At 41.7% G+C, this 144,179-nt stretch overlaps 2 protein-coding genes across 2 annotated transcripts in view; one reads left to right on the top strand and one right to left on the bottom strand.

The window, feature by feature from the left end:
- The window catches only part of LOC131458749 (replication protein A 70 kDa DNA-binding subunit-like), a 30,180-nt gene extending 1,943 nt beyond the window's left edge, over positions 1–28,237 (top strand). The window contains exons 6-17 of the mRNA XM_058627980.1: positions 73–165; positions 5,072–5,369; positions 7,156–7,258; positions 7,381–7,449; positions 9,169–9,361; positions 12,977–13,113; positions 13,893–14,041; positions 15,608–15,737; positions 20,263–20,439; positions 20,590–20,697; positions 20,802–20,888; positions 26,454–28,237. Coding sequence (XP_058483963.1) covers positions 73–165; positions 5,072–5,369; positions 7,156–7,258; positions 7,381–7,449; positions 9,169–9,361; positions 12,977–13,113; positions 13,893–14,041; positions 15,608–15,737; positions 20,263–20,439; positions 20,590–20,697; positions 20,802–20,888; positions 26,454–26,561 — 1,652 coding nt within the window. The 3' untranslated portion in view covers positions 26,562–28,237. The remainder of the gene's footprint in view (positions 1–72; positions 166–5,071; positions 5,370–7,155; positions 7,259–7,380; positions 7,450–9,168; positions 9,362–12,976; positions 13,114–13,892; positions 14,042–15,607; positions 15,738–20,262; positions 20,440–20,589; positions 20,698–20,801; positions 20,889–26,453) is intronic.
- Positions 28,238–59,350: 31,113 nt separating this feature from the next.
- On the bottom strand, positions 59,351–130,562 carry LOC131457949 (reticulon-4 receptor-like 1). Its single transcript, XM_058626498.1, has 4 exons — positions 130,304–130,562; positions 129,922–130,106; positions 62,066–62,520; positions 59,351–61,407 (listed from the first exon to the last, which is right to left on the bottom strand). Exons 2-4 carry the CDS (start codon positions 129,932–129,934, stop codon positions 60,508–60,510), a joined length of 1,368 nt encoding a protein of 455 aa, XP_058482481.1. The 5' UTR covers positions 129,935–130,106; positions 130,304–130,562; the 3' UTR covers positions 59,351–60,507.
- Positions 130,563–144,179: the final 13,617 nt, after the last annotated feature.

Genomic DNA, 144,179 nt, shown 5'->3' with positions numbered 1-144,179 from the left:
AGGGAGTTATTATCCTTTTGTCAGCCCTATATAGAACTTTGGTGGCTCCTAAAGTTCTTCTTTCATTTTCAGATGAGACATCACAGAGTATGGACTCGGGCACTTCTGTCTCTGAAGTCTCTTCATCAACGGCCGTACCTGGACCCTCTGATACAAACAACAGCAGTGAGTGTGTCAAAAACACACTCTGCCTTTTTTTTAGATTTTTATGTTGTTGACTTCTTAGTGGCTGTTTTTTCAGGAAAATCTGATGGTTCAGCAGTATTATATTTGTAGTGAAAGGTCATCAGCAGTGAGTTTAGCTTTGCGAAAATCTCCTATTGCAAACAAATCCCCAAGCACACATGCTTATTGATTACTACACTTACATTCTAACCATTGCAGGAATATACAACATTGAAACTTTTGAAGTCCACATGCAGCAGTGCACCATTTCTGATTTTTGATAGTTTAGTTTTGATCTATGGCATATAAAACATACTTTATCATGTTGATAATTTGCATGCAACTGCATGCAAGGTAGAGATGTCATGGTAAAGACACCTGACCAAAAATAACAAAACCATTCCCACAGTAGCTTAAGATTTGTTTTTGGATATTACTTGCACTTGTCAAATAGATTCATATGGGTGAACAGATTAAATACCACTCTGTACTTAGTGGTAATTTCTGTACTGATTTATTTAAGGCTTTAAATGTATCCATGGTCAGTGGAGCCAATCCCAGCTGACACAGGATAAAAGAAGGGCTACATTATGGACAGGTCACCAGTCCATCTCAGGGCAAGCACACAGAGACGGACAACCATTCACTTTCATATGTATACCTATGGGCAATTAAGAGTGCTCCTTTTAACCTCCTTTGGAGTGTGGGAGAAAACCAGAGTTCCCCCGAGAAAGCCCACACACACACATGCAAACTCATGCAGAAAGGCCCTTGTTCCGACCGGGTCGTGGACGCTGATCTTTTTGCTGCAAGGCAACAGCACTCACCAGTACTTAGCCGTGCGGCTGGCTTTAAAGTTATGAATAATAATAATAATGTAAAGTCAGGGAAGCAAGTGGGTATCATTTTCAAGTAATAACTCATTCATACATTTATTCATATAGTACACTTAAAATAACAGGTTGATTTTTAACACAAAAGATTAGACAATGTACAAATAACAAATCAGAACAGTTACTTAATCTCAGATTGTGTCTGGATTAAAAGCATGATTAAAGAAGTAAGAGTCGAATTGGACAGACAGACTTACTGTATGTGGGACAGTATATTATTATTGCAACAGCAGAGAAAACCTTGTCACATTAAGAGCTTAACAGCTGACCTGAGTGACCCTGGAGCAGAATATGGATTTAAGAGATCAAGTGTGAGACCATTGAGAGCTTTTGAGGCAACTTGTTGAATTTTGAAATGACTTCTTTCTTTGGTTGGTTTTAAATTTAAATAATTTGAAAAACTCAAATTTTACCAACAGAGGGAGCCAAGCACCCTCTGTTTGAGAAATGCTGCTGAGTGATTTTCTGTTCTCATCATTTCCCCCCTCAGTTATATTTCACTGCAGCTGTAAGCCCCAGACCGCTGAAATGCGTAAGGTTTTGTTCTTTTCATATGTGGCTCAGAGACTACATGGAATGTTATTATTTGTATTGAATATTTTCTTTTAACCTATTGAATGTAGTCAGTCAGAGTAAATGCTAAATTTAGGTAGAACTTTATTTTTCCTCAGTTCAGGGGCATTTTTTCATATCACATTGTACAATTTTTTCATAGTCACTGCTCAGCTTTTGAAGCGTGCAACTATCTTGTTGCCCACTGGCCATCGCAGCTGATGGAGACCATAACTCACACTTTCACAGTTTTACCACCAACAAGACTTTTATTCCAGAACACAACCCCCAAATAATCGTTGGTTTTCTGCCAAGCCTGACTGGTGCCATGAATCATGCCTAAAGTAGCCTGTGTTTTATTTCAGCCTATTTTATTACCTCAGCCTTTGTTTCTTTCAGTTGTTTCATACCAGCAACTGCTCAAAGCATTGACATTGATTTTTGTTATGTGGTAGAAGCAAACGCAGTGGTCCTCTTCAGTGGAAGGTGTACACATGTGGGTGGATAATGAGTGCTTGGTATATAAGTTGTGTTAGTGCATACGTAGGTGTGTGTCCGTTTGTGTATGTGTTGTGACTGAAGGAGCTTGTGTGGGCCGATAGCTCCTCCAATTCACGTTTTCATTAATATCGGGTTGTGGACTGAATCCCCATGTAGCGTTGCATAGACAGAGGCGGGGTGGGGGACTCTGCAAAGATGAGACTCTGCATTAAATAGTTTATCAGCCTCTATCCACATTTTTATCCTTTGATCCATGCCAGAGATCCTGCCAGGTACAGAAAACCAACTGCTCTGTTTTATTGTTTTGTTGTTGCAATGGTCCTGCTTTCCCCTGTAGAGCCAAAATCAAATCTTATGCTCAAAAACTCGTGTTTTCTCCAACTGACTGCAGCTCAGTGTTTGATTATGTTCCAATATTTCTGAAAATTGGCATTTTCAGTAAGTAGATGAATTTGTTTGTATTTCTAAAATTGCTCAATGCTGCAAATCGTTGCCTGTGAGCTGTGGATGAATAGGTACAGTGCTGTGATATTGGAAGCCACAAGTTCATGCTTCCATGAGGCCTTAAGACTTTGAGAAACACACTGAATCTCCAGGAGCCTCCGTTTGGCTAATGTGGCTCATCACTTCCTACGCTCGTGTCTCTTCCCCGTGTCTTGCCTCCTGCCAGTGGGTTTGACAGAGAGCCTAGATGAAAGGAATAAATAGAGGCAGGTGCAGTATGTTTGTAATGTTCAGGCAGCAAAAGTTCTTATTTTTACAGCTGTCCATCCATCCATCTCTTCAGGTTCTCACATAGATTATCTGACCAATTACGAAACAGGTTTCCGACAAACTGTGGTTTACCTTTCAGATTGGAAGGATGTAATCAGAGAACATGTTCTTCAAGAGTCAGCAGAGTGTAGAATTGCAAATACTTGTCAACCAGGGGCAGCCCCACAACATCCAGAGCTTTAGGGTGATTCTCATTCCTCCCTGGGGCCCTGCCACTGCAGAGTTGTTTAACTACCTCAGCGACTTCAACCCCAGAGATAAGAGAGTCCGCTCTTTCAGCCTCTTACTCTGCTTCCTCTATGGAACACATGGTGGTAGGATCGAGGAGATCCTTGAGGAGTATTCCTTCCACCGTGTGACTATTTCCCCAGTTTGAGGTCAGCAGCTCACCAGTCCCAGTGTAAAGAAACACAGTGAACAGGAAGACGTTTCTCTCTTCTGATTGGTGGAACGGTTTGCCAGAATTTATTTGGCACAGACTGAATGTCATGCTCCATGGTCTCACCTAACACACCGCACCTCAAGCCCTGTGGGACTCTGGTGACTCCTGGTCACCACCAATCCCAGAGCCTCCACCAGGACGTCCCCGGAATGCGGTTGATTCTGCTGGAGGTGGGAGTTGAAGACCATCTTGACAGAGGCCTCAGCCAGATGTTCCTAGCAAACCTTCATGACACAATTATATCTACCAGTTTGATGATTCAGCATCCTTCAAACCATGCTTTGTCTGGACATTCACAAAGGACCAATTTGCAGGGGCTAATTACCCCCGACAACATAGCTCCTAGGATCATTCTCACACTCCTCGACCACGATAAGGTGTCGGTCTAAATGTTTTGAGCATTTGTAAGTTACTCTACATTAAAGAGAACCCGTCAGAATTTGAGTCAAGTTAATTATCAGAAATAACAAACAAAAGGAACAGTCTTTAAGAGTAGGAGTAAAGTCAGGGGTCATGGCACACAGTTCTGTTTCCATTTAAATATTCATCAGCAGCCGTCACTTAAAATAGACTACCTTCGAACTGCTTTGCAGATGATATTTAAATTCCAACGAGATCTGCACCCGCTGAAGTGCAGTTAAAAAAACCCAGCATTATTCATCAGTAACTGTTCTCTGCAGGTCTTTGTACTAACTGCTCTTTTTCTCTTCTGTCTCTCATGAACACAAACACACACGCATTTTGTTAATTTTCTGTTTGTACCGCTTTCTTTTTCTCTTTATGTTTGTCTGACTGACACTCTCTTACTAAATAGGCTTTGCAAACAGGGATAGTTGATTATGTTGTTGGCATTCACATTAGTAGCTTGTATTGATCTTGAGCACAAAAAATGAATAGCTTTGAAACGGCTCTGTGTCCCTCACTGCCCTCTAAAACCATGTCACCCACCCCAACCGCCTATCATCTCTCCTTCTCTTCTTTCATACAACTTGTGTGTGGCTTTTAAGGTTATTTGCCCTGTGTCTGCAGATACTGTAGCTGGTCATTCTGTTATTTTGCTCAAAAAACAATGTGATATTTCTGTTCAGCACAGGGCAGCATATGGCTATTAAGTCTCTTTCTTTCACTATGACTCAAACTAAGCAAACTAAAAAGTTTGCTAGTCCTGCTTCAGGAGCGTATTATTTACAGTTAAATTTCTGGTGTCATGGCCACGAGGCTGATATTCTGATAATGAATCCTAATAATTTTGTTCATATGACTTCAAGACAAAGGTACAGCAATTATGGGATTTATGATTAATGTTTGGCAATCTTACTCGAGAGAAAAAAAATGAATTCATTGGCACAACGGAGCTCTTCAGGGAGACTTTAACTTTTACAGGTATTTTATATTTTTGGCAGCAGCTCACTCGAGTCATCAACGGCACTGTCATAACATTACATTTGTCTGAGCGTTCAACCAAGTTTCTACCACCTACTAGCAAATCGGTCATTGCTATATGAATTGAGAATCGTCTTTGCAAATAATTTATCAGTATTAGATACTGTTTTTGATTATGACATTTTATATCCTAAAGGGTCAATATTGTATCTTGTAATTTTGTGCAATTTTCTTCTGTCATTGAGAGACATACGATGCAGGTATTTTTCCTCCGACAATAATTTACTTATCTTTCAGCGCCATTAAAATGCACTCTTGTTGGTTTAAAATAGTATTTCTCTTTGTCTTTGTTTCTGAGTAGCCCCCTATCCTCGAGGCTATGGGAGTGGATTTGGAGCGACAGCTTCGCCCATGAAGACTTCGCCCATGAAGAGTTCGCCCATGATGACTTCACCCATGAAAGCTTCGCCCATGAAGGCGTCACCCATGAAGGCGTCGCCCATGAAGACTTCGCCCATGAAGACGTCACCCATGAAGGCGTCACCCATGAAGGCGTCACCCATGAAGATGTCACCCATGAAGGTGTCACCCATGAAGACGTCACCCATGAAGACTGGTTCTGTGATTTCTATTGCTAAACTCAACCCTTACCAAACCAAGTAAGTTGAAGTTATTTTGTGTCAATGTCTGCATGTGATGTGTAACCTAAACTTCACTTCTGTGTATTTTTACCAAAATGTCAAGCACAATCTTTCCCTGTGTACATTTATTGATGATATCATTTAATGTTAAATGTTTTCTCCTCCACGTTCTTCATCTAAACTATTTCCTCTCTCACTATGCATCTATTTGTTTGCTATCCACCTCCTTACTATCATTTCCGAGAGGCACTATGGGGCATGTTTGAAAGTCTATATATGTGTTTGTGTTGGCATCTGCAACCATTCACTTTTTTTTCTTCCTCCCTTCATATTATTGTAAGTGGCTGTGTGGATGTGAGCGTGCATGTGAGTCACCCCATTTGCATGGAAATGAAATGACCAATCTTGCCTCAGAAACGGACACTTAAATGGCAGGTACTGCTGGGTCTCAATGATTTGCTGCTGAGGTTTTGATTCTGTTATTTGGCCCAGTGGGGATTTGACCAATCTCCCCTTTTTACCCGTTTCCTTTCCCTCTCACAATTTTTTTTGAACCCCTGCAGGGTTCTACTTAACTGCAGTTTTTTTCCTCCTTGCGTCTTATCATTTCATTAGGCCTAAGTCTGTGTCTCTGACCTTTTTAAGGTGGCTGTAAAAATACACAGAGCACAGTATTCCAAGATGTAGTTTTTCAGATTACTGTAAAGGTTCACTGTCAACTTGCTCTCTATATTTGGGCTCTGATAATGTGCCTTGTTTGAAATTACAAGCTGTAAAGATAACTGTGCCTGTAGGTGCTATAATAAACTGATGACTGCTCCAACTTTGATGTTGGGGAGTAGTACAGTGAGTAAAACGGATGACTTCAGCGACTGTGCTTCTGCCATGCATGTTTGTGTCAACACATTCACACACTGCATGTACGTGTCTTACACAGTGCATGTGCACATGTTTTTATTGAAAGTCCGCATGGCTTTCTCATCCCATTCTGCTAGTGTTAAGTAATAGCATGTAGAACACACTATAATTGGCTTTTGGCTGCCATAAACCTTGGTGGAGCAGTCTTATCCATACTGAGCAGGGAATGAGGTTCACTGTGGGCTGGCAGCTGCTCTCATGATAGGGGATTTAATTGCAGGCAAAGTTATGGTATGAATATCCTCCACTGCACAATTATCATTGCCGTCACAAAGCTTACTGCTGCATCAACTGGCTGTTGTAAAAACAGAAGCACATTTTAAATGCATCCAGTAGTTGGAAGAGGTACACTACCGGCGAGTTAAATCTTTAAAAATAAATCTTTTGGATTCTTGTTTTTATTTTATGAAATTTTCAGAAATAAACTCATTTTATTTATTTATTCTAATTGTTGTTTTGCACAGTGGTGTATCACGTTGGTGGCTGATGTTAGTTGAGTGGGGATGCTCATTAACTAAAGAGGGCTTTTTAAAGTTTCTCTGCAGCATTTATTTTGACCTTTAGAGAGCAGCTCTTTTTTTCCTTGCACATAACTGCGTTGGTTAAAGAAAACGTCTATACAATTATATCTAAACAAGGATATTCTCTACATTAAGTGTTTTTAGGCATTTTCATAAAAGTATTCTGCTTGAAAAGGTGAACAAGGGTTTCAATGTTGGTGTTTGGAAAGCATTTGGACAAGTTTTCTCTCTCTGAGCAAATGTGTTGCTTTTGAGGTCAAAGTGTTTAGATAAAATTAATTTAACATGTTTTTTGTTTTGTTGACCTATACTTTGTAAGTTCTCATTCAGTATTACTAATGTTGACTCTGTGTATATCGCTATAGCTGGACTATCAAAGCACGAGTCACCAACAAGTCCAATATCCGCTCCTGGAGCAACTCCAAAGGAGAGGGCAAGCTCTTCTCCTTTGAGATAGTGGATGACAGTGTGAGTACATGTGTATAGAGGTCTGAATATCTATTTGTTACACATCGTCATGTACACTTGACCATGTTTAATGTTATGCATGCAACAGAATGTTTATTTATGGAAATATGTTTGATCAACAGGGAGAAATCAGGCTCACAGCCTTCAACAAGGAAGTGGACAGGTTTTTCACTTTATTGGAGCAAGGAAAGGTGAGCATGTGCCACTGACCTGTAACCAGGTCAAGTTCACGCAAAATTATATTTTTCAATGTGTTGCACATTACCCAAGATGCAAATGCTGCGTGTAAATGTTTTCTATTTTCTACCAATTATGTAAGGAACTCAAGTCATCAACTTTAGTATACGACTGTATATCTAAAGACTGATGAATTCACAATCAACTTGCAGATAAATCAGAGTCAAATTTCCATTCTGTGTACACACTGTGCTACAAACACCTGAATTAGTTGTCAGATGTGGTCTATAAAACCCTACAAAATCCTCCCATGCCTGCCGGACTTCTGGTCACTGTATGACTGTATCATGTGAAATATTAAAAGAAAGATTTGGGGCTTTTTCTGTTTTTACACAATACTCGCGTTCGTAATCCGAGAGAATTAGTCACCATAATCTTTCCTGCTCCTTTTTATACTGGCCATTAAGTAACAGTTCACGACTACATCATAAGAAGTACTGTCATCACACCATGAAGGGAATAAGTAGCAGCCTTCAACTCTCACAATGTGCATGGACGTGTACAGTGAATATTGCATTCAGGTAGACTTAAAAAGCGCTAACCGCTAATACGAATCTTGAATGCAGAATTTTTTAATAGGATCATCTTTCAGCAAGAGGACCTGTTGAACACCATTATGTCTACAGCATCTGCTTTGTGGTCCCTTTTTTTAATAAATGCAGTGCCTACTAGCTCAAGCTGCTCTTGCATAACTGATGGTGACACTGACCTACGATCTTGCTTCAGGGCTGCTAACCCAAAACTGAAGTTCATGCAGTCTTAAAAGTATAATTCACAATTTGAAACGCTTATTAATACTAGTAAGGACTCAAAGTTGTTCCTTATATTAGATATCACTGTATATTACATTTGAGTAGTTAAATAGCACCACTAATAGATCGAAGGTAATGTTAAATGTAAGACGATTTATATATAGAGGGAGGGATAGAGTTGCCACCAGTCAGCAGCAGTCTCAGGGCAATGCCCTCAGTGCATGCTCTTTGCATATGTTCCCATATTGATGCATTTGGAGCAGTTAGAACACATGCGGGTGCTCTTGCTCAACTCAATCCGGTCGGTAGAGCTTAATAACTCAATTAACCCTGGCCATCATTTTGCTAGTCGCACAGACTTAGGTATCAGTTACTGGCAGGGACTCCCAACACAGCCCCCGATCCAATTTGTGCCCTCTGCTCTCCAAAGATAAATAAAGGGATGAATCTGTCTTCCCTCTGTGTTCTAAGCGTTGACAGACTAGTGAGTGGGTGTGACCGGCTCTGAGTGGCCAGCATGCTTATCACGTTAGTTTCATGCTTCTGTCTTTGTGTGGGATGAAAAAGAGAAGTCAGGGAAAGAGATCAGGTCACACAAACAAACTCGGAGGCTGAGAGATTGGATAATGTATTGAGCTGGGAAACCAAATGAAGACGTGTACTGTCTAGCAAACTTGCCCACAGCAGCTTCTTATTTTCTGGTGAATTAGAGAAGTGATGGGGCTGATATGAAGCCACATCTTAGCTGGACCTCAAGTGTTTTCCATTTCTATTAAGAGGTGTTTGTAGAAGAAGAAGAATTTCCTTGGCAGGATCAATAAAGTATTTGTCCATTTTGAACAGTTGCCTCACATTTACTGGAAATACGCAGCTTGATTAAGTCTATTTTTACGAAGCACCATATTTATTTGTTCCTTGTAGGTGTACTACATCTCCAAAGCTACGGTGAAGATCGCCAACAAACAGTTCAACAAACTGAAGCATGACTATGAGATTACCCTCCATGCTCATTCCTCCATTGTGTTGTGTGATGACAGTCAAGGTGTCCCCACACTGCACTTTGACTTTGTGCCCATTGCGGAGCTGGAAAACAAAGAGAAAGACACCATCCTTGGTAAGAGATGTTGCATTGAGATTCATTTAATTATGTATTTTCTTTACCCGGAGACCAGTAAAAGAACAGGTGAGTAAGCAGGTAGAGCTTTTATTTTTAATTATTTTTGAGTAATGGTGTTACTGACAGAAATGTGTTACTGCCAAATGTGAAATGTATGAAAGTCATAAATGGAAGTGCACAAATTGGGCGAGATATTTAATACATTCTTTTGGCTGCTGTGTTTGTAGGTTGTCCAATTAGGTGGAAAAGAAAGCTTATGATGATGCCTAAAGTTATGCCTTAAGTGATTCCTATGACTGATGTCAGTAAAGAATTGTCTGGCTAGAACACATTGGGCCTCATTTAAAGAGATCCTTAAGCGATTAGGAGTTTAGATTTTTGAAGTGTGATTACATGAGGTACTGAAACATAGTCAGTACTTGCTGCACTGTACCACCCACACATGAAATGCACATGTGACAGGTAGGCACATCCTCACTTCCAAACGGGACATAAGGCAGAAAACATTCCAGAGAAGGTTCACATAATCAATTTGAAGCCACTTCAAGTGTATGCTTAAGAATATGTTGCCATAGACTTGAAAGTCTTGTGCCCCCATGAGCCAAAAACACAACAAACATGTTCATTCATCTGTCTCAGTGCAAGTAAAAGCAACACATCAGTCATACAATGAAAACAAAATGGAACTATTTTTTTTTCTTTTGTCAACCAACTGATAGCTGTTTTCATAAGATTTGACATTTGGCATCATTGTGCCCCTAAAATTATACCTGTAATTCAGTGTAAAGTAGCTTACTTTCTCTGCCTAAGAGTGATAAGGTGTCATTCTCAAAATATTACTTTCACCCCACATACCTGAAATTTGTCAGGAAATAGAAAAACATTTTTTTAGTCTATTTAGAGGTTGGAGAATGTGAAACAGTCAGAAGATATAAATAAAAGAGCTGTCATTGACGTCATCACAGCTGCTCTGCACCGTGATGGCACTGAAATAAAGCAGTGATTTTTGTGACATAAAGTCAAAGACTAAAACAAAGTGGGCCATGACTAATATAGGAGGGAATTATTTAGCTATTAGATTAGAAGAGAATATTACAGCAATGTGAATGATATACAGGTTGGACAGGTGCAGTGGAGGACTATACTCGCCAACAACCTGCATGAAGATGGCAACTACTGAACTCAGTTAGTTTGTATTCTAATCCCCTTAAACAACGATGGCCTTGTAATAGTGAGCACATTGTTAAGTCTGGTGAACTTTGGTAGAAAAGTGTCAGATTATCTGTGCATGACAACAATAGGATGGCTAAATATGACTTTGTCTTATACCAATATCAAAGCCTAGAATACCCTTGGTATCAATATCAGTCCTTTTACCTCTTTAAATAAGTTCTCTCATCCCACCAAGTCATTTAGCCATTTCAAAAACATTATGCTCCAACTGAGTAACAAATATTTTCCTCACATAAAAGGAGAAATGGATGAGCTTAACTGTTAACTTATCTTAGCTTAACTGTTTTTTGTTTTTGTTTTCCCCCTTTTTCAAGCTTAAAACAAATGCACACAGCTGACATGATCACTGTCCTGCTCGCATGTTGGTGGTGCACATCTCGTTCTACAGCCTATGCTTTGTGAAGCCCGATTACGTGATAATTAGGGTTTAAAGATAACATTGGATTTGACTTTGTCCGATATCAGATCAAATCATTTTCAACAGTATTAGACCGATAGTGAGTATCAGATTGACTCATTCCAAGATGACAGGATTGTCAGTTGTTAGTATTTAAAGCTGTGAATTATCGGATGGACCATCTTTCAATTAAGTAAACCTAAGCAATTTAATTTAAATTACTATTAGATGGGCACCTGCCAGTCACTCATGAAACCGAAGTGTGGAAGGATACATTATGACAAGGTGAGAGGGAAGGTTAATTCAGATATACAGAAAAAGAGGTTAATGGGAATTCTTATGGGAATTATCACAACTACAGATAAAGAGGCATGTCCCAGTGAGGTTCAAGCAAGTGATATGACTTCAATTTTTGAATCTGCTTTTGGTCCTTTTACTGAAAGACAAACTGTTGTCTGTAGTGCCAAGTATATGGTAAAACTGAAACGGGCATTTTTTACACAAAATATTGTTTGGATGCAGAATTATTGCCCTTTGGACGACGTCTTTGGGTTGGAACAATTACTTCTGTTCTCACGACACCTATCAGCACAGGTCCATATGTTGCATCACTCGTCCAGATGTGATATTTGAACTGCACTGTAGTTAAGTGCCTTTACTGCATTGCGTCAGCAAAACACAACAGCAACAACTGGAAGGCAAGCAGGGTTATTGATTCTTTAAAGTGTTTGAGAAGAACTTAATGGTCGTAAAGAAAATAACCTAGTCCAACCTTCTGAGATTAGACTATTGTTGGTTTATATCTGAGCAGTAATATTGCACAATTAAATTAGTGTAAGCATTGGGTAGCACAAGCCAGCCCAGTAGCAAACTACTCAGTTAAGGGATGCACTCAGCAGTTTACCTGCAGGAGTGTGTTAACATTGGTCTCAGAAGGGCAGCAGTACACGTCCTGTGCATCATCTGTTGTCTCACCCTCTCTCCACTTCCGCTCTCTCACTGCGCCTCTGTTAAATAGGGGATTATAACATGGTAATGAGAACTGTCGGCCTGTTTCTGTGGTGATAATGGAGTTCAGAGGTGGGTGACATCGTTTCAATCATAATGGAATTAAGCAGCGCTGAGAAAGCACAGACAAGAGCGCAATGGAGGAACAGGGGGAGGGGGGTTTAGAGAAAGGTTAGTGGAGGTGGCAGACGGGAGGATGAAGCTCAGAGAATCACTCGTTCCAGAAGTCTGTTCTATAATTCTGCCCAGTCATATTATATAATGTGTGGGCAGTAGTCTTAGATGATCAACAGGAATTTGTTTACCACAATAGTGATGTTTCTGAGGTAAGAAAGAAGACTGCAGTCGCTAAAAACCCCAATAATACAATGCACAATTTAAAATACTGAAATCCACTTTGCAGATGCTTGAAACAAATGCTTTTGTGTTTTTCCTCTAATTCTCCATGTGAGTGAATGTGTATTTGTTTGCCTTGTTTTCAGAAACCATCTAAAAACCTAATTTGTTGTTGGTCCTTCACAGATAACATTTACTTGCCCTGTTAAGTTTTTATTATTAGTCATGGAGGGCCACCTCAGTGATGACTGCTCTTTAGAGCAGTCATCCTGAATGATGTGGTTAGGCCTTGAGCATGACAGAAAACATGAATGAAGAATGAGTTTGTTTGTTTGTTATGATTTGTGAATATGGGCCTGGATGTTAGCCAGCCTTTTATGACATTTGTCAGTCTGATGCGACTTGGCAATATCAGAGCAATGTCATCTCTGCTGGTTTGGATCTTTACTGCTTACAATGCAATAACAATTTACATAATGTAGTGAATATCCAGAGGGCCCTTTTTACACTTCGTGCCAAGGCTCTGTTCACATATTGCACCATTGCCTCCTTTTTCTTATGTCTCAGTAGCCATATTTGTCTCCCTATATTCACAAGCTATCTATAGATGGAAATATAATGGTTCTCTCTGCCTATAGATATTATCGGTGTGTGTAAGAGTGCAGAGGATGTATCCAAAATCACCACTAAGACCAGCAGAGAAGTTTCCAAGAGGGCCATCAGCCTGATAGACACAACTGAAACAGTGGTGACAGTCACACTGTGGGGAGAGGAGGTAATAACTGTAATCCCCTGTCTCTCTCTGTCTCTCTCTCCTTCTCTCTTTCTCTCTTTTTGTTTATCCAAGGGTGATGTTTAATATTAAAACATATGGTGCCAACTCTAATGAATCATATGTTTATGATGTTATGATGGTGTCCATGTGGGCGTGTATCCCTGTCAGTGCACACCACGTGACTCTGTGTGCTCTTGCATGCCGAGCATTTTTGACTGAGTTTACTGGGCTGTAAAATTTGGATCATTCAAATCCATTCCTTTGACCTTTAGTAGGGTTTTGGATCACATTCCCTGGTTTGATACAGAAGGCTAAATATCTCTTAAATGTTCATGAAATGGCAGTATTTTTTTCTCTAAGGTCATTGAATGTGCAAGAGTTTAATCCCTCCTCATTGCCAAGATCTAAAAATTACTTTCAAATGAATTTGAAGTGAGTCCAATTATCAAAGCAAACTACACAAACCACATTTTACTTTCCAGCCTGCAGACTCAGACTGAGCATACAATAACATAGCTAAATGGTAGATTGTCTGCTTATATGAATTACTTGCCAATATTAATGATCAATCAAAGCGTTTTACGCTGCAAGACACATTCGCAGATACAAACATTCATACAACACTTGAAAATGGGACATTTGGTGCTCTGTGTTTCACTCAAGAAAACCACCGACCTTCAGCTTAGTTGACGACCCACTCTACCTCCTGAGCCACAGACATCCACTTCTATCATCAGTTGCTCTCTTACTGTAACACTGTTTTTTTCCCCTCTCTCAAGGCAGAGAAGTTTAATTGCACAAGGGAGCCTGTGGTTGCCATTAAAGGAGCTCGCTTGTCAGATTTTGGAGGCATATCTCTCTCTACTTTGTTCAGCTCAACAGTCATGGTCAACCCAGACATACCAGAGGCTTTCAGATTGAGGGCCTGGTGAGTCACACTAACTCATACATTGAATTGTCTATAGTTTTTCAGCTGGCATGTACATTGTTTTGTATTTTGTTTTGTTTTTTTCTTCCGGGCTTCTCCCTCCCAGGGTTTGCCACAGTGGATCAAACAAAAAACAACTTAAATGCTAAACACAGAACCTTTTCAAACAAAAAACCCACAAATTAATAAACTTTGTAAAAGCCTTGATGAACACTTGCCAGGACCCCGGTGGCATGTGCGTCATCAGTCTTAGCAGGACTCGAGACAGGATGTAGACAGGATTGGATAGCGGGAATAACAGAACAGCGGAACAGGCATATTTCTGGATTCTAGCTCTGTGCTGGTACTGTACAACATGTACAGAAAGATGAGCATACAGCGAGCTGCATCAAAATGGATTCCAGTTACTGTGAAGGGATTTTGAATTATGACTCATACACTCATTAAGTTCCCCATGTCTGGCCACCCCTGAAATATAAATGGGGCTTTTTATTCTGTGTGTACATAAGGCTTCAGAGTACATACGTCTTCTTGTGTATCACACTACTAATTTTAAGCCAAAATTGCATCAAACAGCATGCTCCCGACATCATTTAGACTACAGCAAATGAAGGGGAAAGGGATTTGGGACCTATGGGCCTGCGTGTCATGGTAAATCTTTGAGAATGCAATGTAAATAAATGACAATGAATGTTATTGATAAAAAAAAATTGTGTTTAACAGTCCTTTTTAGCATGTAGATTTGCACTCTACAAAGAGTGCAAATCAGTCTGACCCCCATGGTGATGTGTTTCTTTGTGGGTTTTGTTTTGACTGGGCTGTTGCTAATTGAAGGAAAGTGATGAATTTGGATGATGCCTTGATTGGATTGTTCTGCTCACCGGGAATGTAGAGCAGGAGTCACACTGATACATTAAGATGCTAAAGGGCATATTAAAGAGGTAGATAAATGAATAGATGGAGTGGGTAGACAAAAACACAAATGGGTTGGTTTTGTTCCTCTTCTAGTCCCCCAGTGTACATGGCCTGAAATAAATTTGAGGACCGATTGATGTATGAATGCGTGTAGATAGCAGTCAGTGTGTCAGATAAGAGATGACAGAATGCAGATGCAGTGGCTGGAAATCAGTTCAGTCACAGCTGAGGAGGGTCTCTTTCGATAGCAAAGCAAATACAGCGTTAACGACGCAATGCTCCCTCAGAGGAGATATCAAAGTGTGTTAATACAATATTTTCACAAACACATATACACCTCCTTTTGCAAGCACCTTTTCCCCCAGACTTGTTCATTTATGAATAAGATTAATGGCATTTTATCTCTAATATAGCACCTTGGTATACGTGGTTCATTAGGTGAGCGTACCTTCGTGGTAAAATGCACTGCAGCAGTCTGTCCTTTCTTAATGTTTTCTTTCATTCTCTCTCCTTACACTCTAATGTATGACATATTTCACACAAAGTGCTGTACATTCATAAGCAAGGAAACATATGTGTGTATGTTGAGCATGTTTGTTCATACCTTTATCATTATTATTATTATTTGTGCTCTATACATTTATTGTCAAGGTACGACCAGGAAGGCTATGCTGTTGAGAGCCAGTCCCTGACATACACAGGGTCAGCGAGCAGCGCATCGAGGATAAACTGGAAAACACTGAGTGATGTAAAGAATGAACAGATGGGACAAGAGGAGAAGGTACAGTGCACACAGACCTACTTACTTGCATGTATTCCATAAATATATGTTCATATGCAGTACATACGTACAACAGGGAAATTATCTTTTTAAAAAAGGAGGTCTGTATTAATAAGTGCACCTAAATGCAAAAGCAACATAGAAGGACTGGTTCACCAAAACCAAAAAAAAAATACCAGAGATAAAATGGTGAGCAAGGAAACACATTGCTGGAAACAGATTGGTCCGTGAGTCAGTAAGTCCGTCTGTCATGCATGCAGCTGGCTACTGTTTGAAAAGGAAAGAAAAAGAACCCTACAACAGATGGTATAATGTCAACATAACTACTGTGCAACAGACAGTTTGATTCCTCCGAATGTTTTCACGTTGTTAGAAAAGCAGGGTAAACACTGGGTTTCGGTGTCAGTCTGTCATCATGAAAGGTTTAAGACACACAGCAGCAAATCCATCACTTTGACGTTTTTGACTTGTTTCTCTTTCTTACTCTTACTACCCCCATTGCTATGGCTTATGTTTTATGTAGCAGCACATATTTGCTATATTAACTGCTTGTGGAATTGAACAAAATTTTGAAAATCAGAGATCAGACTGGAAGTCTCTTATTATCTTAGTATCAAAGAAAATTGTACGCGTACAGACATGGATTTACCGATCTATAAAACTGACACCTCCTCAGAGTCAGGCTTCCATTCACGGCGGCATGTTGCAATGACTTTGTAGACTCGAGTTGTGGTTTTGTGGTCTTGTTTTAGCCCTGTGTGTGTGGTGGATAGTGATGCGCACATATTTAGCAGCATTGAATGAAGTACCATATGTGACTGGGGTAGCATATGGAAGCCCTCATGCCAGTTCAAGGAGTTTCTTCTCAGAGAATTATAATTTTTTTCCACTAAAGCCTGGTATGTGCCTTTCATAAAATGTTGGGTTTATTTTCAATTAGTCACCGTCATTCCACACAATAAGAAGTCAAGCATCAATGTCATTTGAAAATTTCTATTTATGTTTCTATTTATGTTTTGGAGATGTTGAAGCCTACAGGGCATAACATTACCAGAGGGGAAGTAGCACAGTCTGAGAACATGGGAGAGAGAGAAGGTGTACACAGGCCAAGCAGAGACACTTAAACTTCCTGTCACTTACAAAGCTACAGTGAAAGATGGAAGGAAAAAAGACCTCAGGAAGAAAATGGGGGAAAAGGGAGAGCGCGTGGTGATAAATAGAGCCGAGTGAAAAGGGATCTTAAGAAAAGGAATGCAAATAGGAACAGTTAGCTGGCAGAATGGAGGAAAAGAGTTGAAAGGTTATTGTGGATATAATTTAAGCTCAGATTTTTCCATCATTTTTTCTGTTTTTGTCTGTCATATTCCCATTGTTTTTTCCTCTTTTCTTTCTCTGCCTTGCATACCCCGAACCATTTCTGTAATTGAAGGGCTCTAAGGTGGATGTCTATCACATACTCTGAGGCACTGCCTTGGAAATCCAAATCATTAGCTTATACTTTTAAGCAATCTGATTTGTTCCTCTACCTTTTCTCCACCGTGTGCCACATGTGTGAGACGCTGTGTGAGTGTGTGAATGTGAGTGTACAAGTCATTCCTAATTAATGAAACGGTGTGTGTTTGGGTTTGAGGACAGGCATTAAAGTTGGCATGTGCAGCCACGTCAATTATGTGAAGTAGATTTTCACTTGGTTGCCTTTCCACATACAAATTTTAATTGCATTTAGGTGCCAGAAGGTGACACAGGGATTTTCTGTGATTAGGATGAAAGCAATTGTGTGTATGGTTGGTATGTCTGTGTGTGTGTCTCTCTCTCTCTCTCTCTCACACACACACTCTCTCTCTCTCTCTTTAGGAGAGTCTGCTCACATATTTTTTTATGTCTGTGTGTCTTGAGAGTGTTATTGTGTATCTGTTTTTGTGTGCAGTGTTAGTCATGCTCTTCATCTTGGTTCTCCACAGTGTGCTTAAGGTTAAGACTTTGCCCTAAGGCTTCTGCATACACACTGGAATACAGAGGAAGAGGGAAGAAAAACACACTGAAGGGGAAGGGGGAGAGATGATTGCAAATGCAGGGGAATTTATTTAGAGTGGGCCTGTTGTAATGGAAGCGTCCAGATTGAGCTGACCTCCATCATCATATTCTCCGTAGCTTCTGTCAACACAATGAGTCGTGAACAAGCCTTGAATGAAAGCATCCTGTATTTTTCCAACTGCCATGTCCACCCTCCCACCACCTTCCTCACCACTTGTCTTCCCACCTCTCTTGGCTTCCAGCACTCTCATCTGCCCATGTCTGCAAAATGTGATGCGGCAGGAACAACGGCAGAAACATGGGAGGGGGTGTGCTGAGTAGGAGAGGGCTGTTGCTAAGGGGAAAATTCTCCCAATTAATAAAACCTTCTTACTAAGTGTTGTAGGGGTTCTTGCTATGTGATGTGGGTACTGGGTAGACGGGTGGGTGGACAGATTATGAGGCTGTGAATCAGTAGAGAACATTTCGGAGAGCTCTCAGTCTCAGTCTGACTGACAGTATCTGTAGAGGTCATGGGGACAAAGGATAACATCAACCATCTCATGAGGAATGTAGAATTAAAAAAAAGGGAACATCTCATCGCGAACATCTCACTCAGCTTTGTGTGAATTCTGCCAGTATCCTAACAAGAGTCTTTGATAGACTTATCTAGGCCAACGTTATAAATGAGTCAGTTCTAGCTTGTACTTGTCATCGTAGGAACAAGCATTTCATTGGCCAGAATGCCAACATCTTGTTTAAGGCACATGTTGTATGCTATGTGTTGGTTTTTCTTAAATCCACGCACGTCTATTTGCATGCAGACATGTAACCCCCCCCCCCCCCCATCTCCTCCTCCCAGTGAGACCCAGTCGGTCCACTGTTTGCATTCTTTATATTTATATTTATGGAAATTGAATGCTGTGCTTCTCAACAGGATATGAGAATATCTTTCTTTCCCCCAGAGTTGGCATTTCTTTCCCTTTTCTGCTGTTGATTTTACCAGTGTGTGTTCTGACGCCTAAGGTGCTAATATCTGTTTAAATTACAACGTCATTGCTGCATTTTAATTTGATTCTTTTTGAGGGTGTACTCTTTAATTTAAATTCATAACTGAAAGTTGTGCTCATTATATATGTATTGCAAACACTTAGGTTTGTTTTTTTTGTATATAAACTGGCGTGTTTGACGGGTGTAATGTTAGTGGGTTGGTGTGTATGAGTACATTAGTGTTGAAATATAAGAGAGAGAGAGAGTGAGCAAGAGAGAGTCGTCATTTCTCACATCTATTATGCATAAAATTCTTGAACCCTCTGAACTGTGCCGACATGGTTTGGAAGTGAAATTGAGATCTGTAAATGCTGTGCACCAACTACCAACCGGGCACAATGTGACAACAGTTATGCTCACAATGTCAAGGTTAATTACAGTTTTGTTCGCTGTTTCTCGTTTTTACTCTCACCAAGCAGTTTATTTTTAAATTGTTGAATGGCTCTGTTTGCTTCATAATGAGCTCCTCCTTGTTTGATGTATTTACATCTGTGATGGACTTAAGAGTTTCATGATATTTGCTGCAGTTAGGATTTAAAATGGAAAACAAAATGCAGGAAAGAAATCTCAGATTTGACCCAGAATTGTAAGATGTAGTTTATGATGGGTAAGACTGCTGTCCTTTTTGCAGTTGTACCCCCACAGGAAAGAGTTTGACACGTTGTGTTCTCTTGTCCTGTGGACTATTGGTTATTCATTGTGTTTGTGTGGCCTGAGCCACCTGGCATCTTGCTCATCTACCAAGATGTTACCTCCTACATACCAAACACTTTGATGAGGTGTCTTTTTCCAGTCTAGTCATTGTTGTATTTTAAGATCGCTAAAAAGTTTACTGTCTTCAATGCACACAGGATTTTAGTAAGGAAAGGATGTTTTTTTTGTTTTTGTTTTTTTTTATCATTCAAGTTCAACAATGACAAATATGGTGACTTATTCAGGACCTACTGAAACTTAATTTATTTAGAAATTGCCATATTGGAACAGATGTATTTGCTTTACTAAATACAATAAACATTTGCAAATTAAAAATGTGACTGAATCACTCTTGGAAAAGCAGCTTTAACTCAAGACTCTAAACAAAATAACAAGATATTTTAATGAAACAAGGCATCTCTCGGGCAGTCACAAGGACAAATCAATTTTTTTGTCATGTTTTTAATCATCTGTTGGTACAGGCAAATACAGACTTACTCAAAGGGAAGAGCTACCAGTTAAACAGGGAAAGATATTTGGGTGTTTTTAATAATTATTGTGTTTAAGGTTAATGTGTTTGGAATATTTGTTCCCATATTTGTATGTGTAGCTTTGATTTCTCCTCAGTACAGTAATGTGTGAGGTGACAGCACCTGAAAATGAACTGTACGCCTCATGTTATGTATTAAAATGACACCAGTTTGATGTGATTCAGCACTATTTATCGATCTTGCGAGCCTAACTCAACAATACATTTTTCTCAATTCAGGCGGAGTATTTCAGCTGTGTGGCAACAGTTGTGTACACTCGCAAGGAGAATTGTCTGTACCAGGCTTGTCCGTCTGCAGACTGCAACAGGAAGGTTATAGAACAACCTGACGGGATGTACCGCTGCGACAAGTGTAACAGACAGTTTCCAAACTTTAAGTACAGACTCATACTTTCTGTAAGTGCACACAATGTACATCACTTATGCCTGTTTGGCTCACACTTTCAGTGATGCTGGTGTTTTGTCACTTATTGTCTTATTTCACTCAAACATACAGACATAATATGTCTCTAATGTCCTCATTGTCTCCGTCTGTCTGACTTGTAGGCCAACTTGGCAGACTTCGGGGATAACCAGTGGGTGACGTGCTTCCAGGAGACGGCTGAGGTCCTGTTGGGCCACAGTGCGGACACACTGGGACACTTAAGAGACACGGTATGCTCAAGTTTGTTTGTTTACAACTGACCAGAAAATTGCCTGTAATGTTTTACTTAGTTTGTGTATTCATGTGCGTGTGTGTTTGTGTGTGTCTTATTCAGGATGAGACTGCATTTGAGGAAGTCTTCCAGAAAGCCAACTTCACAACCCACATCTTTAAAAACAGAGTCAAGCTTGAAACATACAACGTGAGTAGCAATGAACTGGAGCTTAATAGAATGTGAATAAAATAAGGTTTTAAATAAAAGAAAAAAGAAAACAAAAGGTTTACTCGTTAACTGGGTGTTTGCATTGTTTATAAATTGAGTGTTTTGATCAGTATTAACTCCCTGCAGTTCAGTTGCCACCTTCAGGATGTACTGGTGGCAGGCCAGGCTGTCAGGAATGTTTGATTTAAAAACTAAATGGTAAATACAACAATTAAACAAAATTGACATACCCTAGAGCAAATACAGTCCAGGATTTTCATCAACATGACTTTTTGGTTGTCATCTTCCACTGAACTTTGGTCCCAATACATGTGAAAGCCAAAAACAAGATCCAAAAAATACACAAATGTAAGATCATTTTAATTAGTATCACAATGACAAGAGTTGTTAAGTAGCCAGTGTAGTTTGGATGACAAAACAAATGCGGCTGTGGATTAATTTCTCTTAATTAGCCACTAATTTGCATTTCGCTGTTGTCTGTCTAAGCCTAATTAACTTGATTATTCACAAACTAATTTGCTGCAGAGGAAACAGTCCAAAAGGAATGACTGAGATGTTGAATGGTCTGTGTCCTGACCGCAGGAAAAACCTGCAGGATAAGCGATGCCGAGTTCGTAAGGCATTCCTCATGAATGCAAAAACCTTTTCATTAGAGTCAATAAAAGTCGAGGCAAAATATTGCCATTCAGCCATTATGCACATAAATGCCCCTTTTCCTTTTGATGCTGTTAAATTACAAAGAATGATTTTCACATGTGAAATAAAAAGAGCTTGAGTGTCCTTTCATAGCAAATGGCGACATTCCGCTCCTACAGACCATCAACAGCAAGGCAGAAGGCGCACTAGCAGATGCCCTAGGCTGCATTTTTCATTACAGCGAGCAATACTGAACAAACAATATACTGATGGTTTTCTTGTTGTTTCTCCCATTGTTTTTGTTGTTGTTGTTTTATTATAGTCTCATCAGTCGTGGGGTTTAAAATACAGTTTGTCCGTAGGGCAGCATTATGTAAGGGCCGTTTAAAAGAAGTAGTCGGTAGCTTGAATGGTCTTGGTAAATTGTCCTCTGAGGGAAATTTGAAAAATGGCAAATTCCACAGCAGTGTGGAACATAACGTGTGTAAAGACCGACCATCAATGTAATACGGTGTCACAACTGTATTGTAATATAATGTGTTCTCTCGTTTAAAGCAAAAGTTCAGCCATTTGCCCCTGGGCCAATTACAGATTTTACAGATTTTGGTAGTTAAGAGAAGTAAATGCAACTGCAGCTAGAAGACATTAATGCAGTGCTTCTCAAATAGTGGGGCAGGCCCCCCGGTTCAGCCCCACTGTGGTTTATACAGATAAATAAATAAATATTATCAGGTTCTCAATAGTATTTCAATTCTATTCTGAGATTTCATTAAGATGACATCTCACCTCACTGAGAAACTCACTTCATCACAAATCACTGACTCTGTAGTTTTGTTTTAATTGTTCTAAATACCTCAATACTTCAATGTGTCCTACTATCTTTTATAAACCTTGTGATTCAAGGATGAGCACAGAACAGAAAAGAGTGTATAATTCAATTGAGTGGTTCCACCTCACCCTCAATTTTGTACCACTGTTTCTATTCAAATACAGCAAATTAAAGCTCACTGCTCAACGTCTGTCGCCCCCCCCTGAGTAATTACCACAACCCCCACCCCTCCACTGCAATAAGCGTTAGTCCTGTCATACTGCTGAATGTGCATGGGGTTTTATAGGAAGAGAATCCACTCCTGAGACTTTTGGTGGGTGCTTCTTGGTGTTTTCAGTCATACCCCAACCCCAATTATGATTTTCTAGATATGCCAAATAATCCGAATCATATTGTTTTATCTCAAAGCAAAATTGGTCACACGTTTTTCACAATCAAATGTTACATATAGACAAAAATGCGACTGTGCATGTGGAAACATAGCTGCTTGTGTGAGAGAAAGTTTCGTCTCTTTTGTCTGAAGTGAATTGATTTTACCTCAGTGAGCAGATTAGTGCAGGGGGCTGGTTTTTCCCGAGCTCGTGTGAGCAGGCTATTGAGTGGCACACAATGACACTTAATACACCCACTTTATTTAATCAACAAACCGCACTCTTAGCAGAGTTCATCAACATCACATTCAGGTGTTTCTCGCCGTCCCTCAGCTTGTGAAAAAGGTCAGAGGAAATGAGGTGTATGATACACACTCGAACATTTCAAAAACGCTGCCTATCAAATCATTTGCATAACCTGTGCTGCGTTTTGTATTCAGACCAGATTGTCGCTGTGATTAGTTATTACAGTGCGTTATTGTGCAGCCTCGCAGTGACACGCTGATGTTTTACAGGTAAAATAAAATAGCGTTATCACGCCTTGGGTTACTAGCATAAAATATCACAGCCCAGAGAAATATTTGTCACTCTGAGATAGTGTTTACCGCTTTGATAAATAAATCAGTGCACAGCGATATAACGTGTATAGTGCTTCCTATTTTTCAGAATCGTGACTTCTTTGGGGCTGACACCTGTTTCCTGAATGTGGCGGAGTTGAGCATCCCAAATCTTTTTGTGTAGTTATCGGGAGCGGTGGTAGCTCAGTGGTAGAGTGAGTCGTCTTTCAACTCGAAGGTTGTTGGTTCAATTCCCAGCTCCATCATTTACACCACGTGATGTAATTTCTTCTTCGTGGTTGGAGTTTGTTGGCGTGAGCTCCTGTAGGAACATGGGGTGTGGCGATGGTGGAGGACTGTGCTTATATTATTATAAATTGCTTTTTTCTAAGGCCACGAAAATCATACAACAATTGTTATACAGCGATTATACAATATAGAGATGCAGAAATGCTACAAACTGTAACTTTGTGCCGGCGCTGTATGAGTGAATGAGTGAATGACAAAAACTGTAGTGTAACGCAGCTTTGAATGGTCATCAAACATTAATCAAGCACTATATAAATACAGACCATTTACCATTAGCCGTCCATGGATGATGAGATGATATTGAATGGGATTGTCGTCACTGGGCAAAAGGTTAAGGACTCAGCAGTGTCAGAAAGATGAACTGTAACTAGTTACATTACAAAGATACTGCTGTTGATCATGATGTGTTGTTCCAAACACTGAAACCTTTTCTTTTTCACTTCTGTCTCCTCCATTTTTTGTTTATGTAGCAGAAAACGTTTTTCCGTCAGGTTACGTTCCTCCTTTGACTCATGACATGGGATATGTATTGATGATTGTAGGGGAAGAAGGAACGTAGGAAACTGTTACTTGTTGCCCGTGGTTGCAGTATGCTGCTGTCAGTGGAATCATCCTTCTCCTCTTCCTCTTCCTCCGATGGCCTTGCAGTTGAAAGACTCTTGTGACCCGTTCACAACTTAAATTTGACTGTGATATTTTGCAAAATACTTCCATGAAGTTAATCCTCGTCTTGACAGCCTCAGCCCACAGACAGCTGTCTGTCTGCCTGTCAAACAACATGAGAAACAGAACCAATTCCTGGCATGATTTTCCTTTTCCTGCCTCAAAAAAAATAAAGGGATAAACAGTAAAACCAATATGTAATCGGAGTGCATTACCACGTTACCCCACACTCTGGCCAGTAGTATGACAAAGAAGCTGAGGCTTTGGTTGTAGATGGGCTGTAATTCTCATTCACGTCCCATCACTGTGAACCACTATTTACAGCCTCATTATCCAAATGCCTCCTCGGGGATTCTCTTCTTTTATGTAATTTTACTGTTCAGTGTTGTAAAATTGTGTTTCTCGGTGTAGTATCTCATTAATTCTCTGAGGTTGTGGCATCAGTGGAAAGTATGTGTGTGTGCGCGCGTCTGGTTTTTGCTTCAAGGTATTTGTGTACATGTTCTGTTAGTGCACCGGCATCTAGAAGTTGTGTTTAATTCTTCAGGGAAGAACCTCGCCTCACCCTGTTATCTGAAACTGACTTGGAGAATAGGGGTGAATGTCAGGCCAGTGAATAATGTTTTCCTGATGTGTTGTGGTGTTGAATATCAGTCTGTGCATGTTAAATTAACAATCCCTCAGCCAGCAGTCGGCCCTCTTGGAAAACTTTTTGATTTAAACAAGTTTTATACCTTTTGTCAAGTGGGGCCTTTGTGTTGACAGCCACCCTTATTGTTTTATTTGTCTGGTATCCTGTGGTAGATGCACATTGAAACATATGAAATGAATGGGAGAGTGTGAAGTCTTTGATGCTGTTGGTGCAGGCTGAATTTCTAAACTGATTAATGAATCGTTGCACACTCGTTGCATGAAAATTAGTTTAAGGCTTCACATCTTAATCAGAAGCCACTGTAATATTTGTTGTGTTGCTGATGGTGACGATAAGATTCTACAAATAAGTCTTAACTTTGGTCTAAAATTGCACTGATTTGCGTCGCATTTGCTTGCTTGTTTGAAACCTTCATTTTAATGTGGCATTGAGAGCTACAACTAACGATTATTTTCATAATCGAGTCATCGTTGGGCCATAAAATGTCAAAAAGCGTTAAAAAAGGTCGATCAGTGTTTGTCAAACCTGGAAATGATGATGTTTTCAAATGTCTCATTATGTCCACAAACCAAAATGATTCAGTTTTGAATGATTTCTTTGTTATCTGGCACAAACAAAACCCGAAACTATTCACATTTAAGAAGCTAAAACAATCATTTTAATCATGAACACAGCTTCAAACCGATTAATCGACTATCAAAATAGTTGACAATTAATTTAGTAATCGATTAATGTTTTGTATTGTTTCAGCTCTAGTGGCATTGTTTGCGTTTTCTTTAATTCCAAGTTTCACCGATAGTTTGTACCGCGTCAAAGTTGGACCCTGATTGTCAAAAATGGTGTTAACATGAAAAGAAAGTGATACAGGGATAAATAAACAAAACAAAAAGCAAAACTGATAGCCTAAAGAAGAGAAATGGGTCACACTTAATATACTGTAAGTAGCATACTAGCCCTTTATTAGTAATTATTAAGCACATATTAACACCTTATTTTACATAACCTTATTCTACCTCTATTACAACCTGAATTAAGATTGTTTCTGATTAAGGTTTTATAATAATTAATAAAGGGCTAGTATGCTACTTATATGCACATTGGTAAGCACCTAGTAAATGGTGAATATGTGTTCCTTAATATAAAGTGTGACCAAGAAATGCTGAATTTGGTCGATGTGTTGTTGTCCTAAAGTGCTTTCAGTGATGTTGTCAATCATATCTTGTGTGTTTGACCTGGCTTTCTTATCCTTGGTTTAAGTTCATCTATCTATAGCGAACTATCCATCAGTCTGTCCGTCTAAAACAAGGCAAAGACTTGTCTATGATAGTGTCTATGATAGACGGGCAAGTGACTGATCGTTTCAATAGGTTATAAGTAAACTTACAAGTTCACTAAGTTAATTAAACAGTATTTACTAAAATGCATGTTGGTTTCAGTACATTTTTGAAGAATTCATGATTGAATAGTGGTAGGAATGTCTTCTTTTTTTACCAGTTAAAACCAAGGCTGCTTGTCTTCCCTCCTTAGGACGAGAGTCGAGTGAAGGTAACCGTGATGGAAATCCAACCGCTTGACCACAGGGAATACAGCAGGACTCTCCTCCGCAACATCCACAAATTGGCCAGCTCAACTTAGTCCCAGTGATCCAATCAGCTGCCTGGTAATCGACCACGTCTTCAGCTGACCCCTGTTTGGTCGTGTCCAACCACTTTTCCACCGGTGAGATAATGGTGTGTCTGACAGGGTGCGGCAGGAGGGCATCCAGAGGTTCGTCTGATTAACGGGCGGCCAAAACGAAAGACTGTCATCTAGTTGTTCACTTCCTTTTAAAAGACAGTTGTGAAATCCCGGAAATACAAGGGGGAATAAATGTGACCCTTAAATTCAGAGAAAGAGAAAGGAGTTTACAAGTTGTAGAAGCGTGTTTTAGATGCACCAATGTTTCCTTTGACTGAAAGTGTTTATACAGGTCAGGGGTGGAAAATGTATAGAATAGTTGGGAGATATTGCTTTTAATTTTAGAAGGGAAGGTGTGTTAAAGGTGTGCTGCATGTGTTTCTTTAAAATATCCTTGGTTTGTACTGCTGTTTGTAAATTAACCTATTTTTTAAGTTAAAAAAAACAAGTTATGTTTGTCTTTTAAAGAAATTCCCAAATTTTATTCCCATTTAAACCCTAACAAAGCATTATCCCTAATCTTAATTTATTGTCTCATAAGGACCAGGTTTTAGTCTCTACCAAATAGATCCAACAACCACAAGAACACACACACACACTCACTCCCATATAGAGAGATCCACTTTGGCCGTACATGACTAAACTTGCAGTATTCAGTCTGCTTTGGAACATGCAGGCACACAGTCAGGCAGTGGTTTAGGAAGCGCTTGATTTGCTTAGTGTGCCTCTGTCACAGCACACATTTTCAATATCAGACATCAGGTTCCTGAGATTGTGATTAAAATACGATTGTGCCAGCCCCCAATGTGTGTTCAGGTTTATTTTTAGCAACTGAATCCATTTAAACTACTTGCCGTTTTGAGCCGTAGACCAGGTGAATGCGGCCGTCTGGCTTTACTTGTGCCATGGAGCTGCTTCTGCTTCTGCCATGCCTGCGTCAGTCGTGTGTGCAGCAGGGAAAATCACTACTGTACTTAGGAGTTCTATGGAGCTAATGGAGCTCAATCTGCCTTGTGTGAACTCATTTGACAATGGTTAGAATGAAGTGGACATTTGTTGGTATTTAAAGGCTATATACATTACAACTTTAAATCTAAGAACCTCCCTGTAATCCCTCACACTCACTACAGAAACTAATTTAATTAATTCAGGTTACATGAATTATGTTATACCAAAAAATAATCACATAGAACAACCATGTTTTTAATAGTAAAATAAAATTAGTGCAAATGTGAATTATAAATTAATGCTGTGCCTTTTGCTATAGTCAAGCTAAAGTTGGTCCAACCAAATACTTGAGTGTGTGACTTATTTGGTCATTTGTGGTATATATCATACTGTATAGTGCAGAGAATCAGTGTGAAATAACAACTGAAATTCTAGGCCATACTGTTCTCATATTTTTTTTTTCTTTCCTTTGCACCATTATATATTTTGACTGGCGCAAATTGTTTTAGTTTAAAGTCACAGTAGATAATTTTTGGGGTCTCTTGTTCAAAACAATAACAAAAGACCTAGTTTGATTATGCCAGGATGCAGCGTGGGATCATGGGAGTTTCACAGGGCATTATTGCCCGTTAGCGACACGATAAAATGCAAAAGTAAAAATGTAATTAAATAAACTTGAGCTTGAATAGATGTGGATTTAAAGAGTGTTTGAGCATATTTTGGCTCATGTAAGTCCCATTGTCAACACAATATACTGTATAACATCATTTTTAGATCTTAACCAGACTTTTTGTTCTGCTCCCAGTTAGCTGTTTTCCCACCTTCAAGTTGAAACGCCTGTATCAAAGATTCCACTCAGCCTCGTGTTTCGCTGTGTCTTCTCACAAGCAGACGCTGGAAAGCAAGGACAGTGCTTTAGTGACATGCTGCTCCGGTAAGGTGTGGCTCAAGGGCATGACACTGATTTACGCTGGCAGCAGGCCGCCTTGCTTCCCTCACTCTGAGCACCATCGGTACCATCTCCTGCCTGCTGCCTGTCGCACTGTGCGCAGAGGTTCGGGGAGATTAAACACACACACACACACGCACGCACACACACACACAAACATCTTTTCATCCCTGTGTCACCTTTCCCTCAGGTTTTTCCATTATCTCTGTCTTCCTTTTTTTTCCCCCCCTCGATTGTCAAGAGTGTTTAGAGGCTTTAGCTTCTATAAACACTATCTGACGCAATGCAATGAAAAGAGTCGCTCATCTCAGACAGCATTTTAATCACAAAGCAAAAGTATGGAAGGTCAATAATTATTAGGTGTCACTGACAAACACACACACACACACACACACAGAAACAGCACCACTTAACCTTTTAAAAACAAGCATGTTTTGAGCTTTATGTCGCCCTGTAACCTTGCTGGCTCAAATATCAAACCAGGACATGAATAATTTGTGTGCAAAAGCAGATGAAGTGAGCGTCACTCCCCGCTCTCCTCTGCAAATCTACACGAGACTCCATGAGATCAGAAAGTCATTTCCGACTTAAAGCCTTGCTGGTGATTGAGACTTTAGATGGTGACGCGTCAATCTGCATCCTGAGCCAACCCCCAAGGCACTGAAGAGGACATCCTGCAGAGACTTAGAGAAATGCAATTTTTCCACCAAGCAGCAGTGAATGGTGAGTAAGGTTGTCACGTCTTCATTTCCAAGACCGTCAGTCTGGTGAATGCCTAGTTCCACGGAAAGTGTGCGTGACGCAACAAGGACAGCTCATGGAAATGAGCTGAGGTTATAATGAAGGTTGCCGTCCTGTGTGTCAGCAGTCTTGTCTGAAACTACACTTCAGCTCAGCTAACCTCTCCTTTATGAATGTGTGCAACAAGAGAGACAACGTTTCCAGGTACTGAGGCTGTGTCTACATACTGTCGTGTTTTATATACTCTGGTACTACCTAACTGCGATGTTCCAGTTGAATTTTAATCGTGTGTTTAGATTTAAAACAAGGATTATTACAAAATGAGACACCGTCAAAAATGTACGTATGGTCATTTTTAATTGGCGAGGAACATTTACTGTACTGTGCAAAGGTCTGAGGACACCGCCACTGCTGCTGTGTATGGATTGGAATGATGTCACTGAAAATCTAAAGTCTTAAATTATAAATTAGCAAACTGTCATAGCACGTCTTGAATAGATCCAGTGTAATGTTTTCTTAGGGGTTTAAACTCCAGGTTTAAGCTGCTGTTCACTTATAAGGGAAGGTCACACTATATGCTTTGTTATTTGAAAACTTCATACATAGTTTCTTGTATTTTCTTGGACGTGTTCCACTGAAGTTATTGTGAAATAACTGCACTGCATGCATGGTCATTATAGGATTAAGAAAACGACAGGTCTTAATGGTGGCCTCAGACTTTTTGCACAGTGCTGTAGAACAATCAAAAAAATCCAGCAATTGTAATTGCAGCTAATTGGATTGTTTCAAACTGTGATTTTGATTTGAAAACGGCTAATTGTTCAGCCCCTCTCGCCAGTGGTCTCTTTTGAGTTTGCTTGCTTTTAATCTTCTCGTAGTAATCTCTCATCTAATCTCATCTCATCTCATCGCCTTCCACTTACCTGGATCCAGATTGCGAGAGCAGCAGTCTCAGAAGAAGAAGAAGCCCAGACTCTCCTCCTCTTCCCGGCTTCTTCCAACCAGCTGCTCTGGAAAAGATCCCAAAGCTTTCTCAAGGCAGCTGAGAGATGTAGTCTCTCCAGTGAGTCCTGGGTCTGCCCCAGGGTCTCCTCCAAGATGGACATGCCCGGAACACCTCCCCAGGGAGGCGTCGGAGAGGCATATATAATATTTATATGTTCATCATAGAGGGGCTTTTGCTTATACTGGGCCTACAACGACTATTTGGTGAACCATCTGATCAGGGATCAGTAGATAAACAGCTACAACAGCTCATCATGTTGTGTCAATAACTAACTTCGAAAGAACAGATAATTCAATGTAACTTCCATCTGCCGTTGTCATAGGGACAGAATCGGCAGAGTCGACATCCACCGCACCCGTGCACCGACACGTGGGAGCCGCAGATGTATCGACACGTTTTCACCGCGGCTGCTTGTAGCCATCTGTTGCGCGCTTCTGTCGGTTCGACACATTGACACACATGTGATGTCTCTCACATGAGAAGGACCTTAAAGCGAGTAAGTGTCCAAGTGTGAATGAACAAGTTTGAAGAGTGTCGTGGTTTTGCTATAGTGGAGAAAATGTACGATGCAGTAGAAGATAATATCTGTTACATTACATTACATCACATGTCATTTAGCATACGCTTTTATCCAAAGCGACTTACAATAAATGCATTTTAACATTTGGGTACAAACAGAAGTAAGAAGTAAGTAAGTGCTTCAACTTTGTATTTTGCTTTCTATGTTATTTTTATGTGTATGAGAGCAATCGACCTCATGAAGGCTGTTAATGCTATAGTGGCCTCTATAACCACGACTCCATTATGCTTGCAAAATATCCAATACGACGCTGTTTAATTCTCGTTAAACAGCTAAAAAAAAACTAAAAGAACACTATGCAGGCTAAACTGTACGCAGGCAATTAGCGGTGATTTTGCCGCTCAGCGAGAGATTTAGATTTGGAGTGGCCGTGTATCACTTCCTCCCCCCCCGAGTTTTCCATAATGTTTTTTCACACGAGTCGAAAGCAATCATCATTAGAGATATTACTCCACGGGTTTTCCCCCACACCAGTGAAGTTTGGCATCGAGTGCTGAAGTGCACTGCTGGTCCACGGCTGTAAGGGAATTCATTTAACATGGTAAAACATTACCGCAGTGTGCTGAGCCACCACGAGTGCAAACATAGGCACTTTAAAAAATACATTTTAAGTAATTGTTGAATTTTTGGAAATGTTCTAACCCAGAATAACTCTCGGTTTCTGGCTCTTCGTGGCAGGAAAAAAAACAATATCTTAAACACTGACATGTGATCTCTTGTTATGATGATACGGTGATTAATTTAGCACAGCGCTGCTCCGTGAGATTCAGAGTGACACGATAACTCATTTGGCATCGCGTCTCTGTCCAACTGGCAGAAGTAAATCTCTATTTTATTGTGTTTTTTGGTTTGGTCTCCACCATCTGCTGAGGGACATTTCTGGCACAACACACTCTTTAACTAGTTCACAGTGGGTTTTTAGAGTTCTTTTTTTTCAGGCTGTGGCTGAAAATGAGTGAACCACTTCAGTAAAGTTGTCCGGAGAGACCATTGATTTTTGTATTGTCATTGTATGACATTGTTATAAAAACGTTAAAACAACCACCCACTGCATTAAAATACAAGGGGAGGTTCATTCCAACAACTGACAGAAGCAAAGACTAAACGAAGTTGAGGGTGTTGCTTGTTAGTCTTAACCTAAAGAACTCCAGATATCTCTCGCTCATCTCTTCTTCTATCTGAAAAGACTCAAACAAGCATGCAAACACTGCAGTGCTCCAGGGGCATCAGATTCCAGTTTGCGAATTCCGTCTGCACACAGCAGCCCCCATCGTCTATTCTACATGTTCTTGCTGCTTTGATGTGCATCACTTACAAATTCTTCTTTAATCCACCACATGCATCCACTGGCAGGAAGAAGAAGACATTTGGTGTTTTCCCCAAAGCTCGGTAAAGACTCTGCTGATTGGTGAACTGATCTCCTCGCTGCTGGCCTTGCCGAGCTTTTTAAAGGACAATCTTTGACCGACAAAGTCACTACAATGATGCCTCACAGCAAGAAGGTTACAAGTTCTAATCTGGGTTCGACTGAGGGCCTTTATGTGTGGAGTTCACGGGTTCTCCACACATGCATGTGCGTATGATCAGAGTTTTGTATTGTGTAGTATTCTCTGCTCTGGCTGTGTGATACATGTGACTTTGTAGCTGCAGATCACTTTTTCCTCTCTTGTAGTAGGTCTTTCTTTTTTTTTTTGATAAGCCTGCTGCTTCTTGTTTACTTATAATCTTTACATAAATTATCCAGTTTGCCTTGAACGCCCCATTCTCTCTCCATTAATCTCCATTAATTTGTCTTTGCCGCCGTCTTCCTGTCGACCTGCTGCATCTGTTACCTTTTCATATTGTTTCCACAGCATCATCCTCATCATTTCTGTCTGAGCTGCTCATCGATTTCTTTTCTTTCCCACTCCGTGCTGCTTCTCATCTTCCTCTGACTTAGTTTTTTTTTCTCCCTCCTCCTACCCACCACCAGTTAAACAAACCATCCTTCTGCCCTCTCTCTCTCTCTCTCTCCCTCCCTCCCTCTCTCTCCTTCATAAACAGATTTGGCCTGAGGGGATTGATGTACATTTTTTTTCTGCTCCACTTGAACGGCTCGAGGCCACGCTGAAAACAAGGATAGAATGCACACAGTGCGAGACCTGTGTGTCTGCATTTATACGCCACAACTCCTCTGAGATGGAAGGAGTTTAAATTGCCACCGTGAGCCAATTTATAAACCTGCAAACAACACACATCAAGGCATGTAATGAAACATTATTTAAATGGGTGTAGTAATGATGGGAAATGTTTAAGCTGCACAGTCGGTGTGGTAGAAGTGCTGCCGTGGATGTCTAGGAAAGTTACCTGAAGGTTACCTGGCATCAGAAGGAGATGCCACCTTGATCTTGTAAGTATTGTAGTGATGCTATTCCATACTTATGTACACATTTATCAAAGGTTGAATATTTACCACGCATCGCATCGATACAAATGTGTTCACAAAATAACCCAACATTATTTAACAAGATGTTATTATTCTTAAAACGGGGACAATTATCTGAAAACAAACATCCCTTGGCCACCACAACAAATAGAATCCAAACTTCTGGATTTAGATAACAAGCAAATGAATAGACTGACTAATAATCATCTTTTTATGAGCTACTTTACACGTTTTCAATCTGTTAAGTCCAGGTTTCACTCAGCGTGTGTCAGCTGCAATACATGAATATTAAAAAGAGCCTTTTAGTGTCAAACTACAGTGTGTGTCAACATGTTTTTGACAGGATGTGGGCGCTTTTAACCGGAAACTTTTCAATCATAATTACTTTTTGTTTTAAACAATCCGGACAGCTTTCTCGAAGCGCATTTAAACAGCATATATAAAAACAGATGGCAGCACAGAGACAGTTGAGAATCATTCCCCCGAAAACAACACGAACAAGACCTGTGTTTATGTTCAAGTGTCACAGCCCTCCAGCATTGTGTTGTATTTGTGATTCCCTTTCTTTGGTCAACAAGGAGCGAGTGATGTAAGCTTTTTCTCATTTTCCTCAGCTGGAGTGGAGGGTCGGAACAACAAACTTTGTTTCACTGTGATTTATTTCGTCCACAACAATAAATATTTTAGCAGGAAAACAGGCGTTTGCATACAGAGTTATGTTTTATTTGAGGTCAATTGGAAATACATTGATTGTGAAAAGCCTAGGAAAATGTTCACAGATGAAAAATAATGTCCTCGCTGTAAAATACCCGATTCTACATCATTGTTGAACTTGTTAAAACAACATGTTTTCACCGAGATTACATCAGTTTTTGACAGATCATAATAGCAACGCAGTTTATAAGTATGTAAAGTGGAAAAACTTTGGAAAACACTGTAGGTCATCAAGCACCAGGTGGCAATTGGAGTCCAATTGTGTTCAACAGGATGTGTTAAAGGAAATGTTATTGTCACCGTCACTTCAATCAAAATCACCAGAAAAAACACAACTGCAATCATATGCACTTGTAAATAATGTAATTTAGTCTCAATGGAATTCTTTTTTTTTTTGTTATCCCTACCACAAACATTCATATTTCTGACCATTGAGTTGGCTGAACTTTAAACAAGAGAAGGGAACTTCACAATCACAATATGTGAAGAGTGAGGAGTCAGAGGAGCTGCACCTTTCAGATGTTCAGAGCACGTGGCACGGTTGAAATGCATTTAGAAGCAGGATGAACAAGGGGTGATGATGAGAAATGCATTATGATAAAATGGCAGAGGCTCACGTCACTCATCGTCAATCAAATTGTCATGAGCCATGAGAGAATATGACATTTTGGAACAATTTAGCATGACCCATAAAGGATATTATTAAAAGACCCATCAGCATGAAAAGAAGGTTCTTCACTGTTGTCTTAGATAAAATAGATTCAGAAATGCATTGTAGTGGGACATTATCCATCATATCTAAGTATCTGGTGTACATGCATTCATTCATTCATTCATTCATTCACAAAAATACATGGTGCTTATCATAATCCAGGAAGTCATTAAGTTTGCTACGAAACATATTTTAACAATAAAGTCGACAGGTTTGTTCTTGCACTGAAGAGAGCAATTGCAGCACCCGGAGCAGGAGACTCATAAAAAGCGAATGAGGGAAAAGTAAGATCATCCATCCAGTGTTCAGATCCCTGTATGTTTTTCATTTATTTCCTCTCCCTCCTGCACTCTGTCATTTATGTTATTGTATACATTGGGGAAAAAACAGAGTAACACAGCAAAGCAAAGCAGAACAGCATGCTGCTGTGCCTCAGTGGACCCGCGGTGTGTGTGAGTGGAATACACCGGATGAAACTCAACGTCTGAGTTGCACTGCCTCTTATGATTGCTCCCACCACCAATGCTTTTTTTTTTTTGTTGTCTACCTGTCCTCAGTTGAGGTACAATCAAGTTCATGGTATTTTCACAAAGTGTAAGCGGGTGGAAAAACAACCTGTGTGCAGCCAAAACTAAATGTCACGTCCCTGGCACAGAATAGGCCACATGCTGTCTTTTCTTTGAAGGATGCTGAACACATTTGGAGAAGGGTGAGTCTCTTTGATTCAGAGAAAGGTGATTGTATAACATGCTGCAGTCGAGCTAAGCTGGATGTTTGTGTACAGTCATGCAAGGGCCTTTCTCCAGCCACAGTCCAAAAACATGCAGTATGGGGATTAGGTACATAGGACTCTCTAAATTGTCCATAGGTGTGAGAATGAATGGTTGTTTGTCTCTATATGTGGCCCTGTGATGAACTGGTGACCTGTCTATTGCCCTATGTCAGCTGAGATTGGCACAACACCGCGAGGATAAAGCATTAGAAAATGGATGAATGGATGGATGGACGGGTTTTAGTTGTCTCGCCATTTGTTGCACCCTTCAGCCTGCTGTTGCTGTTGGCTCCTTCCGCTGCCAGTCTGCGTTTCCAGCCAATCAGCTGCTGTACCTGTTCCTCACCTTGACCCAATCATCTGCAACTTCCTCATTCACGACACGTGGACATCAGCCTGGAGCTGAACACTGCATAAGGACTCCGACAGTCCTGTTGAAGCCAGACAAACTCTTCTGCACTGACTGAGACTGGCTGTCTGGACACCACTGAGTGGTTCTGGACGTCTGGTCAATCCCAGCAGTTGGTGAGTGTCGCTTCACACATTTTGGCCGCAGCGTTGCTGCTGCTTGAGAGAAGTTAATCAGCTATGCAAACAAGCCACGCCTACAAGCCTGCTGCCACTTGCTACCCTGATCCTAATTATCAACTCTTCCAAACCAACTTCACACTTGTACCACTGAATCCTCTGGACAATACAGTGGATTTGAAACTATTAACCAGACCGACTTGTGAACTTTACGTATGGGGAGAGCTCAAGGAAAAGGGAGAAAAAGAATTTTACTCTCCATTGAATTCAGGCCAGGCCACACTCTCAGCACAGTTAGAAAACCAGGGTCTGTCAGCTGGCATTGGCACCAGTTCTCTTTCTGCTTCCACATTTAGATTTTTATTAAAATCTTCATATTCTCATTGTGATTGTTTTTTTTTTAAATTTCAAAATGAAATTGATTCTTCGTGTTTATTAATCCCCCTTTGCTGCACTTACTCAGTTGTGATGCCATTTCTACCTGCACCAGCACCGTCTCCAGGATGAGTCAACGGATAACTCTCGTGTGCCTTTATCTTCATAACCTCTAATCTGATCACGGGCAGAACAGGATATGATAACTCCCCCCGGTTTGTTTAGCTTATCGGCAGGATTAGATCCACCTGCTGGGACGGCTCGACTTACTCTGTTTTTCCATAGGAGAGTGGCTTTCATAACAAAGTCTGCACGGAGCAGAATAATATTTGGCTAATCATGCATTGTTGACTCAACTTGATTTAGTCTACAACTCTTCAAAACTGAATTATTTTTGAACAAGCTTTTTTTTCTTCCTTATATTTATTGTATTCGACAAAGGCTTAAAGTGGCTTTGGAGGATGTTTAAAAATAGTGTCGTGTGCCAGATTATTTCCATTTACAGATCATTTCAGCTTGTTTTTGGTTTTAAAACAACTCTGCCCATCACCAAACGACACTTTCGAAGGCCAGGCTCCGAAAAAAAGGCGTGTGGCACTGGGCCTAGTTACGGGTTGTTGTTTATTTCAACCTTGTTGCTGCTCATTGCAGATAAAAATTAAAAGGGGGTTCTTACAGAATTGCTCCTAATGTGGACCAACATAATCACCTGTACTTGGCGAGACCCCACTCAACTCGGGCCTCGAGGCGAGTGTTTGTTTTGGTCCACCCTGTCGCACAGACCCGGGCGTTTCCGGTGAACTAGTGGAAAACAGCCTCTCGTATAACAATACAACAGGAAACTATATATTGAACTCGCTACAACAAAGAGATCGTTTTCTTCACGCGAGCATATGTTTTGTAATGATTTGTTGGGGAGTGGAATCATCCCACAGTGGAATCAGACTCGGCAGATGTGGTGGTGGCGATGTTTTCCTCTCTGGTGCTGTGTTTGTTCCTCTCCGTGACTCCAGCTGAGCGCTAAGTGGAGACACAGCTAATTACCCGCTTTAAACCACAAACGTAATTACACCCCTATGGGAAGTAACACGGTGAGTGTGCAGTACGTACCCAATGTGAGGAAGTGGGAGAGTGAGATGGAATTGGTGGTGGGGGGGGGGCTCTTTCCTGTGTGTGTGTGTGTGTGTGTGTGTGTATTTATAACGGATTCATCAGTGATATTGGGAGGCTCTCGCTCTCACCGTTCAAACAGGATTAATGGAAAATAACAGATGTGTCTGTTGAGCGTTCAATACCTGGTGTCTGATTTAGGATTAAAACAACACTGTTGGGTTGAGGGGGGGAGAGAGAGAGAGAGAGAGACGTGGCTAATCACAGATTCACTACATGTCTGAGGCGCTGTGATTTACCCAGATTATCTGTGCAGGAGGTACAGAGAGCAACAAACTTTGCAGAGCACATTCATAGATGCAGAACCTCAGGAGGAGGAGGAGGAGGAGGAGGAGGAGGAGATGATTGCCGAAGAATTCCTTTGCATTAAATTAAGGAGAAAGCTTATATTAAACGGGGGACTGGAGAGTAAAGGCAGTCAGAGGAGAGTTAATGTGTAAAAAAAAATGATTTATTCCTCCTCCTGCTATGACATCAACTTCGTCAAAGAAGTTCTAGTGTGGAACTTTTACACATAAATGGACGTCTCTGCACAACTGTCTCCATGTTCCTCGTTATAGCAGTGTTTTGTTTTCATGTGGTGACACACAGAGAGACGTGTGTTTACCTCACGACTGACAGAGGGAAATCTGAAACGTGCGTTATTAACGCTTTCATCCTGAGAAAGCACAGATTAGAAGATCCGGACTGCACACTTGGTGATATCACTTGGTGTGATTTAACTTGACTTCAGTATGTAAACAACAGTCATAAATATCAAACTTTTAATACTTACAGTGTGAAATCGGGGAGACTCTGATGCATCCGATGATGTTAAAATTGTTTATGTTCACCTCTCACACTCCGGATAATCTGTTCAAATCGGCATGAGGTGAAACAATTCCTGGAAGAGAACTTTAACCTCAGTTCTTTTGAAACATATGTTGAAAGGAAACTGTTGGAATATGGAGTCATTTGTTCAGAAAGTGCTGCAGGCTAACCCGAGGTGTGGTGTCAGCCCGGGTTGTTAGTGCTTCGGCAGTGTTTCGCCCGACAGAAGCCACACGCTGCAGCTTTAAGTTTAAAGGGTAACTACACCTCAACGTTTTGGCCTCATGAACATCTAAACCCACATGCAGCATGCGCTCATGAATAATGCCCTATTGAAAATGACAGCGTTTTTGCCTCGTGTGCAGTTTGCACTGTGTAAACAGGACGCACAAAAGTGCACTTAAATGCAGTGTTTGCCGTTTATAAATCAATCAGTTTGAACACGCTCTGTTCACTTTGCCCAGTGTTAACATAAACATGCTGTGGGACTGTGATATTGCCTCAAAGAAAAACATATTTAGTGATTATGAGCTTTTCACACTGCATTATACGCGGCGCCTAAGGCAAGCACGGAAATCACATAATACCCACACGCTTTATACATCCTCTACTTATGTATGTCCATGCCCTATCTCTCGCTCTCAATAGGTGGTCAGGATAAACATCTGGCGCTCTGTCTCTGCAGCTGTGCTGTCAACTCCCCCCCCCCTCCGCCCCACGCACCCCCCGGCTCAGCATAAGTTGACAGTTAACACACATGACAGTGCTTAAAATCGTGCAGACTTGAATTCATCTAAACCCAAACATGTCAAAGATTCTTATTCGTTGTAACATATAGGAAACATAATGCATATATATTTATATACATATATATATATAGTCTTTTAAAAAGTACCGTCCTCTCTGCTCATTCTGTCTTTAGTCTAATTAGAGTCGCTCTCTCCTCACTTCTTTGCTTCTCCCATTTATTCTGCACCTTTCGCTAATGAGTTGGGCTTAATCAGGCGTTTCATTTCACTTAGAAATTAATGAAATGTCGAGATCACCAAGAGGAGTTTTCATTATAAGAAAAAAAAAAAGAAAGATTTCGTCTTTCTTGATCCGTCAGTCTGCGTTTTTTTTCTTTTAAATAAATCTGATCCCCTTTGTGGCTGTTTCGAGAGAGTTACCGTAACACAAAGAAATCACTGACGTGACGAGCAGCTTGGACATAATTGGAGGTTATCGTACTGTGAAAGGCAAACTCAAAGAGGTGTTTCCCAGTGGAATAATAACATATTTCATTACAAATACTCTCGCAGTGAGGGGTGTTCAGGGGGAACAGTGACTTATTGTGTTGGGCTAAGATGTGTGGGCCATTGTTCACCGGCGATCATTGTTCTTTCCTCCAATCCCCCTGTTTTGTAATTCTCAGCACGAGAGCAGAGACGGAGAATATTAGCAGCAGACTCATGCGGTGACAAATAGTAAGGTGAGAATAATTGCTCAATGGACCTAAATTACATTCTAATTTATGGTTTCGTTTTTTTTTCCCCCCACCCAATGCAGTGACTCAGACGGCAGCATGTTGTGAGTCGGCAGGTGGAATCAGTGACACGCCGTCTGCAGACCAGTGGATATTCACTGCGATAAAATTGATTTACAATTGAATTGACCTGTTCTTGTATGGGAGGCATCTGTCAACCATTACATTATAATGACCTACTTAGAGCATATGACACATCCCCAATTTGTACATTTAAATCCGTCATGGTTGGATCCAGGGCTGGACAAGGACCAAAAAATGGCGCTGGCATTTTTGGCCAATGGCGGCCCACCATGATTATTTATATGATATGCGGAGGCACTTAGTGAAAGTCAAAGAAACACTGCTCGAGATGCCTTTTCATAGTTTAATGAATGAATATACTGTTTATTTTTTTTAGAATCCATTCATCTGTCCATTATTTTCTCGATGAAACGAGTATTCTTTTGTCCATGAAATGGTTAAAAAAAATCTCGATCAGTGTTTAACAAACGTGGAAATCATGTTCTCAAGTGTCTTTTCAGTTTTAATGAGTTTTCTTGTCAAATGGAGCAAAGAAACCAGAAAATATTCACATTTAAGAAGCAGGGAAATCCGAAAGCTTGTATTAATTGTTAAAAACAACCCTCTAAAAACTGATTAATTGGCCAGTCCGTGCCTGGTTGGATCCCTGATGGCAGGAAACAGCTAAATTTGGCTAAAATGTATTTTGTGCCATCCGAGGTTAGAAGACATTCTGATATTTTTGCATAGTCCAGTGTCTGTAGTTCTGTTCTCATTTATCTCGTTTTCGTCTCCTCTCAAGCACGCACACGCTCACTTCCTAGAAGGCATTTCCCACGATGTCGATGGTGCGATCAGCTGTTCGTCAGCTGGCCTTATCGCTCCCGATAACGCTGGAAAAAAAGAGCGCCTCATTAGCCCATCATCTTGTTGCTGTCTTTTTGGGGCTCATCTTCTGGCTTCACGTCAAACTGAAACTAAGCCTTAGTGCTCACGTGGCATGGATCTGTGCCGCAGGTGCACCCATGGTAATTTGCAGTGTGTGGTCGTCGTGTTTATAGGTCACATATTCAGGCTTTAAAAAATGCAGTGTTTTGGTCTTATGTGTTGTTGAGTCAGAGTTATGATTCATGTTATATCGCATTTTAAGCAGTTATAAAATAATTGTGCAGAAGTCACAAAATTAGACCGTTTTTCTTTTCCTTTTGTTCATGAAAACGAGCCAAGTGAATTTTGAACTGTGACGTATTTCCAAATTTCACAAATTCAATCCGATTGTAAACATTTTGAGCACTTTTTGCTCAGGTGTGTTTATATAGTTGGTGAAATGAGATTGCCTATAAGTTGTGCTGAAAAAAAGGATATAAGACACTCTATATTGCACATTCTTATAGCCTCTGTATATACTGTACATTTAACAAAATACTCTGTTCTGAGTGTTAATATAGTTAATATCAATGTTTTTTACAATCTTATTTGTGTTGCATAACAATAAAAATGAAGGAAGAATAGAATTAGAAAAAAAGAAAATTAAATACGTAGATATGCAGTTTAAAAAGTATAGATGTTTCTTTCCAATGGGTTTAATTACCAAAATTGAGACCATTAGTGTAACTGTCGGCTCTTGTGGCAACTTTTAGTAAGGTTGTGTTAGATTTTCCAACAGTGTTTAACCCTTAGAACACCATTCATCACTATGTTCACTATGTTAAAAGGTACAGTATAACTATATAAACACACTTGAACAAAAAGTACTCGGATTGAATTAGTAAAATATGGAAATACGTCACAGTTCAAAGTTCGTTTTTATAACAAAAACTAAAGAAAAATAGTCTCATTTGGTGACATCGGCACAATTATTGCTTGTTTTTCAACATCTACAACCTTAGTCGAGAAAACATCATCTATATTTACCCTGTGACCCCGTCCGCAGCATATTCACTTCCCTTGACTGACTGGATTCCTCATCCTCCTGAATTCAAGGCTGCTGGGTCTTTTAAACATAGCTCATGAAAGGCCAAACATGTAAAAAAAAAAAAAAAATGTGTTTCCATTTTATTCATTCTTGTACATTGTCTCTAACTTGCACTCTCGGATCACACCTCGGCTTCAGGTTAAGGAGGCGTGATCGTCCCATTGTCCAGAGTGCCGTCCTTGTCGAGGCCCAGCAGGAGGTAATTGGCTGACAGTGTGGAAAGTTTGGTCACTTCATTGACTTAATCTGGGACACAAGTCTTTTCCTCAGCTGACATTCTGTTACATCATCTCGTCTTTTTTATTTTTTGTGCAACAACACCTCCTTGGCACATAACTCACTGTACTGTACACGCAGCCATCGCTGGAGATGCTGATCTCGCACCCCCGCTGTCCATTCTTTGATAACTTCAGCTTGTTTCAATTTGCATTTATTATTATTATTTTTCAGTCAAAGTCATGTTATGCTTTGCTTTGCACGTTTGTAATTATTATTATCCATAAATAGAAATGAATTTGGCCCGTGCAGGAGAATGAGAGCAGGCAGAATGAACAGCTGCGAGAGGTGGTTATCTGTTGTCACTCAGCATTATCATTTTACACACAACAATGTGTAGAGGACAAAATGTGATATGGTTGGATATGATTTGAAAACGAAAACAAACCCTGACACATGTGACATTAGGAGATTAACTGCAGATTAAGACATTTATTTATTGTCGTAGAATAATAAAGCCTTTGAGATGAGTATGCAATATAAATGAATATCCAGTCTTGTAATACGGTTTACAGTTAGTTTCATTTACCAGGACAGAGAGCACAGCTGACTGCTTGAGAAGAAATAGCCTGTGTTCTTCACGAATGAACAATTCCTTGATTTTGAGGCTTTATGGCACTTTTGCACTACACAGTCCAAGCACGGCACGGCACGGCACGGCACGGCACGGCACGCCTTGCACGACATGGCTTGACTGGACTCGACTCTACTTGGTTTGGTATGGTTTTCCATTACTGTAGTACCTCCTCAATGTGGGCGGAGTCACCGCGGCAGCACCGATGAAAGCCGTGATCGCGAGCGGTGCTGCCGCTAAATACACCAGACTCCCCTGTTAAATACTGAGATTTTAGACATTGCCTTGCTTAATGTTGCTCTTGTAAACTGATCTTCCATTCAGCATTGTTCGGTTTGAACAATTAGCGACCAACAGTTTGTCGACGTCACGCATAGTATTGGCTCAGCTCGCTTGGAACCTCGCGAGAGCAGGTACTAAAAAAATGTCCCTTTTTTTTTTTTCTTTGTCATGTGTAGGTGCTTTTCATCTGTGATTAACAATTGAGATAATCTGACTCACTTAACTCAAACGATCGGCACCCAGTTCGTTTGTGGATGCTCTTAATCCTCATAGAATAGAAGGGTTTCATGAACCATCAGGCAGAACTGGGACACACCGGGGACACAAATATAATGTAGGTTAGCACAAAGGAGTGTCTGTGTATATGTTTGTATAACTGATGAGAACAATGCGTATGGGTGTGCTTGTATTTGTTATCCTCCTAGGAATTGAATGGTGGTTAAGTTAAGGTTAGGGTAAAGGGCATTAACTTTGTTTAGGCTGTCCAGATGAATGGAAATCAATGCAGAGTCCCGAGGTGTGTGTGTGTGTGTGTGTGTGAGAGAGAGAGAGTGAGAGAAAGAGGGAGAACATGGGCAAAAGTTTCCCTGCCTGTGGAGTAAGTTAGCTGTCATCAGTAAATAGCTGCCTGTGTGGTACTGGGCCACTGGGCAGGCAGAAATAATGAGGACTGAAGATGGAGCCAGATGGACCATCACTTCACACAGCATGCTTCATCTGGACTTTATAATGACAACGTTTTGTTGTTGTTGTGAAAGCAAAAGTGAGGTCTTGGGTCAGTTGTCCGTCAGTTGACTCCAATGCCAAATATAGAGGAAGCTTTATTAGTGTTGAAAATGCTGATAGAGGATAACGGCAAACAATTCATACGCTTCAGTCTGGAGACTTATTAGAGCAGCAATATTCATAAAACGATGCTGCAGTCGGTGATTACATAAAGCTAATACATTAGCAGCATAATGGAAGCGGGCTGTGGATTATGATTGTTGTCAGCCCTGTGAGCTGGAAAACATCCCCTTTGAAAATGATTGTAATTCTACTGGACCATGTTGTGTAACTGATCATAACTTTGCTGGAGTTTTTTTTTTTGTCAGCAGTTGATGCTAAGTGAACATCTTCACGCACCAGCGTGCATACTTTTGTTCGACATTTGTGGGTGTTTTTGTGGTTTGGTGAAGCCTGGGTGGTTTGGATGGTTGAGTACAAGCGTGGCCGGCTGCATTTGTCTGCCGTGAAACCCCCTCAGCCTAAAGAAATCTGGTATCGCCACAGCACATTGTCTGGGTCTGAGTCATCCTACAGTGTGTTTGCATGCGTGTGTGACTGTGTGACTTCAGCTTCGAACTCATTGTGAATTGAAGGAAATACGGAGCAAAATGTGCTGCATTTTCTCTCTTTTACAATTTGAAACAGTCTCTTAGCATGAAGTGATTTGTAAAGAAGTGGGACATGGTTTCTGGGTGTGGTAATAAGTTGCCTACAGTGAAGCTAAGTATTACATCAGGCTTAAATCCTTGCAGCACACACACACACACACACACACACAGAAACTGTTGATAAAAAATCGTGTTATTCATAGTCATTTGGTTGGAACTATTTATCCAACACTTGACACAGCACTTTCTATGTTTGTGTGTAAATAATAAGATGATAAAAACACACAGTAGAGTAACAACATATGAGATAATATGTGGTAATATTATAGTAATATCAATCATTTCCAAAGTAATATCCAGCTTAGTAATAGCTTGGTAATTGGAATTACTGTACGCTACCATCATGTGTTTACATGCATCAGATTTTAGTCGGATTTTCTTAATGTCTTGTTTGTTTACATGACAGTCAGAATTCCCACTCAGACTGGTTCGATTTTAGTCGGACTAGTCTGACTAAAATCAAGCCAGTCTTAGTCAGACTAACATACCTGGATGATCATAGTCTGTTTACTCCTGCATGTACACTCTTAGCTGGACTTAAGTCAGACTTGACGTTCTGCGCATGCGCCCAAATGTCTGGTCAGTGACCCGGAAGCAAAAGGAGACGACATCTAAACTGCAGTCCTGTTGCCAAACGGCAGTGGCGTCTTTCTTTAGACAACACAGCAACCCCTCAAGAGACATGCTCGATCTAATCTGCATCATGATTAACATGTACAGCAGGTATGAAACATACACAACCACAGCACGATCCGTCTCGCCATTCGCTGAGAGATGCAGCGCCACCTACAGAGGCGGAGTCAGACGTACACTGCCTATAAATTGATTTTCTCCTCTGCATGTTTACTCAGACTCGACAAGTTGTCCGATTTCCTGTACATTAATTAATTTTTTACGATTCGAAAGTATTACTATGTATTCTTATCGTAAAAAGTCAATTTGGAAGTTAAAATGAAACATGATGTACCAGCAGGCAACAAAATGATATAGCGATGATAAACACACTAATGTAAGCATTGTTAATTCTAAATCTGTGACTCTAAAATCCAAGGGCACACGCAGCTAAGTGAGCAAATGTGCAGCCCAGCAGCATTCTCCACATCTGTGCTAATTCCCACTGAGGTGATAAATCAAGGGAGCTTTCTAGCCACACACACACAAAGAAGACAAGTTAGAGCACAAGAAGAATGACAAATCTCCCTGTTTTGTTGCCTGTTCTTAATTCTTCTGTCTGCACATTTAATTTTGTCCAAAATCAAAAAAAATACTCCTACTCCTACATCTGTGTTTCCGCCTGTAGTTTTGGAACAGCCTTCTTTAACTGGGGACACATATGTCATGTTAGAATACATTAAGTTCACCTAGTGATGAACAGTGTTAGTTGGATTTATATTTATCCTTTTTGCAAACACTATGGAGCCCCAGACGTGACATGGGGCGGAAAAAACGATACATTTTTGCACATGAAATACTAATTTTTGGCCACGAATTAAAGGAATACTTCATCAATTTGCATTTAGATTTGTATTACTAGAATAGGGGTAGTATTTTTGAAAAATCGAGCTTCCCAACCTCAGTTTCCTCTGAGTTGAGAAATATCTTCATTATTTTCTTTGTTGCGTGCCCACCAGAGACACTTGGTCCTGTCAGCATAACTTAACAAAGATGGCAGACACTGTTCAGTGCAGAGGTCTCAAACTCGCGGCCCGTGGGCCACATGCGGCCCCCCAGTCGATGTCCTGTGGCGCCGCTCTTACTTTAAAGCGATCATGAAAATTGGGTCCGTCAACAAAACTTTTCATAATGACAATAATACTTCAGGTTACATTAATTACATTATTTGACCGGCCTAGAAGTTCACTGGCCCCCAGGTCATTTTGAGTTTGAGGCCTCGGACCAAGTGTCACTGTTGGGCACGTAACAGAAATTTCTCGACTCAGGGGAAACTGAGTTTGGAAAGCACAGTTTTTCAAAATGACTACCCCTATTCTAGTCATACAAAGCTAAATGCAAATCGGTGAAGTATTCCTTTAAGTGTAACTGTGGGATTATCAACAAAGCAAATTGGAACGCACCCTCGCTTGAAACTGTGACACTAACGTTCGAAAAGATCTTCACAGATTTGATCTTCCGCGATCAATAACATTTCAGGGAAGCATTGTTGAAACGCATGCGAGACTCAGTTTGAATCGTAGTGAAGAAGAAGAAGAAGAAGAAGAGCTGGATAAACTGCACTGATCTCTACGTGCAGTCGCTATCGTGTACAGTACCACTGCGGCATTTACGGAACAGAAGACGGCTCCTTTTGATGCAAATGAGAAAGATGGAAAAAGTTTCCAGAGAAGGGAAGAGGTGATTCACTCGACAAGGACGGAGGAAGTGATGGATCTCAGAAAGCCGCTGTAGGAGAAAGGATGGGAGGAATCCACACAGAGGGATGAAGGGGGAGTGACAGGGTTGACATGGATGGGTGTTGCCCCCCCCCCCCCCACTTCTTTTCATTTGGACTTACAGTGATGAGAGTGTCAGCAGTGAAGACAGTTATCTAAGAGACACAGGAGGAGGCAGAGAACAGAGGGAGAAGACGAAGGAATGAGGAAAACGAGAGGGGTTTTGGTACTAAAAAAAAGAAGGAAGAAAAAAAACTCTGGGAATGAGGTAAGAAAGTGAGGGTGGGAGCAAAGACAGGAACAGCAGGAGGTACAGGCACTTAGAAAGTGAATCCAGCATCTGGCAGGAAAGGATGAGGGGGACTGAGATGTGAGACTTAAGCAGAGGTGACAGAGTTAGAGAGTGGATGAATGAGACAAAGGGAGACAGAATGATGGAGAATGAGATGCAGGGACGGTTTGATGGAGGAGGGAGGGAGGCAACAGCAGCAAAATGAGGCAGAGTAAAAGAGACAAATGGATGGTGGTACAGTACATGTAAATCAGCACATTTATCCCTGTGTCCTTCTTCATGGCTTCCTTATTTGTTCGGCTTGCATGAGTGATGGGTTTTCCCCGTCTCAGAGTGTTTGTGAGCGAGAGCAGGAGGGAGGCAGGGAGGGAGGGAGGCAGAGAGTGAAAACTGACTAATCTTGTCAACTCCTTGTCCTCCCACATAATGTGCTGACAGCCTTGTCTGTCCAGTGCTGGAGAAAATCAATTCAATTCAAATTTTCAATTCAATCACTTTCCCGCAGACATTTATGAGCTCTGGAAAGAGCGGCCGAGAAACAGCGTGTGACAAGCGAGCGGTGAATCCCTTCTTTTTTTTTTTTTTTTTTTTTACCAGGGAATAAAAAAGCTCCTCACACTTTCCCCTGTTGTTTATCTGCAAACGGCAACTTCTGGTTGGATTCTCTTCATATTCCCGAGGATTCATTCTTCAGAATTGTGTCAGGTTGAGGCTCGCTGCGACATCTGTGTCACAGTCAAACTCCTAATAGAACACTTGAGGTTACAATGCAATGGTGCCTAGTTCTGCTTCTCTCTCAAGGTTCAAGGGTTTTAGACAAAAATTCTCTATTAAGACTCCAAACTATTCCACAAAGAAGTTCAATAGAATTACAGAGATACAAGATTCAAAACGGCCCCAAAAAGACAAAAAGATGACCATAATAATATAATATTATAACAACCATAAAGACACGCAGTTGTGTATAAGAATAGAAATGGGGTGATGAAATGTCCTAAATCGAGTGGATCGTGAGTTGAAATTATTTTGTCACATTAAATGAAGACAACTTGGCTTGTAACCGCAGGGTTGCCGGTTAAAAACCCAACTAGCTGAGAGCTGGATACGTACGTACACCCGTGCTTCATCTCCACGGCTGTCATCGTCCATCTGTCCACAACTGTCCTCAGATTTTCTCACAGTCACCTGATCCTCCACCTCTACACTGACCTACTTTCCCCTCACTCCTGGTTTTATTCTTTATCATTATTTATTATTCACTATTACTAAAAACTAAGTCTAAAAGCTGGGTCTGGCATCATCGAGGGTGACAACCTTTAATTTCCCAAATCTATTCTTCCTCTTATTGTTATTATAGTGGTGGTCGTTGGACAGATGAATACAGTATTGTCTATGGTCTATTTGTAGTGCATGTAGTTTGTGTACTGCACCAGGGTCTTGCTGCCATCTTGCCTTCATCTCTTCCTGAAGAAAGTTCCCTCTGAAACTTGATTGGCTATTATTCTATTTGTCTGCGTGTGTAATAGTGACTCGCCGGCACCCACCGGCTCTTCAAACTACTTTTGGTCCGTACAGTAACCCTCGGCTGTCAAACTAAATTCTGTAACGATGATAAATACCGTGGCAACCGTGCCTGCGAAGCATTCATCAATAAATACCACGGCGATGTACTCAGTTGTGTTTATGTCTCTGGGATTGACGTGTCAAACTCAGCCCCGTGTCTTTGTTCTTTTTTTTCCTTTTTTGTCGCTCTCCTACCACACACACACACACACACACACACACACACACACGCACGCCCATGAATACACAATCAGCCGTGATGAATCAGGGAATCTGCGACAGAAGTCGGATAAACACTGTGAGGTTATGAAGAGAAGAGGATGAGGACAAGAATGACAAGAGACTCCTTTTGTTTTGCTTATTTTCAGAGTCCTGCTCCCTCCCTGCCGTTCTCTCCCTCCTCCTGACACTTTTTTTTTAAACAAACCAACAAATGTGCAATCACACACAGAAATCTCAAGGCACAAGCCACCTGCACTTCAGCCACTATTCACTCTCTCTCTCCCTCTAGCTATGTGGTTTTAATTTTCTAAATGCGGAGGATTTAATTAGAAAGGGAAGCAGATTGAAAGCATTCCTGAGACTATCAGCAACTACTTCTTGCAGACTGCTCTGTTCTCTCTCTCTCTCTCTCTCTACAATAACACCCAATCAAAGCCTGACACTCCTCATGCGACACCACGACACGCAGGAAATGTCGTCAAATAAAATTCCTAATTCCAGTTGGAAAATAATATATCTCTGGCGCTATATTTGTTTAATTAATTTGTTTTAAAAATGAATACACGCTTAGATAGCTGTGCACACACAGGTATTAAAATGTCACTCAATTTATGAAAAGCTGTAATTACTGGCAGACCTCCTCCTGTAATAGTCTCTGGGTGCTGTGACACTGTATATAGAACATTAAAACCGTTTCATATTGTCGTATAGAGGGCCACAAGGGTGGTGTAGTGGTTAGCACAGAAAGAAGAGCCGGAGTGTGTGTCTGGGTTTTTGGGGATTAGGTCGATTTGGAAAACTCTAAATTGACCATAGGTGTGAGAGTGTGAGTGGGTGTGGATGGTTGTTTGTCTCTATGTGGTCCTGTGATGGACTGGTGATCTGTCCCGGGTGTAAAGCGGTAGAAAAATATTCATATAGAGAGAGGGGCCAAACCTGGGAATGGCACTGGCCTGAGGATATTATTTTGGGGAACAGAGTTTACTTTTAACCACATGATTTGGGTGTTAAAATCCAAACTTTCATTCGTTGTGAGGGGGACTTGAAACCTGGCTTATAGAGGATTACAGCTACAAAAAATCATCCAGAATCCACAGAGAGGAGAGACATTCTTGACTTTAAGGACAGTGTCAGTATTGTGTGCTCTGAGGCGTGATGGGCCACTATTGTACACACTGCTAACAGTCGACGGCGTTGCACTGGCTTGAAATGTAAACCTGCTGTGCTTTTTCATTACATCGTCTTTGCAGATCATTATAAAGTCACAGTGGATAAAGTCAGCGCTGCAGAGCCTTGCGCTCAACTCTATGAGACGATGTGGTGATTTTGGAGTAAATGTTGCCCTTTGTTTGCTGATTTTCATAATAATTGATTTCTTTCACAAGAGCAGATGCGAGGAGAGACGCTGTTTGTACTAACGTCTGCTACATAGTCCATTTTCCTTATATTAACAAGTCTGTATGTTTGCTCACAATGAGTCAAAGGTAAGGTAAGGTAAATTAAATCAATCATATGCATCATCAATCACAAACACAGTCTGTAACAGCTCATTTTGGACATCTACAGTTGCTTTTATCTGATCCAAAAAGTTATAAATGTGCAGGTTTTTCCTGTGAATGTAATCAATCATCTCCTTTTTAATATGTTGAAACACTTGTAAAGGGCCAAGACAAGCAATAAAGGGCATATTGTCATTTGCAAGTGATCAGAGCTCCTGCCTTGCAACGTAAAGGTTGTTTTTACCTCATGCAATTTATTAAAATGTGGATTAATGTTTGTATAGTTGCAACATTTGCACCGCATATAAAACAATTACCTAGATGGATAGATATTGTCATTCAAAAGATGCAATGTGGTCACTTATAAGTAATTTTATATCTCACTGAGGACTCCTAAGTTAATAGCTCTGCCAGGGTAAATATTACCTTAAAGCAGTGGGAGCAGCTTCAACTTTAAGGTTGACACAGTCAGAGAGCCACAGGGACAGGGGGGCGTGGCCTCCTCTGCAAGAAGCAGCCACGCCTCAGCACACAGTTTGGCCTTCAGAGTTAATTAGCTCATGAATTGGCAACACCTGTGTACACCTGTGACAAGATGTGACATCCTTTCACTCACTTTTAAGCTGTCAGGGTTTACCAAGATATTAATAATGTTGAGTGGACTTTTTTCTTTTCTTTCCACAATTAATGATCCTCAGACAAACGCTCTTTGCTGTTAAATGTCTCACAGTCCACTGCACTGCGACGTATCCATCACAAAGTCTGAGGGAAGGGACTGCATTTTAACAACACCTTCCCTCAGACAGAATTCCGCTGTGTCACAGCCGCTCCTTTCCCCGTTACTGCTGCTGCTGCTGCTGCTGCCACCAGCCACCTGCTTCCATGGATGGGTTATGAGGACAAATAGGCCCATGAGCACAGAGACAGGTTGTGTGTGTGTGTGTGTTTGTGTGTGTGTGCTCCTTGTGCCTCCCCCCCTTTTGCAGTTTGCCTGCATCTTTTCAAGATTGCTATTCATTATGTTGTTGTTGTTGTTTCACCACTTTCTGCTGAGCCCTGTGACTTGATTTCTGTGAATTTGTGTAATATGAACACTACGCTCGCACAGAGGCTAAGGCCCCGGCAGCTCCCATTCAGTAATCTGCCTCATATCGCTCATGTAGCTTTGTTGTCGGGAGCCTAACCCACAATTCAATCACTCCAGGATGTTTTGCTGGGGGAAGAAACCTGTGCAGGAGCGCGCCATGCTGCTGTGACTCAGTGTTCTGTATCATCAAGATGTCTCCTACCCTCTGTCACCAGGCTCTGCTGGTGAGTACCCTCTGTTTGTTTACAATGCTTTGTCATGAGTCATGAGTATTGTGTGTTTTTTGAGCTTCATAAATCTTTTTTACTACCGGAACTGTTGCATGTTGACCCGGACTGACCGGCACAGACGTGAGTCTGTGTGTGGCTCAGCACATTTAGTTTTGTCTGTGGTTTATTGCTGAGTGGAAACATTTGCACACTGTGATGTATCCCTGCTACTCAAAAGAGTGTGTGTGTGTGTGTGTGTGTGTGTGATCCAGTAATTGAGAGGTTGACTCTTTGAGTTCAGATGTTAAAGTTTCTCTCTCGCTCAGTTTGTTTAGTGTGACTCGAGGGGTGAATTTGAATGAATGAGAGGATAAGTGGTCTGGATAAAATCACTTTTGTGGCAATTTTGGCAAATTTAATCCTTTTAAAGTATCCCGCTCAGTGCATTTGTGAGTGCCGTCTATTTCTAATCACAAATATCTCATATCCTCATCGTCAAACTTTTCCATGTCGGGTTCTACCGTGATGATTCTGTTTGTTTTCTTCCGGGAAAGCGGTCATGTGTCATGAGCAGGATGGATGGGTCAATGAAAGTGACATTGTGGAGGATAAGAACCAATCAGAACCAGTAAATGTGGATAGTTTCATCACCATTTACAGATTTTTTTCCTCCGTTGGTGGTGTTCTCTATATTAGTGTTCTCCGTTTTCAGGGCTCTAAATTGCAGGGTAGTGTTGATGACGACGGGCGTAATCTGGAACTGAGTTTTGCTTTTTTTCAAAAATTGAGTGGTTTGTGTGTACAGCAGCGGTCAAACTGCTGAATGATCGGGTTTTCTTTAAACAGCAGTATTCACTTGTTTTTTTGGTGGGTACTTTATTTGTGTTTTAATTTAAACACTTTACTAGCACAATGTTAGTCTGTCTTGACATAAAAGAAATCACTTCCTCAGTGCAGCTTGGGAATTTACCATCAAACCTCCAGTATATAGAAAAAAAATAGCTCTTGGTGATTTTAATGTGTTTTTTTTTTCATAGATTTTACTGTTGTTTAAGGGTATTTATTATCTTTAGTAGGAATGCCATTTTTCATTACTGTAGATTTATATGTTGTGATTTTGGGATCTGAACTGGTTTTATAGCATTATGTTTATGCTGCTGTTTTACAATGGCCTTTTACAATGTTTATTCCGGTGCATTATGATGGATCATTTCTCTGTGTAGATTCTTGTGGCAAACATGAGATGTTTAACATTTTCATTGCAAACAAAAATCAGATCATTTGTGTCATCATTCTATTTTAACTGGCTCTGGTCAAGTTTACGCTGTTTCTACAGTTCATTAAGATTGTTGTTCATCTGATGATGGCCATTCAACGTCTGTTTTAAGATGTGGATTTAGAGAATCATGACTATTATTTTAACCTGCTGCTGTGCTAAGTGTGTTTTTTTGGATGGGGGGGATTAGCATCATGCGAGCCACATACGATCACTCAGTGGGCTCTGTATGTGGTGTAATGTGGATTTGGAGGAAGTTTACCATCTGAAGATTTCAGTCAGTGATGAGTTGAGATCAGGATCAGGTCTGAGCCTCTCTGTCGTCACATGTGATACCTTTTGTGTTCAAGTCTGTGTTGTAATATGTCCTGTGACGACTCTTCACCAACCATCAGCTCAATCTTTTAAAATTAAGAAAATTAATAACAGTTGAAACACGGCATGTTTTAAAAATGACTTTACAAATCCAACGTCTTATGTGAAAGTCCTTTTAAAACAACTAGTCCCAATTTTAGGTTCATAAATTATTAAAACGATGCACCTCCTGCTTTTGGGCAGCTGTTGACTTCAAGTAATTGGTCTTTTAAAGCCTCTCTTCAACCCTTAAACTCGGCTAAGAAAAGGCTTCTATCGTCTGAGTGAGGAAGGAATATGGCAAAATTCACCAGAATTGAACTCATTCAACCACAATGATTTATGTCGTCTCCGCACCCGACGGATGCGGGGATTTAATGGAGAGGCAAGTTGACGAGCTGCGATGCTGTGAAAACAGACTTTGTTTTTAATCAATGCAGGAGGCTGATCTGAGGCATCTTAAAAAACTAAATGACTCACGGCCGAAAGGCAGCAATAATTAATACCACTGAAGGACTTATGGTGTGTGAAATAAGTTGGGACAACATCTATGGATGACAGGTGGAGAACTAAAAGTGAGATACTGACCCTAAATAATAGATATGACCCCATTAGTCGGTGAGCTCTGTTTTTTGTTTTTTTTACTTAACTTCCGAGTGAAAGATTTACTGGGAGGGGCTTATATTAAATGGCTTCTCGTATATAAATGGCTAATTGTGGGTTTGTTTTCCTTCACCACCGTCAGGAGCTTCGTTTTCCTCGGCCGAGTTATACCTGTGAAGATGTTCATGAATGGCAACAATTCAACTTTTTTATCCGGCACTATATCATGCAGTCTAAAACGGTTCTCTTGATAAACACTAAACATAAGAGAGTGGATAATGATAATTACCGCTAATGCCATTTGATGGAGGTCGAAGGAGCAAGTTAATGATTTCCATTTAGCTCCGGTTAGTAAATGCACTTTTTGTGGCATGAAGTTACATAGTGCCGATACAGGCGATGCAGACCTGCTCAGGCTGTGACAGAAGTGCAATTCACCCTGTTGTGAGTTAATGTAGCACCGAAATAATCTTGAAGGTTGAAATCCTACATTGTGCCACTTCTAACAGTAACATTGTTCAAATCTGATTGATCTGAGATATGATTTGACACAGATTTCATGACAGTAATCCTCTCTCAAACACCACATACCTTTTTGTTTGAGAGAGAACAGAGAACATCATGGTCACATAAGATTTTCTTTTCAAAGTTATCACTGTGAATTTGTGTCTGAGTTTAGCTTTAGAGGACGACACTGTTGTTTGATTTTGCTTTGATACAGAAAGCCACATGTACTGTATTCTGTTATGACCGTTCTCATTCATGTCGCATGGCCATGAAAAAGACGTATATCTGATCTAAGGTCCCATCCTCAAGTGACACAAATCTGATTTTTGGGGTGTTTGAATGTTCTGGAAAACATTCCTGGCTTAAATTACAGATGCCATATTGTAGTTTTGTCATAGTGAGTATGTCAGGATGCTGCTGAAACCTGTGTGGCTGTAGACTTGTACATTAAGATTGGTACAAATAACAGTTTTCTCCCGTCTTCAATCTTCACATTATTTATTCATTCTTTCCAGAAATACCTTCAAAGCTCGTAAACCCCTGTTCAGTGATCCCTCGCGTCACCCAGTGCTCAGACGTGACCCTGAACACTGACCGTAGGGGCAATCTACCCATTTTAGATGCTTTTGAGCATTTGAATGAACAAATCGAGCATTAAGCATTCATTTTTTTTTTTTTTAAGACACCACAGTCACAGACACAAAGACCTTCACTTATTTAAAAATTTAAAACTTTAAATAAGTGAAGGTATTTTAAATATTCACTCCACCACTGTAGCAAGACATCACACCGACATCAGACACACACACAGGAGATGATGAAGGCATCAGCAGCATTTTGAAATGTCATTTGTGAGACTTCCCTGTGCACGGCTCCGCCGCTGAAAGGTTGAATACTTCTCACACTGTGGCTGACTGTCGTCTTTTTTTTTTGTTCATTTGCGCATGAACTTTTGTTAGCCTTTAAAACTGTGATATTTGTCACTTGTCAAGTGACAATATGTGTTGTTGAACAAAGGAGCCGCTCTGTATGGCAGGTTTAGACTTGGATGGAGCGAAACAATTTTCCGGGGGCAAAGTGAAAGAATGACTGAGTGTCAGGAGAGGCAGGTGTTACACTTCTGCGACAGGTCAGCTCAGATCCTCCGGCGGGGGTAAAGGCTGGCGTCAAGGCTGCGCGCTCTCACCGGCTCCATTACAGATCCCACTTCTTTTTTCTTTTTTCTCCTGTTGAGAGTCAAGTATTTGTCTGTAATGAGTGTAATGTAGCCTGATGATGGATTTCAGGCAGCTGGTGTATACTGGCAGAGGAAGTACACCGCACGTTAGCTGCATGGTCCATGATAAATGATAAATGCTCTACGGCTGGATGGTGATGGGAGCGGAAATACAATCTCAGTGGGAATATTCTGCCTCGTATAGACACATGGAGTTTATATCCAATTGGTGGAAAACCTCATACATTTGCATTTAACTGCAGGTTCCATAAAACTTTCGACTGCGCTTTGTTTCTTTCTGCTCACTCTCCTTTGCTTTTTTATTCTTGCTGAGACAGAACTCTACAGGGATTTGCATGGAGAAATCAATTTTGCCTGGCCTCTTTCGCCTTTAGAAGGAACATAGGCATATATATAAATATTCACATGAGGCTATTTCAGATCCTCAGCTTAGGGACTAAACTAGTGGATGAGCTGTTCTCCCATTTGATCGTAAAGCCTGCATACATGCGCCTCTGTGGAGGATTTCTATGTCTCCTCTTCTTTGCCTTGTTTTCTAACCTAATGTCCGTCTGTCTTTGCTCATTTCTCTTCCTGTGACTGCTCTTACCTTCTCATGTCTTCATTTTTGATTCCTTCTCTTTAGCCTTCTGTTACATTTCCTCTCTCCATGTGACCCTGTGATGGACTGGTGTGACCTGTCCAGGATGTACCCTGCCTTCCGCCCCATGTCAGCTGGGACTGGCACCAGCACTCCCCGCACGACCTTCATGCGGAGGACAAAGCGGTAGAAGATCGATGGACAGAGTCTTTCGGAATTCTTTCTCTTAGTTGCTTATTGAGTATTTTCATTCCTCCTTTTCTTTTCTTTTCCTTAATGAAAACATACCCTGGACTTGTCTGTCTCATCTTTAATCTTGCTTTTTTTAAAATGACTTTCCATTTATTTCCTTATTAGTACTCTTTTAGGTCTCACCACTCACCTAACCATGTACCTTTTGAGTTTCCTGTGATAATTAACGCGCCATTCTTCTTCAGACACAGAGTGACACGTTATAAATGTCCCCGATCAAGCTGAAACAGAAGCTCTCTGCTTAAAACTCGTATCTTCATTACATGGCACCTACAGATGGCTGAACACATGCAAACAGCAGCCCAGGCTTTGTCATGGCACACTTATACTGATAACAACGTATGGCCCTTTTCCACTATGGTCCCGGCACAGCACTGTTTAGGTCCAGTATTCCAGTCACTGGACTGAAATACAGCGGCAGGGTTTGTTAAATATTGAGATTTTAGACATTTCCCTGGTAATTGTTGGAGATTAACCCACATTTTTAGGATTGTTAAGTCTTTTTAACTGATCTACAGTTAACGGCATTGTTCGGCTTGATTCTCGTGTCGGACGTCTCTTGCTGTGACGGTGACGGCGACGTCACACGTAGTATCGCCCCTCAGCTCGCTTGGAACCTCCCCAGAGCAGGTACTAAAAAAAAGTACCAGGTCCTATGCTAGTGGAAACGCAACTGAACCGTGCCGTGTCGAGGCGTGACGCACCAGTGGGAACACGCTATTAATGGATTTTCGGGGGGGGGGGGGGGGGGGTCAGATATTTCCACCCCTGCGTCTTTAATTCCTTGTGCTTCACTCTCTGACCTGTCCTGCCGCCCTTGCTGCCAGTCAGGCTGAATCTAACATAACAATGGGTGTATACGACTACACAAACACACATCGCGGTCCATACATGCAGGAACATCAACACACTGCACACAATCATGGATGCAACACCCACGACCTCTCTTGACCTCCCCTCGACCCATCACAAGACACCTGCTTCCCATCCTCACAGCTAATACAGCTTGACAGGTGTGTGTTTTTTGTGAGCGTGTGTGTTTGGGCTTGTGCTTACAGTCATTCTGATGAATATTTGATATGAGGCTGCTGATTGTATGAGTGAAACTAGGACATGGAGGAGGCCTGCAGCAGATGAATGTAATAACATATTCCACTACCTCCTTCTCCTTCCTTTTTTCTTTCACTTTTTTTTTTTTTTTTAAACAATTTTCATCCCCGGCCTTATCATTCAGCTTCAGGGCTCATTGTGGAGGTCTGTGTATTAGCCACACATAGACAGATGTGTATATACACTGACAAAGAGGAGGCACATAAACGCAGACAACCGCAGCCATTTGAGGACACTTTCCATTTAATGTTATTTATAAACAGCTTTTGAGTCTGGCATTGTTTGATAACCACATACAAAATATTTGGGTTACACAAAGAAAGAGAGCAGAGGAAAAGAATAAGGAGATAGAGAGTGCGGTAATGAGGCCTTGAAGAAACGGGAGCAAAGACTGAAGAGAGGGAGGGAGAAAATAAGCAGACAGACGGGCGGGAAATACATAGGAATGAATAGAGCAGAGACAGGAGGAGGAGCAGGAGATGGCAGTGCGGCGCGTACCATTTATCTTCAATGAGTAAGCAAAACAAAAAGAGGATGAAAATCAGCATGATAATCATAATAAATAAAAAACCAACTTCCAACCTCCAGGTCCCTGTTTATTTATTGATGGGAACTATTGAGACACAACAGAGTCACTTTCTCTTCTTTTCTTTCTCTCTCTCTCTCTCTCTCTCTTTTTTTTTTTTCTTTTTACAAAAAATTTCAAACTCACAAGAATTAACAGACACAATTTACATCACCTCTGGGTTTTACAGCAGCACAAACGGTAAAGGGTCTCTAATCCTACATGTCAGAGGAGAATGACACCAGTTGCTGTTCCACTCCAACATTTAGATAGATTGACAGAACGAGGCGGAGCTCAGCAGGAAACGCACACAAGCAGAATTAATGTGGCCCCTGTTCTCGGGTTCCCGATCCAATTGCAGTATTAAACCAAACTAATAATCCTTTGTGCTTTTTGTCATTGTGCCATGAATTTAGCTTTTTAGCAAGGTCTTCTTTTTGCATACAAAGGCAGTTTTTTTTTTTTTTTTTAAAAAAGAAGAAAAAACCAGAATGTGTAACTTTGTAATGCTGTAAGAAATAGGGAGACTTTAAGCATTACTGGCTAGTTAAAGGTACCTGGACGGCCCGTGTGCATCTGTACATTGTAATCGAGCACTGGAAACGTTTTGGTGAGTTACTGTGAAACTGGGGTTTGAAAGGCCTGGACTAAGAGGGGTTGGTTGTTTTCATACATGGTACAGGAAGGCTGTGAAGGTGATTGGGCTTTGTTATGGGTCGTTGTGCTTGAACTGCTCCAGTTCTTTGTTCAGAGCTCTGTTTCCCCACAGTCTCCTCTGTCCTTTGTCCTTCGGCTTATTTTCTAGAAGAAGAATCCGTGTAACTCAGAAAAGGCTCCAGGAATCGCTCCTCTTGGGCGTAGCAGCATTTAAAATCCAACTTTCCACTCAGGCGTTGCTGACAAGTCCATCTGCCGGTGTGTTTTTTTGTTTGTTTTTTTTTGTATGCATGCAACACACAAGAAGGGACAAAGCAAGACATTCTGTAAAAGTAGTTTGTCTCTTTGCTCTGTGGTGAACTTTTTCTTGTTTTCTATGTTCCGACAATTGATCAGACAATTTCTGGAACTCGTGGTCGGCTTGTGTACTCTAACTCTTCCCTGATTGTAGGACCTTTTTGTCCAGCATTTGAAAACCTAAGGTCTGTGTTTGATGGAAATACATGTATATTATATATATATATATATATATATATATATATATATATATATATATTTTCTTTTCACATCAACCTCCACAGCATTACAGAAGAAAGTGCAATACAGTTTGTTGGAGTTTGAAAGTTTTGCGAGCCCGGCCACAGCTTGTACTTGGTCCTTGACCTTTCTGGCTTGTTGAGGCCTCTGTTTTGCAGCCGGTGACGTCGTAGATTGACTGAAAATGTCTCCGTCATAGTTCGTCCTCAAACTCTTGGCTCTCTTTTAGGCACTCTTGCTGTTTTTAAGCTTCGTTCTACTCTCATGGCTTTAGTGGTTTCTTCAGTGGACGCACGGTTATACGAGCAGTAAACGGATACATCATCACACGTTCTCCCACTCGCTCATTTACAACTAACTGTGACAAGACGTCCCGTGTGATTGGTTAGTTCAGAATGGCTTTCAAGTTGATATGATGCGAAGGGGAAAAGGACAGTTGCTATATATTTTCTCAAGTCCGGTGTTTTTTGATTTTTTTTCTTTCTTTTTTTTTAGCGTTTAGCGTGAAACCCAAAAACACAGATGTGCATTAAATTGAGTCAACCCTGCCGCAAGACATGGAAGTACAACCGCGTAATTAGTAGACATACAGTAATGACAGTTTTTACTGCTGGAACTTGATGTGATGACTCATTTTACAGCTAATTGTGTCTGCAGTCTTGTTTCCAAATGTGTAGGTAAGAAGTGAGAAAACGTGTCTCAGTGTGAATGACAGATGAAGGGTGCACTGAGTAAGCTTTACTGTGTCAAGAGAGCTAAGTCTGAAACCGCTTTGAACCCCGTTAACTGGTGTTCTCGCCTTAATCTGAATGAATCATTGGCTTCTTACTTTGCGTGGCTGTACAATGTCGTAAATACGTGGATTCTGTGAAGCACTCGATGCCACAGAGACAAATACAAAGTTCTCCTGTTGTTTCCCTTGGTGACATCATCAAAGCAATGGGATATATCATTTTCCCTGACTTCTATGTTTTGATTATGACTCACAAAGATCCCTGCCTTATTACCTCAGGGAAACTTTTGAGAGTAGATATTTGATAATGTTCTTTATACATAGTTATGTATACACAGTTATGCCTCCGTTTTTAAGAGCCAGGACGGGGTGTTTCAGGAGAATGAATCATAGATTTGTACCACCAAGTCAACAGTGTCTGTATTCACTCTCAGCGTAGGATTACTGAAATGAGCGACAGCAGCAGGGCTGATGAGTAACTGAGCATATAATCTGCTCGCTGTGACTCTGCCTTATTAGTAGCTCTCTGGACCCCACTTGGCGGGCCGACAGAAGTCCTGGGGGTGCACTTATTCTTCCTCCTTGCAGTTGCAGGCAGGTCATATTTACCTCCGTCTGGGGTATAGTCTGTCTCACCCCCCTCTTGTAGTACCTGCACCTCATTTGGCCCCCCTTTTGCCTTGCGGCCCCGGCGGGTGCAGTTCCTGCGGCCTCCCTTAGGCGGCCGTGGCAGCGGTGACGGTGAAGGGAAGCTGTACTGATCCCCGTGTGGCAAATAGGGCTGCTGATGGTGGTTATGATGCTTTCTGTGACGGTTTAGGTGGTTCAAAGACTCCCCGTGTTCCATCTCTCCGTCCTGGGCACCGCGTGCGTGACTTTCACCTGACAAGCAACTGGGCAGATCCTCTTTCTTCAGCACTTTCAGGTCCTTCCCTGCCAGCTCCGGTGGTGACACGCACATCAGAGAGGAGGTGGAACCTCGGAATCTCCGCAGCCAATCCCAAAGTGACAGAGCCTTGCAATCGCACTCCCAGGGGTTGTCGTTAAGTCGCAGGTACTCCAGGGCTGGCAGTAAAGTCAGACTGGCACCCGATAGTTCAGTCAGGGAGTTATTGAACAGGTACAGAGTAGTGAGGCGACGCAGGTCATGGAAAGCCTGGCGGTCAACCCACTGGATCCGGTTCTGGTGGAGAAGAAGGCGGTCCAAGACCCCAAGACCGCGAAAAGTGTTTTGCCGAAGGTTCCACAGTCGATTGCCATGCAGGAATAGATGACTGAGGTTCAGCAGGTCGATGAACAGGTCATCCTCCAGGAACTCTAACTGGTTGTCCTGCCGAGAGCAAAGAAAAGAAAAACAGAACCTTGAGGTATGACCGTTGAAATGAATCATTGTTTCCACCAAGGAAATGATTTGGTCTAACCTGTACAATTCATTCAATAACCTAGAAAATCAGCAACAATACCATAAATCCAAATTTAAAATGTTAAAAAGCAACAAACGCAACAACACTTAATCTACTCATCTACAATTGTGACTCATCTCTGAGCTCATTCCATCGTTGGAGTGTTTGAGAGTTTCCTTTGCGATGTGAAATGAATCACACATGGTTTTCTTTGCCTTTATGAATTGTGTGTTAACTATACGTGAGCTGCTGTAACCTTGATGCCATGCCAAATTCAATTTTCCAATTGACGATATACTCAACATAAACCCACCATGTGATTACTGAAACCATATATGGGATCCTCCATTTTAATTCCTGTGCTGTTGTACTTCGGTGGTTGACCACAGAAACGACTGGCTACTTAGTGCGAGGAAGGCTTTGTGGTATTTCCCTGCACTCAGGATAACAGCCAGCATTTGATCAGTGTCCAATTCATAGGCATTAAGTGCAGAGCCAGGCTGATGGACAGATTACACCATAATGCGATTGTGGCTGCAGATGCACTATACAGTAGAGATAAAAACAAGGCTATTATCCATGTACCTGTAGGTAGAGATACTGGAGATTATGCAGACCCGAAAAGATCCCCGCAGGCAGGCTGATCAGGCCACAGTGGTACAGGTGCAGGGCGTGGAGCCGACCCAGGCCCTGGAACGTGTCTGAAGCGACGGCCTTCAGGTGCCGGTTGTCCCCAAGGTCGAGCTCCTCCAGGCGGTCGAAGCCGTGGAAGGTGGAGGGCTGTATGTAGGAGATGTTGTTGGAGTAAAGCCACAGCATGGTGGTGGTGGGCGAGAAGTGGCCGCGAAGCAGCCGCTGGATCTTGTTGTTCTGCAGGAAGACGCGCTCGCTCTGGGCGGGGATGCCCTCGGGCACGGCATGAAAGTTGTGGGCCTGGCAGGAGACGGTGCTGGGTGAAGTGTAGCAGATACAGTGGCGAGGGCAGGGCAGAGACAGATCTAGGCCACACAGCACCAACAGTAACTCCACCCCACCGTAACCTGAAAGGAGAGGAAAGAGAGAAGAGGCGGAGGAGGGGAGTGGAGAAGAGAGCGAGGGGAAAAACACAAGCAGTATTAATTGAATTCATACAGCGGAGCATCTGTTATCAGGCTCATCTTGAATGAAACACTCATTGCGCTCAGTTTACAAGGACAATAATAGGCATGGTTCAGTGCAGACAAATTACAATGCTGACACAAATCTGAAACGCACACACAAACACTCGCTCACGCTTTCAAGAGTCCATCTTCTTATAAAATGTTCAATTATTCCCAAACTGTTTACCCTTAACCTTGCTTACCCTCAAGTGTTATCTCCCTCTTAAGATTGATACAAACCCCAAAATCTAAGCTCACGGAAACCTTCACAGTAAACGTTTGTGGTAAAACCTTGAAAATCCTTAAAAAACGGAGTACTGTCATAAAAGAACACACGACTCGTATTCACAAACACTTTTTGGAGAAGAATGTGTGTGGTCTTGTTTTTATTGTGCGGTTTTATGATTGTCATAAAGGTATACACTTTTTTTTTTATTTGTGTTCCTTGGCCCAGTCTCTGTGATGTGCAACACACACTTACACACACACTTACAGGCACGTACAGCATCCCCTCGCACAGAGTTATATCCTTGGGTTATCTTTTAAAGTCGACAGAAAATCAATGTTTCTCCTGCTTACAAGTGAACATGCATCACACCTGTAATTCCCACAATAAAGGAAATGGAGAAGGGTGGGGGGGGGAGAGAGGGAGAAGGTGGAGGATGAAGCAGGAGCATCGTGTGAAGTTGATATAGGTCCATCTTTTTCCCCCCTTTTACTATGAATCGTTCTGATGCTTCATGTATTGTGGCTCTCTCTCTCTGTGCGTGTGCATGTTTAAGAGCATCAGTGGCTTGGACAGATGTGACGGACAGATGTTGGGTCAACTGTGACACTGCTGCTTTGTAAAGAACAGCATGTTCTGAAATGTCAGCGGAGGATAGCGGTATTATCCTGTGGTGGTCTGTGCAGGTTAACACGATGTCCTTGTACGTGACGGTTTTGCCTGCATCCATGTGACATAATAGACGTGGGACATAATAGCAGTACCTTTTCTGTGTTTGTCACGGATGACCTTTTCACAGTGAATAAAAAGCCAAACAAAAGCTTTCATCATGGCAGCTTGTTTTTACCGTTTTATGATGAATTATATAATATGTCAAGTTCTAGTAGCCTGTGCTTGCGACTAAGAAATTGTAATTAATTCTAATTAGGCCTTGTGCTACGACATCCAAAATGGCTGCGCTGCTCCGTATATTTCCATGAAACTTTATCGACGGTGTGTAGTCGTTATGATTATGGGGGTCACTGCTTATATCGCTGTTCTTTCCTCTTGTATGCATCGGCGTTATCTGCCCCCATCTACGTTGCCCTTTGCTTCATGCGTCTCTGCCCTCTCCTTCTCCACTTCTCTGCAGCTTTATCTTCACTCACTGCTGTGCTCTGCCTGCTGTGTCTGTTAATTAGGTTTAAAGACGCTATTTGCTGCAATGTGCATGCGATTTGTAAAAAAAAAAAGAATGCCCCGTGTCTGTTTATGTATCTGTGACTTTGGTAGTGATTCTTACTGAGAACAAGTTTATTGCCCTGACTGAGCTGTGATTTGGTGTGATAGCTCAAGCTTTGTAGTTCCTATATTAATGTAAAAAAAAAAAAAAACAGTGACATTTAGCATAAGTATGTTTGAACTGATTATGTGAAATTGTCTGCTCTGGATTGAAATCGGCAAAAAACCAGGCTGTCATCAGCACTGGATTAGAGTATTTAGTGAAGGAAAACGCTTCCCTCAAACTGATACCTTGTTTTCAAACGTTATAAACATGTCGTCAAACATCTGAAGGCGTTCGCTCTCAGCTCTGCAGCTGTAGCGCAGCCAGGAACACATAAATGGACGTTTAATTGCAAATTTGCAATTAGGCTGAGGCGTCTCGCTGGCATTAGGCCAATTGTCAAACCTGTAATACCTCCCAGTCAGAAGCGTCAAGGTACATAAAAATCGGATTCTTCATGACACCTTTTCCCCCATACACTGCGGTTCAATTGGAAATTAATGGGGGTAAGGTGGTTTCTGCCTGTTGTGAATCTGCGGTGAGCCGTGTCATGTTTTAAAGCTCACTTACATACAGTGCATAACAACACCTTAAGATTAAAAAACTACATTTTTGCATTTTGTCTTTCATGTGCCCTGAAGGAGAGACCACTATGTGGAGCTTTATTATCTTGCGCTCGCTTGTGCTGCATCATTTGGAAACTTTGATTCATTGCCATGGGAAAAAGAAACAAGGCGCAATAAAGGGAGGAAAATATTCTTTCTTACTGCTCGGCTTATGAGTGACTAAAAGAGACATTCACTTTTGTATGTACATACTGTATGTATGTCTGTGAACTGGGACCACTGAGAATTCTGAAGGCTGAGATACAATCAGAACCTTCAGAGACTGCTATTGTTGCAGTGCTTAAGGAACAGTGGTTCCCAGATTATTTAACATTTTTTTGTAGGTCCACTGCTTTGCACCAGATGTCAGTTTATGTCCCGTCGTCTGAGTTAATGTTTAACATGTAGCGTTCAGCACACTCTCGTGTGTGCGGCATCAGTTTCCAGATTGCTGTTTGTCTAAATTCCCTCTTCCCCAGTTAGATATTTTCTAAAAGCTTCAATAAGCACAGCCAGGGTTCAATTACAAGAGTGGTCTCGCTACTCTGTTTCTCCTCCATCCCTCCATGCCACTCATAATGTGTACACAGCAACACAGACAGACAGGAAAACACAAACACAGAGGGAAGCACATACACATGCCTCTTGTCAGGCCATTGTCACAATTGCCTCCCATTTATAATTTGGCAGTTGGGGGAGACAGCTGCCACTCACTCTGGGAGAAGGCAACAGAGCGGTGAATATAAAGGAAGGAGCGGAGAGAGGGGGTGGAGGCATAGCGAGGGGAGAGATGGGCAATATTCTACTCAAAGGGAATGAGGAGCTCTTCAAACATGAAAGCGGAGGCAAGGGGAGAGAGGCACAGCATGGTGGTGTGGGAGGGAAAGGGAGCAGAGCAAGTGAGACGGTACCTAAAGAAAGGGTGATGGGGATGACAGCGACGCATAGGCCATTATAGGTAGGTGTTTAAATGTCTGTCTGCTCTGCACAGAACACAGCTGTGACTTCAGGGGAAGTGACAAATAATCCTCCGACTCTTCGGTGACTCAGACAAACACATGCACGTACCACAAAACGCATGTTCTCAGGTGCGAACACACACGTGTGTGTGTGGTTGTCGCACATGCATACAGACACCGATAATTCGCGCTAATTAAGCAGCGTTCTCACAATATGTAACCAAACAGAGACGAATTTGCAAAACGGAGCTCTAAATGACTGCGCAGGAGGGGCGGCGGGAAGCTTAGACACTTGTAGATGCTGCTCCTCTCTTGTTGGTGGTTGATTTAGCTTAGCATAATCCCAAAGATCATTTAGCACTGCGCATTCAAATGGTGATAAATCTCTGGCAGCGTTAATGAGAGACTTAAATGGCGTCATTGCCTCAAAGACACAGCTGAAATATCTCTGCAGTGTATATAATCCTCGCCGCTCGTGTTCTGAAGTACATAGCCTTTACATCCGTCTTCATATTGGAGACGGATCAGGTCAATACTGCTGTGGCTCTGCACCGCCGATTCTCTGTGGCCTAGAAATGTTTGCAAGTCTTGAAAGTTTCCTTTTATTTAAGGCTCCACAAAAAAAGAGAAATTGAGTTTAAGAGAAGATCCCTGGCCTCAAACTTGATGATTCCTGATGAGAGCTGAACCAACAACCGCTCACACAATCCGTCTTATTAAAAATGTGCCTGTAAATGTTGTTTTACTCAAATAGCTAAATGCTAAAAAGACTGGTTGGACAAAGTCATGTACAAATATGGCATTGATTTGGCTCCTATTTCTCATTTTAATTGCAAGTCCAAACACTTGCCCTCAAGTTTTTCGCAGTATTTTCTCCTCTAGAAGAATTACACTTCAGGGACTTTCAACAGCTGACTCTCTAAATTAAGTTGATGCGTCCTTGAACACACCACCAATTTCAGCTGTTGCAGTTGTCCTTGCTTTTAATGGATTATGATGATGGACTAGCATATAGTACATTATTGGCTTCATCAGAGTGGATTATAAACACTTAGCACGTGGCACAGAATGGAATGACAATGTGCTCTTTTACAAGGAAACCGCAAACTCTTTTAACTTCAGGATCTCCAGAAGAGCCGGTGTTGTCTCCCTTTGTCCAGCAGGGAAGCAAAGTGCTTAAAGTCGAAAGAAAAATCAATATTCATTATCCCGAGGTACTTTAAGTGGTATCTCCCCTGTTTTAACAGATCTGAGAAAGGCCTCCTTGAAGGCTGTTTTTTTGTCTCCACTGCCAAACACCATCAGTGGTCCGATTCTCTGCTGTGGCCTCGTCTTTATCTGTCCCAGCGCTATGACATCTGTTTCGTATACAACATACGGCTCCCCATTGAAATCCACACAGAACTGTGATGTCTGTGTGTGTGAACGAGATGGAAGGACCGAGACATTGACAGAGAGAAAATGCAAACAAAAAAACCTCTGCCATCTTTGTGCGCAGTAATTGGGTCATTTGAGAGGCTCAGATTATCACCAACACTAATCGCGCTCTAATTTTACTCAGAAAAACTTGCTTGCCTGCTTCTTCCCCTCTCCCTCCAGTGTATATACACAGGCATAATCACATGATACAGGTCACAGCATAAGCTATTTAACTCCTGCCTATTAGTGGAAAAAAAGATGTGAGCAGACATACAGTGCTCCTCCCCCTGCTGCTGCTGCTGTTGTTGTGGTTCCTGCTCTCCTTCATGACCTGCTTCACCGAGACCACACACCAAAATGATGGTGTGTCGGTGTGAGAGAGCCGTATGCAGACTTTGAAGTGGCATCTGTTTTTTGCAGGTATCAAAGACAAAGACACAAAAAGCCAAGAGTGGTTCTGAATCTCTCTGGGGTGAGGGACCGTAGATTAAACCTATGCTCACTGTCATGTGTACTGCTAGAAATGATTTTAAAATAATTAAAACCCTCTTCAATGTCAGGGCTTTTCCTCTCGCATTAATGGCGATGACTTTTCTGCATTGCTTTAACACTCACTGCAGAATTTTACAACGATACATTGGTGATATAGCACATATTTTTCCTTTGACAAGAAAGTGTGACATAAGTCATAATTGTACAATTGTTAATTACCCCACAGATCCCCAAGTGATGGGTTGTGGACACCCAGTGGTCCCTGGACCCCTTTTTAAGAGCCACTGCTTTAATTGACACAGAGAGTGTTTGCTGTCCTTCAGGAGCGTTTTTGTGAATAAAACTTTGAGGTGAGAATATTTAATTTACGGACGACATTCATAGCACAGTGTGGTTAGCGCTGTTAGCACATTTGAATACCAGTTCAGGCAGAAGCAGTGATGTTCTCCTGAGTTGCACATAGTTTTTTTTCCCCTGTTTCCTGTGCCAACAAGCCAACGTGTGTTTTTGGGCTTTATAAAGGAGCAAGTGTACACCAGTTGCTGGAATTTCACAGCGCACTGACCCTGATCTGGCAGAGCGTGCGAGAAATGACCCTGTTGGACAGGCCAACGAGGGGAGGGCAATAAAGTGCAGCATCGTGGAAGCTGCGGTTCTTCCCTTAATGGCTGTATGTCCAATTCCGCCAATACACCGGATATGTCACTTCCCGGTCTTGTGACTAAATCATTCTGCTCCCTCCACTCCGTGCATGAATCATCTTTTGTCACCCTCCTCCACTCTCCTCGCTGTTGTTCTCTTAGTTTCCCATCTGTCTCTATTACAAAGACGGTTAAAAGTACATCAGTACTTATTATTACATAAGTCCTCCAGATCAAAGAGTGTCTGTCTGTGCTTCTTGGAGTGAGAGATTTCGTGCTCATGGATTTACACTTGCAAATCACACGTGCACATGTTCAAAAAAAAGACGAGAAAAGGGGAGAAGGCGATGTGCAAATCCGACGATCCAGACTGACACGCGGAGTAAGCGACTTCAGTGCAGTCAGAAGTCCGAGGGATCATCTGTCACTGGGCTTTTGTATGTGATAACACGCTGTTACCGCACACTCGCCTTAGACTGAGCCAATCACAGGCCGGCATTGGCCTTTTTTTGTCCAGCCTGACCGGCCAAAACAAGTAGGAGATTGGCATCGTAAACAGCCTCCCCATGGAGAATGATTTTAAGCACTGAAGAACTGCCAGTGCTCGGTGTGATAAGTTCAGTTCCAAAATAAGTTATCCAGCTGCTGACAAATGTTAGACCTTACAGCAACACCGTGATTAATGACTCGTGAGCACAGCTGCATATACAGTTTTCTGTGCAGGAGTGAAATTGCCGGATCAGCCCCCTACATCTAAATCCAGTGTGTCGCACCAAACTGTTTTTAATAGCTTTCAAGTTACAGCAGTTCAAACGTTCTCTCAACACCATTAGCGGGATATTAGCGCGGCAAAGTATTACACTTCCCCTACGGCCCGCTTTCTCTCAGTGACATCTTTCACCGCATGCCACTGGAGGAAAATGCATTCAGGTGGAGTGACAGAGAAATAGTGTAGAGGAGACATCGATCAGGAACTATGAGAAGGGCAGGGGGAAGGCAGTGGAAGGATGTATGAGGGGAGAACAGAAGGAGGTGTCGCAGCTTTTCTCCATCCGCTAAAGAGAGATGGATGAAGTGTGAAGAGAGGGTGTCTGTTAAACTCCCCAATCAGTCATGGGATCTAACTAATCTGAAGGTTGCTCCTTTAAACTCGGCCATCAGTCATGGTGTTTGCGTTGTGTGAAGGTTACAATCATGTTCCACTCCTGAATAGTGTTTTTTTCCTCTTCATAGTGAATTTCTGCTGGTTTAATGAGACTGACACACAGTCTGCTCCTCTAGTGTTCAGGTAGACACTCGCGATGTAATAGCGGTCTACCACATTTGTTTCTACGCGACTAATTCAGATGACTTGAAGTCTTCTGGATGCACCTTTGATTGCGGTCACTGGATCCACTCCTGGACTTGGCATCGTGCCTGTCGGCCATTGGAAGTCGGCACACGTCACTGCAGCTAAATTAGACTCGCTCATTTTCATTAGCTGTACAAACATTTACTCTAACCCTATTATAGATTATATGTGATGTGATGGAATATTCATATATCTTTGTTGTTCTGCAGGCGCGGCCCTGTCTGCAAATCTGACATATACGCAGACAGTCTATAATATTGAATTGTGTATCTCCAGTGTAAGAATACTTTTATTGAAAAAGTGGACTTTGTTGCCTGGAGTTTCGAGACGCAGTTCATTTAATTCCATTTTCTTTATTTATACACCTTTTTTCATTGTCTTTCCACTCTGTGGGTTTTGGTCCAAATTTTAATTATCCATTCTTGCTCCTCTGTACTTTAATTTATCTTTCTTTTTTACTCCACCGCCAAGTGGCTCTCGGTTCATGGCCACTATATGTTTTTGTAGAGTACGAGTAAAACATCAGAGCACTTTACTTCTAGAGAAGCGTTTGAATGCCTTTCTTCCGGTGCTTTGAACATCACAAAAGGAATTAGTTTTTGATTTTTGAGGCAGAAACTTCAGAGAACAGTGTATCAAACTCTAGGCAAATTAAACTATAGGTGATACCTATGAGGGGAATACGAGGAAATATTCACTTTCATATAAACAACTGTTCCAGATCCAAGTGCTTCCTGAGAGGCTTAACTCCTACGTGGAATCCTACACGTACACACAAGGACAAAGCAACTGCATTTTAACTGAAACATTTTTATTTTTTTTATTTTTTTTGTAACCGTGTGAATCCGTGTTGTAAGTCGCTTTGGATAAAAGCGTCTGCTAAATGACATGTAATGTAACGTGTTCTCCCTCATACAAAGTGAGTAACCTCAGAAAGATGTGCAACCACAATACAGCCTGTCCCTTAACAGTTTCTGCACAGAAGCAGCAGCAGCAGCAGCAGCAGCAGCAGCAGCAGCAGCAACACTCTTCACAACCCCAGGAATGTGTTGATTCTCCTTCCTGAAGGCCACAGGTTGTAGAAACAGGAACACACCTCCAAACACACGTGAACGCTCACTCAGAATAACTCGCACAGGGGACACATGAATAAATGAGGCCACACTAGAGTAGAACACGTCCAAACACGTAACCCTGTGTGAACCCTAACCCACACGCTGAATACATACGTCAGACTTCATCCTCCCTCTCAACTCACTATGTCACTCCACTTTAACACATAATACTCTCGGTTTCTCATCCATTTTCGTGCCACCTCTGTGTCCACTCCTCTTTTTCCTCTTCACCTTCTCCTCATTTTACTCCCAAACTCCTACCATTGAGTCTGAAATAGGCTCCACCCCAGTGGGAGACTGTGACTCTGAATTCGCATGCAGCATTAGTGAAGATCAACATTAATTTTTTCTCCCCCGCCCCGCCCCGCCCCCCTAAAACTAAGCTGTGTGTCTGCACAACTATCTCGGATGAGACTCTGCTCTTTCCCCCTCCTGCTCTCCAAGGTCACTGATAATTCTTATCAGTGCATCTTGCCTCAGAGTCTAATTATTGTTCTCATAAGGCGACCGGTTTGTCCTGCACTCCTGCAATAAGATGGGAATCAGTTCTCTCTTCTGGAATTGCCCCACTATTGACATATAAAATACAAGGTAACAGAAGGTAAAAGGCCACAAAAAGTTGGATATTTTAACGCTACAACCAGCCTCCATCAATACATGTCAAGTTGCATCTGTGGTGGGGAAAGTCTGAGTCAGACAACTGAGCTGTAGCAATTAAAGGGTCTTTACTGCAGTAAGAACAACACTACACAACAAGCCAGGTTGTATATATTATTTATAGCCTTCAGTTGGTGTTAAAATAAATTCTCCTTCAAAAAGATATTCTCGGATGTGACCCTGGAAACCCTTATCCGTTCAGGTGTTCTCTAAGTACTGAGGTGTTTTCCTGTATTCAGTCACACCATGCAGCAATTTGGCAATTTTCTATGGCGTGTAGACCCTCTCAAAGTCACAACAGTGAATTTCACACTATATAGTCTGTGGACTAGAGCAGCTAGTTTATAAATCATTTGCTTGACAAAAAGTTAATTCCATTTTGACTTTACCTCAGGAAATACTTTAGTTTTTTTAGCCTCTTGAAAGCAGGTAATTTATTTTTTGACTAAATTTGCTCAATTTTTATGTTCCCGAATAAGAACTTTGTCTCACGTCTGAGAAATTATAACGGCACTATATAGGAAATATTATTAATAGAGGAAATAACTGTTAGACAAACGGTGAAAAAAAAAAAAAAAAATGTTTTAGTTCCACTGCTGTTTTGTGTTAATACAAAAAGAGAAGCTTTTTCTTATTAAGCAGGAGAAGTGTCTATAGTTCTCTCACAATATTACTTAAACTGCAATATCGAACTCTCTGTCCCACACAGGAGAATTAATGAAAGTGTGTTGTTTTTGTACAGGTGCACACTCATTTTTGTTACCTCACGTTTAAACACTAACTTTTTCCAGATCAGTAATTTGGTCCAAATGAGGCAGAATCTCATTTTTTAAGGCTCTGATTAAAGTTAGAGATTATATGTGAATTGTGTTTAGTTAAGTTTAGGGTTTGGCATTAAATGGTTAGGGTTAAGACTTTGTTTATTATGTATGTCAATGTAGTGTGTGTCTCTGTGTTTGCTGCATCTTTAGGACCTTCTGCAGAACCTAATTTCTGAGGAAATGGTTAAGTTTAGGGCTAAGATTTGTGTTAAGTTTAGGGTTTGGCATTAAATTGGTATCTTTTCTGGCATAAACACTGACCTTGTCAGGACCAGTAGCCGTCATGGAGGCCAAAACCTGGTCATGATGAGGCAGAATCTAATTTCTAAGGCTCCGAATAGAGTTAGGGATAATATGTGAATTGTGTTTTGTTAAGTTTTAGGGTTTGGCATTATCTGGTTAGGTTGAGGACAAAGAATTTGGTTTTCATGTCCAATTTAATGGAGGTCAATGTAGAGTGTGTGTGTCTGCGTGTTTGCTGCATCTTTAGGACCTTTCCTGTCATAAACACTGACCTTATAAGGACGAGTAGCCCTCATGGAGGCAGAACCTAATTTCTAAGGAAATGGGCAAGATTAGGGCTAAGATTTGTGTTGTGGTTAGGGTATAAGGCTTTAACTGGTTATGGTTAAGCCAATGATTGTCCCTAAAAGGATAGCTGCACAAAATATGGAAAGAGACCAAGAGCTTGTTGATGCTTTGCCACCAAGTAGCAGAGGGCTGGACGGCAATGCCAGCAGCATGCGGTTCATCAGTGTGTGTTTATGTGCGAGTGCATATGCATCTTATGGATTCTACTTTCTTCTGGAAGCCTGGAAGACATATACACACACACACACACACATACAGAGACCTCTCTGCTGCAGGGTATTGCCCGATAGGTATGAGTCCCACCACTGCACGGAGCCTCCCCCACTACTTCTATATACTGTACACATTGAAATAAAAATTTCTCTCCCTTTATATTTGCATCTGTCTTAATTCAAATGAGGGCTCGCAGCTCTCCACGTGCCTCTTTGAAGTGAAGTACATTTAAAAAACAAATGTTTTGAAAACCATAAATGAGCTGAGAATATAAGAAACACACACACACACACACACACACACACATGCGCGTTCCCAGAAATTCCTGATTAGCATAAAGCGTTTGACATGTGCATGCTGAAACGCAGAGATTTTTTCAGTATGCACATAAATATACACATGAAGTCGCCATTTTATGTGATTTTCTATTCCATCGGATTTCTAGCATCTTCAGTATGACACATGTGCTGAGAGATGGGGGGGGGGGGGGATACTAAAAATGAGAACCTGCTGAATGTGCTCTCAAAAAAAAAAAAAATCAAAGTTATGCTCCCTTCAGTTCCCTCCTGAATGTAGAGCAGTTTTGGGAAATTGGATTTTGAAGCCATTTTGTCCACTTCTTTAAATCCTGACTCCCCTGCTCAGTGTGTTCTGTGAGCATAGATGTTGTTACTCTCAGTACATTGCATTATCTGTGTCTCTCTCTGGTTGGACCAACAAAACAAACACAGTGATTACATTCTGACTTTGCAAAACGCGCCTGCTACCATGAACACACACACACACACACACACACACACACACACAGTGCACTGGAGCAAGCTTCCAGCTTTGTACGGCTGATATTTCCATCCCCACCCTCACAATATCCATTAACTAGGTGATCTTATCCTTCGTATTCCTCTTGGTGTCCAGTAATTAGCCCCTTTTCCACCAACATTTCCAGGAAGATATTTACCAGGGGAAAATAATTCCCGCTAATCTGTGTGGATTGAGATCTGGAAAACGACATTATGTCATTTCGTGGCACCCGCTGAAGCTCCTCCTCCTCAGCAAATACGATCAAAATAGCCGGGACCTCATCCATCGTTATTTTTTTAAAGGTCCAGTTTAAAGATCAATCAGTGTTCTTCAGCACACAGCCCCGCCCCTCTAGAGTTCCTGGTAATCTGAAAAGTCCATGGTCGTGAGTCGGACTGTTGTCGCTGATGGAGATTATCACCCAAAACAAAGAGTGTGGCTTGTTTAGTGATCAAAAATGAATATTTCAATAGAATTCAGACTCCTCGCTCACCGACTTGAAGCACACACGAGTGTTTTTGTGCCTCGTCAGGTTACAAGAAAACAGCAAAATCAAAAGAACACTTTACCGCTCAACGGACGACCATGAAGAATATTACTGACATGTCACGTCTGCTCACTTTTTGGCTCAGACCAACTTAGTAAAACTCCTACAGGTGACAAATGACAGATCTGAAATTAAATGAAAATGATTTCCTTTCGTCAAAGGCAAAACGACACCCCCACAGCTTCACATTCAAGAGCAACCTTTCACCAACCAGTCTGACATGCATTCAGGAACAAAGCGTGTGTGTGTGTGTGTGTGTGTGTGTGTGTGAGAGAGTGTTTTCTCATTTCTTATTCAATCTACAGAGGATTTGTTTGTTGGCATTTAGGGTAATTTCACGACTGTAGTTTGTGTCGAACTTGACGTGTTTTTCCGCCAGTTTTGTTTGTTTTCACGCAGATAAATCCAACAGGAAAGAAAATGCGTCAAACATACAAACCACATGAGGAGAAGTCACTCTGCTCACTGTGCCAGGAAAGTAAAAACAGGAACGTCTCATTTTCTGGACTACTGGATATTTATGCAAGAGAAATTTGACATGGAGCAAGGGCAGATTGTGCAGGACTGATCATTACATTAGTAATACACCAAAATATACCTTAACAAAAAATCTTACTGTTGCATTTTCTTCTTTTGTCCACATTTATTTTTTGGATGGACCAAATAGCCCAGAACATATTCACATTTGTGAAGCTGTATAAATCAAAGCGCTTGTTTTAATTCATAAAGTAAGTGAGGATTCATTTAGTGATCAAAAGCTTTCCATTTTCCATTATGTGTCGACGTAAGACGTTGATATAGTGGCTGAAATGCAGACGTTCTTTACATCCTTGAATGTGTTATTTATACACCTAAGCGAGCATAACGACTTCCATTAAACCAACACTTTTGTTGTTTTATATGTTTCTGTAACATTCAGACTCTCTTCTAAGCATCTGAAGTGTCTTGTCCTTTTTCTGCTCCTTCATAATTGAAGTAAGTAAATAAGTTGGCGAGAGGCTGCCGACTTTAACTCGGCGCGTCAGCCTTGAACTATTATATATATATACACGTTCTCACTTCCTATTTTTCATCTTGCAACTCCTGGGCTTGTGCGAGAGTAATTTAGTTTATTTGACATTTTATATCATCGTGAGGTAACTTTGCTGTGTCCCCTGAAATCCCTGCCCCCCGTAAATTAGGTCAACTATTAGATTATTCATATTTCTCCTTGGACTGGGCTTCGGGTAACATTTTACCTCCTAGATTATTTGCAGAATATTATTTAAAAAAAAAAAAAGATAAAGGGCAAGCCCTGTTGCACTTTGTTCTCCTTCAACTGATAAAATGTTGAGTAAGTAAGAGTAACTCCTGACCTTTTTTGAAAAGTATTCCATTTTCCAAAGATACTACAGTATAAAATATTGCTTCATGAGATATAACTGTAAATATCTACAAGGTGCCGTCATGATAAATGATGCCCAAAACACTGCCGTACGGATTCAGATCTTGCAGTTATAAAGTACAGCGGACATTTTGTGTGAACTGCAATGAAACGACACAATTTCTTTTTCCCAAATCTTGGCACATCGTCATCGTCATGACGCGTGTTTGGCACAGCTTTACTCTTCACGGAGATCCCGATAATGCCGAATGAGCCTGAATGAATGAATGAATGAATGAATGAATGTCATCTATAACATTATGAAAAGTTTACCAAGTTCTTTCTCTGTCAGTCTCTCTCTCTCTCTTTCTCCATCTCCCTTCATCATTCTTTTTTATCCCACCCTTTTTGCATTTTGCACTCTCTCCTCATTTGCTTTGTGTTCCTCTCTGGCTGTGACACCGCGTCAGTGCTTTGAGGCATAATGTTCTGGAAGGAGACAACTGCCATCCTCCCTTGAGCCTCTTAGCTGCCTTTTTTTTTTTTTTTTTTTTTTTTTGGAAAAGGAGCTGCTTTACTTTATGGGCTGCACAAATCTCTTTGAGTCATTCTTCACTTCACACAACAACTATAAAAGAAAAAAAAGGTTTGATTACAGGACCGGGAATGTAAAACAGGAAGTGTCTGGACGATTGAAACAAACACCAATCTATTCAAAAAGGAAGCAGTAAATGGGCAGAGACAGCCTGAAGTGCAATATTTGTCAGCGCTTAACGCTTTCTTGTCATTTGTTTGGCAAACTGCGGAGCCACAATGTCATTACCCACCAATAAAACAAGGAAGAATCAATGCATTTGAAACACAGTGATTATCTCCTCTAATGCAGTTGAAAAAAAAGGAAGAAATTGTTTCCTCCACTCTTTGCTGAGGAGAAACTGAAGCTTTTTGTCTTGTTTTAATCATTTTTTTTTTAATAATGAGTTTTATTAGTCGAAATATGTGCAGTCATGACGAAGCATTGTTGTGCTGTTTACGATGCGCGGCAGTGAGCAGGATGTGCAGAGGTGCAGCGCCGTGCTGTTTTTGTCTACAGCAGCTGTGTTGACTGTCCGTGAGCCGCCTCTCCTACTGTGCCACTCCCAGTGTTGCACAGACCTCCCGCGGTTTTCCCTCTAGTAACTTTATTGTACACATCAAAACAAGAGCGCTGAGCATTATTTCAACAGGGAGAGAGCTGGGAATGAGAGCCAGGCGAACATCTGTAGCCTCTAAATTCAGACTGAACCCACCGAGATGTTGGGACGAGGACAGAACGGAGGCAGACGGAGGTGAAAATTAAAGGGGGAAAAAAAGTGTAGGAAGGCGAGTGGGTGAAGTTGGAAAACAACACGTGTGAAACCAGCGTGTTAAAGAAGCAAAGCAGCTGAGGGGATTTCTTTTCCACACCCTGCTCGTCCATGTTGATGTAACTGTTGAGCAGGTGATTCAGCTGGGATCCAAACTGCGAGGCACACTGGGACACTTTCACTTTTTCCATCGCCCGCCAAAAAAAAAAACCCCAGCTCTGCTCTCACTGTCGATGAAAACAACAATCAGAGGCCGTCCTTATTGCCGACGTGATCTATTCCTGTCTGTCTTTCAGCTGTGAACTACATCAATAGTCCCGGCAAACGCCTGTGAGGACATCAGCTGAAATATTTAACAGCGCGCTCTCGGCGGCAGCTACGTTAGCTGCATTAACCACACCCTAACCAGCATTGATCTGCTGTCACCTGCTCACGACCTGTAACTCACTGGCATCTTTTAAAGATTTATGAAAATGCCGTAACATATAAACTTTAGCCGTTTAACACGTAAGGCACATTGTAGATAATTTAAAATCCAAACGGCATTTATTCTTTTTGAGAAATGTAAAAAGGACACTTGGCACAGCTGGAGGCTGCCGCTCAACGACGCTGCTTACCGCTTTGTTTTGCAGCAGCTGACAACTGAATTCGTGTTTTTTGTTCACGCCAGACAAACACAGAAATGACATTTTAACAATGAAGACAACGAATGACAATGTGGTGTCCACTTAGCGTTTGCCGTATCCTGAAGATGTGGGAGAACTTTCCTGAAATATGCCTGCTGGGATCCCCGTGCAGCCCCTATAGGAAGGTTCTTCAAAAGATCAGATCAGCTGGATTACCTCATTAGCTGAGTGTGTGACGGTTTCCTGAAGCGACGCAAGAACGGGAATCTGAAAGGACGACCTTTGTTGACCCCCCCCTAAGGAATCTTGAAGAATGAGTCAGAACAGAAGGAAGTGTCCCACACATACGATCAGACATGACACACACCTTAACTCAAACTTAAACATTATAGACCAGATTATTCTCTTTTTGTGTGTGTGTGTGTGTGTGTGTGTGTGCAGACTGACTGCCGATTGAGTGACAGCTGAAGTAATAACAGTCCCACAGTGGCAGTAACCTCTCCGGCTGAGCCCTCACACCCCTGCACTGATTAACCCCCACGAAAGCCAAAACGTGCATTTCCCTTGCTGAAAATATAGCTCCCAAATGTCCGGAGGGGTACAGACAGACAGACAGACAGACAGATGGACAGACGGAAGGAGTGAGTGAGTGAGAGAGAGAGAGAGAAGAGAAAGGAGATTAAAGTGTCCAAGCCACAGAGAGAGGAAAACCGAGATCACCAGAGAAAGGAGGAGATGAAGATTACCAATGATGTAAAAAAATAGTTTAGGCCAGTGTGAAAAGAGGGGAGTGTAGGGGTAAGACCGAGGAGTGGATCAGTGTGAGGACTCTACTGTGTGTCGCTGTGCTAACAGTCACGGGACCAAAATAAACCTGCAAGACTGAGCTGGAGTGAGAAAACGTAGCCATTTTTAATAGCGATGGCAGAGGAGGGAAAGGAAGAGCGAGGCTGAGGAGATGAAGTCAGTGTGATGGAAAATAAAGGGTGAGATCATTGGTGTTAAAGCTACTGTGTTTGTATATTCAGATACTGAGGCCCTAAAATTGCTTTGTATTATTTGGATAATCTAGTCTCTGATAGAGGTGCTGCCAGTTCTGTTCTTCATCAATTGTCCATGTGCAAGCTGAAACTGAAGTTCAGCTTGCACATGGACGGGTGACGTCATTTATGCCATGGGGACCAGAATGGATCTCTGAATAGAACGTGTGAATGAAGCCTGAAACACCCAGAAATATGTGGCTAAATAAACACTGATTTCAACCGTGGCATCATATCTACTGACGACTGTATCGAGGTGCTCGGAGTCAGAGTGTAAGAACACTCAGGAGGTCTGTGTGTTAAATTCAGTGGTTCTGATGTTTAAATTGGAACCAAATGAATATTATGGTATAACTTGACCCGCTTTCTGAATTGTTTTCTATTTCCTCCTCCTCTCACCTCTCCTGCTCTCATCCAGGACTGTCAGAGAAGAGTTGGATGAAATATTCATTCTTTTTCCTGACGTAGCCCCGTTATCTCTCTCTCTCTGCGGTCATTTTTTAATCCAACTAGAATAATCTATAGTCTGTGACTGTCCTGCATGTGTCCATTAAATGAGCACGAGCACTGTAAGTTATATAGCTATTTGAGCAGAGTGAAACAGGCACTCCAAAGCCTCCTAGGACTACGTTGATTAATAAATTAAGAAAATAAATATTCAACAGAGCAGTTTGCGTTTTGCACGTTTCCTTTTCCTCGTGTCTCCGCCGTATACGCTCCTCCTCCTCATGTTTTAACACAGTCAAACGTTATTGTTGTGTTTGCCATGGCAAAGTCAAATGTTGATTATGTTATAGAATAAGATGTGTGTGTGTTTAACTGCGTTTAACACTTTAAACAAGGTTAGATTATACACCGTTGTTGTAATACAGTGACGTATGTAGTGCGGCATCATTTAAATAATAACACGTCTAAATCCAGTCTGACCTGCTGGATTCTGACAGGTCTCTTTGGGATTGGATTAAGTGAAATATGCAGGTGTTACCGTACAACGCTGAACAATAACGGTGGAAGGAAAACAAGTAGTATTTTTTTTTAAGAAGGAAATAAAGATTATCAGCTCACTGCTTTAGAAAGAAATCTCATACCATCTATTTTTGTTATTTTTCGGGGGCAAATTCCAATGAGAAATCTCCACATTATTGTGAAATAATCTGAGCAACTAAATAATATCTTGGCCTGACTACCTGCTGTGCTTAGGGATAGCACTGAATGTTTTGTTTTTTTTTATCACAGGGAAGGATGTTAATTTGCTGAACAGGATGACTGCAGCAGCCGCTTTGTTGACATGATGCTTCACACACTTTAGTTTATGAAATAAAGCGTCGGTCCAGACTCCGGTGCTGTGCGTCTGTGCGTTTCTCTTGAAACCGACACCGCAGCCCTCGTCTCCTTACATGACACAGAAACTGCATGGCAATGCACTCGGAGCCTCAGAGCCAATCACAAGCACCGGTGAGGGAGCTTGTCCAATCCAGGAGGAGGTGGATGTGGAGGGGGGGGGAAACGACTCAGATGCACACATGAAGAGTAAGAGACAAAGACTATGCCCTGTTTTAAAGTTATCTTCTCTCACGAGGGATAGGAATGATGATTTCCAGTCGCTCGTTAGTCTCTTCCACATGTCTAGCGCTTGTTTTCCTGTTGATTGCGCTGTTGTTGTTGTTGTTGTCGCGGTGATTGCACTGTTTTAATGCAGGAGCTCGAGACGTGTGATCGCAAAGTCGTCTCATTCACATTCAGAGAGGAGAACATACGACTCCCTGATGTTGTCCCTGATAAATAAATTATTTCATTTATTGGTTACCAAGCAACAGGTAGCATAGCACACCATATTCAGGTGTTGCACCTTTTCCCATCATAGCACCTGTGTGTGTGTGTGTGTGTGTGTGTGTAGGTACAGTACAGTACAGTACAGTGTGTGTGATATAAGTCGCACACTTTACCCCCGCTTTAGCGTCCGTTTCTGAAATGCTAATCACATCTTCTGATTGATTTCTTGACAGTACGGACCATTTTTACTTTATATTTTTATTGATGTGCCTTCCAGCAAGAAAACACACAGAGCAGAGCAGAGACAGTCCTCCTGGGTTTCAGGACTTGAATCGGGGGTGATGAAAATAAAAGTCATCGTGCAGGCATGTGGCAGCCGTGCTGAAATAAGAGCGTCGCCGCTTTGACTGTCAGGTTTATTAGTCATAGTGTTGACAACTGGGGCTGGGGCGGCGCTGGAAAGAGCCAAACCACTGCGACCAGTGGTTAATGAGGTGTGTTGAGCACACTGGCAACTCTAACCATTATCTAACATGCTGGGGAACAAAGCTATTGATTATCTATTTGGCATGATGCTAAAGTCAAGAGGGCAGCGTGGGGGGGGCGGAAAAGAAAAGGGAAAGATAGCAGAGAATTTGCTGTGACGAGGAAGCGGAGGGAGATGGACAGACAGACGGGCGTAAGAATGTAAAATCTGGCTCTACTGAGATGTGGAAAACTACCATAGAAATGACTATTTTTCTTTTTGATGACATTAAAGCATGTTTTATCACTTTTAGATCATATTAAAAGCGATAATTTACTGGGTGACGAGCAGTATAGGAGGGAAAAGGCAGCTTGGCAACTTCCTAGCACTGAATATATATGTGGTTCTCCGACTGTGCCGGAGCAGCTGTCATTACGCCTAACAGTTATACATGAGTGTGGCTGTTTTTAAGGCTTATGTTCCATTTATTTATCGCATGTATCTGTAAATCGGCGTCGCTGCATTATCCGTCATCGTTATAAGTGTCAGAAAGGTAATCAATGATTCATTTATTGTGCTCATAATTGTGAGAAACTTCATAAAAATGTAGGCCACTTTGCAGTTAGATGGGGAAACAGTGGCTTACTGTAGTTCTTCAGTCATATAAACTGTATTTGTATAGAAAATGTAGACGACAAATCAGACAAATCTGGAAAAGATATAAGATAATTCGCATTTTTCCTGATCTGAGTAATATGTATAGAAGACTATTAGGGCCACATGTAAAAAAATAAATCCATAAAACAGCATGAATTCTGATTAAAAGTCTGCTTTTAATCTCAGAATTCTGACTTTTTCTTTAATCTCAGAATTCTAACTTTAATCTCTTTAGTCTTTAGTCTCCTTTTCATATTACTATTTAATGCTTTAAAACAGCTCCATCGTGTCTTCTTTACGTCTTGCGACTCCTTATATCTGAGCTGACCACACTCAAGGCCACTTTTGGGGGACAGTTTTAGAATACAGGTGATATGTGGGTGCAGGAGGACAAGTGGAGTGATTTGTAATATTTTTAATGAGGGATAACACCTCTACTACCCACAGTCTAGTGTGGAGAATGTCCAAAGAATTTCTGTAGAAAATACTTTGAGCTCAGGTATGTTTCAGGTTCACAGAAGTCTGTGCCTGGTCTGTCATCCGTGTCAAATCTTTGTAACCTTTCCGTCTCATCGACTTCTCCACTGACTGATGTGCAACGAAAATATGCTCGATGAATGTTTGGGGCTGCGCTGTGACTGGCTTTTCTGTATTGTCATCACTATTTAATGACGGCAATTCTCGTCAATATCGTTACCTTGAGAGGAGACTGACATGTGATCATTAACACACACAGTTTGATCGCTGCAGACATCGTGAAATGTTAACGATCAAACGCCAACTTTTGTACAGACGTAAGAACGAGAACAAATGTGCTCCATTCCACATCACACACTTGTGTCACTTCAAGACTAAGTGGGTTCATATGTGGGATTTTCTTCCTGAGTAGAACTCCACTATTATAGGCTCGTATGTGTCCAACAACTCGAGATCAGAAAATCAGTTTTTCACTCCGTGATCACACATTTCAGACTTAATCATAATTCCAAGCAGAAATTTGAGTATTCATGACTTTTTAAATATCATATTAAAATAATGTCTAACTAAATCTCAATAAATGGTTCCGAACCAGACCCGTCAACTCCGAGAATTGGTGAATCGTGAAAGTGTGCTGTCGAATAATTTATACCTCTCACAGCTGCCAGTTTCAAAATTTGACTGAGAGCTAAGAGAATTCTATAATCCCAGCATAGCACTTAACATAAGGAGAGGCATTTTGGAGAAACAGGCAGTTATCTGGCTTTCCAATGCTACGACGGATAACAATTTATTACTCGACAACGGCGTGAGACAAATATCCGAACAGTGGCTCGACGCTGACCAATATCAAGATCCTCTCTCGTCATTATTGAGCATTATTTAACATTTGTTCAGTCGCTGCGACACAAAAGCCTGGAGTAGTCGCACAACATCAGGATGAATATTACTGTCAAGAGACAACAAGAGATGCTCGCTGGTGATATATTACCCAGTATGCATGTGTCTTATACCTTTTATTCTAAACTTAATGCTCTAAGCATTTTGAATTTAGCAAAAAAAAACCTTACCCTCAAAATGTCTGAACTGTTTTTGCTTTTTTTTAACAATTAAAAGGGTGCTTTTGCCCATTTTTCCAGAATAATTTCCAATATCTGGCAGTTATTTATAATGTACTGCATGTTAAAATACTTTTTTTAACTATTTCAAATGAAGAAAACCAAACATCTTATTTAGAAAAACACTGCAGTTGTACTTGAAAAACAAATTTTGTGTGTTATATTTTGAATTTGAACAGTATTTTTTTGTGCAAATACAGGCCAAAAAGATGGAAACTATGTACAGGTGTTCTGATTTGCCGGCTTCCTGAAACAGTGCGAGTGAAACTACCGTAATAACCGCACGTTGGCTTTGACGTGCAATTTCTCAGCTTTCAGAAACCGTTGGAATTTTTCCGATAGCACAAACCGGAAGAGAGACTAGGGTTGCCAGCTGATCCGTAAAATAAGGATTGGTGAAAGACGTGATACAGATACGGAAGGATAATCAAGTTGGTGCAAAACCGTGACAGAAAAATTACAGATTAGTCCACTCATGAAGATTGTGTGATTTGTATAAGGGGGAAATCAAATCCTCTTCCTGCTGTCAGGGCCTCCTCTCCATCTGTCTGTCATTACGTTACTCAAACAGAAAATGTGAGTCTGTGCATCGTAGCGATGGAGACGTGGCGAGATGTCAAGGTCAAAAAGAGTTTTCAACTCTTATTCGGTTGATAGAAAGTTAAAATGCTATTGTAAAACGTGTGGTGGAGGCGGGTGCAATGTGTACAAATGACAGTATATAAACTGTAGAACTGAGTAAAAAGTGGATTTTGAGTCTGTACTGACTGTTGTGAAAAAATAATAATTACAATGAGGTCGTGCACGGTGTGTGTGTGCAAAGCACCAAAATTGTAATCTTGAGAAGTCCACACCAAATCTGCTACCAGTGCAGGAAAATGTCGCAATATAACCCATTTACACTGTTTGTTTATTAGTTCATTCTTGTGTTGCACACTGCTGTTGTTTTCGAGGGAGCTCAGACCTCCAGCAGCTTAATCCTCCCAGTTAATTTGACTTGCATATCTGCATTTTTATCCCATTTTATACCGGACTTAGCTGTTTTTCCAGAAGTGTTGGATGTTGTGATTCTGCATGAGGAAGAGGAGGAGGAGGAGGAGGAGGGCATTAGAGGAAAGGTCAGCGAGTTGCCATTACTAAAACTGTTGTATTTCTGCCCAACGCAGCACAAAGAGACACACCATCCATTTCTCTTCTGAATAACTGCTCCCTCAGGGATGAAGCCGCCGCTCCGAACCCAAAGTCTTCCTCACACACACACACACACACACACAGGCCCTCCATTATCAAAGTCATCCACTAAAGGCCGACATCAATACGTACGATTGACAAGTGATGTCAAAGAGTGGATGTGTTACTTCAGGGTCACGGGATCATCTCCATGTTAAACCTTCAGTCTTATAGTCACACAGGTGTAGAGGTCAGTGCTTAGAACCGCCGCTCTGTGTGTGTGTGTGTGTGTGTGTGTGTGTGTGTGTCTCTGGGCCCTTATTAATGTTAGTGAGCAGGGAACTGTAAAAAGGCATCACATAACTGGCTTCATGTTTCATTTCCCAGAGGACTTTTCTCCGGCTAAGCCAAGGTGAGAGGTTATCGAGGGTAGAGGAGCAGTAGGATTAGATGATTTCTACCTCTACTGAGGTGGAGGCAGGAATTAGTGCACACAGCACACTACAGGAACACGTGACTACCTATTTTATTTGAAATCCAACACAAGATCTGCGCTGCGTACACTGCTTTGTGATGTGAAAAAAAAGGAGCTTTGATAGAGCCATAAGCCTAAAATACACTTGGATATAATAGTTGACGCATGTGGGTATTAGTGGAGTAAGATTAACTGCCATGATGAAATATTAGATAATGCTTATTATAAGCCCGTCTGCCAACATGGTACGTCGCCATTCTAATGAGTCAGATTGCTGCAGAACATCATGTCCTTTTGTATTCTATGCGCAGATTAGTGATTTTAGAGCAAACATCATAGATTTGTTCAAGTTTACAGAGCCGCTCTAAGACGAGCGTCACGTTCAGAGCATTTGATAAATAGAATTCCCGTCATATCATGTGTGGAGAATCGCTTCCTTGACATTAAAATGGAGGTGAACGTTAGAGATGGCGCGGGAGATGTTCCTCCACACGCTCTCGTGAACACTTAATGAAGCGTGGCATTGGTTATTGGATGGTCATGCTGCAAGAGGGTGGGGAGGTGAAGAGAGACAGGAGAAGGCTGTAAAAGTGTTCTAGTGAAGAGTTATAGGCGAGGAGATGAAGTCTGAAGAATACTGACCCAAAGCTGAGACACAAATGTGGAACACGGATGTCACGTAGGTCAGCTTCAGAGTGTCGGCACCAGCGCGCAGGAGTCGCGTAAACGCAGTCAGACATTATAATTCCTGATGTATGTCGTTGGCATGTTGCCTTGACTAAATGGGTTGTGGCATGCACATACAACACCAGCATAATCGTAAACCTTAACCTGCGGAAAGAGATCATGACAGTGCGTCACTGTACAGCAGTTCCTTTATGGAAATGCTTGTTCTACAGTCATCGCTACAGTAAAGACAGTGAAGTTCAAACACAGAGAAAAAAAAAAGTGTATTAAATGAACATTTGTTCAAAACACTACAAGTCTGATAGTGCTTTCAGACTGGTTCTGGCTCTGTTCTGGAGTTTCAGAACCTTGGTGCGTTCACAGCAGTTTAAGATGAACCAACATTACTCGGCATTACTAAACACAACACTGGCAATTTTCTCCTTATTTCCTCTACTTCCCACTTGGTTCTGACGAGGAAGAACCAACTTTTCAGGTTCTGAAGCATTTTTTTCTAAAGTTTGAATGCGTTGGCTGGTTCACAATTCGGTTCGGGAATCATCACGAAGCCCTGCCGGTGTTTAAAAGGCTATGGGAGGCAACGATCAGCTAAATGCTATCGCAATATGAGGAGAAAGTCAAATGGATAATTATACAAGAAGATGGCAGTGATGCAATGTTATGGATGCCAACTGTAGTTAAACAACACTAAACAGCACACATGTTTGCACTCGGTTTCACTACACAACACAATATAATCCCTCACTGTAGGTTTATTCCCCATATTCTGAGACAAATTAGCAGTCATTGTATTATACAACTTAAAACGCTGATGATTTCACGTGCATCAATTGAATCACTTGCATTAAACTATTCCAGCTCGGTCCAAATCACTATATATATATATATATATATATAATCACAAATACTATAGTCTATTGAGTTTTTTTTATTTTCACTTTTGAGACGTCTCCACAGCCAGTCCCACGTTTGTCATTATGTTGCTTAGGCTCATCATCTTTGTATCAGCCGAATTAGCAACCGAGGGGCATTATAGTTCAGCAATTAAAAGCATAATTAGACTAAAACAATATTTGACTGTTAAGCATTATGGATCCCTATGGGAGGATTATGTGATTGTTGGTCATTTACAAGTTGAAACTGTGCTGTTAGAAATGTTGAGACGTGTCCCTCAAAATATCTCTGATAGTTATTGCGATATTTGTGACGATATTTGTAACGGGGAAAGCTAATTTCAGGCCCAGTTAATTCTTATAAAAGTGAAATGCTATAATAGTGTTTTTATTTACAGTGTATATGGAAAATGGTCCATATCGAGCAAATAACACACAATCAGCATGCAGAAGCCCAGTGTCCACGCCCACCCACTGCTCCATTGACTCCGAGAGAAGCTGAGCTTCCGTGGAAGTGATGTTTTTGCCGCATTTGTGTAATCGGCGCTGAGCTCACCGCAGTGCCGTCCCATAGAAAAGAAGTTGAAGCTGAGCTTCTGAACGAACTATTGACACGTTCTAATTGCGTTCTAACACAAGTAAGATACAACACAGTAGACATTTTAGAGGAAGCTTCCCTTGCTGTCTGAGAGCAATCGCCGCTGATAACCAACCAACAGTGTCTCCTGACATGTTCAAGCTCGTGTTGCTGAAGGGGGGGGGGGGGGGGGGATGTGAAGCACTACATGGATCACAAGTTTAAACTGAGGGGGTTTGCGATATGAAAGAGAACGACGGCAGAAATTGTATGTGGGAAACCTGCAGAGCATCGGACCACGAGCAAACAAAGGAAGTGCAGCAGCAGCAGCAGCAGCAGCTGCCGCCACCGAGGAAGCAAAACAGTGACAGATGGAAACTGGTAGTGATGTGACTCATCTATACTCAGCATCAAACTCCCATCGCTGAACTATGACTGGTCCTGACTGTACATCATTAAAGGCTTCGACAGGAACGAGCACAGATTTATATTTGGCCTGCTCGTGAACACGTTTATATTTGGACGGCAAAAAACAGCGATGCCGCGCACATAATCGCACGCGCTTAAATCAGTATGTGCATATTATTATTGTGTGGCATAAATTCAACGCGGCTTCCCACTGTACAATCATAGTGACATGAGAATTACAGGGGGGGGGATAGAAATATGGAAATGATGATGGGAAACAGTCGAGAGTAAAAAAAAAAAACAAGCCATTATATGAAAGTGAAGTTGAACAGTTGCCGCACTCGAGGTTAGACAGGTTCACGGGAAATTAATTCTCGTATAAAGGTAAAATGAGGGCGGGTTTTGCACTTAATTCCCAGAAGAAGATTTGCATACCGGTTTAGGCTCAACGACGGCATCTGTACAGATGGAAGTCGAGGCGTACCGACAGTCGGAAGAATAAAAACGCTCAGTCTTGCATTATGCAACAGCGTGTGTTCCGAACAATAATAATTATTCCTTTTCTTAACAATTTTCCCACTATGTCTAATTTACGGCTGTCGCCTAAAATAATCCAGTGTCACGCAATCAAACCCACGGATTGCAGTGGATGATCATGACAGAATATCATTTTCCAGTTTTGTTTTGAATCCTCTCATCGAGAATAGCTCGTGGTAAAGTGAGTTGCAATAAATGTGGGGAAAGCATTACCTTGCATTGTTCTTTTCCAGTCTAAGGTGGTTTTTCTCCACCTCTGAATCACTGGAGATTGAGCGAAGGTGAAGCAGGAGCTCAGCAGGAAATGATTCAAAATGAGACCCTTTCACATTTTGAGAAATGAAGTCAAAATTCCTGACTTTTCCAAAGATCACAATAAGCTGCATGAATCACACTTTGGCACCTGCTCTTTGCACATCAGATACTTGTTGTGTGCATATTAATATTTCCGTCCCTGAATCTGAATGTGTGTTTGCACATGAGATGCTGAGTGATGTGGTGTCTTTTTTATCTTTTTGAACAGGGTTTTTTTTCTTATTTTTAAAGTTTTCCTTCCAACAGATTCACACATCTCATCAAACGCAGGATGTGTTTTTGATGATGTGACAGTTAGAAAAAATAAAAATAAAAAATATATGCATAAGGCAACGCTCACAGCTGGGGCTGTTAACAAACAAACCTTCCTCAAATCTGTGTGACTGACATCCTAAAGTTTGTTCTTGAGGGACTGTGTGGTAGAGTAATCTGGTTCTCATAATGTGTTCATTTAATCACAAAACACTTGATATAAATCGTGAGGCTGCACAGAAATATTCACATTTTTTGTGCCGCTCATTCATGTTGCTGTAGATGTGGAAAAAAAGCTTCCGGAATATGAAATGAGGCCTGTGGATCTTTTGAAGTTTTTCTTCCTCCTCCCACCATATTGTATGAAGGATCCTACCAGCATTCCCAAAGTGGGGTAAGTGTACCTCCAGGAGTGTAAGAGCTCTCCACAGGGGCACACGAGGAGATTCTAAATTTGGAATCAAATTATTAAGGATGAAGCTCATTAGCTCCGAAAGCCTTCTGCATAACATTGCCCCCCCCCTTAAGTGGGAGCACTTATTACTAGAATGCTTAAAGTATGTGTTTCTTTGATATAAAATTTGAAAATTCCAATTTCTGTCCTCACATCTTTGAAACGTTGAGCTCTTTAAGCAGACACTTAAAAATATAATCAAATATGCTGTGACATATCTGTGTCAATCATATTTTGTACCCGTCTCTCCGCTCAGAGTCTTCAGACACTGGGCTTTGAAGGTCGGCGTCTGTGGCGCTCACTCCGACTCGGTCGTGAGATGATGGTATTTTATCAAAGCGGTCCAAATGAGCAGTCGCGAACAATCTTGTTTAAACCTTGTTGCAACATTGCGCATTAGCTCACTCTTTGATCTGCACTGTTTTTTCTGTGCGCGCCCAAGGCAACAGAAGGATGCAAAGCAGCAGGCAAACACTACATCAGTCAGGCAAAGTGAAGACATTTGATATTCGTGGATTTCGTCCGCTGTTGGTCCAGCCAGTGACCGCATGGACTCATTCTAATGAACGCGGCACAACTCGTCCATCTCATATCCTTTCATTCATGCTTATTTTGTATATGTGGACTGTATATAAAAGCACATGTAGAGATGTTGATGGACTCGATCACTAGTTTCAGGATTTCTTCAATAGAACAAGAAGTCAATTATTTAACAATTTAGAGGAAAAAAAAGACGACAAAATAGGACACGCGTGAGTGTGAATGATATCGTATAATAGGTGCCTGGTTGAAGAGAAACCCATTATGGGCACATTTTAAGACCTCTCCTATGTATAGCAAAACATTTACATAGATATTATGTAACATTACGAGAGGAAAAGACAGAAAAGTATAACTGAAATACAAAACAAAATATGTAATTGTGTTCCATACTCCATCCACTGGCTCCACCGTATATTATTTAATATTAATATTATCCTTGAGATATTTGGTACATTGGTAGGTACAGGTTATTGATTTGTCCAGTTGCATATTGGTGTGAATAAAGCACATTTCAAAACGTGTTGGTAGATCTGGAATGTATTTTCCCAGCAAACATAAGGTAGATTTTTTTACATTCAGTGCTAATTCATTATTAAATTATTGTATATGCATACGTCTGAACTGTACAGTGTCACAGCACCAATCTAATCATAGATCTCAAGGCTTCAAACTGGAAGACTAAATCCATTTTTATATAGACTAGAGTCTATGATTGACCACAGTGTTGTTAAACGGAACAGGCGGAGGCGCCGAACAACAACCCCTGTGACAACCAGACTGTCTGCGCTCTCTCTCTCACTCTCTCACTCTCTCTATGTCTCTCTCTCTCTCTCTCTCTCTCTCTCTCCCTGCCGTGGAATAAAAATTGATCCCTTCCTGCCCGCTCGCAGAACATCACTGCACTGTGGTAAAAAAAACAAAAACACCAGCTAATGCTTGAACATTGTCAATCCATTTTACTCAAGTCACTTAATCTGGATACCAAACCTGAGAAGAGCCTTTTACTAAACTGCGAATGCTGAATATTGATCAACCATATGATTACGCAACATCATTCAGTATTGATCGATCAGTAGCCTAAAGTGCACACCTCCACTGAAGCGGATCGATGTCCAAATGAATTTCACACCAAAGAGCAGGTTTCTGCTAATTACATTTCAGCTCACGTTGCTTTTAGGTTGTTGTTGTTTTTTTTTTTTACAGATTTAAAATCAAGTCTCTGATTCTAATGGTGTCATTATGGCTCCAAGGTTGTAATTGTGTAATGGACGAAATCAACGATTTTCTAATAAATGTGACGGCTAATGTCACTTTCGATGTCTGTGCTGTAATTGCTGTAATCTTTTGAATGGCTAAGATAATTTTGAAGTTTATTAAAAATGAAAAAGACGGAAGCAACATCTACCTGGTTGGATTAAAAACAAACGGTTGAATGGGCTGCTGTGGTATGTTGATATTTCAATGGACTTTTGTCTGTGTAACCAACCTTAATGTTCATACTTCCTCTAATAATAATAATAGTAACAATAATAATGTTTTTTGTGTTTTGTACAACAATTATTACGATCTTAATTTGTCAGGTTGGATATAAGATTATAATCTATAATCTTTTTCTAAAGTTGTTCACACATGTTTTTAAAAATCTGTTCATCTTTGATTTAAACAAAAATCCTATAGATTTAATGCGCTGCATACTGACTCCTATGAGATTTAAAAGTCAGGATGTGACATGAAGCAGATAAATGTTATCACTGTCATCAGATTGCATTATTGGCAGCCATTTTGTGGAAGCTACACAGCCTCCATTAGTGAGGTAACACACTGACTAATCACTATTTTCTCTTTACACAGTAGAATATTTATAGCATACAGACAGACTCCTCGCTCCGTACGCTATAAATGCTCGTCTTCAGTGGAGAAACATAGTGAATATAGATGCTGCCTTACAGGCCATGAGGGCTTGCTGAAAGATTTAATGAGTGAAAATGAAATGAATCTCACTTTGGTCTTTTCAGCCACCTGCTCTCTAACGTGCAAGGTTTTGCTGCCGTTAGTGAGCAAAACAACAGAGAAATGCTGTAATGCAGTGATTTTAGTAGAACCAACATGTTTGCAATTAACCCATTAACACCTAACCCTCGTTTTTTGGTTATTTTAGTGCAGTTGTACACGAATAAAAGATTCTGCGTGTTATAAATTAGAATTTTGAACCGCATAAAACATATTTACAATAATGATTTTTGTCTCTCAATGTGCAAAAACAGGCCAAAAAACATGCAAACTATGCACAGGCGTTCTTGTGAAGTTACCGTAATAACCACACAATGGCTTTAATGTGCAACTTCTCAGCAACTGTTGTGTAAGTACTGTAGTGCAAGTGTCTCAGCATCACGTATCCTCTATCTGTTGGCATCACTGTCTCTAGACATGAGGAGGTGGCGGCTCCTTTAGCGATACATATATACATAGTATATATACATATGTCGCATTTCTACCATACTGCACGCAGCAGTGCCCTTGGTAAGTCATATGCCAAGTTTGGAGCCTGTCGAGCGACCCGGAGAACAGATTTTGTGATTACAACGGACGTTCCTTGAATTAATTCATGACCATGTGACCATGTGACCCTGTGACGCACTGGCAACAGTCTTGGATACTTGAGTAAAAGTATAAGTTACCAGAAAATGACTTTGGTAGAAGTTGCTGGCCTTGAGCAAGACACTTAACCCCATGTTGCAGCGTGTGAATGGGTGAATGGTAAAACTGTACTCACGAGACTAGAAAAGCTCTATATAAATACAGACCATAATACCAACTCTTCTTCTTCTGATTTTGTTTGGTAGTAACGAGTCACAAAGATAGTTGGAGGAAATGTAGTGGAGTAAAAGTAAAAGTTGTTAGAAATACAAATAACAAAGTACAGATACCTGAATTTTGTATTTAAGTAACAAAGTATTGACTGGCTACATGTTCAGAGTGTACCCCGCCTTCTGCTCGTGTCAGCTGGGATTGGCACCAGCGCCCCCCCACCTCCTCCACATGGAGGATAAAGCGGTAGAAGACAGTGGATGGATTACCCTCCTTTCATCATCTGTGATGATGTTACATTTTACATAAAAGGAATTTAAAGCTATACTTTGAGGTTTTTTGTTTTGTTTTTGTTTGTTTTTTTTTAAACTAATGAGCCATTCATTCATTTATTCATTCATCTTCTGCCACTCAATCCTTTCGTGGGTTATGGTGAGGGTCGCGTTAAACCCAAATTCTGGCAGAGACACTGACAAATCGAGGAACGTGCAACACTAACTGTTGCCCGACATAAAAGTGACCCACATACACACACACACACACACAGTCAGTCAGACATTCCTTGAATTAATGGAGAAGATGGTTACCGCGGCAACCGTGGTACGCAGCAGGCTTCCGCGCTGTCTCTACTCTTCTTCATCTTTTTTTTGGGCCAATAGGCCCACGATGAATTCATTGTGCCTCGTACTGGCAACAGGAAGTAACGCCTTCATTTACATGAAGTGGTCCACATTTGACACAGCAAAGTAGTAGTTACCTCTCTCTTGGGCCACGCAATGGCCTACATTCCCCTACATTCATGGGGGTGCGAGGGCCTGGTTAGTGCCGCATGCAGCCTGATATTATTATGTGATTATTAAGGATTAAAAACTGTTTGATAGAAAGAAACTGTACATTTATCTTTTACTATGGATGAAAGACTGTTTTGTGCACAAGGTTTTACAGCAAAGGTACAGATGGCTTTCATTCATTCATTTTATAGTGACTGTGTTATGCATTTTGTCACACGACCGCTTTCGACTGGAAGGTCGTGGGTTTTGTGTGAATGGCTATGAAAGACGCGTGATAGAAAATGCGCCGCACGTACAGTAAATAGATGCGTTGTATTCATTCATTCAGTGAGTGAATGAGTGAATAGGCAGAACTGTGGCGTACTGCAGCAGCGTCGAGTGGCCATCAAGACATGGGAAAAAAGCGCTATATCAATGCAGACCATGTACCTTTTAACCCTTGTTGGCGGCGATAACTCAGTCTTTTGTGAAACAAAATGAAGATAATTCACAGAAAATAGTATAAATAGTATGATTATAACAGCAGTTATTTGGTATATGAGTGTCCTGCGTGTCACATTTTATAGAGGGTGAGATTGCCCCCTTAAATTTGATGTCTTAATACGGTTGTATGCTGTGTTTAATGAGGCGTCGAACCACACATTCTGCTTTAATGAATACCAATTTTTTTATGGAGGGAGATGGCACACGTATATACTTTGTATACATTCATACATTTGCCCCAGATTTCTGCTAATGAGGACGAACGGAACGCTAAATTCCTGCCTCTGCTGCACCGTGACCATCGTGCCGTCTCCTGTAACTGGAACTGGACGCTTTGGCTTAATTGTGCGTTTTCGCATAATTAACATGAAAATACTTGCTCCTGATTAAAACAGGAAACAAAAGCATACACATTACATATAGTGAGTCCATGTGACTCTGGGATTAGGCTCTAGCACTAATCTTAAAGAAAGCCCGGAATATTAAAGTGCTATACCACAATATATCGCTAAGACCTCAATACAACAAATGACTTGTCTTTGATTTTCTGTTCAGCTGCACAGTTGGCGCACATTCAGGCAGGTTCTTTTCTTTTTCACTACTTAGTATTATTGTTAAAAAAAAAAAAAAAAAAGTAATCTGGGGGTTAGAATATCAAAGGTTTGGTTTTCTTTTGAATTTCTTTGTGAGGCATCGCTCACCGTGATAGAAATTGATCAAATGCACCCTCCATTAATCTTACTCTTACTCGCTTGTGTGAGAGGGAGCATCAAAAAAGTCCTTCTCCTCACTCGCGGCCTCTCTGTGCGCTAAGTGGCCTTATGCGCGCCCGTAACACCACTCAACATACATGCTCACTAAATGGTACGCACGCACACGAACACAGACACGTGCGCGCAGGAGGGGGGAATCTGTCTGATTGAAAGAGCTTTCAGACAATAATTAAATTTTCCAATGATCTGCTGCGGTGGCTCCGCGCGGATATCCAGCTCTCAGAGGTGAGCGGATGACCCACAGCAATAACACACAGCGAGAGCCAGAGAGAAAGACAGAGAGAGATGGGATATATTTCATGTTGACAAGGACAAGATAAACACTGGGGCCTTTAACAACCATTAGCTCAACCCTAACCTTCATCTTCAGCACTTCTGCCACCCCAAAGTAATTCAAACACACACACACACACACACAGAATTATGAGAACATTGCTTCAGTGAAACATTGAACTGCTTTGTTTTTTGCTATGGACACTTGTTGGACTATGGAATTAGATTTATTTTTTGAGCACTTTATGAATTGAGCAAACAAAAATGAACCTCAAAATACACAAATTGTAAGTAAAATATCAATTGAATCCTTCAAAAATAGCAATAATTGTATTTCACTGGTTTTTGTTTGCAGTGATCAGAATTTTCGCTTGTTCTTTTGTGCTTCCTGGTGGGTGGGCCTTAGGAAGCTGCCTGCTGATTAGCTACTGAGTCACTGTCCTTCTGGAACTCTTCGATGTTAAGTGTTGTTTGATAATATTGACACAAATCAATTTGCATATTGGACGAACCTAGCATTAAAATGACATTTGTTTTCCAATTGGGTCTTTGCAGAGACTAAAAACATTCTATCTGGCAACCAGCACCACAGTCGGTTCAGTAAACTGCAAAATCACAAGTTGTCATCACATTTCACACTGAAAGAAAGAAACGTAACCGTCAATTACCTGAATTCCGTGTGCTTAAAATCTGATGTGATACTGTTACTTTCAAAAAAGTAACAGTATCACCACCTCCCACAGCAAGGGCTAAGCAACCACTTAAACTATTACATGTAATTGCAGGTTACGTCAATTAAGGTCAGTAAAAGCAAAGTTTAACTCGTATTTTCTCTTCCAATAATGAGGACAAACCAACAGATCACTTGCCTTCTTCCCTCCCTACAGTAGCAGGTGGCTGCCTTCACTTGCAGCCTTCATCCTCCCAGGTAAAAGCAAATGATCAGCCTTGTTAGACCTGTCTGTTCATAGCCACTATAGAGGCCAAGAAACACAAATAACAGCCTTCGGTTGGGCTAAATGTAGCGTAACGGCAGCAATAAGAAATACAGAGGTTATGAAAGCGCCGGCGTGATTTGATCACCAAATGCTGTGGCAACAGCCCCCGGCCAAGCAGCCTAAATTAATTGTGGTCTCCCAAGTGAAACAAAGGCCAAGCTAATCGAGCTGCTCAGGATCAGTGTGATGAGAACAGCAGGTTGGACACATATCTGGAGCTGCTCTCCACACTGGAGCTGAAGTGACTCGTGATCTTGCATGTTTTACAATCTTTGGACTTTTATCTTCTCATTTCTCCATTCTACATGAAGGTCGGAGTCGGAGCACAACAGGATCTCTCGCTCTCTCTCTCTGGAGCTGTCTGAGATGTTGTGTGCGGCTCAAACACACTGTGATCGTGTGAGCACAGAGGCGAAGTGCAGTTGTCTTCGCAGATGAATTTTACGATGTCGTCTAAGCTGTCAGTTTGCTTGAAGTTTGCAAAGAGTGGGCAGAATTGCGGGAGAACCCACGGAGAGACAGGCACCGCTCTCATCACTGCTTTCCCTTTCCCTTTTTTTGTTTGTAACCACAACATTTACTCAGATCCACTGATGGCAAAAAAAACTCACATCTTCAGCTTCGCCGCCCATCTGGACAACTCTGAGTTTGTTTGCATTTTGAATGCGTGTGTGGGAAGATGAGAGGTAAAGAGAGAAAAACAGAACAGAATGAAAGAAAGCGGAGAGAGAGAATGAGAGACAGGAGGCTTGGAGCAGTAGAGAGAGAGAGAGAGAGAGAGAGAGGGGAAGGTGCTTTCTCTTTCCATCTTTTCTTTTCTTCCTTTCCATTCTAATTAGACAGGTCTGTGTGAGCAGCATAGCAAGCAGAATGATGGAGGGAGCCACAGGGAGGTGGAGGGGGGGGAGAATTAGTCATGGGAGACGCGACAAAGCCAAATACTAGAACGGTGCAGGGTGATTAGATTAGATTAGATTAGATCGGATGGAAAAAGGAGAGGTAGCAGGATACCAAGTCAACAGCTCTGAGTGGCTCAGATGAGACAAACCAAAACGTGATGTGTGATACTGTGGGTGTGATGAAACGTCCTTTGTCGGTTTTTAATTACTGATGCACAAATGGAAGAATTAAAGGAGGATGCAGAGGCTCAGCCACCACTGCTATTCTGTCTGTGCTGTTTATCTGATTTCAGATGCATTATAAAAAAAAAAACAACAGAAAAACTGGGACGCCAGACACAGACTGGGACGAGACTAAGTCAGCAGGTGGGGCTGGGGGAGGGATGGAACTCCACAAGCTTGTTAAAATGCTTCTTATTACGAGCTGGCCTTGCAAGATAATGAGTCTATACCTGAGAGGTAAAGAGCTGAGGGGGCAACAGTGAGATGGATATAATAGCAGGACGTGAGGAGAGGGAATAATAGGAGAGAAAGATTCAAATATGGGACATGGGGAAAAAAAGAGGAGTTCATAAATAATGTGGATGTGAACAGAGGCACTGTCACATCCACAAAAGGAGGCAGGGGCTGATAGATGCACGTTAGCTGGACTATAATTACTGCACAGAAACCCAACAAAGCTAATGATACATTTCATGAATGATGAATCTCCTGATTATTATTTTGATTCATAAATTATTGATTTGGTCATTAAGTGTGGTGTCATAAAGGCTCCAGAGGCCTGTCGGGGGGGGGGGGGGGCGGGGGGTGCTTTTAGCTAACCGCTTATTAATGTGAAACAATAAATAGCCTGAAACGTGTAAAGTTCAATGACAACAGAGGGAGAGAGAAAATGAGATATTGTCTTTCTGTTGGTATCAACATCATCTTTGGCATGTGCATGTAAGGGTTATATTCGGGCTGACACCCTGGGTCCCAAGTGGGTTTCCATGGTGGCCCCATCCATGTTTGCTCACATGGGCTCCTAGGAAGGGTACTAAGTGGGCATAGCCGGGTGGGACCACCACAAAGCCACTCTGGACTCTTATTGTCAGCCTGAATATAACCCTTATAACACCCACATGGACATGCTGGCTGGAAGGTTTCAGCTTCTTCACTATTGACTCTCTGAACACTTCCCCACGACTCGTCTGTCAGACTGTGGTCCGGCTGCTTGTTTGCCACTTAAACTCTGCTCAGATATTTGATTCTAGTGTAGGTGCACGTTTGCAGCTGCACTGAAGCTCAGTATTGAGCTATTTTCATCAGGGTGACCACATCCCTGCAAACTAAGCACACACTGGCTCGTATTTTCATTCATTCGTCTTTACAGCGTTATCCTCCACATGGGGGTCGCAGGGGGCGTTGGTGCCGATCCCAGCTGACATAGGGTGAAAGGCGGGGTTATTTGGAAAGATAAAAAACCCTAGGCTTTATTCTTGTTCATAGTTTTTTGTTAATCTCTTTCTCTGTTCCGCACCGTTTTCTATATTTCTATGTAAATATCTGTGACCATGATGTGTAGCGCGGTTGCCCTTTGTGTATTTATGAGTAGTGAATTTAATTGAAATAACACAGCCTTGTGGACTGTGTGCGCAGGGTTCATTGATCCGTATTGTCAGAGGTCTAAAGCTAAATGGATAAAATACAGATATTCAATTCACTCCTTTTTCCTGCAAATCAAATTATTTGGTGGCAAACAGCATGAATAGTGAAAACAGATGCATGAGGTGATTGTGGTGTCACTCCTCTGCTTTATCGTGGAGCATGACAGCCATAGAGAGCAGGAGAGGAGAAAAGACTGCAATGCCTTGCTCGTGGAGGGTGGAGCTGCTAGTTTAGAAAGTCCTGGATACTAACGGTGGTGTTGGAGGAATGTTTAATCCAGATCATTTCAGAGATTAGAGGCATTTTTCTTCGACACAAGACCCTGGATATCACCTGGGGAACCTGAGGTTTAAAAAAAGATAACATGGTGCATCTCACGGTGCACATACAAACGACTCCCAGTAGAGAGACAGGGACTTTACAAAGTTATGTAAATTGCATCTTGGACAATGATTTTCCTCTAATGATGTTACATAATTCAGCTTTACATGAGTCAGACTAAGCTTTGAGGTGAGTGTGGGGGGGCAATTTCTCGAAGAAGAGGAGAAAACAACTCGCAGCAAGAAATGTCTTCTCGATTTACACATGCAGCTAGATCTTTAACTAATCCACCAAGAGAAATCTAAACTGGCATAGACACAATTCCTTCACACCGTTGATGTGAATATATACACTGTGTATACTTCTTTATATAATCCAATAACTACTTAATTTGTGGGGGTCTATTACCACAAGGTGGCAGCAGCAACAAGCGTTCAGTTAGTGACAACATGTGTCTTTGCAGAAGGGATGGAATTTACAAGGTTTCTTGAATGCATCTTGGTGTCATTCCTCTAAGCTCAACACACTGTGGATCCTGCATCACTTTCTCTAGCTCTCATGCACTGCAGTTTGTTGTTGTTTGTTTACTTGAAGTGAAGAATATCCTTCTGACAAAAAGTATCTCGTAAAGGTTTGACTGGAGTACTTATACGACTGTACAAGTACTAAATAATATTTGAAGGGTAATCCTGTTAAATATTCAAATAGCATTTTTTTTCTTGAAATGCCAAACCCTTAGCTCCACTTTTGAACGGTTGCTGAACAGATGATTAAATATTTCCTGGGCTTAAGATGCAGCTCTGTGACCGGAATACAAACATAAAAATGAATGCATTCATAATAGGTCAGAGTGTCAGATACTATTCAGGAATGTGGGTTTTCGTTTACACTGATCACAGAAATACCGAACATGAAAACAGCCGTCAAACATCCATGTGATGTAACATGAAAACACATGTTGGTTTAACCATAAACAGCAATCATAAAGATCCTTTACAATTGTACTGTGTGTGAAATGAAGGACCAGCTTTAACCCTTTAACACCTAAGCCTCAAAATGTCTGTCTGGACTTTTTATGTCCTGTGAGTTAAGTGCTTTTTCCCACTTTTCCAGAATAACTTTCAATATCTAGCAGTTATTTACATTTTACTGCATGTTAAAATAGTGTGTATCAATTTAAAATGAAGAAAAACAAAAAGGATTATTTAGAAAGAAAAACATATTTAAAATAACATTTGTTTGAGTTTTTGTCTCAGTGTCCAAAAACAGGCCAAAAAAAATGAAACTATGTGCAGGCGTTTTTTCCAACTCTCTCCTCTCTGGTGACAAAGACGCTGATTCGCCAGCTCCCTGCGACAGCGTGAGTGAAATTAGTGAAAATACTCCATCACAATGCAACATCAGATTGAGCTGCACTGTGTAAAACGCTTCACAGACGTTATGAATGGTCACCGACCAGGAACATTTGGAAGAAGGAACATGTTTCCTCACATTGTGACATTAAACTGTCACGCCGTTGGTTAATAGCTGGTTTGACAAAAAAGAACTGGTTACAAAACACCCGTGATTCATAGGGAACATTCTGCTGCCATGCTGATGAGTAATTATTGCTCCGCTCTCCTGAGCAGAATGTGCATGACAAGTTTGCATTTTTTTAGCACACAACAACCAATGAGAAGTGAGAATAAGCACATGCTGAAATATCGCCGGGCAGAGGTTTTCTGCTGCTGTCAGATGGCAAAGTGGTTTCTGTCTGTGGGGTGAAATATGTCACTCGCACATTATCTTACACAACAACCTAAAACTGATAAAGATGAAAACATGCATGCACGTGTAGATGACAGATTTGTGTTTCTGTGTGGAAACGCCGTGCGTGTAGGTGGCTGAAACGTTATGCAATACGTGTGATTCCAAAAAGCTTGCGAGTGTGCACAGGCCTCTGCTTTTCACTGGTCACTCGTTCCACTCGGCAGGAGATAGCATAAACAACAACAAACAATGCTTTCATAGGCTCTGGCACAAAGGGTTTGTATTCTGCCATGCTGGGAATCAAATCAACATTTCAGAGTTAAGTAAAATCCATAAGTCATTCTCCACCGTCCGACTGTTTGGCGTGCTGCATCGTGAACACAAGATCAAGGGAGCTCATGTGTCTGAGGTGGTGCACATCAGAGCAGAGCCTCTCAATTCTCGGTTCCGAGGCGACCACTGCGCCGTCAATCTGGAATTTCAGCTGTGTTTTCAGCTGCACTGCAACAAAGGGGAAAAAAGCTGTGCCTCTGTCTCGGCAAGTGGTCTTTCTCTGATGAGGTGGCCGGTCGAGGGCATTTTGACATTGTCTGCAAATGTTAGGATTCTTCCCTGACCGTGTGAATGCATTCCTGCATATACTCGTCGACCGCTGAATATTTAAGCCGTCCTTTGACACAAAACTTTGAAGGAAATTTGCAAAAAAGGAAATGGTGCTGTGCAAAAACATCTCGTCAGGAGAAAGTTGGCGAGTGGCTCTTGAGGCTCCTGCGGTTGTTTGAAAAGTCTTTAAGTGTTTTACACACGCCATCTGTATGACTTTCATTTCTATAGTCCAAACAAAACCCGGTGGTGCAGTCGCAGGGCCGGAACAAAAGCAGGAGCGGTGAGCGCACACTCTGAAAGGTGTCATTTTTGACATTGACTTGGAGAGAATTGTGGTTAGATCTGCGGGAAACCGACAAGTAGCTACTTTTTCAGAAACACAGCCCAAGGAGCAGCTGATGAGTGCAACTAAAACTCCATTGTTATGTTAAAATAACTGCAGGGTATGAGTGGCATGAATAGTTTTCCTCAGGGCAAAGACGATTTTTTTTTGGGTTAGGTTATTGGTGCACGTGCAGCTTTTAGTTTAAAACTGACCACAATATCTCACAATGCCTGGGATTCAGTGGAAACATTATTGATAACTGATCACACAGAGTGCTAATGTTAATTCTAACTTATTGTTATGCTGCTCTGACATAAAGGAGCAAACATTTCACAGTGAAATACATTCATTTGTTTCCTCTGAAATGTGCCGTACAAACACTACACTAGATTGTAGTTGTTGAATTGAAATTTTTTTCATTATGGACTTCTTTGTGATCACCACGTTTTGAGTGCGCTGTGTTTAAACTCTAGAGGAGGGAAATGTGTCGGATGAATTGTCTCGTACATTTTGGGCACATCTTGATCTCACCTCTGTTAATATAAAGTGCTGTGAACTGCGGAGCTCAGATATAAAAGTCTCCGCTTCATATTGGAGCATCGTGCTTTTACTTCTCTACTAACTCTACAAGCGGTACGTCCTTGTACAGTACATTTGTTTTTGACAACTTTGTGTCCCCGAGAGACTGTCCGCTGAACTCGGAAGTCGTTTTTGTTGCGTAACATGAATGTGTCTGGACACATTGGACAAGTGTGATTATGAGTTGAATAGCGTTGGCGACCAAGAGTTGCTCTGCCACAACAAAACGGTTAAACTTCACCTGCTGTAAAGCAGCAACAAGGAAGTGTGAACTCCTAAATGTTGACTTTAAATGTTGAGTTTGATCTATTCTATAGCTGCCTACTTGGCAACTTTAGAGTTTTTCAATTTTTAGCAGATGAAATTCCCTCCGTCTGATATTGTCACACCGTCTGAGAGCCTGCGATGTTTTCTCCGTGAAGGATAAATCATCATTATCAACATCAAAGAATTTCCTCCAGTGTTTTATTGAGTATTTTATAAAAACTCATTCGAATGGACACCTGGACACACACTCAATCACAGTGGACGCGCTGAAAGCGGCAAGCAAAGGTCAGCGTCTAAATGAGATCAGCTTGTTTTGCTATTAACTCTGAAAGTGGATTAGCTAATGTAGCTTTATAGCTGCAAATGTTCAACAGCTCTTGGACAATTGAAACGGCTCCACGCTTACGCAGAGCGCCGGAGGCAGCCGGTGACGGCAAGCGCTCAAAGATGTTGGACCTGGGGGGGGGGGGGGCAAGAGTGCTATGACTCAGGCGACTGTGGTCACAACTGCATTGAGCATCGTCTCATGTCCACGGGGGCCTTTCAGTGGCGGAGAAATCACAGATACGAGAACAGGAGAGGTTTGTCACAGTTGTGAAACCTGTCAGGGGTGGAGGGGAAGATGATGAAGGAAAGCATTTGGCTTCAGGAGCCGAGTGTGAGCTTTGATGTGGAGGAAATCATGATATGAGTTACATTAGTCGGTGGTAATAGAGAGGATTCCACCGTGAGATTTTGGAGGAAAAAAAAGGGGGACAGCGCTGGCACACCGACAACGTTCCGAGTACATTTCTCAAGTCGCAGCTGGTAAGAGGCTGCAGCGCTGTTTTCATCAAACACACTGAGGAGGTGAATCTAAGCAAGCACCATTATCTTTTATGCAGCTGCCTTATTAAAAATCAATCACAGGGTTAAACAGAACAGGCAAATACCGAGATAAACAGAAGCAGACGGGTTACACTTAAAAACGCATGACTATTAAAAGTGACGGCTGCTCAAAATCAGGAAGATGCCCCTGATGTTTTGTACTTTGAGTGTAGTTGCTCCTCAGAGGGACATTTTTTAATTGATAGACGCATTTACAATTTAAATTTCTGACACTGAAATTAACCCTGGTTAAACCTGACAGTCGTTTTTAATTGTTTTGCTTTTTTTCAGCACTGAGAGGGGATCAGCCTATTGTAATATATTTAAATCTATGAATATTTACCTCCTTTCAAGTCGCACAGAACACCTGTTCACATGTCTGCGTCTGTGCAGACCTCACACATTTCCACGCGTCTCTGCAGGCTACACTTACGAATGAATGTGCTGTAGTGTAGTCATGTGCTGCCACAGCTGTCTTATCATTTACAGTCTGGACAGTTTTTTTTGTTTTATTGCTGCTGCTACCATGTGTGTGTCAAGGCTGGGGTGCAACTGATGACTTTTTCAATAGTCGACTACTCAGATTATGAACTGCACAAAAAGCATGAGCTAATTATCTTAGATAGAAACACTCCTGACTCCTGACCTGATCTAAAATGTGATAATTTGTCAACACAAACAGCTTCATTTCTGATATTATTTAAGTCTGTCACGTTGATTCGGATCGAGTGTGGCACTTTTTATTTACATTATTATTATTAGCTGCAGATACGAATGGTTACTTGCTTCTCCACGGAAGTGGACAGGAAGCGCTCAAACGCGTAATAACAGTTCGAGCGCAAACTTCTAATCCCACGTTCCCACGGTCACTAGTGCGCATGTGCTGTCAGAAGATTTGGGAAAGGTGAGGCGTCTCGAGTCCAATAAAACATGCAATATGGGGATTAGGTAAATTGGACACTCTAAATTGACCATAGGTTTGATTTGCCTCTATATGTGGCCCTGCGATGGTCTGGCAAACTGTCCAGGGTGTGACCCCCCCCCTGCCTATCGCCCTATGAGATTGGCACAACACCCCCCACAACCCTCCTGTGGAGGATAAAGCGCTAGTAAATGGATGGATGGAATGGAGATGTCTCACTCGGAGCTTCTACGATTGGCTAACGCAGCATCGCGTGCCGTGGGATACACACGAGGACGTCACTAACGACCCGCCGACGACTAAATTACTCGTTTAACAGCTAATTTTGCCGTCGACTATTAGTCGTTGCAGCTTTGACATTTTTTAAAATTAGTATGCAGTTGGTGATATCTTCTGTAAAAATGCTGTGTGCTTGTGTGAAAGGATTGGGCCAATGAAGGAGGTTACATTTCTGTGTGTGTGTGTGTGTGTGTGTGTGTGTCTGTGTGTTTCATCTGAGGCATATGGAAAAATGATTTAATGTGAACCTCCAGGCATAGGAGATGAAAAGATGATGAGAAAGCATCCCACACAAAGGCATTAAATAGCCAATATTGCCATATTTGATATAAATGCTGTTTTTCATTATGGTTGAGGCAAAAAAAAAGTGTATATAGTATGTAAAGAGATAAATAGGCTCCTTTGTTCTGTTAAAAAGAAATGTGCTTTAAACAACGCATTATTTGTATTGTGTATATACAGAGGGAGATTGTTGTGAGACTCTCAAGTTCTTGGTTGTTGATCCTTGCAAATGGGATCAGCCTCAGATGAATATGACAGCAGAAGAATAGTGTCTGAGCGGTGTCGCTTCCTGCTTGTGTCTTTACAGGATTACAGGCTTGATGTGATATCACACAGAAAACTTTCTTTCCCGCTGAAACCGCCCGAGGACGTGGCACGAATCACTTTTGCACGTAAAAACATTAGCGCTTTACCAAAAATGTGCCGGGTTTAAGTTGTCGGGTCGAATCAGGTGAGCAGTCAGGCTCGGAGATATTTATTGGAACGGCTTTTTAATGCGTCTCCCTGAAAGGAAACATTGTTTTTTGTTTTGTTTTGGGAAGTTATGGCCAAGTAAGAAATGCTTCTGTATGTGGTGCTTGCCCCTGGTCTGTGTGAGTATTGTACAGGTCAGGTGTTGGTTCCTGCTTTGTCTCCTCAGCCCATTCGTCTCCGTGCGGTCTGCCACATTTCACCGCCCTCTCTCCTTCTGTCAATTGCCTCCTCGACGCCTCTCAAAAGACGTCTCACCTGCCGTCTCTGAACCCTCTGACATTGTACGGAGGGGCCTGCAGTACGAAATATGCAACGCGGCAACATTAAGCGGATTCAGTCAGCCACGGGTAACATAAGTCGAGATGAACAGCTGTGCACAAGCAGAAACCACGCACAAGCACAAGCACAAGCACAAGCACACGCGCGTACATACACCCTACATAGTGTAAACCAACTCTGCTGGCAGCTGTTCAAGTCCTACAGCTATTTTGGAGCTGCAACAACCAGTGCTCGCTGAAATGTTGGAAATAATGCTCGGCTTTATTCTTACAAGAAGGCTTGTTTATAATCATATAATGTTTTATTAAGATGCACGATCTTGTGATATAATATCTTTATTTTATTCTAGTGGCTGTTAAGTGACGTTTGTGTTGGATTACATGTGTGCACGCTGATAAGTTTTCACTTCTCTGTCTTGAGGACGAGGGATTTGTGTGTATGTGTGTTTGTGTGTGTGTGTTTGAGTGGATTTGTGTCTTTTTACGTTCCCTTAAATTAATATGATTCCCACAAGCCGCTTAGCAAACTCTGGCTTTGTCTGAGACTGCACCATGCATGACCCAAATAGAACATTTACACTCTGTTTCCCCCCGAAACCTAAATATAACTGTAAGATTGGTGGAGCTTGGCTGGACCCGGTGTGGGGAAAAAGTGCTGACTGAGTCACTAATAGTGGAAACAGTCCCTCGCTGTGTCCTTAAAAGTTATAAAGAAAGACACAGAGCAGGATTTTTATAAAAACTGGTGTTGAAATGTCAATAGTTTTAAGCATCCAGCTGCTCAGGCATGTAAAAAGCTTCTCTGTGATCACCAGTGTTTTGGCAGGACTTTCTCTTAGGAACATTTTTCTTACTGCGGCACCACTTAACACTTAAGGAAGGTCAAGAATCCGAATACTGTCTTTCTTTTATCGTTTAGTTTTCACACGAGCAAGAAATCAGCAGGAGGTATAAAAAAAAAAAAGAAGAGGAAGAGTTCAGAGTGACCGAGATGAGGAGGTGGAGACTGAAACGTTGGCAAAAGAAAATCCACAAAGGGAAAAATATAGAGTGAGAAAGCAAGTTTCTGATGAAATTATGTAAATACACACGTGGGTTAGTCTTTAGATTAAATGTGAACCTAATCTGCAGCCATTCAGACGCAGTCACAGAAGCCTCGAGACGAAACAAAGCTCGACGTTGCTTTGAACGTTATTTTTCTTCCCCTTCATTTAGGACATATAGGCTGCATGTGCATACGTATACAGATTAAATAACGGGGACATTTCTGAGTCCCACTGCAGAATGGCTGTCAGGGACACTGTGTGAAAACATCAAAGCCGCCGCAGTCCTATTTTTTATTTTCTACACCTCATCAATTTTGCTCCAAATTTCACTTTTCTTTTTTTTTTCCTCCTTGCTGTGGTTTTAATTCACAGCAGCCTCAGTGACGGAGACTGCTCGTCTTGAATTTCCATTTCCTTTTTAAGTATTAGGTATGTGAACAGTGGGCAAGTCATGGCAAATACCCGAACACAGAATAGAACAGACCAGACTTCTATGTAAATAGGGACAGATAATGCAACTGATGTGCTGTACATAGAGTTTATAGTGATCGCTAGACTGCAGCTCTTGTCCCTCGTGGTTCTTTTTCACAGGAACAGTATAATAACACATGCATGATCAAACTTGTTAAAACTGCATCACACACAATTAACAATTGTCAAATGATGACTATAAAACATAATCCGTACAATAAAGTATGATAAAACTTGCTGAAACTACACTTGATAGTAGATAAAACACAACGTACAAGTTAAATAAACCTAATATAGCTTAAACAATTCATTGGTACAGCTCTGTTTTCCTTAATCTTAGTTGTGAACCGTTTTATTTCTGATATTAATTGGATTTCGGTTGGATCTGGGCCGCAGGTGCACCCATGGTAAATTGCCGTGGGAATAACACACACAGAGGATCAGAAGCGGCAGCAGAAAGAATCATTTTCCATCTGCATGTTTGTGGACGACTGACGTACGTAGCAGGAATTCTCATTCTCGCAAATCCGAGGAAATAATTAACTCGATGATCCTCCGTCGTCCTTTACTTTGAATATATGTGTATTTATTACAACACAGATCTGCGTAGAAGATTATAAAGATTATATATGCGGCTTGCATGCGGGCAACAGTAGAGATTGAGATTGAGGGGAGAAAGCTCAGGATGAGACACGTTATACTTCATACACATTATTAAAATATGCACTCATTCATACATTTCCCCGACAGCTGACCTGTTTTTCCACGTTGTATAGTTTCTTCCGCCGGGATGTTTGTGTGTATAGGGGAAAAAAAGTGAAACTCACAATGACCTCAAAACATGACAACGTCGGCATATTTTTTTTGTCTTTTCTGAAGTTGTAAACACTGCTCAGCACAAACGATACTCTCACACATCCACGGGATAACATTTCACTTGTACAAGACTCTTTACAGTCTTTACTCCTCCAGCGCTGGAGTGTACTAATTGTACCTCAACTAAATTCCATAAATAGAACCAAACCCCCTGTAATCTTACTTGAAATCTTCTGAGGGCATTTTTGCTCTCCGGAGGATGAATTCTTGTTCTCTATGGTGCCACCCTGAGGCCAAATACTTAATAAATGTAACAAAAGAAGTCCACCAGACTGAGGGCTTGGCTTGTAATGACAAGAAGAGCCCTCAGTTTGCCATGATTCATTTTTTAGTAATTCGTTTTTAAGGAGTTTAAACAATTGTTCTGATTTTTCAGCTTCTTGAATGTGAATATTTTCTGGTTTCTTTGCTCCACAAGACAAAGAAATCATTAAAACAGAATAGTTTTTTGGTTTTTGGACAAAAACAAGACATTTGAGAACATCGTTGCTTCCTAGGTTTGACTAACACTGGTCAATGATCACTGATTTTTGGGCATTTTATGGACCAATCGATGAAGAAAATAATCATCAGTTGTGGCCCTAACCATGATGTGTTTAAGCAAATCACATCACTGAAAGAAACTGATGGAGTCAGTGTCTGGTGATGATGAGCTGGTGCTCGATCACTCTGTTTCATAAAAATAAAGAGAAGAGTAAACTTGAATTCAGCCGACACTGAAGGAGAGAGAGGAGCTTGTTTGCTTTTGGAGCTTAAACTTTGCTCCTTCATTGCTTTAGGACATGATAGACAGTCTGGAGATTTGAGAAAGGCCTTGTTTTGTTTGTTAACAGTTCCCAGCTGTGTGCTTTTACTCATTTGAATATTTTAATGTCGGATCATCAACAGCAACACATTCAGATTGGTGTGATGTCTCCCAGTCGGAAGCAAATTTAGAGAAAAAGAAAATGAGGAAAATAAAAGCTCAGTGAAATTCCATCACAGACGTTGTAAGAATTATTGAAGCATCTGGTGTGGAATAGGCTTTAATTCGTGCCCTTTCATTTGTAGCATTCGTTGCAGTGTGATCATCACGTGCATGGATTATTTTTTTGCTTAAGTGGAGGGTTTTGTTTAGTCATGGCTTCGTGAATGGCCCCATACATGTGAGGGAACCCATTAAATGTGTTTTTCTCGCGCGTCTTTGATGCCCCGCTCTTGCAGTCTCTGCAGAAACTAGCCTTCAATCTGACTTTAATCCCAGCTGCACTTCATGCTTCCTCCTTGCTCCCTCTTGATCCTTCATTGCCCTCTCCAACCCAAACAAGCTGCTAATGAGGCCAAATCTCCGCTTTTACACACAGACGCACGTAAGTACGCGTGAGCTCGCGCCCCCATCGTTTCTCAGGGTCGGTGTTCCGGACCCTTGTGGCCGCGGTGCAAAATATCCTCCCCATCTGTCTGCGTTTTACACATCTCCCTCTCTGCCTTTCTTCCTCTCTCTCATCCTCCGTTCCACCCATCCCTCCAGGGATGACGAGTGTGGACGTGCGTGTGCGTTTGGAGCCTCCGGAAAAGCAGGACACCAACACAGATTACAGGAAAACGTGACACGGATAAAAAAAAATAATATAATATTAATAATACCATGACACAGTGTAGAAGAACCCTGCCCTGCACCTACCCTTATTTCTAATTTCTCTTCCAGCACTGTGTTCTCCCCCGGCCTTGGAGCAGCAGATGTTATGGAGTTAAGCTGTAATCGTTCTGCTTTAGCTGTGGGCGACAGCTGTGCTTATATTATTCTAAAACAGCAGCATCCTCCTCACTGAACCACATCCCTTTCTGCTTGAAGATTGATAGTTATTGGCTCAAACTTGTATCCACTTCCTGGTCCAGTGCACTCTTGACTTTTAACGCTGTCCGTTTGATCTCTCTTTGTTTCACACCACCGGTCTGAATGTATACACATACTCTCTGTACACGTGTTTCAGTGTTTCGCCTCATTGTTATCTGCAGTTCTGTCTCTGTGCCTTCAGCTTCCTCATAGATGAAGGTGAATTGATTGGTTTATCCCCGATCACGGTGGCACAGTTCATGAACACGCTCAGTATTTATTCACTAAGGCCAATATTCACATGTCTATGTGAGAGAGAGATGGGAGGCAGACGGCGTATCTGCAGTGGAGACTGAAGGACTAAAAATAATTCAGTACTTTTTTGGGTGCAGCCTGTTCCATTATAGAAAAGCAGCACATTGGACAGCTCCTCTCTGGGAACTTGGGTGCATGTAATATTTACTATGATGGTACCGGTACATGAAGCACTTACATGAAGCAAGCAGCACTATGGAAGACTGAACTGCTATTGAAGCGCCAGTGGTACAAGAAACCAAAAGTGCAAGTGTTTTAGCGTGTCCACTGTGCCTAAGCAAATGTGGGTCATCAAAAATGTGTTTTTGTATTGCTCCACTGAGTGTGAAGTGCTTTCCCTGTCACCTCCCTGGCGATCAAGTGACCTCTCAGTGCGGTCGGGACAGAATCCTCGTCTGACCTCCTCCAGAAGCTACAAACAAAAACAGTTTTGCCCAAATTTAAAAGTCAAATATTAACCCTTAGTGTCGCAGGTGCACCCTTGGTAAATTGTCGTGGGAATAACACACAACTCCTTACATGGTAGTGTGTGTGTTTATAGGTCACATAATCAGGCTTTGTGTTGTTGAGTCGAAGTTATGATTCATTTTACAGTATGTGACATTTTTAGTAGTGATATAAAGTAGCATTAATTGTGCAGAAGTCACAAAATGTGACCGTTTTTCTTTGCGTTTGAACTGTGACGCATTTCCAAATTTCACAAATTCAATCCGATTTTAAACCTTATTTATAACATTTTTATTATCGTTGTTGTTTTTTTTGTTGTGTGAATGATTCACGCGTTTCAAATATTTTTTGTGTCCAATCAACACAGCATTCAGTGATGGAGCTTCAGTGGGATGGTGTGTGTGTAAATCAAGCTTCCCCCCCCCAAGTCCTCATAATTTATCCGTTTCTTCACATCGTGCTTGTGCATAATTCGCATACAAATGATCTGCACTTATATTACATATTATTATATTCTTCCTCTGTGCTCCCTGTGCTGGTCCCAAGCTCGGATACATGCGAGCGTTTGCATCAGGAAGTGCATCTGACGTAAAATATTAAGATCATTCGTGGTGGTGACCCCTAAAGACAGGAGTCTAATGGTGCGTGGTCGTGTGTGCTCATGCTCTGCATATAAGTGGCTTATTTAGACATACACTGATGCTCACAGTCAAATAACAATCGTATCATGCAGTGAAGACCGTCTCATAATTGAAACACAACATTTCATTCATGCAATGTAACTGCAGTTCTTTCACACACGGCACATAACGTCAGCAATATAAGCTGATCTCTCTCTGGCTTTAAAAAATGTTAATACATCGATACGACAGCATCAGATCATCAGAGGGAAAAAAATGCTGATTTGTTTGCCAAGGGCAATGGCATTAAATTGACACACCTGACATTCAGGAAAAAGAGCAATCAGCAATGACACACACACACACACACACACAAATACACTTTGTAAACCCCAAACAACCAGATTAATTGTTTTTTGTGTGCGTGTTTTTTTTTTTCCTCTTGCCCCTGTGGAGAAGTGTTCAATTAAAAATGCAGGGCTGAGTGGAAGGCAGCAGCCGCGCATGAATCAACTTGTACAAAACAGGATTTATAAACAATAAGCTGTCAGGATGATTAAATGTGCCTTTAAAGTAAAGAAAGGTATGGTTGGCACAAATAGGCCAAAAAAAAAAAACTCTCTCTCGCTCTCAAACACTCACACACTTTGGGAAGTGATGAGACAGCTCAACTTTTCAATTGAAGCTGCCCATCTTTGGTCAGCCCATAAAATTCCCCTCAGAATCACAGGTCTGAACCGTAAAATTCCCAGTGATAAAAGGAATATATGACAGCCGCAGCCCACACAACCCCCTCCCTCTCTCTCCCTCTCTCTGGGAGATTGCTGTGGATGGCCCGTCCCCTTTGATGTGAGTAAACCCAGGGCTTAACTCTGCTCGGGCCTGGCTGACTGACTCCAATTCTCGAAGGCATTACCGTTCTAACTCTGTAGGGTAAGCCTGTGCTCTGCCACCTCTGGTCCACAGGGGGCTCCTGGGTTAATGTAAAGTGATTGTAGTTTAAAAGTGGAAATTGGGATGTGGGGGGTGGGTTTTGTTGGAGGTGTTAACAAGGTGTGGTTGGAAGTCCTTATCACATGGCTCTTGGATCGCAGGCAGATTATTTCCTATTTACCTGTTTCAAGCTGCGGGGGAGGGGCTAAACACCAGAGTAGCGGCTATGACGGAGCATGGCAACTACAGGTGAACACAGAAGACGGCCTGCTCTGATGTCAGGGGCTTTTTTCTTGCTGTGTTAAATAATATAATAAGAATAATGTACATGCATATTTACAATTCAGGAATCTTATCTTATCCGTCCACTTTTTAATTTAATTCTAATAATAATTCAGGAAATCATCTCATGTACTGTAGGCGCCATTTCAAGCAAAGATTAAAGCACTGCATTGTTGGTGCAGAGAAATTAGATGACAGATTGAGTGTGTGTGTGTGTATCTATAGTTCTCAATTTATCTACCTTTGCTGTAGTGTCCTTGTCATTGCTAACATAAACACCTGGCAGCGGTGGATGGGACTGAAGAAGGGGCAGAATTGCATGTTATTATCCTCTTCTCCGTTGACAGCTCGCGATGATTAAGGACGAATTAAGTATCGCCATCTCCGCCTACTTTTCCACTCACCGCGGAAGCATATGTAATCTGCCGGTAACAGCCATGACATAAACATGAGACATAATCGCTTATTACTCTAACTCATCCAGACAAACTGTGGCATCTTTAGGAGCAGACTGAACTCCCACATGTTACCGACCGGAAAACGCGCACGCACATGTGACTACATGAAAAACCTCTTCCCTGCAAGTGTTGGGGGAAATGCTTGTGAAATGACATTTGGTGAAGATGTAGCTGCCTTGATCTGTTGCCGAGCCGAGCGTGGAAGGTCCCCCAGACACGCGGAGGAGACGGATGGGAAGAGACGGGCCAGGTACGAGCGTGGGGGGGTGGGCGGGGGACGGAGCAAGCCAAAACACATGCAGAGAGGTAGGCAGAGACCCTGGCATTCTGCACGAGTGTAATTTTTACCACATTCCCCCTCATAACAGAAGTCAGTTATTCCGTGTGAGTACACGCGTCGTGTTACTGAATTGCTCTGCATATATAGCTGCTAATTTACTCATGTGTTTTGCTTGTATATCAGAGGAAATTTAAAGGTTCAATGAGGAATTATTGTTGACCGTAACAGAGGGAGGACTCCTCTGCTCCTCCGCCCCCTCCCCTTCCCACGATAGTCAGAGAACCCACGGTGGCCTTCAAACACCAGGAAGGATGTCAGTCTTTGTTGTTTGCCTCTGTAGAGCGAGGCCCTTTCCTGAAGTACATATAAAACGCTTATTCAAAAAGGCTAAAGAAAAGCAAACAAATTCTCCTTTTAAAGCAATAACACAAGCAAACTAAAGGGTGGACAATGGACCTTTTGAAAAACACTTGACTGCATGCGAGTCGCACCTTCTCAATCAGGCAACTGAACCGGACCGCGCAAAAACAGCAGTTCCCGGTTGAGAAGTCCATATCAATTAGCTTTCGAATGTACGGGGTCAATAAATGTGAGCGTTACTGACTAAATCTGAACCTTTACAAGATTGCGTGTGCTCAGATCGATGGCTGCTCACTGGAAAAAAAAGTCTCCGTTTAATACCCCGTACATACTTATCCGAGCAACATATGTAATGTGTTTTTTTGTGAGTATTTATCAGTGACCTGCCCCTTCGGCCTACATGCACCACATATGGTGCTTTTTACAAGATAGACGAAATGTGCTCCTCTCCGTGTTTTAAGTCTTTAGCCGTGCAGCAAAAACATTAGATGACTGTGGTAAACAGACAGACGGGCAGGTCAGTCGGTAGCAGAGAGAGAGACAGAGAGAGAGAGAGAAAGCCAAAGATCCTCTATAATCGTGCTTGTTTTTATTTAAAAGATCATCTGAGTCATCCTCCACTTTAATGTGTATTGTGCCATTTTGGTGCAGTTCAGTGAGCAATTCCTCTTGCACTCAAACCACAAGACCGAGTGTTTGTGCTTTCGCAGGTACTGAGAGTCCGTCAGCGCTTTCTGTCGGCTAAATATAGTGTGCTGCGTTTTGTGTCACTGCATACTGCTCTTGCTATTACAAGACTGATTGCAGCCGTATTGATCTCGCCGGCAGAGGAATCGACCTAAAAACATGTTTGACATCATCTTCGCCTCCTTCCTGCTCCATCTTTTTCACGCCATCCCCTCCGTCCTTTCCATTTCTCCACAGTGCGGGCGATGCATTCTCCCTCACCTCGGTGCCTTGTCTCTTTTTTTTTCAGAAATTGCATTCCTCACACTTTCTCCTCCTTGTCACTCTCGCTGCCATCACTCTTTATCTCTTCTCCAGCACTGACCTTCGCCCTCATCTGTTTACAGCACTCCACTCTTCCTTCTGTGCTTCTCAGATCCTCATCCTCTCCTCTTCAAATGTTTTGCCTCCTCCATCGTCCTTCTTTGCTTTTTGCATTTTCCTTCAACTCCCTTCCTCAGTTGCTTCTTTTTTTTAACTTTGTGCCTTGTCCTCCATCCTTGGCTCCCTGAGTGATTAAGTGATGGCTGGGCTGGCACAGCTGGTGTAGTCGGGCAGACGGCCCATCTTCATGACGGTTGTGCCGCAGTGTCGCTGCCAAATCCTTATTAGGGAAGAAGCACTGTAGTAATCATAACAACAACTCGGTACGTACAGGGTTTTTTTAGGAGGCTCACGGCCTGATTTGGTGTCTGCCGAGATTATCTGATGGGTCATAATATCGCTCAGTAAACAGGTGCGAGCAAAGGTGCGATAAGTGTCCTTAAGCATTTTTCTACTGCGTCTAATTTGCCTTTTCCAGTTTTCCCCACACACCTTCGCCGCGTTGCAGCGTTTACTTCACAGCTCATGCGCGCCGTTCATTAATGCACACCTACACCACCACACAAACTCCTCCTGTCGTGGGGGGGGGGGGGGGGGGGGTTTGACAGTGACTTAGTGACTACTGAGTCGACACTGGAAAGGAAATGTGCAAAGTGTTCTCTCCGGCCCTCGTCGGTTCACGTGGAGGTCACGTAAACCGAGCAAGGGCAGGACAGTTGTGAGTGAGCGGAAACATCTGCGATTTTCTCCTCTCGCAAACGGAATTGTGCTGGTGCAAGAACTCTGCACTAAATTCACTATTAGTCTAAATTCTTGTCTGTTTGGCCCAAGTTTTTCCACCTCAGTTTTAGGTCATGTTGACAGCTTAAGGAGATTAATGCGGGAGCAGGAGTTTGGAGGGAGCGCTGTGAATGTCCTCACCCTTCCCTCCTTGTAATAGTCCGTCCAATCATGAGCCAAGTACACACCGGCCTCTGTGCTGCAGTAATCATCTTTTAGCAGAACCCCTTACCCTCAAAATTAAGTGTGATGGCGCTCTCTGACACAGATGTTGCTGGGACGAGTCGCACATAATTACCACTTACGTGAAACAGCAGCACGACTATAAACCAGAGGTCCGTACATTCTTGACACTTTTATTTAAAGCTCACCTCATTCCCATGTTATCGACCGGTCATAATATCTCCTGAAGTCAAGAGTACATCCAAGTGTTAACACGCCATAAAGGAGATGTTTCATTCCTTCACCGCATTCCAGTTTTTCGAATGATTACTGACATAAAATCAAAGGTCACCACATAATCGGGGGAAACTCACTATGGATTATTACAAGCAGTACCTTTTGGCCCATTGTGTACAAATCATTTCTTATTTGCTGCTGAACATGAAGCAGAGATTATCCGGGGGTTGGTTCAGTGTTTTTGAATGTTTGCCCAAGGCGGTGTGACACTGTGGTTCCTCCCCTTAGACAACACCTGGGATAATGGTGCTTCCTCACCACAGTTTACTTGTTTACTTTCACTGCATGGATTTCTCCTGGATGACTATAATGAGCCCATAGACCATGGAAAAAAAAATAGAGCAAATATTCCACACTGCGCCTGTTTCACATAACTTCAGACACCAGAGATGTAAGAAAATGATCTGTTCTAATGATTTTTGTGAATGAATTATTTAATTATTTCAGTTTTCGATGAATCCGTCGACTATACCAGGGTCCACGAAATGCGACACGCACACTGCGGCACGTGCGCCGAAGTATACCAGGGCCTTAAGTTTAGTCTCATGGAGAATTTTAAAAAATCTCCACAAATCCACAGTATATTCACAAGAAACTTCTTTCTTTTATTTAAAAAACTTAAATTGGGTAATCAATAATCAAAAGAGTTAGCAATTTCTTTAATAGTCAAGGGCTAATTAATTCATATCTTTCAGCTCTTCTCTACTCCTTTTCACCCACATTATAATTCCTTATAACACAGTAACTGTTATATTCTTTTACATATATATATATATATATATATATATATATATATATATATATATATATATATATATATATATAGTCACTGCCGCTCCTCTGAACATGTTTGAAGCCTGCCCACCTCTTTGAAAACCACTGTCATCACATATTCTCACCGGTTTTAATCATGCAGTTGACTATACTGACAATGTGATGCTTTATTCACTTTTCTCTTTTATAGCCCAGATACAAAAATAGCCCCTGTAACCCAATCCCCTCTCGACAGAATTCAATATGTCAAAGACAAAAACAACTTGGAACAAAATACGCTGAAGTCCATCTAATGAATTGTGACTCTCTCACTCCGGAAAAGCAGCTACGTACAGTATGCCATGTCAGATATGCACAAATACGATGTCGCACAATCGTGACGTTCCCTGTTCCTCATGAATTATTTTTGTGCGCTCCAAAAAAAAATCACGCTACAACCAATAAAAGGGCAACATGGGAGCGATGAATGTGTATGCAGCTGTGTGTCTGAGTGTGCCAAACACACACACACACACATGCCGAGTGTCTCTATTATAATGTGACTCAAACTGAACACATAACAAGCGGTGGCAGACAGACAGCACTTCCCTCACACTTCCCTCACATCGCTCCATCTTTGCTTCCTGCCACGGCGGAAACACGCACCAAACACCGACTTGAACAAAAACAGGCTCCGTCTAATTTCGGCCACTTCATGCGTCAGTGCCTTTGTAAAGGTGGGGCACCTTTGTGTGGGCTTTGCAATCTGATGTCCTATTTCGGCTTCTCCCTTATTTGTTCGGCGGGTAATGTAGGAATTCACACAGCACTTGATTCGTCGTCGGGGGAAAAGGGCGCTTTGTTAAACCCGCCGTCAAACACGGATCCCCACAGAAGGTGTCCGGGAAGGAAGTACAGTCATTTTCTATGAATCATTAATCACATTTGTAATTCTTTGTGATGATAAGCAGCTCATGAGCGTCTTTGTATGTTCACAATTTTCCCTGATCAATATAAAAACTAGATAATGAAGGTAATACTGTGCTTATTAAGCTATCGACCACAGCTGTTATTGACTTATTGATTGACAAGACAGAGCAGCAGCTACACAAGATGAAACCTGTATGTACTGTAATATATACGTTAGAATTTGACATAAAACGTTGCCCCTTTTATTTATTTGAAGGCGTAGTACTTTGAGATTTGTTGTTCAAATGTAAAGTGCAATACAAATAAAATCTAGTATTATTATTATTATTGTTAATAATATTATTAGGCTACTTATTATATAAGGCTGCAGAAACCGGTGTTCACATACAGTACTGTATAACATTTGCTAGATAGAGATAGAAAAGCAGATTGATTGTGTTTTCACCTGGTCAGTCAGAGTCAGAGGTGGCCTCACGTTGTGTCCTCTTGTATTAAAAGGGTATCATTTCTAAAGAGCTATAACCGTAAGCACCGGCCAGAGGCAGATGGGCTCGTTAATGCAGTGATGTAGTTATGTAAGACCTGCCATTGCTGCCACTCCTGTCAGTTTATACTGCAGCACACAGAGCTGGAGGGAGAACATGTGAAAACAGGATTGCACGTGTGTGTGTGTGTGTGTGTGTGTTTCTGAGGAACTGGTTGAGATAAGGACTAAGATATGAATTGTAGTCAAGTTAAGGTTAGGGTTTGGCATTGACTGGTTATGTTTAGGCTTAGAGATAACGCTTTGTTTAGGCTGAAAGTCAATGCGAGTGCTTATAGGATAGGTGTGCGAGCGCTGGTGTCTGAGCGGTTCTGTGTGTAGGAACACTGTGGGATGGATGAGGATTAATGTGGTAAATCAGGAGGAATTGACTTGTTGTCTTGGGTTTGATGAACTTTTCTCCCTCTTTAACCCGTCTCCTTCGATTCCCCCACATGCTGCTTTACAGCCAATACAGGCTCTAAACACTTTAATACACGGAGGTAGCGGAAAGAAGGAGGAGAGGAGAAAGAACAAATAAAACAACGAATAAAAAAAGTTGCAAGTCCTTTTCTGAGCATTCATATTAACTCACTGATACATTTCAAAATACTTGAGTGCTGCACTTGACAGTTATTGCAGCGGGTAGACAAAACAGCATTAATAATAAATGAAAAATGCCTTTTAACTTTGCAGTAACAAAATTAGAAACACTGTTTCAGTAGGAAAGGATCGCGTTAGATTAAAGTTGGTCGTAGTAGCAACATCTGATAACAATAAAATATCACTGTTTATCAGGGACTGAAAAAATAGGAACCGCTTTGTGTTTGGGATTTAAAAAAACATAATCTAATGTCACGTAACTGGAAATGAAGCCTCCCCTGTGTCATAATAACACGCTGGTGATGCAGCAGTTCCCCCCGACGAAGCTCAAAGTTCGATTCGGCTCAGAACATGACACAGTTATTCGCCGTTCCCTTGTCGAGCATTGACGAAGGGCACTTAAATTATTCATCCGTGCTGTCCCAGCTTCCAATGGGTCACCAAGCGAAGTGGTACAGTTCCTTAAGGGCGGAGCTAGACACAGTGCCGACAAAGGATCGTCACTTACGAGCGGCGCTATGGGAAAAACACAAAACAGTGGTGTGTTTCCCTGCAGCCGCTGTGTCGTGTTCTTCTCCTGAGTGGAATTAATTAGTGGGGCGACACGGCGTTGCTCTGGTATGATGTCGTGCTATTTATGAAGCTGACACAGCTTCAGACTCTACATACCCCGCTGTGGAAGCACAAGCCAGGTCATAGTGGGCCCTTCCTATCCACAGCGTGGTAAGAAAAAACTGCACTGTACTGACTTTCCAAAGCTTATTAACTTCAATGGATGTGGAGTCACTCGTCAATTAATGAATTAATCCTAGAAAACACGGGGCAACAGAGGCTATTTGGTGCCGGTTGAGTCTTGGTCAGAGTGTAAGATAAACGATGGATGAGCTGCAAGGTCAAAGTTAAATGGACGGTTCAGGGGTTGTTGTTTTTTTAGAAGGGCAGTTGACGCCGTGTTAGCACAGACTTCCATCCCTGAGAGCCCGAGACGCTAATGCTTAAAAACATGGCTGTCAGCAGGGACGCGAGGAAAAACTGTGCCTGCTTGAGTCTATGATATTTGCTCATTCACCTCAGCATTCAACATCCTTTTTTCCTCCAAAACCTCTAAAAAAATCTGTGTTTTTAGCCTGCAAGGCCCCGTTCTGGTAACTTTGTGTCACAACACATCTGAGCATACTGATGCTGATATAAAATCACTAATATTCTCTGTGGACTTCAGTGCAGTGGCGTGAGCGCTTGTTTTTGTGTGAGGCTGCCAGCAGTGTGTAATTGTGCGTCGGGTGCACATACAATGCATTTTCCTTTTCTTTCCGCGAGAACAAAAAGCTTACAACGACATGAATATGCTGATGAAAGTGCAAACCTCCTTCAGGCGTTTGGCGCAAGGTTTCAGGACATGAGAAGTAAACAACGGCGAATTTACATACTGTATTTCTTGAGCTGTTTAATGTGGAACCAGCTGTGCCTGACAACCTGCAATACGAAAGCACTGAAGTGCAAAACAACAACATGCTCAGAGCTGGGTGTTACAACCACCCCTCTGCCCAAGCTCTGTAAACTCTATGTAGATCCGGTGGATTTTTCCCACTCTGACATCTCTGTGTGTGGTTGGGACGACCCACTGCTGTGTGCTTTTGGTTCGAGCCAAACCTGGAAAAGCGGCGTCACAAAGGAGAAGCAGTGTCATTAAGAAAGCTTACAAAGATAAGTTCAATTGACAGAGGGACCTGTAACTCTCAAAGGATGCTATAAACACTGAAATGTGATGTTAGCAGTAGACGTGCAGTACAGGAGCAGCACTGTGGCAGCGCGACGTTCAGGGGGAGCAGTGTTTGAATGAATGAAGCAAACTGAGAGTGAATGAGGATTTATGGAGGGTGTCTGAAGTGCACACAAACATTTTTTCTCTACAAGACCAGTGTGTCTTTGAACTTAACCAAGTGCTGTGGCTGTAGTTTTGGCAGCAAAGCAAGGACGTTGTCATTCATCTGATGATTTGTTCAGTTTTAATGTCGTTACAATGTGTCAAAGAGATTACTTTACTAAAAAGGCTGCATATATAACCACACAATGCCACACAATCCTTAATCTTCTTATGACCATCAAGATAATGAGGCTGCCTGCATTTATATTGATTTTATGGCTGTGGTATTGTCAGGAAATGTTCAATGAGTGAGCGCTTCGGCCCCTTTCTGCTCCTTTTCTTTTCCAAGATAACGTTCACGTTCGATATCTGGCAGTTGGGAATACGCTGACGTCGCGTCTGTGATTGGCCGGTCGTTCCCACGCACCGTAATGACAAGTATATGGGTGCAAAGCTCTATTTCTCTGCTTTCCCGTGCTTTATCCTCCACATGAGGGTCACGCAGGGGTGCTGTGCCAATCTCAGCTGGGCGTCTAGGAGTTACGGTTATGAGAAGTACTCATGGTAACAGAAGGCTTGACATAATTGTCTGGCTCTTACAATAGAAAGAAAGCAGTCGTCTGATGATCTGAATTATTCATTTGTCATAAAACACGGTTATAGAAGCAAAAGAAAAGTTCGATCTGGCCTTTAATCTGCTCCAACCAAATCAGCGCAGCAGTTAATAAGTAATCCTGCCAACAAACAAACGGACCCAAGTGAAAACATCATCTCCTTGGTTGAGGTAACACCAGCATCATTATTATGTCTATAACATCTATAAGTCTATAAGTATACGGAGAACAGAATTTTCTTCTTAGCAATCAAAAGTCCAGCGTGCTCCAACCCCAAAATCATTCTGTAGGATAATCAAGATCCTACTTCATCTCACAGGAAGGACTAAAGCCGCTTTCAGACATGCGCTGATCTCCGGAGATTCTGCCAAGTATTTCCAGAGAAGCTTAATGTGTGACCCAAAGATTTCCGCAGAAGTCGCTCGCTCTGGACATTTTCCCCCCCGTCGGCTCCGTTAATGTCCAAGCAAGTCAGAACCCGAACGCCGGATAATCCACAGCGGGCGTCCTGCAACTGCACATGCTTGAACCACGCAGGTGCCGTCAGAGATTCTCCCTGCTGAAAATGTCTCACCCAGATAACTTATGTAAACACCAAAGATTATCCAAACGCAACATTTACTTTAATTATTAAAGTCCATATAATGATAATGTACAAGAAGGTGATAAACTAAGTGGCTTGCAACCAATTTAACTAACCATTCTTGATGTGTTCTTTCATGATGATTCAGTCACTTCAAAGTAGAAATGTTGCTGGTTTTTTGGGGGGTTTTTTTTGCGTCTCTACCCCCCGTAGATACCAGCGGGTGGTTCAGATCCCATTTAACAACCTGCACGTAAGAGTAGCACTGAGGCAATTTATGGATTACGTATTAAACACCTTTACACTATTTGCCTCTGTAAATTCTGTTTCCATGGTAATATCCAGCATATTCAATTTATTTCTGTTTGCGGGGCTGTTTGTAATCACGAGAACGAGATGGAAAATCGTGAGTTTGACGGGAATATAAAAAAAAAAAAATATATATATATATATATATATTTTTTTTTTTTTTTTTATATATATATATATATATATATAAAAAAAACGTCCAAGCTGTAGTGTGCACGTATGCAAACAAACGTGTCACGATGGCACATTACTGTATCGGAACAGCATGTGGATTAGTGCAACATAAGGTTTAAATAAAAAAAAAAAAAGGTATTGTGAAGAATGGGAGGAGAGAGAGGGGGCATGAAAGGATGGACTGAGTTGTGTGATCTGCCGTGAGGAAAGCAGCGAGCCCTCACTGCTGAGAGCTGTGGACCCCAAAGGCCTTATCGGAAACCAAAACATCTATCAATTATTCAACAGGTACCGAGCGAACCAGCTACAGAGGAGAAGACATGGGAGGAGAGGAGATTTGAGGGAAGCGTGTGGATAGAGGAGATATTGCTCACAAAGGATTAGATTTGTTTTTTGTTTTTTTTCTTGGTCAGTGAGTTCACAAGTGTGTGTGCAGCCATCACTTTTTCACTAATGCCTCAAAGAAACATGGGACTTTAAAGCTACTGTCACTTACTTTACACTTGTGTGCAAGTGTTAGGTTGGAGGGAAAAGTACATTTCATCCTTTTTCCTTCCGAGAATAAGGCGTCAAAATGTATCTGCTGTTGGTAAATTGCGTGAAGTGAACAAAGGGAGCGAGCGAGGGTTACAGCAGCCCGACTAACTTGTGTTACGCTCTCATTTAATCGCGACGGGAGAGGAATTGCAGCAGGAATGTGACATGTGTTGGATGAATTTCTTGGCGAACAAGAGCTGGCTGCAGGGATCTCCCTGATTCCTGTCGTCGCAGTGCAGTTGAGATGTTTGGTCGTTTTTTGAGCCTGTGCCGAAACTCTGCTCACCAGTCAGCCAAGTGGTGTTGAAACCTGATGGATAAACTGCTGCTTGTTGAGAAACGGCTCAAACGATGTCCGTGTGCCATTTTGCTCAAAGCGGTTTGTTTTGCATTTCTAACATAACAGCTCTATAATTATTATTAGTAGTATTTCATCCACTCATTTTGGTGTGTTTCCGAACATTGACCCTCGGACACTTGTATTAAACAAGTGCAAACAAGAGCACTGCAGGTGACTGAAAATCAGCCTGAAAACGCGCACGCATGCACACACACACACACACACACACACACACACACACACACACAGACAAACAACAAGCTTGAGTTGTTGCTAAGTGAGGCTACATTCACAGGCCTCCCCAGGGCTCCTGATAGGGAATAATGTCTCATTTGATTGGGCACCTTGTTCACACAGGACCTTCCTGCTGTGTGCGCAGCCAGCTCTGTGGGTGAAGCGGGGAGATGCACAGTGCACTGTATTTATGAACACTTGAGCTATACAACTTTACTGCAGTGGCAATTAAACAAGCAGTACGAGGCATAAACCGTCGCCACATTGTTTACACCAGAATAGAGAGTTAAAACCCTGACACTTGCAACTGAGAAAATGAGCAATAGTGCAGAATATGTTGACTTTTCCACGGCTGGCTCTATTAACTTTTATGACCCGGAGAGAAAATGGGGAAAGTGCAAAGCAACATGATTGTATGTCTGGATAAATGTGTGTTGAAGCTATGCTTGGCAAGACAGTTAAAATAAAATACTGCAATTTCATGCTCTGCACAGTATAATTTGCACTTGGCGTGTGTGTGTGTGTGTGTGTGTGTGTGTGTGTGTTTGTTTGGCATTGAAAACAATCCCCGTTCATTAAGTATTTCTTTTGTTTCTGCGTTATGTTTGTGGGAGTTCACCAGTTTGGATTCTTGACGCACTTTTAACATGATGACAGTGTATTGATAACAAATGCAGCGCACAGTCCGGAGAGGGGACGTGCGCCTCGGCAATAAAGGAGATTTCATCAGGCGGACCACAGTGCGCTCGGACGCGGGCAGAAGAAAGAAGGAGTCTGTGAGTGACCTTGAGATCAGGCAGCGGGAGCAGTTGCAAAGGTCATTGATATGCACAGCCATCACACGGACGCCCACTGTGTGTCGGCATGATTGCTGATGCATTCCGTCCTGTTCTCCGCGATGACTTGAATTACAGATGTAATTGATTCTCATATGAATTCCGTTCCAGACGTCAAATCCCAGGATAATTCAGTGCACTAATACGATACGTCCACTGATTTTTGCGATCCCGTATAAAGTGTCCCTGTGTCCTAATCTGTAAAATCTGCACAATGTCTCAGGATGTCGGCGCCATAAGAGCAAATTTGGACCAATCTCCGGGACTCATCTACTCCACCATTTGGTGCTCTCTGGTGCAAATAAATATTTCGTCACTAATCCGTATGTTATTATCGTCCATCAAGGCTTTTATAGATGCTAGAAAACACACGTGCACACGAGAACGACAACAAGCTCTGATTGTTTGAGTGTAGAGTTGACATTGGCCCACAGCAAAATAGCCAACTGTCAGTTAGGAGAGCAGAAATCTCACAGTAGACATTTTTCTTAAGGTGGTTTATATATGTTGTTTTTTTAAACCAGAATAAATGAACAAACAGAAATGCAGTTTGGAGCGGATGATCACCACTTCTGCTTGGACACAGTTGTGTAAATGTTTGGATCAAACGAGAACAATTTAAAAAGTCTCATAATCAGGCGAGAGACCAGGTTGAAGCCTGAGTCTGATGAACAGTGACTTGCAATTTCACCGTCACATATTGATATTGATCAGTGAATCGAGCGCACGGCTGAAGTCGGTAGTGCTGTCACTTTTTTTACTTTATTCCAAATTTGATATTATTTCCAACTTGGGTATGATGTAGTAAGTTCACGTTGGAACTGTGATCACGTGCTGAAAAATGCAGGCTGCATAAGCAACGACATCACAGCACGTGAGGAGGTGTTGTGACTCTACTGAATACCCGCTTATATCCTAACCTGATATTCTCTGTAAGCTGGCTCATAAATGTGTCTGTGCGCTCTGAGCACGTGTTCTCATTCGAGGGTGATATTGTAAAAAGATCTCCACTCAATCCCAATAAGGTTAGCAGTCTTGTGTTTTTGTCTGCCTTGAAAATGTAGTGCCATATTTGAGGTGTTAGACCGTCATTCTGTTGTCAGGTTGTTCTCTGCCTACTCAGGTCATACACATTACATTACAGGTCATTCAAATATTTGGAGTACATCCGTTGGAGGAACCAGTGCTGGATGAAATTGTGTAAAGAAGAAATGATATGACGTGAGGACATTCATTGTGATTCTGAAGAAGCAGGAGCAGCAATTGTTCACATGTTGACGCATATTTCATGCCATTATTCCCCCGAAATGTCAAGCTTGATCAAAAATATGTCTGAGCCATAACATGCAGAACCAAGAACCAAGAACCAAGGTTAAAACCAAGGACTGGATGGTGAAATGTCTCTTAAATGTTAACAACCACCAGTATAGGAACACATCAGGAGTGGAAACTAAAATTAGGACTGACCTGTTACTTAATTAGTTATTTTTTAATTAGTTATCTGGTATTCTAAGGACATGTCAGTCATGAAACCCCAGGATTGTCTTCATGTTTTAAGCCATCGCCACTTTACAGCCTCACCTGAGGACGGCCCCGCCAGGACCTGGGGTGTGTCCTGCAGCCAGTAGATTTTCCAGTGTTGTTTGAATTATAAATAGACTTTCCATCATCCTCTCATTCAGTCGCCAGTGCTAGGTCTGGTCTGCAAGTAGTGGCGCCAACTAGTGGTGCTGACCTACATATAAAGCAGCATTTCTCACTCCTGCTCCAACTGGTCAGTGAAGGAGGCGCTTTTTGTCCTTGTTGCCCTTCTTGGATGAAACATGACCTTGAGACACACTTAGTGCTCCGGAGGGCACGGCACTGGTGCCACTTCTGTCTCTCAACTGTTGTTGCCAGGCACTTCAGTACCTGGTTATGCCTCCATGGGTACCCGGCCTTGGGAGAGACTCACTTAACAACCAGCGAGGGTGTGTCTGAGGCTACCTGGGGTCGAGCACAGCCGGTAGCACTCTGCCGTGCTGGAGGTTCTGGGGAAAAGGGAGGACGTCTTAAGAGGCTCTACACAGGAAACGAATTCTGCTTCTTGCCTCCGTCTCCCACATGGCACTTCCAGCTGATCCTCCTTTGTTTTATACTCTCTCATTTCAGCCAATTGTCCCTGCTTTGTCTGTGTGCCTGCCTTAGCCTGCTCCCACCACCTGGCCTCCAGGACGACCACCTTTCTCTGTTTTGATTTGATCTGAGGTTTGATTCCAAATGTTTATGTTCAAAAACAAATAGAAAAAGATTCATTCTTAGACCAAGCCCCCGTCCTCCTTGATGGATGTGCATCACCATGTTTAAAAACCAGGCTTAAAAAAAAAAAAAATGTGTTGTTGAGTCAAAGTGATGATTCATTTTATTTCACATTTTTAGTAGTGATATAGTGATATAGTAGCGTTCATTATGCAGAGGTCACAAAATAGAGCATTTCTCTTTCCTTTTTGTTCATAAAAATGAGCCAAGTGAACTTTGAACTGTGACGTTGTTTCCAAATTGCACAAATTCAATCCGATTTTAAACATTTTGAGGACTTTTTGCTCAGGTGTGTTTGTATAGTTGGTAAAAATGAAAGAAATTTTTCATCAGATTGCCTAGGTTGTGCTGGAAAGAAAAGGATATAAGACACTCTATATTACACATTCTTATACCCCTCTGTATATACTGTAATGCAGCCAAAATGCTCTTTGTTATAAGTGTTACACTAAAAGTAGAAGAATAGAATGGATGGAACGTTGTAGAGAAGGTTTACTGTGTTAATCACATTAGATTTGTCTGATCCACTCTCGGGACTATAAAATGTCATCCATGTTCATGAGCATGCTTATTCATTATGCTACTCAAATGTACTCGAAATAGAACAGCACAACTCTAACAACACATGGAGAAAATCAACAAATTAATCATTTAGGGAATCGGTTTATTGATTTTAAGGCGGAAATTCCAAATATTCCCTGGTTCCTGTGTCTATATTGTGCTTTCCTAGATCAAACTACTTTATAGTTTATGATAATGAACTAAATATCTCTGCATGTAGGATAATTGATTTTGGCCTCTGTATATTAAAGAGCCCATTAATGCCAATTATAATGAACAACTTTCTTAAGTAAATATAGCTGCATTTACTCATCATTTAAAAAATCAGTTACAGAAACCATGATGAGATAAAAACCCAGCGGGATTACTTCGTTATATTATACGAAGGCCTTTCATTTTGTACCGTTATTGATACAAGTTTTATTTCCCAGTGTCGATGTGTGTGGGGGAAAAAATAAAATCTGCAGATATATTGAGACGACTGCAAAGTTGGGAGTTCGGAGGCAAAGTCAAGGAAGGGAAACAAATCCAGCTTCAAACAAGCTGGAAAACAAAGCTTCGGCAGCTACCCAAACCAGCACGCTGTGGCAGCCAATCAGCCTGCCAGGCCTCTCTCCTCTCAGACGGAGGCTGGCAGCACGAACTGGCCAAGCAGAGAGATACAGAGAGAATGAGAGATGGACAAGGACAGAAAGAAAGGGGGGAGTTTTCATAACACAAAAACACACTTATACTCCTCTTCTTTTCCCTTTCTCTCTCTCTCTCTCTTAATCCCACCACAGAGAGATACTGTGGGCAAAGGTGACAGACATAGATAACTGTACATCAGGCAGAGTGCACAGTTACTCTGACTCTTAAACATGCAGTACAGTATTTGTAGGTGGAACTACAGCAATCACTGGTGTGTGTGTGCATGTGCGTGTGGGTGCGGCGCTATCCGTCTGAAATTACAGGCAGATTAAAATTAAATCTCATCTCCCTCGAGCCAACAGGTTCTCTTTGTCTCCCTTCTGCTCTGTCATACGTGCACACGCTCGGTGACAGCACTAATCAGCGCCCTGTCAAGCCCATCAGGTCCCCGCCCTTAATGAGCAGATCTCGGGGCCGGCTTATTGCCCCGACTTGAGCCGACCGAGTGAGCTACTAGACGACGTTTGCAAGGGGTTTGTGTGTTTTTGTTTCCCCCTCCGACACTGAAATGACGAATGGGCAATCGTCCAGTGTCTCTATGAACGACTGATTTTCTATTATGCTCTCAATCAGCTGTGTGCGGCACTCGACACACAACAGTATTCTGACAAGCTGTCTGTCACAGCTGGAGTACCCCCCCCCCAATCCTTCCCCGTCTTCTTTTTTCTTTTCTGTGGGGGTGGGCTGCAGAGATTGACAGATGGGTGAGTCACTGCCTCGCAAATAGCCTTAAAAACATCAGTGTGTTGTTTTGCATCATAATGTCAACTATGAGTGAGTGAGTGAGTGAGTGGTGACGGAAAACCAATTTACAGTTTGTGAAATGAACGAATTTGGCAAAAAAATAAGAGATTTTTAACTGGGTCTTCACACATATGTGCATTCATATGAGCATGGGAACCGAGTATCAGCAACATAAGAATCTGAACTCCTGTTTTGAAGGAATTTGGACTGCGACATATTGTGTTTTCGCAGACGTCACCTATTGGACGATGCCAGCTGTCAATCACACTGGTGTCCACTCATATGTTGTGCCATACTTTATCATCTGTTTTCCTGTAAATGGAATCACAATTTACAAAATTGGCATAATGTGCATTTGGGGATTAGGCAGATTGGACACCGTAGGTGTGAGTGAATGGTTTTCTGTCTCTCTGGCGATCTGTCCAGTGTGCACCCCGCCATTTGCCCTATGTCAACTGGGATTGGCAGCAACGCCCCCCTGTGGAGGATAAAGCGGTATAGAAGATGAATGAATGAGTGAGTGAGACATAATGACCATGAACTCAAAGGATTGGTCCACCCGGCACAAGACAATCCAGACTCTTTTCCTACCAAGAGCTACCAGAACACAGCGTCCCTGTCCATCTTCAAGAAGCTCTTGAAGATCCAGCTCTTCCAAGATGCATCTTCTGTCCTAGCACTTACCTTAACCCCCCCCCCCCCCCAGCCCTCCCTGCCTGCACCATCTCCTTCTGCACTTGGATCCACTTCTGCACTCTCACCCTCTGTCAGTCCACTGTTCCTATGTCGCTTGTTCCTCTTTTGTAAGTCGCTATGGATTAAATGTAAATGTAACTCCTCGGGAAAATGTGACTGACACATCAAGTGAGAAATAGGCTCTAGACTTGCATTCAAATTGAGTTCTTTTTTGCAACCAGCAGAGTCGCCCCCTTGTGGCGATGTAGAGAACAAGAAACAGAAACAATTGGCCTGGGTGCCAGAAGGAAGAAATAAGGAGGTTTAGCTCATTCACTCGCTGTAGAAAATCTACTGAAAAATATTGGACTCTGTGCATGTGACTATAAGACCAGTGTTGTGGAGGAGATGGGATGAGTGACATGAATGAAACAGCAGTTTTTTTGTGCCTCTTCCTGCTGATTTTGACCAAAAATCAATCGTATATATAAACAACATTCAAGCAATGTACACTTGTCTTTAGTTTATCATCCTCTAATCCCAATTAATATGGCTTTTATCATAGAAACCGCACTCCAATTGTTATTTAGTCTTTCTGAATCACTTGATCCCTGTTGATAAAACTGTGAAGGCTTTATTTGTGTCTCCCTGTCACCACATCAACCGGAAGGTCATATACTGTAGCAGCGCAAACATCGTGGAGCCGCGTGTCAGCAGCGTGTGTGAGTAAACATCAAGGTGCTGAGCGCGCGCGCGCGCATGTGTCCACCTGCTTTTCTCTTCTCCCTACTGTGTGTATGTGGCCCAGTGGGTGAGAGGCACCGTCTCTCCTGGCGCGCGCAGAAAACAAAATATCCTGCTGTTGCCTCATTCTGTCACGCAAATGTAACCACACTCACGCACACACACACGTAAGCTCGGGCTGTGCGCGCGCACGACACGAAGCACCCAAACACAAAACTTTTACATTTAAATGAAAGAAAATTACATTAGTGAACTTTTTCCTTTATCTCTCTCCCTCGCTCTGTGTTTATGTTCCACGCACACGCACGCGCACAGGCAGCACCAGACGTCCTCGTGCAACTTCCATAAACTGCAGTGCGGCAGCAGTTCGCTATTTTAAGATTTTTTTTTTGTACATGAAGTGGATAAATATTTAATTGCCTTTCCAGTCCCGGCCCCACACAGCTGATTGGTCGGCTGCTGTAAGTCATTTCCATTCTTTTATTATTATTTTAAGACAAACAGAGGGACGGGGGAGTCTCGTGCTACGACCATGTTTAACCTACATTTGAAACAAAAACAAAAACACACACACACACACACACAGAGTCTTCTTACCTCTCTTGAACATGTTGGCAGCAGCTGTTTGGACCCGTCTAGTGTCGGTGCTGAAGTAGCATCCTGGTGTGAGTCCGACCCTGTGCTGCTGCTGATGCTGCTGCTGCTGATGATGAGGAGTGAATTGTTATTTTTTGATTCCCTTTGACCGCTGACAGTCTTCAAGTCTCGTCTCCTCAGTGGCTCTAGTTTGACGAGATGAAGGAGGAGGAGGAGGAGGAGGAGGAGGAGGAAGAGGAGCAGGGAGTCGGATGATGTTGGAAAAAAAACAGCAGATACACAAATGTCACCGGATACAAACGAAGTTGCGTCGTCCGCAGAGGAAATCTCGTTCCGCCCCAAAAAGCAAAAAGAAAAAACACTTTGGAATAATTCAACTCACCGCCATAACTGGTGTTTATGGGTCAGTGACTTTATTTCATGTCCAGAGAAAAGAGGAAAAATAAAGAGGATTTAAAACAGTCCAGAGAAGAGCGCAAAGTTCCTTTTATGTCTTCATCACCAGCATCAGCATCATCCTCTTCCTCCCGCGGGCTAGTCAGGGCGCGTGCAGGTCAGGTGGAGTCTCAGATGTGCTGTGTGTGAATCGCTAGTGTCGTCTATACTGTCTCTGTTACTGGAGAGCTGTGAGGCAGCCGCTTCAATCCCCCTCCCACTGCGAGATGTGACTGATGAAAGCCTCCCTCTCTCTCTCTCTCCCTCCCTCCCTCTTTCTCTCTCCCTCTCTTTCTCAAATAGGATATGCTTTATTGGCATGACAGGGAAGAAGAAGAAGAAGCCATGTTGATGAAGCAGTTAGGATCCCATATTAAAATCCTCCTGCTCCCTGTATCAGTGCTCATGCTTCCACTCATGTTCAATTGCACTACAACAAAGCCACACACATGCTCAATAGCCACAGATGCTGCATAAACAATATTACAACAGTGCTTATTATATACAGTTCATTTGCTCTGTCCCTTTCCTGGTCAGCACTGCTTCGTTGACGTGGTCATAATCACATTAAAAAGCTGCAGCTTCATGTCCAACAAGGTTTAAGAAGCAAGTCTGAGTCGGAAAACGAAACGAAAACAAATAAAAATGAACACCAGCGCACTGACAAAGCAATTCATCCCAAGAAAATAGTTCAACAAAACTGAAAAAAAAATATAAAAGAAATGGATTTTTCTTCACCTCTGCTGCTTTACCACATTTTATATGGAAATATTGCTCTTCAGTGCAAAAGTACAGAGCGTTTTCAATGTTTATATTATGAGTTGGATAAAGTGTTATAGATGTTTGTTGTTTGTTTGTTTGTTTGCTGACTAAGTGTGCGCTACATCAGCCTACAAGAAACAATAGCATAATAATCGTAATTTCAATTTGAAAGTCTGCATTTGTTGCTCATGATCAGTAGAAATAATATCTGGACAAGGTCTCTCCATAGCAGAGGTTTCAAACTCATGGCCCGAGGACCACGTGTGGCCCTCCAATCCATTCGATGTTGTCTGCCTGATTTATGTTTATTTCAGTAATTGTTTTATTTTGCATTATAAATTTCATTTTTATCGTATTTTCGTTCCATGTCAACACAGATCTATCATTGCGATATCATGATGGACATTTGTGATGTCATTTTAAGCTCATATCGCCCATCCTCCTACTAAATTGTTCCTTTTTTCTTTTTCTTTTTCCCCCAAAAAAGTTTTTCACTTGACTGGCCCCCTACTGGCCAGACTAGATGCACTGTGGCCCCAAGGGTCATTTGACCTCTGCTCTATAGTCACACTGGCCATTTGGACCACTAAAATGGTAACATTGGCAAGGTCTGATGAAGGAGAACCTAACTGATTCTCCAACAGAGCTTCAGAAACCCTCTGCAGAGAAGGAGAACCTGTCAACTTAGAAGACGTATTCAGCAGCACTCCATCAATCAGGCCTTTTGTAGTAGAGTGGAAAGATAAAAGCCACTCTGAGTAAAAGGAAAAGACCAACATCCCATTTAGAGTTGACCACACATCATTAAAAGGACTCGGCACTGGTGAGGATAAATATTCCTGGGTCAGATGAGATGAGATCAAACAGCAGCAGGTTGTGGAGTCACCTATAATCTGAACTTGGCATCATTTTATCACCTCTAGGTTTGTGTTTTGGCTGGCACCGTGTCAGTTTTTGCAAGTGGAGGTTCACCGCCAAGTCACCTTCAACCAGGCATAATACTGGACGATACCATCTGTCAATCACAGTGGTGTCTAATCGTATGTTGCCTTGCTTTATCATCCATTTTCCTCCAAATGAGAACATAATTTTCTTGCTTTTGAGGAAAATGTAAATGAATGTGATGTTTGAGACTTGGGGTTTGTCACCCCCTTGTGGCTATTCAATATATTGTTACTTCAGGGTTGGCCTCATCCGGCACACTTGAAGACTGTGTCCACTTTTTATATGCGGCCCATGGATGAGACACAGTTGAAATCTTTGCCCGGAAGAACTTTGTCCAGTGAGCACCACGCTCAGCTAATTTCTCCTCAGCAGCGGCAGGGACAAGGAAATTGATTAGAAACGAGAGGAGGGATGAATGCAGCCAAATATTGTACGGAGCAGTACTGGAAAACTGCTCTGGCATGCATGCAACCTGAAACTGGGTCAATGGTTCACCTTTCAGCAGGGAGAATGAACCAAAGAACCAAAGCAAACAGCCAAGACAATGCTGGAGCGTCTCCAAGACGAGCCTCTGACTGTCCCCCGGGTAGAGCAGCCAAGGCGCGGATTTAAACCCCGGTGAACATCTGTGGAGAAACCTGAAAACCTGCAGTTCACAGTGACAGCACTAACAGAGCTTGAGAGGATCTTGCTGGAAGAAAGAGATTGACTGCCCAAATCCTGGTGTTGCAAGGCTTGCAGAGACTTCCCGGGAAAGACTGAAAGCTGTAATTGCTGCCAGAGTTGCTTCTCCAGAGTGCTGCATAAACGAGCTGTAATTGCAATTCATCTAAGACTAAAGCGTGGATACAAAGGACAAGTGGCAGGAGTGGTCTTCTGCTGCTGTGGCTTTGACGGGTTGTGAGTTCAGAGATTGTCTTCTTCATATCTTGATTGTATGAGCGTTTATATGAGTTAAAGTTGTTTTCTCCTCTGACCTCTGGCACCAAGGAATTCCTGCCCTTGATTCCCAGGAGATCAGCAGTTTTTTGACATAATCAGACCAGATTCAAAATTCTCTTAAGTCACGTTTCTTCTCCATTCATCCGTCCTCTGTTTAAGCTTCACCAGGTCATCTGGACCACGTCTGCATGCCTTAATGCACTGAGATGCAGTCATGTGGTTGGCTGATTAGATATTTGCATTAAAAGGCAGTGTACCTAATAAAGTGGCACCTGCAGCCACTATGTATATGCAATATTATGCCGTTTCTATGACATTTTCCTGTTTCTTTGACAAATTCTTAGATGCTTTACAAAGTTTGTGTCCATAAAGCGTCCATAAATGCTGAATTGACTGTATTTGAATGCATCTCTAATATTTTGGTCTCTCACAGTGTCCAGATGGTTCTGTCAGTGCCGCGCTGTTTCATCCGTTCATCATTGAAGTTTATTTTGAGTTCTTGCAGTCCAACGGCTCATACTCTTTCCCTTTTTATTCTTGGCTATAATTTGATCGCTCCAGATTGAATGAGGCTTTGTACTCTCTCTCAATCTATTACAACCAGTATCTTTCTATTTCCTCTTATTTGTAGACCTTGGCTGTAAATCTTTTGAATTTGCCAGCGAAACAGGATACCTCTTTAATCGTGTGTTTGTGTGTGTGTGTGTGTGTGAATGTAAAATGACAATATTGCAGCAAATGTGGGTGATAAAAATAACGGGTTACTCTCAAGTAGATTTCTTTTTTTAGTGAAGTCACGCGTTGGTATGCGCTGGTAGGTAAAGAGTTCAGTTGGATTTCCAATTTAGATTTCATCAGGAATCTTGAGGGCAGAAAAGACACGTCTTGCTGTCTCTTTTGTTGCCAGGCTTGTCTTTGTGTTTTTGTACCTCTTGTCTGCCTGTGGTTTTTATGTACAGTATGTTCTCCCCGTGTGTGTGTGTGTGTGTGTGTGTGTGTGTGGGTGGGTTTTCTCCGGGCTCTCTAGGTTTCTTCCCACAGTCCAAAAACATGTAGATCTGACAATTAGGCAAAGTGGACACTCTAATATTTAATTAACTGATTCTAATGATTTAGTTACACTGAAAAATACTGCTTTACACGTCACGTGGAAAACGAAGTCACAGCAGTTTCATGCAGCAGTTCAGTGATGACTCCGCCCACATGAGTAGGTAAACCACCCTAAACCATGCCGCACTGTGCCGAGGCGAGGCGAGCTGGGACCAAAGTGGAAAAGGGCTACATATGTGGCCCTGTGATGGACTGGCAACCTGTGCCCCACCTTTCGCCCTATGTCAGCTGGGATTGGCACCCGCAACCTTCATGTGCAGGATAAAGTGATAGAAGATGAATGAATGAATGAATGTTTGTTGGCGAGTGAGTGCTGCTTGTTGTTCTCGAAATATGTATAAATTGTCCCCCTGACAGAATCTGTAACTTTAATGCCAAAACGCAATCTCCCAATTGCTCACTATTTGCCAAGCACACACACACATACACACAACACGCATTTGCGGAGTGTATGACTTAATTGAAAGCAGTGTGAGATTCATCATAGTTAATGTTAAGAAAGAGAGGCGACTGTACGTCGAGACAGATTTGACACCTTGTAGGTGGCTGTGTCTGAATTGTTGAGACAAGGACACATTTTTTTATTTGCAGCAGGACGAAAGAGTGGAAAACACAACACTTACTTGAAGGTGAATTTTGAAGGACTCCAGAAAATGTTTATTTTTCTTTTACACACCTAGCAGTTATAGAACAGCTTACAGTATGCATTTGTTATTGATCATTAAATCCATAGTAACCCTACAGCATAATGCAAATCAGGTGATTTGAGAGGACTTTACTTGTGCACCTTATGGGCTCGGTTTAGAGCGCTGCTATTGGCTGCTCGTCAGGTCCCTTTAAATGTATAGAATTAGATTTGTGTCAATATTTTCACTTTTTCAGAAGCAAAAAAAATTTATTTAATCATTCAGAAAATATTGTATTTTATTGTTTGAAAATACACTTGATTTGTTCTTTGCGCTGTGGTTTTTTATTTGTGGGCCGGCCTCAGGAAGCAGCCTGCTCATTGGCTACTGAGTTTTGGAGCAAGAGAAGTTGCTGTGTGTTGTTTGATGCGTGAAAAGTGTTGTTGAATATATATATATATATATATATATATAAAATATATATATATTTTCTTGATTAATCGAGCAATCGTTTGGTTCAGAAAATGTTGAAAAACATTGATCAGTGTCTGTCAAACCTGGAAATGACGACGTTCTCAAATGTCTTGTTTTGATTCAGTTTGAATGATTTCTTTGTGATATGGAGCAAAGAAACGGAAGAAAATATTCACATTGAAGAAGCTCAAACAAAACGAAATCTTTAATAGTGGAAAAAGCTTCAAACCGATTGATCGAGTAATTGTTTCAGCTCTATCTACATTCATCTGGCTTTTTATTCCAGATTTTTTTGTTTTTTAGCATTGTGCAGATCTGCTTACTGTGACTGGAAGCACAAGTAAAGTCGCTTTAAAGCATTATCTTGTCACAGGTCTAAGCTAAATCTAACTTGTTTTCATTTGATAAAAATGAGCCTTGACCTTGAAGTGTCCATGGAGAACATTTCTTTGTGCTCTGACGCCAAACTCACTGTGAAGGGATTTTCTCACAATAACTTTTGTTGATGTGCTGCAGTCGCGTCCCTTTTCCTTTAGGCCGTAGGTCGCCGACACCGACGCGTCGCTCACTGCGCGGTCCGTGATTTACCTTCAGCATGGCTTTTGACAACGTATCTGCTGAGTCCCTATCAGCAGTAACCATAGCAACCAAGGCTACAGTAACAGGCTCCAGAGATAACACGAGGCAGCAGATTTAATCTGTCAAAATGTACTGTACTGTGCAACATGGTTATTTGGTTACCCAAGTTGTTTCTAGTCAAGAAGTAGTGAATAAGAACAGAGTAATGCTTACAATAGAACATTCATACATATACTGTATATGCTGTGCTATAGTTTCATTATGTGCAACAGAAATACAACAGAGGACCATGAGAGATTGCAAACATTTGTTATTATTATCCTTATAATGTCAATTTGTGTTTGGAGAACACTTTCCATTTTAACCTCCTGCATATTTAACCTTAAGGGACATGGTTTATGAACTCTATATGAGCTGGCACTGGGATTATCATCTATGCACTTGAGTCGCTGTGTTATGTAAACACGGAGTGTGAGATGTTTAAATGAACACTTCAGCTGTGAGCGCATGCTGTCAGACAAGCACATCTTGTTCTAAGAGGTACAATTAAATGATATAATCCGGAAAAACTGTAAATACAACAAAAAAAATGACATGAAATCCTTCCACCTGATGAAGATTCATCAGCGCCGTCGTGTTTTTCATATTTGTGCTGGATGCATCACACGCCATCTCATTTTTATCTAGTGTTGCCGTCAGTTCTCCAGTGCAACGGTCAATTCTCAAATCTCATTAAAACCCAGGGCTCTGCTTTGTTTCGCAGCCTCATGATTTGTTATTTCTTTGAACGTTCTAAATCGCACGCAGACAGGTCAAAGCGTCTGATGAATGTGTTGCAGACGACCGTGAGCGCGCTCGTATAAAAACATGTAAAGCAAAAGATCCACATGATGCATCTCCTTCTGCCCCCTCTCTACAGTGAGATTAATGTCTGTTGGTTATATAAGTGGTCTAACAGAAAAAAAACGCACTGCGTTGTTCCATAATTATAATAGATCTCCAGAATAATCCTCTGCACTATAAGGCCATAAAACATCTGATTGTGTAAGTTCTAACTGGTTGTGTGTGTCCAGTTATAATGTTGTACAACTTCAGCTGCTCATCATAGCTAAATGGGGAGCGAGTGATTTGTATGGGCGCTGGATAAATAAATCAGATTTATACTTGAATGTTATGTGCTTTGGGCCCAATTAGAACAAATCTGCATACGTTTCGGTAATTAAGACTTTGACAGAAGTGAAGATTTACTCGCGTAATGCAACATCTAATGCCTCATATTCAGTCCTTGCTCATTACGTTATCCGCCGCAGTCCAGTACTGATGCTCGCTATTAAATGATGGTATATTGTAGGACTTCTTAGATGTGTGAAGAAGATGCGGATGGGTGGTGTGTGGGGGGGGGGGGTTGGGCAACTCTGTTGTAATGTAAGAAAGTACAAGTACTTTGTGACTGTACTTTAGTTGTACTTCTCACAACCTTCACTCCACTACATTTCCTCCAAATAAAATCAGAAGAATTGGGGTTGGTAATGGTTTGTATTTATATGGAGCTTCTCTAGTCTTGATGAGCTGCTTTACACCATGCCACCATGGCTCTCCATCCTAACTCTACATTTTATATCAGAGCGTATCGCAGACAACACGTTTGCACAAGCACACTTTGCGTTACCGTAACTACGCAACGGTTTGTGTTGTCGGAAACAGTTTTCTGGAAGCTGAGAAGTTGCACGTCAAAGAGCAACATGTGGTTATTGCGGTAATTTCACTCGCGCTGTTTCAGGAAGCTGGCGAATCAGCGTCTTTGTCACCGGAGAGGAGAGAGTTGGAAAAACGGCTGTACATAAGTTTCCATTTTTTGGACATTGACACAAAGACTGAAACAAATGTTACTTCAAATGTGTTTTTATACCGTTCGTAATTCAAATTTAAAACTCAAAATCTGGTGTTCGTGTGCAACCACAGTCCTTAAAACTGTATTATTACATGCAGTAAATAACTGCCAGATATTGAAAGTTATTCTGGAAAAATTTGCACTTAACTCACAGGACATTTTCTGGTCCTTTTATGGTTAAAATACGGGGGGAAAAAAGTCTAGATAGACATTTTAAGGCTTGGGTGTTAAAGGGTTAAGTACAGTAAATGTCATATACTTTAAGACTTTTACCTCAACTTCTAGCAAAATTCTGGTAACATAATAGTTTTACTCAAGTATCCCCTTTTTGGACACTTTTTCTTCGTTCATCCGTGTTTTCTCAAAACATTTTCACAAAAATATGAGGAGGGGATGATACAAAGAACAACCCCAATGCTCTCTTCAGTTTGGCCACACTTTAGAAATGAATTAGTTATTCAATGGAGAGAGAGTGAGTCTAAAATGTCTTAAAACATGCCTGGAGGGGATCTAATAGCATCAACATCTTGGAATCTGACAACTGAGCATCAGCCAGCCGAAAAAGAAAGTTACTGCCTCTCATATGAAAACAAACGCATCGTCTCATCCATTTATTCATCCCATCCACACCTTCTGTCGACTGCTATTATTAAAGTGAGACCTGCACTTTTTGCGGCAAATAAAGTCTCCAAGCCGTGAAATATTCCGTCCAAGTGCGGTGCTTTTCCTGTGTTCTGATGTCAACACCAGGCACCCACCATCTGTCGATCCAAACGCTCACCTGCCAAATGCTGTTTATTATTATCTAAGGATGTGGGCAGGTAACCAGCCATTGTGTGTGTGTGGGGGGGGGAGTTTTTTCATGATTAAGACAGATTTTGGTTAAAATGATCCAAATCAAAAAGTAAATAGAAAGATACGAGTCGCTGAAATGTCCTTGTTGTCATATAGTCTGCGTTTGAGAGATGTGACCTGTCACTCAGGAGTTCCTTGTATTGATGTAGCACCATATGATCAGATTTCCATCAGTCTTTATCTGATTCTACTAAAAACAGCCGCTTCATGTGTGTTCCCAGTGAGATTATTATGTGTCCAGACTTTCTTTTTTTACCACTTTCTCTTAATTGCAGACACATTTTTCCCTTTGCCCTCACATCCATCTTTCCAGCATCCCCTGCATCTCTCGCTTCCCTCCTTGTTATCTGCTCTTGTGAGGCTAATTTCTGTCTTGACCGGACGAGCCGCGCCTCTCCGTTCAGTAAACGCTGTATCAGACCCACCTAAGCAGAATGCATGCAACACTGAGACGTTAATAACTCCTCTCCGTCTCTGGCTCTCCTGCCCGCTCTGCGAGGATAGGTCATTTATAGAGATGATGGACAGGTGATCTGTGCCAGGCTGTGGTGACCTCTACAACCTTTCAGTGACCTTTCACAAACTTCCGACTATAGCTGATTAGTGTCCACCCTGTCCTCCTCTGATTAGTCTCAAAACTGAGGCTATTTGGACAACCTTTTCGTCCGAAAGGTCCACTCCCTGTTCTGCTTTCTCTTTCTTTTCAGACGCTCGTACGTCTTCTCTGCTGCCTTCCATTGCAGCAGTGCTCAAACACACACACACACACACCGACACACACGGCCCAGAGCTCCACCTCAGGAATCCCATCTCCCATCTCCCATCTCCTCTTTTTGCTTCTGAAGGGTAAAATGATGAGGCTTATCGACCACCGTGTTGTTAACCACAGCAAATTTGTAGTTGCGTTCTCCTGCATTTCACTGTGTCCTCGCGATGGACTCCACGCTCCTGTGTTACTCTTCAGCTACTGTAGCTGCTCTCCTTTCAGGAAAAAAACTTCACATCGCAGTTCAGTGATAGCGTATGGCAAAATTATGGTACAGCAATCTTATTAATGATCAGTCATTTCCAGGTAATAATAGGGATGGGTTAGGGTTTGTATACGTCCCACTCTTCACATGATATTTAATCCGAGTTAGTTTCTGTGTAATAAATATGAATTGTGGTTGGAAAAATTGCTTCTCCACCTCTTTCTGTATAGTTTTAGACTGTTAGTACCAAGTGGTTACCAGGAAAATTACCTTATAAATAAGATACTAGGGTAGACAGCTCATTTTGGGCCATGTCCAGGTGGAAACGGCACAAAACATAAACGATCTTTTCCTTTTCCCGTAAAAAAGTTCCCCCGTAAAGACAGCATCGTTTCAGGAAATCTCTCCGCCCACACGGAACCCCCGGAAACGACTCAAAACACTGTCGTAAGCTGTAACGTTACACCAAAAACAGAGAAGGCGTTGTACACTTTTCAGATATAATAACAGAAACCGAGCCAAGGGAAAGAAAGGGAAATATGACGGCTGTTTAAGTTTGGTTTACATTTTCGTGGCGTTTCCGTGTGAATATTTAGCGACTTTACAGACTTTACAGTGACTGGTGACAAATCTACTGATTTTCTGTCTGTTTATTCAAGTGAAATTAGGGTTTTGTTTTCCCCTCTCTTTATGTCACGATTCAACGCGGGGTTCTTTTCACCCACGTGTGTGAAATCTCTAAAGAAAGGACGTGTTCTTATGATATCTAGCGTCTTTTTCAGACTGACTTTAGTCGCTTTACCTTGACAGTAGTTGGTAACAACACTGTCAAACAATCTCTTAACACAAGATAATGAATGACAATGAACATGATGGAATATGATGTCATCGTTTTCCTAGAAAATGCTGGAGCGCTTGGCAGAGAAACTAACACAAGAGAGTCTGGCAGGGGTCGAATGAAAATGGGCTAGATTATATACACAGAGGGACTAATGAGCAAATGGACTGCAGGTGAGGAAAACCAGGTGAGGGAAATGAGTTGATTACATGGCATGGAGGAAAGGCGGGATCTGAAATGACAGGAGAATTAGTGACAAGACATGGAAGCAAAACTGAGAGTTAGTGTCACCACGTTACACAAAGGGCTCATTGGTTTGATTCCATCCGTGATCGTGTGCCCCCGCCCCCGCCCCCGGCGCACGTCACTATCTTATCTAATAAAGGCAACAAAACATAACCCTTTATTACCATAAAGTTCCCTTGTTATCGCTGTACTGTAACATGAAGGGTTACCACTCTCCCCCCCCCCCTCCGCTTCCACAGTTCCTGCTGGGAAATCCATACGAGTACCTTTGTGAGGCAACAAGGGGGAAATGAAAACAGACAATTTTTTTTTTATTATACTCATATACTGTATATACAGCATAAGACGGGGGTCAGAGAATAAGACCACAAACAGCTCACACTGCACATTTCTCCCCTGTGGTCAGTCAATGGCCTTGATCAACTTCAGGTGGGACCGGCCCCACAAACTGCCGATGGAAATGTTCAATATATGATATAAAGCGGTTACTATATAGGCGAGACTGCACACACACACACACACACTCTGCATTTGTTCCTCCTGAGATGCAACCAAAATGAAGGAGTTATTTTCTCTCCCCGATCCATATTTTTCACTTTTTCTATCATTTATCTTGGTCTCTCTGTTGTATTTCATTTATCTTTCTCTCCCTGTTGTATTTTTATCGCCGTCTGTCTTGTTTTACAGGGTTTGGGGAAATGAGATACAGAGAGAAAGAGAGCGAGAGGGGAAGACAAGGTGGCGTGTTTACTGTGAGGCTTCGCAGCGTCTGTCGGTCCCTGTGGGAGAGCCCAGTGGCCTTCACCTTGAGGTGTGTGCACACACAGATAAACATGCTCCTGCTCACACACTGGAAAAATGCACGAGTGGATGTAGATGACAAAACGGGGTGGGGGGGGGGGGGGGGGGGGGGGGGGCATACACATTGTAAGCATTAAATCTAAAGGGCTATAAAAGTCAATTATTATTAGTTTAATTATCATTGAGCTTGTTGTAGAGGATTTGGTCAATAATTCTAACATAATAACAGTGCATCAAAGGGCAATAGGAAACAATTGGTCGTTCAGGAAGAGAAGCCTCGTAAAAATCGCCCAAAATACACGGCCGTGCATTGCGGCTCGTTGTTTAGCTGTCCAGTCCCATATGTACGGTTATGGCTCAGTGAGATTGCCACAAAAATGTATCACAGATTTTTTTTTTTCACCCGAATTTTTTCATTTATCTGTGTTTGCCATCAACTGCTGCACAACAAATATGAGGAGTTAGTTTACAGAGATAAGCAGTTGTGCAAAAGTCTGTGGCACCACAGAAGGATAACACAAGGTTGCTGCTTCAAGTTATTATAGCAGTAATATTTGCTCTTTGCACCAAGTGGAAGAATATTGTGGTTTTCTTTATTCGGCTTCATGTTTCTCCTCTTGTCCACTGCAAACGCAGTTCCACTACAGTAAAATACACAATGTAGATGATTTGCTCTCTGTGTCCTCCTACAGTTGGTAAACAGTATTGTTTGTGACACGTGCCATTAAGTAGTTAACTAAGCGGCTGCTTGGGGCTGTTGAAGATTGCACATTTAGTGCAAATTTGCACATCTGGTTTGGAGTAGGTAATACAGCTGTAATATAACGAATGCAATTTATAATGTTATTATTTCTATCAATAATAGTCAAGCACAGGCGACTCCCAGGTGATTGGAAGGGGGTCCTAAATCAAATTCAGCTTAGGGCCCCATAAAGGCTTGGGCCGGCCCTGCATGGACCCCAAATCAGAAGTTACATAGTCCCAATTGAAGTGATGCAGAACTGCTCAGGCAAGCGGAAACCCACGTGCTGAAGAAGGTGGTTTGTGAAATGCAGTGAAGCCTCAAATTCCAGATTTTTGCACAATCATTGCACGTCCATTTTCACCTGCAACCTGGCACCTAGTAGTAGTAGTAGTGGTGCAGTAGCTGTTGGCCACACCATACAAACACACACGTGTACCCTGTTTTCCTGTCTATTTTGCTCTAAATGAAAAGACCTGAAACTTGCAGCCGAGACAATAAACTCCTCAACATAATGTTTATATCAAGTGAGAGCCATGTCTCACAGATTTGCATATAATTAAGCTCATTATTAATCATGCAGCCAGCGGAGTTGCCCCCTGATGGCCGTTCAAGAGAGCACAGGTTTCAGTCACTTCCTTATTGGCTTCACATTCCGGATCCACTGATTAAATCTGTTTTTATATACGTACAGTCCACGGAAAACTTAAACTTAAACTTAAACTAAAAAAAACAACACAACCCTCCTCCTCAGAACTAAACAGCACAGAGACAAAGTCAGTCCTGAGTTAGACCAAAAAACAGAGAGCATGATGAATACTGAAATTGTTGACAGCGAGGTTATGCTGCCCCTGGTGGCCAAAACAAATCTTTTTTTCACCTTCTCTACTTCCCTTTGGTTGACATTATTATTTAAAGCTTTCCTGCTGCTTTCCTGTGAGTATTTTGAGCACATTGTGCTCACATATTGAAGATATTATTCTTTAAAAAAATTGATCACAAGCGTAGTTTTCGGCCGTTAAGACGAGTGCATTATTTGGAGACTGTTTTTCGACCGCGAAACACACAGATCACGAGTGTCCGCGTTAATGAAGAATGATACTGGAGCTGATGTGTTTTTGATTCAACTGTGTGCACATGTGAAACAAAGGAATAGGTTTTATAGCTCAATTATCGCCTCTGATCGTTCCGTGGGATTCGCTGAAAATATCTTTTTAATCAGTGTTGATTAAGAATATTAAAAGCTTCTTCACTGCAGCGAAAGTATCCATCGCAGGCCAGTGTTTGCCATTTGTTGTTGGCCGTATTGTGACAGATAAAGAGGCAAAAGTGTAAGCTCACTGAGGCTCATTTCGAGTTTATGTTTGCAATATCATCACCTTTCCCCCTCGTATGTGGGCATATTGTTCTAGCTGTTCTCCAGCACTTGGTAAACACACCCGCTTGCAAGGCAACAGTGTCACCATTAAAAGGAAAGCGGAGTGTATTGCTCTCTTTGCCAAGAGATTTGGCCCCTCACCGCTCCACACATTTATTCCGTTCATAAATAGCTAAATATGACAGACCAGAGCAAATATCTATAATTCACAGAACTCCCATTTCCCTCCACTAATTAGCCTCCTCCACCATTTCCTCCTCTGCAAGTCTTTAATATTTCCAGAACATAGTGCTATCTCACAAATTGTTTCAAACAGCCCCCGACATTTCATTTTTTTCCCCACGTAAAAAAAATCTCCCACATAATGTGATAATCGTCTTTGGTCAAACATTTTAGCAATAATAAGTTTCATACATAATCCATGAGTGGACAAATATATAAGTAATGTTTAATTGAATACCAGAGGGAAATTAGAAAGCAACAATAACAGTCACCTCCACGATCATTTCTCTGTTTAACATTTAACATGTTTGGTTTCAGCTGCAGAACCCAAAGAACTGCTGTGTTTAACCCTTAGTTCTCACGGTGCACCCATGGTAAAAATGATCCTTATATGGACATCCTGTGTGTGTCCATATTCAGGCTTTAAAAAAGGTTGTTGTT

Source organism: Solea solea, chromosome 4 (genome assembly GCF_958295425.1).
Source record: "Solea solea chromosome 4, fSolSol10.1, whole genome shotgun sequence".
Lineage (NCBI taxonomy): Eukaryota > Metazoa > Chordata > Actinopteri > Pleuronectiformes > Soleidae > Solea > Solea solea.
This window is presented reverse-complemented; position numbering and strand designations above follow the sequence as displayed.

What these genes read in the sequence shown, in the direction of transcription:
- LOC131457949 (XM_058626498.1), bottom strand. An exon ending in TCCAGTATCTCTACCTACAG is followed by an intron (nt 61,408 to 62,065) that starts GTACATGGATAA and finishes TGCTCTCGGCAG; the next exon opens with GACAACCAGTTAGAGTTCCT.